Source organism: Lissotriton helveticus, chromosome 1_1, assembly GCF_964261635.1.
Source record: "Lissotriton helveticus chromosome 1_1, aLisHel1.1, whole genome shotgun sequence".
NCBI lineage: Eukaryota > Metazoa > Chordata > Amphibia > Caudata > Salamandridae > Lissotriton > Lissotriton helveticus.
Window position 1 is genome coordinate 1,928,279,272 of NC_136057.1, and position 144,179 is coordinate 1,928,423,450.

General features: G+C 45.9%; 1 long non-coding RNA gene across 2 annotated transcripts; it reads left to right on the forward strand.

Annotated features, from left to right (window-relative positions):
• The first annotated feature begins 47,283 nt into the window (after positions 1-47,283).
• Positions 47,284-107,083, forward strand: LOC144775891 (uncharacterized). Of its 2 annotated transcripts, none has more exons than XR_013600569.1 (5): positions 47,284-47,403; positions 47,486-47,585; positions 47,682-47,767; positions 98,180-98,266; positions 106,406-107,083. It is a non-coding gene; the product is annotated as an uncharacterized LOC144775891 (long non-coding RNA). The 2 variants fall into 2 exon arrangements; XR_013600570.1 differs by having other exon boundaries at positions 98,180-98,226.
• Positions 107,084-144,179: the final 37,096 nt, after the last annotated feature.

Below are 144,179 nucleotides of genomic sequence, written 5' to 3' on the forward strand. Positions count from 1 at the left end.
TTTAAAACTGCTGCAAACAATCTTAAAACTGCTGCAAACAATCTTGAAACTGCTGCAAACGCCTGCCTGGGTGACTCATAATTATAATGAAATTATCAAAATGTCATATAAGCTTGGTTGCTATGAAAGAGGACGGGCATCTCCTGTTCTTGACACCGAGTCTTTTTTACTTACACATTTCATAAAAAAAGTGATAGGAAGTATGTGTTTGATTCTATTGCTATTTAATTGCTTCTTTTGTCAAATGCTGATCATATAATGAACTTGTGAATTTTGGATGGCACAATGTATAGACGAATAAGTGAATGCTGTAAGCAGGAATGTGGGGCTTGTTAAGTAACTATTAATACCTGCCTCAGATGTCACCACTAGAACACAATAAAAAGTGGACGTCTAGAAAGCAATTAATTAACAGCTAAAAGAGCAACAAATTGTGTTTATCTGCAGAACCACAGGAGCATACAACAGGATGTGAGAGGCCCTAACACAGGCTCAGCTGCCTCGGGCCTTTACCATAAATTAATTAGTCAACTGACTCGCGGAAGTCAGTGGTGGCATGGAAGCATGATTTCTGGGCAAGGCTCAGGAGAGGCTGTGAGACGCACACAGCGATCTCAGCAAGGCAGGCTGTATTATTTTTAAAATGTCACCAGTAAAGTGAGCAGCCACAGCATGATGGTCCGCGTACTTTGCTATAGCAAACAAACTTTTAAAAAGAGACTTAACTGCACTGTTTTGCGGGGCGCTGCGAAGCCGGCCGCCCGCCTGCCGCAATCGATGATTTTCATGCCCCCTCTTGCAGCGCTGCGGCGGGCAGCCAATGGGGGCATGAGAGAGAGTCAGAGTCTCCTGCCTGCACAAGATTCTATCCCCCGCCACTTTCTTCCTACTTCTTTGGAGTCCGGACGTGACGGTACTCTACGCCGGCACATCCAGCTTATTATCCTGACCCCCATGGTGCCACGCCGGTGATTGGCAGACAGTACTATCGTCTGCTGAGAGGGCAGGCAGCCCCTCCCTCCCCCTGCAGTGTGTGATGACTAAGCCGCTAAGCCCCGAGCCGCCGGCGCCGCATTCAACGAACACAGCAGGAAGCCTGGGTAGTGAAGATACATTGTAGCGCTCTCAGCCACTTCATGGCTGAGAGCAGATCGTTTAACTATTTAGGAACTCAGACTCAGCAGCAAGCAGCACGAGTCGAGCAGCAGAGAGCCCGGGCACAGGAACCTCTGGTGACGGGCATGGCACAGTGGTGGCAAAATGCGTGACAATGTATTTCAGTGTGGTGATGCAGGTCACCGCACTGAAATGCGTGAGTGTCACACCTGTTGCGTGACGCTTGAATGAAAGTTTCTCCTATGTGAAACACGCCTAAATATACCTTACCACATTAAAACCCTAATTTAAACGTTTGTTAATTTCCCACCCAGAATCCCTAAAAACAAGCCAAACGTAGCGCTAAAAAGTTAAAATGTCGAGCGTCTCGTGCTCTCCTTAATTACTAGAGCAGAGAAAATGTTCAATGTCATATTCCAGCATCTGAGAGGCATCTGCCTTGATAAGACAATGATTGGCACAAACTTAAGCAAGACAGACATCAAATTGGCTTTTCATTTACTGCCAGTAAATCCAGAAGATTATTACCAGGGTTTCAATTTGAAGAACAGATATTTGTGGCATACACGTTTTTGAAACTTTAGGCACATTCTTGGTTTTCCTATAACGAGCAGTGAGGGAGAATGTAGACGCTTGATGGTGGACCTTGGACAGGTAGCAGACATTTTCTGTGTTCCGTTGCCTTCAGAAACAAGCATTTGCAATGCAATAGGTTTCACATTTGCAAGAGTTTAAGCTATTGGCATGGTAAAGGATAATGCCTTTTATTTATCTTTTTAGCTAATTAACACAAAAATGGAAGGCATTGTCATTTTTAATGCCAATAGCTCAAACTCTTATAAATGCAAGACCTATTCACAGAAGCGGCTGCCTTTGTTATTTATTTATTTATTTTATTTATTTATGCCTTTTTATATAGCGCGGACTTTACCCGAAGGTGTCAGAGCGCTTCACAATAGGAACAGAACTGATACATGAGAACATTACAAGAGTGACAATCGTGAGCCAACAAAATACAAGAGGTAGCAAACGGTGCATTACAGGAGGAAAAAGTGACATGTGTGCAGGTTACAAAAACAAACATTACGTAGGCAATGGTGGCACTTGTGCAAGAATCGAAAGCAAACAATGTAAGAGGTAGCAAACAGTGTGATACAAGAGAAAAGTGATGTGTGCATGTTATAAACGAGTGCCAAACATAGGTAGAAGGATAATACTGCAATAAATGGCAGACTCTCAAACCACAAGAACACACTGGGAAGGCACTTCCATAGTCATGGAAAGAAGAATTTTCTATAATGGAAGGTCTTCCTTCAGGTAAAAGAGAGGGCGTGAATTACGTTTGGAAGAGTCTTTGAAGGAGGAGAACATTGAGGTCAGTTTTGAAGGCCTGGGAGGAGGTGGTGGTCCGGAGCTGGGGTGGAAGTGAGTTCCAGATTCTCACTGCGCTGCCTGAAAAGGATTGGGCCAACGATCTTTCCTTCTTGAAAGTGGGAGGTTCAAGCAGTAGATTTTCCGCATTTCGTGATGGTCTAGAGCCTCCCGAGAGTTTCAGTTTATTCGCCAGGTAGAGAGGGGAGGTGGAGTGCACGGCTTTGTGTGTAATGCAGGCAGTCTTGTAGATAGATCTTGCCTTGATGGGAAGCCAGCGGAGGGTGTATAACATGGGTGTGATGTGGTCGCTTCTTTTGGCCCCATAAATAAAACGAGCTGCTGAATGGAGAACAGACTTGAGGGGGACCAGGTGGGATTTGGGGAGGCCAGTAAGAAGAGAATTGCAGTAGTCCAGTCTGGAGAGGACCAGCGTTTTAAGGTCATGCTCCAGGGAGAAGCGACGAATCCCCCAAAGAAGGCGCAGTTGGTATTGAGCAGACTTTGCAATTGAATTAATGTGGGAGAGTAGATTGAGTTTTGTGTCGAGGATGACACCAAGGGATTTTGCGCTGTCGACAATGATGGGTTTATTGTTCAGTAGATTCATCTGGTCCATCCACGACTGAACCGGGGAGGAGAAAGTGAGGAGGAAAGGAGGAGGAATTCAGTTTTGGAGGGATTCAGAATCAGTTGATGTGTTGACATCCAGTTTTGAATGGAGTCCAAAGTAAAGCTTAGGACGGAGAGATCATGAGTGGAGGCAACCTTGAGGTAGATTTGAGTGTCGTCTGCGTAGAGATGATAGTGTACCCCAGATTTACTTAGGAGATTTCCCAGTGGTTCCAAATAGAGATTGAACAATGTGGGTGCAAGTATAGACCCTTGAGGAACACCTTGACCCACCACCAAAGGAGATGAAAGACTGTCCGCTATTTTGATCATTTGGGATCTATCAGAGAGGAAGGAAGCAAACCATTTAAGCACAGTGCCCTCCATGCCCATTCTCTGTTGAAGAGTGTTGAGGAGGGTGTTGTGATTGACAGTGTCAAAGGCTGCAGAAAGGTCAAGGAGAATTAGAAGACAAGACCCCCCAAATCGAGTATCTGCAGCGCGTCATCAATCACTTGCAGCAGGGCTGTTTCAGTGCTGCAGTTCTGGATGAAGCCGGACTGAAAATTGTCAAGAAGATCATTGTCCTTGATATGACGAGAGAGTTGTTTCGCAACACATCTTTCTGTGATCTTCGCAAGGAAGGGTAGGTTAGTGATGGGGCGGAAGTTGTTGAGGTCATTCGCATTCGCAGTGGGTTTTTTAAGCAGAGGAGTGACCTGCCCAGTTTTGATGGGAACAGGAAGGGAGCCTTGACAGAGTGAGAGTTTGACCAGAGTGGTCCAATAGGGAAGAGAATGGGTATAGAAGTCAATGGCAATGGCACTAGGGATGAGGTCAAGAGAATGGTTGGAGGGCTTTGTTTCGAGGATGCACTTGAGGAAGACATCTTCTGAAATGGGGTCAAAGTTCTGCCAAATGGCTAGTGATTTGCGCTCCTCTGGAGGGGTAGGATGAGCGACCTAATCCACAAGTGATTTCACTTTTTTGTCAAAGAATACAGCGAAATCAGCAGCTTTCTTTGTTGAATCCTCCAACTTGGCGGTTGGGGGAGAGCAGTTAATATTCTTGATGAGATCGAATAGTTTTTTGGGTCTATTTTTGGCTGAGTCAGGAGGGTTCTGAAGTGTGATGCTTTCCCAAGGAAGATGTGCTTGTGGTACTTGGATCTTGCTGAACGAAGCGTGGCCAAATTATTGGTGGAAGGTGCTTGCCTCCATTGTTTCTCCAGGAGTCTTAGGTGCTTCCTTTCTTCATAGAGGGATTTGTTGAACCAAGGTGCTAAGGGAATGGGCCTTTTCTTTTTGCTTTGGAGAGGACCGACATTATTGATTTCTACTGCAAGGACTGAGAGGCATTGGGAGGTGAGATCGTCAACATCTAGGTTCGGGTCTAGCCTTGGAAGTGACAGCGAAGCTGATTCACAGAGGGAAACGGTGTCAATATTTTTAGTGTCATGGAACCAGGAGGTAGCCCTCTTAGGTTGGCCAAGAGTTATAGAGTGTGCTAGGTGAAGAGAGAATGGAATGAGGAGGTGGTCAGACCAGTCTATGTGAATAGGGGTAGTGATAGAAAGCATGCCTGCTTTAGGAATAACAAGGCCCAGGATTGAGCCCTTAGAGTGTGTTGATTCTGTGCAGTGTTGGATAAGATCGTGTGTAGAGAGGAAGGTGGCCAGCAGGTTCGCGGACAAGTCTTGCAGAGAGCCCCAGTGGAGATTGAAGTCACCCACGAAGGTCTGATTGTCACTTTGCGAGTATTGGTCGCTGATGAAGTCAGTGATTTCCTCCATAAACGAAGGGCCCCTGCCAGGTGGGCGGTATATGACATGGAATCTGAGGGGTGAGTGGTGGTGTAGTTGAAGCTCAAGAGATAGACATTCAAAAGTGCGGAAGGCGCTGATGGGAAAAGCCTTAAGTTGAAGGGAGTTTCTAAAGATGACTGCAACACCTCCCCAAACTTTGATAGGTCTGTCATTCGTGAAGATAAAGTAGCCTGTGGGTAATAGGAGTTCAAACATAGAGTGAGAGGTATCATTGAACCAGCTCTCTGTTAGGAAGAATAGGTCAATATTGTGAAGGGTGATGGTATCAGAGATTTCGAGTTTGTGCTATATTGCAGATCTGCAGTTGTGGAGCAGACAGCGCAGCTCTGTCGAGACTGTTTTGGTGAAGGGGGTACTTGGGCAAAGAAGGGTGATAGGGATATTGTGCCTATACCGGGTTGCACGGGAGGGTTTAGGAGGATGCTTAGTTCTGACAGAGGAGATGGTCGGAATAGTGTAGATAGTTGGGTTACTCTGAGATGTAGGTTGAAGAAGGGTGGCGTTCATGGGCTTGTATGAGTGAGCGATTCTTGCAGACAACAGGTTATGCTTGGCTATGATGGGGTGAGGGAGCGAGGTGCATCTCGTGGGAAGGTGAGAGTTTTCCAAAGGAGTTGAGGTGAATGGGAAAGTGGAAATCTTAGAGCTTAAAAGTGAAATGGAAGCTACAAGCTGGGAGATGGAGGTGATAAGAGAGCCTAGCTTATTTTTAAGAGAGAGTAGGGCAGAGCACGGAAGGTTGGGTGTCTCGATGGCAAAGGGATGGGGTGAAATAGGTGGTGGAAGGCATGGAGAGGTGGAGGGACATGAGGAGAGTTGGGGTATAGGGTTCATAGGTGGTAAAAGGTGGAGGTTGAGAGCGGGGGTTGGTGTATCAGATGTGAAGGGAGAGTTGTCTTTGTTGGGATTGCACGAAGGAAAGGAATTGAGGACATATTTAGGAGGAGATAGGTGTGGATCAAGGCGGTGGGGTAAAAGGAGAGGGGAGGACTGTGAGGTGTCATAGGAGTGTAGGAGGTTTGGGAGGAAAAGAGGGGAGGTGGTTGGAGAGGTCCTGTTAGCTAGGAAGGGTGACTGTAAGGGAACCGGCATCTGGCAGAGTGAGGGGGGTTGGGAGAAGGGGAAGTTGAAGAAAGGAGATGGTTCTGCTGGGCCCGATGGAGGGAGATGGAAAGGGTTACCAGGGGGGGAAAGGGGGCAACACAGCATTGCTGGCGGAGTGGGGGGAAGGAGAGAGATGCAATGGGATTGTGAAGAAATCGAGGTAAGAAGCAAGGGGAGGAGGGGGTAGAGAAGAGGGGGAGAGGGAGGAATGAGGGGAGCATAAGGAAAGTTAGCTAGGAGAGAAGGTTGGCGGAGGGGTGGACTAAAAACGGGAGTAGCAGGTAGGAGTAGGGGGGAGGAGATGAGAATGGAGTACCAGGACGGTGCAGATTGGACGAGGAGCGTATTAGCTTGTGGTAAGGCTGACGTGATAAAGGGGGGGCATACAGTGAAGTGGGAGGAAAGGTAGAGGAGGGCACAAGGGAGGGGGATGGAAGAGGGCCAACCTGTGCCTCCCGAGGGTGCAGCCTATTGGAGTGTAGGGGGGTCAGGGGAGGAGGAGAAAGGGAGTAGTGGGTGGAGCTAGAAGGAGAGTCAGGGGAAAACCTGGTCACAGAGGAGGGGAGTAGGGAGGGGTAGGGGTGGTCAAAGAGAGAGAGACAGGTGTCTTTACCTTGAATCATGAGAGTACCGTTGTTATAGAGTGAGATGGTGAGGGAGCCGTTGAAATACGCAGAGGGGGAAATCTTTAGTTGTTTCCCATGAGGGATAGAGGAGGAGGAGGTGACGTTAAGGGAATTATAAAAACTGGTGGACCAAGAGGGGGTGCCGTGAGTGAAGAAAATGAAATCATTTTTGCGCCTCCCAAATTGACCATTGTAAACTTGATCCTCAAAAAGGGAATCTGGGAAACATTCAATAGTGTTATGCTTCAATCATTTTACTGAAGCTTTAGTCTGGCCGGGAGGATAAATGATTTTGTAGCAATTAATTCCAACCTTAGCTCGAGTGGTGGCCATGTTGGGAAAATGGTTAGAAGGAGTGCGGGGGATATGAGAGGGGTGTTACTGGGAAATCGGTGGTGAGGAGAAGTAAAAAGACTAAAAGGGGGCACATATTCCAGACGTCGGGTGAGGAGATCTGAACTAATGTGCCGTCCGGGAAGAGAGGTGGGTGTTTGTTGGGCCCTTCATCAAGGTATACATGCAGCCAACTGGCACAAGATAATGTTTACAAGAGAAAGTTTACTTATGACAGGACCAACTGTCCCACTGTCAAAATCATCACAAAGCACAATTAGTCATAGTAAAACAAATCACAAACACCCAGTGACCACAGGTAATAACTGTACTTAGCATCAGCCTGTAACAGAAGCACATTCGGCACCAACCGCATTGTACGCCCATAGTCTCAACAGACCACTATTGGTCCCAATCTCCTGAGAATCACTAACATTAGGGGCACAGAGCATAGGGTGGAATAAAATCTGACTAACAAAATCAACATATGCACGACAGCCTCGTCATTATAAGGCCACCTTTAGAGGTGCTCAGAGCAGGGTGCGCAAATCATACAACATGAAAAGCATTTCCTAGAACCACAAATACTTAAAACGGGCCTAGCTCTGTACAAACCTCGTAGACTCCCTGGCCAATTGGCCATCTCAGAGAGGGACTCAAATGCCCAGAAGCCAAAATGTCAAGGTTGCTGCCAATGCAGCAAGAGTCCAAACTCAATCAGAAATGTCCCCACGGATAAAGTGTCTTAACCGCTTCCGTGCGGCGCGTTAGCCGCGCCCTGTGCTGGACATTCCAGAACAGGGCGCGGTCGTGACGGAACCGTTCCGTCATCAGCACAGCTCAGCCGTAACTGATGACGGAACGGTTCCGTCACCAGCATCGAAGGGGTTAAACGGTGCAGCTGGCTCTGCTTGCAGCACTGCTGTAGAAGGCCTAAATGGAGCAGCTGGCACTACTTGCTGTGCAGCTGTAAAAGGCCTAAATGGAGCAGCTGGCACTACTTGCTGCGCAGCTGAAAAAGGCCTAAGCGGTGCAGCTGGCACTACTTGCTACGCAGCTGTAAAAGGCCTAAACGGTGCAGCTGGCACTACTTGCTGTGCAGCTGTAAGAGGCCTAAACGGTGCAGCTGGCACTACTTGCTGCGCAGCTGTAAAAGGTCTAAACGTTGCAGCTGGCTCTACTTGTGCTTAGGGCAGCATTTTGTCACTGTAAATATAAGCCCTCTGTGGCTGAGCCTCGTAATTGCCCACACAAGATTAACAAAAGTTCAATGTCACAGTTCTTAGAAATGACTCGATTTCCTCAGGATGTGGTGCTCCTGTGTCCGCCGATTTCAAGGCAGAAAGGAGTCGAGGGGCCGGAAGGGAAAGCTCTGGCAAGAATGTGGGGGTATGGACCAAATTAACCAAAGAATCTCGCGTGTGGAACCAGGAAAAACAGGTCCGAGTCAAATGGGCAAATGATTTCTCTACACCTTGGACGGGGATGCCCTCGAGTGAAGGTGCGGGCCCCCACTGATGGTAAAGATGGTTTTGCAGGGGGTCTTGAAAGAGGGCTTCCTGCCCCGTGATAATGGAAGAGAGAATCCTTGCTCTCTTTGCATCTACCGCCAGCCACCTTCCAAGCAAATCTGGGACCCAGACTCACCTCACTGCTGATTCTCGGCTCCAGGCCGGGCCCTCTAGGGACGAAAGGAGGTACTGCGGGATGGATTTTAAAGTGTCCCGGTAGCCTCCTTCACCGATGCAGAGGGTTAAAAGTGTGCTCGTGTGTAGTCCGTGCACGCTCTCCTCGGGGAGTGGGGGCACTTCGCAGGGGTGAGGCGCAGTCATAGGAAGCGAGTAGGGACACTTATCGCATAGCGGTGGGCAGCGCACTTTTACTGCGCATCAAAAGCTTGCCCTCCGCTCAGTTAAATTATGTCTCTTCGACGAGCTGACAAGCTTTTAATGTTTCCTCTCGTGCGCATTTAATTTCTCTCACTCTCGTGCATATGCAATCATTAGCATATCTGTTTTTCTGTGTACGCCGAACAATTCAAAGAGGTCTGGTCATAAATCTTAAGCCCAAGTCTTTGAAGTGAAGCTGGTTTTGTTCCTAATGCACGTGCGCGCAGGATTTGAAAGAAACGATCCTGTCTCGCGCTAACTCGCATAAAGTAACGATGTAAATAAAGTGTTTTAAATATATATATATATATATATACTAGCAGCCCGTCCCAACGTTGTCCGGGAGCAATTAGGCTTCAGGGACCTGCCCGCCCCGACGTTGTCCGTGGGTCCCCCGGAGCCTTCCTCCATATATTGCAGTATTATACCTCTATGTTTACTTTGTACGCTTTTGTAGCAGCCCGTCCCGACGTTGTCCGTGAGCAATTAGGCTTCAGGGCCCCCGCCCGCCCGACGTTGTCCGTGGGTCCCCCGGAGCCTTCCTCCATATATTGCAGTATTATACCTCTATGTTTACTTTGTACGCTTTTGTAACCTGCACACGTAACTTTTTCCTCCTGTAATGCACCGTTTGGCTCACTTTTTTAATGCTCCGTTTGCTTCCTTTTGCTACCTGCACACGTCACTTTTTCCTCCTATATCTCTATGTTTACTTTCTACGCTTTTGTAACCTGCACACGTAACTTTTTCCTCCTGTAATGCACCGTTTGGCTCACTTTTGTAATGGTCCGTTTGCTTCCTCTTGCTCACGATGTACGCTTTTGTAACCTGCACACGTAACTTTTTCCTCCAGTAATGCACCGTTTGGCTCACTTTTGTAATGCTCCGTTTGCTTCCTCTTGCTCACGATTTTCATTTTTGCTTCATATTTCCAGCGCTCACCGCTCCTAAATAAATAAATAACCTACCTCAGCCGCCGCTCACTGCTCCTCCCCGCCTGTCCGCCGCTCCTCACCGCCTGTCCGCCGCTCCTCACTGCTCCTCCCCGCGCCATGTCCGCCGGTCCTCCTCGCGCTCCTGGACGCCGCTCCTCCCCGCGCTCCTCACGTCGGGCACGCATGTCGCGGCCGGCGCTTCTTCCAAGGGACTACTTTTTTTTGGGTAAATTTTTTAAATAACGTATATTTATTACGTTTATATAGCCTATGTCCATCTGCACACCCTGACGATTACAACGATGTATCGGGTGTGTGGATTGGTGCTGTGGTTCCCGAGTTTACCCGCCTCAAAGGTTCAAAGTTCTTCCTTTATAATAGTAGTATAGATATAATCAACGAGCCCTCTCCCCTGCCTCCCTGAAGGGAGCTGGGGGCTGCCGGGAAATGAATAAAAGTTCTAGACTTACGGCTCGCGCGCCTGTCGTCTATACCAGCGCGAGCTCCACCAACGGGCGCCGGGAGCAGCATGCCGGTGATCAGGCTTGGTCGACGGACGCCGCCTCCTTCCCGGGGCTTTAATCCCCCTAAGTCCGTGTGTCTGGGTATTTCATCATGCCGAGGGCTGCATGAGCAGAAAGGAAGCGCAGAGCTCGAGGCTCTTTGGTTTGGTTTGGTCCTTATATCCCAGCTCTCTGGAACCCTGCATTCCTCCTGTCCATCCTTGTAGCTCACTCCGTGTAGCGTTCTTGCCTCAGTCTTTCCTTCTGTGTCGGCGCCGGCAGCATGAGAGTCCGGGCTCCGCCGTCACTCACTCACTCGGGCTCTGCCTCCTCCCCCGGGGCTCGGGGCGCCCTCTGTGCCCCCCTCATTCCGTGGACCGGGAGAGCCCGGCTGTCCCAGCTGCTCGGAAAGTGAAAGCACACCCCCTCATTCTTTCGGGTCACCTCCATCTTGTGGCGTGGCGGATTTCGGGGGACGCCGGCAAGTCTCAGGCCTTTCTTCAGACACTGCCCGATTTATCGGTGAAGCTTGGGCCCCCAACACACACAAACGTTATGCGTCAGCTTGGAAACGGTGGTGTGATTGGTGTACTCAACGGTCAGTGGATCCCTCTTCTGCAGATGTCACTTTAGTTCTGAATTTTCTTGCTTCTCTTGCTTCTTCTGGTTTGGCATACAGAACGGTAAATAACTTCCGTTCTGCTATTTCTGCTGGTCACGTTCCTGTGGATAGTAAACCTATTGGGGAGCATCCTTTAGTTTCCAAATTACTCAGAGGCATTCGGATGGTAAAACCTCCTTGCCCTAAGTATGTCACATTATGGGATGTCTCTGTGGTTTTGCGTTTCTTGAATTCCTGGCCTGCTAATTCATTGCTTTCTCGTAAGCAATTGTCGGCCAAATTGACGATGTTGCTATGCCTCTTGTCCTGCAAGCGCGTGTCAGATGTTCGTGCTCTGGATCTTGCCGGACGCACTTTCTCGCCGGAAGGTGTTTCCTTTTCCATTTCTCGCCGTACTAAATGTAACACGTCTTCTGTGTCTTATCCTTCTTTTCCACACAATCCGAAGCTGTGTGTGGTACAATGCATTAAGGATTACGAGGTGAGCACTGCACCTTTTTGACATGATTTGCAGAGTCAACTGCTTATAGCTTTGGAAAAGCCTTTTAAGCCTGTCTCTCCCGCTACCTTGGCACGTTGGGTGCGCTGGCTCATGTTAGAAGCGGGCATTGACGTTTCCGTCTTTGGGGCCCATTCTGCTCGGGGAGCCATGGCTTCTAAGGCTTTTTCCTTAGGGATTGGCCTCCAAGATATCATGAAGGCCGCTGATTGGTCTTCGGAATCTGTATTTAAAACGTTTTATTTCAAACCTATTGTTGATGTTGCTTCTGTTGTGGTGGATCAGCTTTGAACAAGCATAATTGGAGCCTCCGTCCTGACATAGAATTTAAAATTTGCTAACATTCGTGCCAAGAATTTTCAATTCTATTAAGGACAGGAGGCGAGGATTATCCCACCCTTATTTACAGTCTTTATAGTGTATTGATATATGCATTTTTGCTATACCATTATGTTAATTATTCTATGACTTTTTTCCCGCCCTGTTTTGAACTTTGTACTCCTTCCTTTTGGAATGGCCTTTACGGCTCTGTTTTTTATTTCCTCCAGGCAAAATATCAAGGTAAAAATATAGAATGCCAGAATATCGACTTCCTATCTACAAACAGGTAAGTACAAAAATATCGACTCCAAAATATCGATAGGAAAAAATATAGACAGTCAAAATATCGATTTTTTTTAAATATCTTAAAAGTAATTTTAAAGTACTATAATAATAAATATAACTAATTTAAACATACTTAAAATACTTAAATAAACTTTAAATTAATAAATAATTATTGTAACTTAAAAAAAAAAATTTTTTTAAACATATATATATATATATATATATATATACATATTATTAACAAAACATATAAAATATTTTTTCCGTAGGATAGCGAGAGGTTTAAATTTACTATTCCAACTCCAGTGAGTGCAACAGTAGGGAAAGCGCTGGTTAGCGTAGGGGTAAAAATTACTATTCCCACTCCAAAGAGTGCGACAGTAGGGAAAGCGTTGGATAGCGTAGGGGTGAAAATTACTATTCCAACTCCAGCGAGTGCAACAGTAGGGAAAGCGTTGGATAGCGCAGGGGTAAAAATTACTATTCCCACTCCAGCGAGTGCAACAGTAGGGAAAGCGTTGGATAGCGTAGGGGTAAAAATAACTATTCCCACTCCAGAGAGTGCAACAGTAGGGAAAGCATTGGATAGCGTAGGGGTAAAAATGACTATTCCCACTCCAGAGAGTGCAACAGTAGGGAAAGCGTTGGATGGCGTAGGGGTAAAAATTACTTTTCCAACTCCAGCAAGTGCAACAGTAGGGAAAGTGTTGGATAGCGTAGGGATAAAAATTACTATTCCCACTCCAAAGAGTGCAACAGTAGGGAAAGCGTTGGATGGCGTAGGGGTAAAAATTACTATTCCAACTCCAGCGAGTGCAACAGTAGGGAAAACATTGGATAGCGTAGGGGTAAAAATTACTATTCCCACTCCAAAGAGTGCAACAGTAGGGAAAGCGTTGGATAGCGTAGGGGTAAAAATTACTATTCCAACTCCAGCTAGTGCAACAATAGGGAAAGCGTTGGATAGCGTAGGGGTAAAAATTACTATTCCCACTCCAGAGAGTGCAACAGTAGGGAAAGCGTTGGATAGCGTAGGGGTAAAAATTACTATTCCGACTCCAGCGAGTGCAACAGTAGGGAAAACGTTGGATAGCGTAGGGGTAAAAATTACTATTCCCACTCCAAAGAGTGCAACAGTAGGGAAAGCGTTGGATAGCGTAGGGGTAAAAATTACTATTCCAACTCCAGCGAGTGCAACAGTAGGGAAAGGGTTGGATAGCGTAGGGGTTAAAATTACTATTCCCACTCCAAAGAGTGCAACAGTAGGGAAAGCGTTGGATAGCGTAGGGGTAAAAATTACTATTCCAACTCCAGCGAGTGCAACAGTAGGGAAAGGGTTGGATAGCGTAGGGGTTAAAATTACTATTCCCACTCCAGAGAGTGCAACAATAGGGAAAGCATTGGATAGCGTAGGGGTAAAAATTACTATTCCCACTCCAGAGAGTGCAACAGTAGGGAAAGCGTTGGATGGCGTAGGGGTAAAAGTTACTATTCCAACTCCAGCGAGTGCAACAGTAGGGAAAGGATTGGATAGCGTAGGGGTAAAAATGACTATTCCCACTCCAAAGAGTGCAACAGTAGGGAAAGCGTTAGATAGCGTAGGGGTAAAAATTACTATTCCAACTCCAGCAAGTGCAACAGTAGGGAAAGCGTTGGATAGCGTAGGGGTAAAAATTACTACTCCCACTCCAGAGAGTGCAACAGTAGGGAAAGCGTTGGAAAGCGTAGGGGTAAAAATTACTATTCCCACTCCAGAGAGTGCAACAGTAAGGAAAGGGTTGGATAGCATAGGGGTAAATTTTAATAGCCCCACTCTAGTGAAAATTAATCTAAGTCACATAATTATAAATTAATCAATTAATACATTTTAATTACCAATTAAGAATTAATTAACAATTTATTTAAAATAAATACCAATTAATTAATTATCATGCTTAATTAATTATATTAAATTACTTCCCACCCTATTCCCCTATAAACCCACAACCCGCTTCTACAAATAAAATAATATTATTCACATAATTATTAATTAATCAATTAATAAAAATTAATTATCAATTTGCAATTAATTAATTACCAATTAAAAATTCATTGACAATTTATTCAAAATAAATACCAATCAATTAATTAATTAACATTTTTAATTAATTAAAATTAAATTACTACCCACCCTATTCCCCCATAAACCCACAACCCACTACAGAAAATAAAATAATATTATTCAAATAATTGTCAATTAAACAATTAATTAAAATTAATTATCAATTAAGATTTAATTATTTATCAATTAAAAATTAATTAACAATTAATTAAAAATAAATACCAATTAATTAATTAACATATTTAATTAATTATAATTAAATTACTTCCCACCCTATTCCCCTATAAACCCACAACCCGCTACAGAAAATAAATGACTAAAATTAAAATATTTATCAATTAATCAATTAAAATTAATTACCAATAATATTTTAATTAATAATTAATTAACAATAAATGTTATGTTATGTTATGTTAACTCCATTTTTTAAGCGCACAGCTGCCCCAGCTAAGGGGCGTCCCGGCGCTGCGCCTGGAAAGGAACACAACACAAACAGAACAGCAAAAAGAAACACAATAGAAGAAAGTTAACAACTGTTTTGGAAAATATAAGTTTTTACAGCTTTCCTAAATGTCAGAAGGTCATCAAGGGCACGAACATGGGCAGGAAGAGAGTTCCAAAGTTTAGGGGCAAGCACTCTAAAAGAGCGACCGCCGGACCTACTTCTCAAAAAGCGAGGGACTACAGCTAAGTTTTGTCCACGGGATCTCAACTGACGGTAAGGAATGTAAGGGAGAATGAGATGCTCTAATATCTGAGGAGAAGCAAGTTTTAGTATCTTAAAAGAAAGGCATAAAGTCTTAAAGTCTATCCTCTGAAGCACAGGCAGCCAGTGGAGCTTGACAATAGTACTTCTAGCAGAGCAGAATCTGGGGAGACCGACTAAAGCCCTAGCTGCAGCGTTCTGGACGCGCTGCAATCTCGTAATTTCGGCCTGATTGGCTCCAAGCAACAGCGAGCTGGCATAGTCGAGCCTGGACAGTATAACTGCCTGAATTATCGATTGGTGAGTCGGGGCATCAAAAAATGTCAACACCGGCCTAAGCCCACGTAAGATGCCAAAACAGGTCGCAGCTACTTTTTTTGTGTGGCAGGAAAAACTAAGCGTAGAGTCCAACCAAAAGCCCAGATTTTTCACTTCAACAACCGGAGTAGGGGTAGGACCGAGGTCAGCTGGCCACCACTTATCACCCCAAAGGTTACTCTGTTTGCCCACAATCAATACCTCGTTTTTTTTCGCAATGAGCTGCAGGCAATTAGCCGTCATCCATCCAGCCACCGCACTGAGACCCTCACGAAAGTTGGAGGCCTCAGGATCAGAATCTCCACTAAGTGCAACCACAAGCTGCGTGTCGTCAGCGTAGGACACCATCGTAAGGTCCCAACGCTTGGCGACAGCAGCCAGCGGCTGCACATAAAGATTGAAAAGCGTGGGGCTCAATGCTGATCCCTGCGGAACTCCCTGTTCGATGATGTGAGGTTTAGACTCGAAGGGAGGTGTAGAGACCCGAAAGGTACGATCAGAAAGAAACGATCGAAACCATTCCAGCGCCAGACTCTTGATACCCGCCTCTCCCAGGCGCTGCAGAAGAATTGCATGGGAAACAGTGTCAAAAGCGGCACTGAGATCTAAAAGTACCAGAGCCGCCGTTTGACCTGCATCCAGCACAGCGCGCAGATGTTCAACCATGGAGAGAAGAGCTGTCTCAGTGCTGTGCCCAGCACGGAGGCCATTCTGCGAAGGGTCAAGAATGTTAACAGACTGAAGATGATTGGACAGAATGCCGTTTACATGGGCTTCTGTTACCTTCGCAGCCCACGGGAGGAGGGAGATAGGACGGTAATTCTCGAGTTTTAGAGGGTCCAGTGACGTTTTTTTCAGGATGGGAGTAACGTGAGCTTGTTTCCATCTCGGGGGGACTTTACCCGAAGAGAGGGATAGATTTATAAGACAACGAATAGGGGGCAAGCAAAAGGCAGCTGAGTCTTTAAATTGGGCAGGTCTAAGTGGATCCACAGGAGATCCAGATTTCACTTTAATCGCCAATTTCTCAAACTCCTCCTCCGAAAGAGCTGGAAGTGTCGATAGAATCAAATTATTACAGGAAGTGGAACCCAGATCCTCACTTGCCAGCGTAGTCCTAGGGAAGGTGCGGTAACTATTAGTCACTTTTTCCACAAAAAAAGCTGCGAGGTCCTCGCAGTGAGATGGTGAACAGACCTCAGGTACTGAGACTCTGTTAGCAGTGAGATCTTTCAAAACTTTGAAGATCAACTTTGTGGGGTGAAGGCTAATATTAAATTCGTGTGAGTAATAGGCTGCTCGAGCTCTGCAAACAGCTCGGTGATAGAATTTAACTTTTGCAAGATAGAGAGTTTTCAGTCCCGCCTCATAAGTCTTGCACCAAGCTCTCTCTGCTTGTCTGCAAGTAGCTTTCAAAAGCCGTAAAGAGTTATTATACCATAGACTGGATCCTGACCGGCGGCTCTTACTCCACACCGCATTAAATAAATACCAATTAATTTTTTTAAACATATTTTTATTGTAGCGAAGTCATAGAAAAAAAGGCACAAACCATACCGACATCAACACTGTTGATATGCAATCAGTAAGAGTATGCAATTCCAATGGCACTACACAGCCATGTATGGCCCACATCCCGGAGGCTGGGCGGCGTAGGATCAGGGCATGTTTATCAAAGGAGAAATTTGCGTTTGTGCTCCAAGGATATGAAACCTATCAGTGTCTTCGCCATTTTTGTCATTTCACATTCTTATATTACAAAACAGTTTAACAACAACTATTCACCACTCGAATGGCATCGCTAGTACTGATCCAATAGAGTAGGACATTTGTGTGAGGGCCAGCTAAGGTCCAGTCAATTTAAGGCGGTATAGACCTATGGGAATCACAGCAATATACATGCATACGTATTAAGGGATCTTAGCGTGGCAACGGGGGACACCTACACTGTCTCACGGCCCTCCCCTCCAGCACCCTCTCCTCCACAGTCAGACTCCGAGGCATCAGAAGAAAACAACTCAGCGCTGGTGGCATCAGAGTCATCCTCCGCCAGTCCCTCCATGCACAGTGTCCTCCAGGCAAGCAAATCATCTTGCAACTTGCCATCCCTGCGGGTGTGTTGCATGTGGGTCTCCTCAGCCAAGGCCCATTCTCTCGCGTCCCTCAGCCACATGGGAATCTCAGGCGCCCTCTGACCCATCCAAGTGATAGCCACTCGTCTCCTCGCCAAAACTAGTAGGAGTTGCAGGAACTTATAAGATAGTCTCCTTTTTTTGGGTCTGGGCACCAACGCAAGGAGACATTGGAGTGGGTCTAGCAGAAGCTGAAGCTGCGTAGCTTGAACAATATACCTCACCACCCTGTGCCAAAATTCCTGGACAAGAGGACATTCCCACGCCAAGTGCAGGAAGCCCGCCCTCCCCACTCCACATCTAGGACAATTGTGGCGTCTATCCGCCGATATACGATGGAGGGAGACCGGTGTCATATATGTGCGGTGGACAAAATTAAAGTGTATAAGTTTAAAACGTGCATTACAGGAGACCTTATGGGTCAACAGTCCAATCCGCTTCCTCTGTGCAGGCTCCAATTCCACCCCTAGGTCTGCCTCCCATGCCACCCAGGCCGGGGCTATCGGGGGGGTCGAATCCCGGCGCATAGCGGAGTAGAGGAGGGAAATCAGGCGTTTACCTCTCCCACAGGACATTATGATGTTGAGGGTATTGGTGAGCGGAGGCGCCTCCGGGAATTGGGGCCACGTTATCCTGGCCACCTCTTGAAGACTACCGTAGTGAAGGTATTGTCCCTCACCTAGCTCAAAGGACTCCACGGCACCCTCAAAGGACACAAAGGAGTCGTTCGGGTAGAGGTCTGCGAGAGTCTCACAACCACCAGATCGCCACTCCCGAAAGGACATGTTTTCCTCCAGGCGGAGTATCGGGGCCAAGATCCAAACTGGCAGCTCCCTATGGAACGGTGCGCGCAGCAGTACCTTTTCGACAAAGCGCTGCCAAATATTAGCTGTGTGACGCACCACGTAAGGTAAAGTGTTGTCGGCTCCGTGACCTTGCATCAAGGCCTCTTGCAGGGCCTTATCATTTGCCGCACCAGCCAGCAGTGCCAGTTCCCAATTCTCTCCTTCAGCGAACCATCTGGCGGCCGGAAGAAGCTGCGCCGCGTAATAATAGAGGTCAAATCTCGGGGCTTCGAGGCCACCTTCATCCCAACATCTCGTCACTGTGCGCAGAGCGACTCTGCTGCGCCCACCCGCCCAAAGCAGGGAGGTGAGGAGAGAGTTCAATGTGCGGAACACTCGGGGAGGTAACGGACACAGGGAGTTCTGCAAGACATATAGGACCCTAGGGAGCATCACCATTTTGGCAATTGCCAATCGCCCCATGAGAGAAAGGGGGAGTGTGTTCCAAAAGGTAATAGATTTGCGGAGGGCTGTGAGTATTCTGTCGACATTGTAAGTCAGCAGAGTCTCCGTGGATGAGGCCACCTGGATGCCCAAATACCGGAATGCCGTTCGTTCATACCGGAGGCCCAAATGTTGAAGCTCCGTGTCTGGATCTGGGACAGTAGTCGTCAGCGGGAAAACTAGAGATTTGGTGATATTTATACGCAACCCAGAGGCTGCGCCAAATTGGTCCAAGAGCCGCAACAGAGCGGGGAGGGCCTCAGCCGGGGAGGTCAGATAGAAAAGTGCATAATCTGCGTAGAGGGAGACCACATTGGTAGTGTCACGCACTACAATTCCCCAATTCTGTTGGTCAGTGCGGGCGGAAACGGCAAGGGGCTCAATTGCAAGAGCAAATAGGAGAGGGGAGAGGGGGCAGCCCTGCCGGGTGCCTCTCCCCAGCGACCATTCTGCCGAGCGGGCCGATCCCAGTCGTACCCTGGCTCGGGGCGCCTTGTAGAGCGCCCGGATCCAGTCACGAAATCGAGGTCCGAACCGCATTTTCTGAAGCACCTGCATCAGATATCCCCAGTGCACCGTATCAAAGGCCTTAGCCAAATCAATTGAGACCAACACGTGAGGACCCTCCCGTCCCTGCACCTCGTGCAGTAATGATTAAGGCGACGTAAATTCATCGCCGTGTTACGACCCGGGATAAATCCACACTGGTCAGGGTGGACTAGGCGGGCCATGAGTGGGGCAAGGCGCGTGGCCAATAATTTGGTAAGGATTTTCGCATCCCTATTTAGCAGCGTGATAGGACGATATGCCGCGGGATCAGTGTTGTCCCGCCAGGCTTCAGAATCATGCACACCTCTCCTTGATTCATGGTAGGCGGAAGGGTGCCAGCGCGCAGAGCCTCATTGTAGACCTGCAAAAGGAGGGGGGCCAGGACATTCCCGAAGGAATGATAGAACTCAGCCGGATACCCATCCCCACCAGGGGTCTTAGCGCAGGGGAGGGCAGCTATCGCTGCAGTAATCTCACCCAGTGTCAGATTTGTGTCAAGTTCCTTCACCGCTGCCTCCGGCAGAGTCTGGAGTTGGAGGCCCTCAAGATACGATTGACTGATATCCTCCGAGATCAATGGGTCAGCCTCATAGACAGTCTGCAAATGGTCACGAAGAACCTCAAGAACATCAGTCTCAGAGTGGACCATAATGCCATTGGAGTTCCGTAGGGCTACAATCCTTTCAGGCGCGAACTCTCGCCGCAGTATCCAGGCCAATAAGCGGCCGGACTTATCCCCTTCGCGATGGAGACGTTGCCTGTACTGGCCCAGCGTAAATTTGTCAAGCCGTGTAAGTATGTCATGGATCGACACCAAGGCCTCCTTCTCTGTCTGGTGATCCAGTTCTTCCGGATCTGCATGAGACTGGGCGCGTTGAAGCGCCAGCTCCGCATCCTGTAATTCAGACAACAATTGTTTCCGGACCCCATAGGAGAGGCCCATACACGTGCCGCGCACTACTGCCTTTAATGCTTCCCACTTGGTGGAGTAGGGCAAGCTATCCCCCCCAGTTGAGGTCCAAATAGCCTGACAGTGACTCCGCTACATGTTCCCTGGCCACTTGATCCTGTAGCAAGTCAACCGGAAACCTCCACGTTCGTGGACGCGCGGCACGATCAGGCCACTTCGCCACACACGTCACTGGGGCGTGATCCGACAGGTACCGAGCCTGGTGAGTAACTGACAAGGTAAGGGAGGTGGTGAGGTTAGCCGCAAGTACGCGGTCTAGTCTACTATGCGTACCGTGTGTCGGAGTGTAGCACGTGTAGAGCTTCTGGGTGGGGTGGCAAGTACGCCACATGTCACACGCCCCAAGATTGTGCATCACTTCCCGTAGACGCGCCGTCATACGGGGCTTAGTGCCCGCTCTGGGTGGTTGACGGTCCAGCTCATGGTTCAGTATGCAATTGAAATCCCCAAACCAGAGGAGGGGTGCGTCCAAACTCGGAGCCAAAAGATCCTGGATCTGAGAGAAGAAGGTCGGGTCATCAGTGTTCAGGGCATACGTGTTAAGCAGCAGGAGTTCCTTGTCGTCTAACCTAAGCCTCGCTAATAAGTACCTGCCTTCCACATCCGCGTCGATATATTGTACAGCACAGGGAATCCCCGGGGCCACCCAAATGAGGACCCCCCTAGCGTATGTAGAGTTGGAGGAATGAAAAATCTGGCCTCTCCATTTCCTGGACAAACGCTGTGCGCCGTCATCGTCCAGATGGGTCTCCTGCAAGCAGGCAACCGAGACCCCATGAAGTTTAAGGAAGGTGAGGACTCTGTGTCTTTTGGTGCAGGTGCCCAGGCCATGCACATTACATGTTAAAAACTTGAAACCCATGGCCTATGATTACGCCCATACGGGCCATAGTGTAGGTGCAACGCGAACCGGGTCCCCCCGGCCCTCACTGTGTGTAAATCTGGAGGTGCAGCCCAGAAATTGAGCTCCCCACAATTCTGAATCAATGTGTACATGATGCCAGTGCAATTTCTGTCATGAACCCCACCCCACCCCCCAACATCCCCAAAATACAAAACTTTTACAAAATCCCCTCTCCCACCCCCACCCACGAGCAATAGGATAGCAACACAGAAAAACGCCACCCCGCCCTTCCCCCGCCAGTGCCAGGATGTGCACAGCCACCCCATACAGCCCATTCAACCCACACTCACACACACCAAATCAATCCCACCCACCCTCCCTCCCAGCTCCCCGAAAGACCCAACAAACCCAAGAAAAAATACCCGGGCATGTCTTCTCAATTCTGCCAGCAGTGACCAATTAATTAATTAACATATTTAATTAATTATAATTAAATTACTTCCCACCCTATTCCCCTATAAACCCACAACCCGCTACAGAATTATATTACACAAAAAAAATTAATATTAACTTACCTAAAATTCGATATTTTTGTTGTCTATATTATGTCTAGTCGATATTATGTCCATTCTATATTTTTGATTCGATATTATGTCCATTTTATTCGATATTAAAATTTTCTAGTCGATATTTTGGTAGTCTATATTATGTCTAGTTGATATTATGTCCATTCTATATTTTTTACTCGATATTATGTCTACTCGATATTAAAAACTCGATATTTTGACTCTATACCGGCTGCTGTGTTCAGTAAAGAAATTGAGATAAGCATAATCCTCGCCTCCTGTCCTTAATAGAATTAAAAATTTGCTAACATTCGTGCCAAGAATTTTCAATTCTATTAAGGACAGGAGGCGAGGATTATGCTTTCTCAATTTCTTTACTGAAAAACACAGCAGCCAATCAGTACGCAGTAAAGAAATAATAAACTACATTACCCATAAACCCAGGGTAACCATAGAGTATGTAAATGTATAAATAAGGCCATAGAGGTGAACACTTCCTCTTTCTTTGTCCATAGTTAATAAAAGAATCCAACAAAATTAAACAATCCATCAAAGGAGTCCCCCGGAGAGGTCATCATCCGGCTGACGTGGAGAAGGAACTTCAAAGAACCATAGGAACAGCAAGAGACCAATCAGGAGAAGAAGATCCCGGTACACCTCATTTAAGGTCGGAGCCTGAGGAAAAAAGATAGAGGCCGTAAAAACTGTTCCCCCAAAAGTTGAACACAGTAATAAGTACAGGGAGGGAAACATTCATAAGAACCAGAATCGTATAGCATAAAAGCAGTATGCATATAAAGACAAAAAATGAAATAAGGGTGGGATAATCCTCGCCTCCTGTCCTTAATAGAATTAAAAATTCTTGGCACGAATGTTAGCAAATTTTTAATTCTATGGCAGGACGGAGGCTCAGATTATGCTTGTTTAAAGCTTCCTTACCACAACAGATGCAACATCTACAATTGGTTTAAAATAAAAGGTTTTGAAAACAGACTCAGATGACCAATCTGCAGCTCTCATGATATCTTGAAGACTAGCACCCATGGTAAAAGCCTTGGAAGCCATAGCTCCTCTCGCAGAATGGGCTCCAAATATGGAAATATCAATGCCCGCTTCCTGCATGAGCCAACGTAACCAACGTGCCAACGTGGCTGGAGAAACAGGCTTGAAAGGCTTCTGCAAAGCAATAAGCAATTGACCTTGTGGATCGGAACGGAAAGATGTAGTGCTTACCTCATAATCCTTTAGGCATTGAACCACACACAACTGAGGGTTGTGCGGAAAAGAAGGATAAGTAACTGCAGCAGTGTTACATTTTGACCGCTTACAAATGACAAAAGAGACACCTTCAGGCGTATAGGAGCGACCCGCGAGATCCAAAGCCCGCACATCAGACACTCTTTTACAAGAGACTAAACATAAGAGCATAGTGAGTTTAGCCGAAAGTTGTTTGCGGGATAAAAGAGTATTGGAAGGCCAATTAGATAGAAAACGTAAAACAATAGAGACATCCCAAAGGGCAACATACTTGGGGCAGGGAGGTTTTACCATCCGGATACCCCGCAACAATTTAGATATTAAGGGATGTTCTCCCACTGGTTTACCATCAACAGGAATATGACCTGCAGAAATCGCAGAACGAAAATTATTAACCGTTCTGTATGCTAGCCCTGAGGATGCCATTGAAGCCAAAAAATTAATGATCAAAGATATATCCGCTGAAACGGGATCCACCGACCGCTGTGAGCACCAATCACACCAACGCTTCCAGCTTGAGTTATAGCGTTTATGTGTGCTGGGGGCCCAAGCCTCATTGATGAATCTGTTAGCGTCTCCCGATAAGCCTTGGATGTTCCATCGTTCCCCAAAATTCTCCATGCTACCAGCAGGAGTTGACCCGACATGACCAGAGGATGTGGCTCCCGAAGAGGGTCCAGCAACAGGTTCCAAACCTGTGGAAGAGGATCGGGGACGAGCAACTCATCTCCAGAAGAACTGGAAACCACGCTTGAGCCCTCCAAAGAGGGGTTATTAGAATGAGTTCTGACGAGAAGAGACGGGCCCGAGCAAGAACTCGGGGAATCAGGAGGAATGGTGGAAATGCATAACACAGCAGAGGAGGCCAGACCTGGAGAAACGCATCCGTGGCCAGGGCTGCCGGATCTGGCCTCCAACTGTAGAACTGGGGAACCTGGGTATTGAGGCGAGATGCAAAGAGGTCTAGGTGACAAATCCCCCAATGTCGGGACAGCTTGCGAAATAGACGAGGATGAAGCCTCCAATCGCTGAAATCTCGCAGATGGTGAGAGTTCCAGTCCGCAATCAGATTGCGAGAGCCCGGAAGGTATACGGCAATAACAGTGATCTTGCGGTCCAAGCAAAGGTGCCAGAAGTCCTTTGCAATTTCCGAGAGAAGTCTGGACTTGGTACCCCCAAGTTTGTTCACATAACGAACTGCTGAGACATTGTCCATCCTGAGAAGAATGCAACAATTTGTTTGGAGAGGAGAGAGACATCAAATCGCAAAGGAACCCGCCAGAAGCTCCAGGCAATTGATGTGGAGAGACAACTCCTCCGACGACCAACGACCCCCTGTTGACACTGAACCACACCGGGCTCCCCAACCCCAAAGGCTGGCATCGGACTCTATCACAACATCTGGAGTCCTCCCGAACAGCGCTCGACCGTTCCAGGATTCCATGTGGTCCAACCACCACCTCATCTCCGACCGGGCTTCCTCTGAAAGAGGGACATGATCCGAATACCGAAGACCCTTTTGGAGATGACGGATTTTGAGGCGCTGAAGCGCACGATAATGTAATGGGCCCGGAAAAATCGCTTGGATGGAAGAAGAAAGAAGACCCACAATCCGAGCTACTGAGTGCAGAGAGACCGTCTCTTGAACAAGAAGCAACCTCAAGTCTCTCTTGATGGACCTTATCTTCTGTCCTGGCAGAAGCAACTGGCATGAGATGGAATCTATTTGAAAACCCAAAAAATCCATAGTTTGAGATGGAGAAAAGTGCGACTTCAAGGGATTCACTAGAAAACCCAAAGATTGTAGAAGATCCACGGACCATTGCAAGTGCGATAGAAGAAGATCCGGACACTGAGCCAACAGGAGAATATCGTCGAGATATATGATCAGTCGAACTCCGCGGGACCTCAAGGATTCCATCACAGGCCGAAGGAGCTTTGTGAAGCACCACGGGGCGGAAGAGAGGCCGAAAGGAAGGACCTTGTACTCGTACCAGTTGCCCAACCATTGGAACTGGAGGTAGCAACGGTGAGGGGCATACACCGGAACTGAGAGATAGGCATCTTTCAAATCCAGCCGAACCATCCAATCTCCTTCTTGAAGAAGATCTCTGAGAAGATGGATGCCCTCCATCTTGAAATGGCGATAAATTACGCCACCGTTGAAGTCTCGTAAGTTGAGAACTAAACGAGACCCTCCCCCTTTTTTCTCCACGAGAAACACATTGCTGACGAATCCCTGGGGATGAGGAAACGTCGGAACGATAGCCCCTTTGGCCAACAGGGACGAAATTTCTGTGGAGATAACCTCCTGATCTGGTCGGGAAAAAACAAGAGGGCGTGGCCGAAGGCGCTGGAGAGGGCGAGAGTAAAACTCTATCTTGTACCCTTGTACCGTCTCCAGCACCCAGGCATCGTTTGAGATCAAACGCCAATTGTGCAGAAAACATTGAATCCTTCCCCCCAAAATCACATTGGAAGCGAGAATGAGGCTCACCTGAAGCGGAAGACTCTGGACGTCCTCCTTGGTTACCGTTGTAACCGCCCTTTCCATACTGCCCTCTGCCTTTCCTCGAAGGGTAGAATGAAGACTTGTTGTAGGAATTACCCTGACCTCCTCTTTGGGACTTGTTCCCCCGTTGAGCGGGCTGGTCGGAGCCACGGCCGGACGAACGTCCCCTTCGTCCGGCCCTGCCGAAAACCGGGCGGAAAGCCCGTCTCAAATTCGCTTGCGCCTTATCAAGCCCACTGAAGGTTGAAACTAATTTGGTAAGCTCTTTTAAAAATGGAGCTCCAAAGAGCAAACCTTGAGCTTGGGGGCCAGACTCCGAAGACGCCAAATCAGTAAGGCGAGGGTCGAGTTTCATTAAGATGGAGCGACGGCGCTCCGCCGACAAGGCTCAATTCGCGTTTCCAAGGAAACAGACAGCCCGTTGGGACCAACCAATCAATTCATCAGAATCAATAGGAACGCCAGACTCCTTTGCCTTGAAACCCAAGTCAAGGATTTTCGTGAGAGGGCCCAACAAATCCAGAAGTTTGTCTTGGCAGGAGCGCCATGACCTATCCAAGCCCTTAGTAGGATCTTTAGAGTATTTACGCAGATAAGTGACCATGGTGGGGTCAACATCAGGAGTAGAAGCAAGCTTGTCTGAAAGATCAGGACGTGGACATTCTGAGCGTAAACGTGCTCGCACATCTTTTTCAAAAGGGGAACGAATGTGGGATTGAACATAGTCAGCCACCTCAGGGGATGGCAACCAAGCGGAAGAATTAGGGTGAATGATGTCCGCAGGATTGAAGGTCAAAACCTTTGGGGAAGATGGTGCATCAACATAGTGCTCCTTTCTAGATTTCTTAGATGGAGGAGGCTTCGCAGATTCAGAAGACGTGGAGGAAGAAGAAGTCGACCCATCATCAGTGTCGGACGGAGGGTCCGAACGGGCAGGAGCAGCACGCTTCTTCGAGGCAGGAGCAGAAAGGGTTTTGGCTAATTTCGCAAATTTAGACTTGTGTGGATTACTAGGTGATTTCTTGCTACGCTTAGAGACAGGAGGCACCCAACCTTGTTGGGCTGCATAGTCAGTGAGATGTTTTTTCAATGGCGCAATCGCCTGAAATAAAGCTTGGCCCATGAAGTCATCAAAGGATGCAGTAGGTTCATCCTCACCATAGTATTCTCCATCCTCCTCATAATAATATTCAGCCATGATGAATAAATCACCAATTAATGCCCACAGGAAGGAAGGAATAAGTTGTTTAAACAACGTAGTAAATGGCAAAGCCAACTTGGGGGAGTGGAACCCCTAGTGCAAGTCTTAAAAGTAGTCAAAACTTGACCAGAATAAAAGTAATTAATTGTGGAGGGAGGACTTGCACCAAAAAGAAGCAAAGAACTCACTCTAGGCAAAGCCTATTCAAAATTATTACAACCCCCAAGATAATATGTCCAAGAGGGCGTCTGGGAGCTCAAACGGCAGCAAAGAGGGCAGGCGTGTAAAAGCGCTAGTCTTATCAGTCGTTCCTGTCAGAAGCCGACTGAGGAAAATGCACGCCTTCGACCGGCGTGTAAACAATGCCTTCGCGCATGCGCAAAGACGCTGCCGAATAGGACAGAGACGCGCGAAGGGAAGCGCGTCTCGACCAGCTCCTCTCTCGCTCCACACAACTCACAACAACGCGAAAACGCGTTAATGAGACACCGGAGGTGAGGACACACGCTCCAAAACAATTTAGCAAAGCGGCACAACAAACGGAATTATCTACCTCACGCAACTGCATTAACGAGCAGAGCGACCGCTAAACAGCACGCCGAGTGGCATACACAGTGAGAAAATGCAAGGCAAGTAAGCGTTATTGTGAAATAGTACAATACATGCAAAAATAATAACAGAAAAGTATAAAGGCACTTAACTGGCTGCGAAGCAGCAAAGAAAGAGGAAGTGTTCACCTCTATGGCCTTATTTATACATTTACATACTCTATGGTTACCCTGGGTTTATGGGTAATGTAGTTTATTATTTCTTTACTGCGTACTGATTGGCTGCTGTGTTTTTCAGTAAAGAAATTGAGAAAGCATAATCTGAGCCTCCGTCCTGCCATAGAACTGAAAATTCTTGGCACGAATGTTAGCAAATTTTAAACTGTGTGGCTGTAAAATTAAAGATGGAGGCACGTAGGGTTAAAGGTTAGCCTGCGCAGCGTAACGCAGTGAAATCAAATCTTCCTTTGATGACGTGAATGCATGCTCTCTGCATGTAGAAGGGGAACGTTCAAAGGCGTGAGATGGTAGTCATGGAGGTCCGAGGATTCTATTTGAAAGCGGGTGAGTGAACCGACATGCACTTTCAAAAGATGCAAAGCAGCGTTCAATACTCACTTCATTAGGTGAATTAAAACCCTCTACCTTTCCAATCTTTCATACTCAGGCGTCCTCTTGCCAATAGTCGTGCACTATAACTTCTAGCATAAGTGCAGAGGCGCAGAATCAAGGAAGTCGATTGCTACGAAGATAAAAAAAAAATAACAAGGAGAGCCGTCCGTAGAATTTTGCTTTAGTAGCATAGCAGGAACATCTCCATTTGATGTAGGTGATAAGAATTATAGAACGATGACAAAATGAAAAAAACACAGTTTCCGGATTTGTAGATAAAGAAAAAAAAATAATTTCTTAAAGATGTATGGGCAATAGATCTGTGCCCGCTCGTCGCCAATGTGGGAAAAGGATTAGTTCATCCAAGAACAACAAAGAGAAGTACATCGGAGAACTTCCAGGAAGGTTAATAGATCCTTACAGGTTAAATTCCAGTTTCATAATGCCGTAACTGATCTACCACGTTAACCACCCCACCAACCAAGTACAATGAAAACATAACAAGAGTGAATGGAGCGTGACCTCCACAAGCGTGGAAAAGAGAACGCTCGTGGGAGCCACACTCAACATAGAGAGCTTATAGGACAATAATCTTGCTAGACGTGAAGCTGTGGGGGAATGAACTGGGGTGGAAGAAAGTGGCATTTTTCATCGCTAATAAGGTAGTGGCCAGGGAGGGAAAAAAGATGTCAGCCACAGACTTTTTGATGCTAAAGCTATTGAGAGAGTTTGTGCTGATGTGTCTGCAATGGAATGTGATGTTTAAAGAAAAACATATTCACACAAACGATAATGAGATATTTGATGCATAGTTCTGCTATCAGGGGTCAATATTTGTATGGGGATGAACAGGGGAGGTAGGTTCTGACAGTGGCTGTGAGAGCAGTACAATTGCCAGACAGTTCACTGGCCCTATCAACATGGCCGTCTTAACAACATTATAGGCACTGGGCCCTGCCTACACAACCACTCACAAGAATAAAAATGTTTAACGGAAAATTAGTGTTAGATTCTGGTCTGCATGGGGCTTTGTAAAGATGCACAAATCCATAGGTTGAAGTATATACTTTAATGTAGCAGGTATACAAATACAGGTGAGCGCCAGGGAGCGTACGCTGCCTTCGACCGTGGCTCCTTAACTGTCCCCACAATCATAGCATGCACATAACATTCCAGATGACATCATTACATTCCAAGTCAGTCTCCCACGAGCCTTAAAGGAAAAACCCAACATAACACATCCCCCTCTTTCCAATAAGAGAAGAAAAGGGATATGCAACTAAATCAAAATAAAAGAACTAAAAGAACATTAAATAAAAAAAACAAAGAAGATATAATTATTCTGTAACATAATCCTTGAGCCAAGCAGGTGAAGTGCGAGTTCTTTTTCCCAAACTTCCTTCCGTGCCATTCAACTCACAACTGGCATTTTCTGAAACTCCATCAGCACTATGGACCCTCACACTTCCCCCCTCCTCACAAACGGGGTCGTTCACCATTTCGTCAATGTTCACAGCCCCCCCGGCGAGTTGTGTTTGTACGTCGCTGTTTTCAAAATGATCCTCCACCCAATCATACATATTTGGAGAATGAGATGCATCTTCCCTCAATCCTTCATGCTGGTCATGACTAAAAGCTATACTTTTCAAGTTCCAAACCTTTCCATCACTGAGTCTGACCGCATTCCTTAAAACCTCAATCACCTGTTTCTGTGGTTCAAATTGACTTTCACCTTTAGGTACCTTGTACGGTTTTTTCACACGCACCCACTCACCAACTTTAATCTCTACATCCTTTGTACCATGGTGACTGTCATAAAACTCTTTACTTTTGGAATGAAGTAGTTCCAGATCCTTCCTCACCTCCTTAGGTGACCATTGTGTGACTTTACCATCAATTAACCAACCAGGATTGACTTTACCTCTCGGTACTCTTCCCCTCATCATAATAAAAGGTGACAACCCTGTACCCATCTGTACCGTAGTTCTATAAGACCAAATTGCTTTCTGCACTTGTACTTTCCAATCCAAATTTTTACTAACAGCTGCCTGGATGACCCCTTTGATCACTCTGTTGAACCTTTCAACAGTGCCATTCCCACTGGGATTGTACAAGGCCGTAGTTTTATGTTTTATGCCACACTTCTCAAAATAAGTTCTAGCCATGTGTGACAGAAACTGTACACCATTGTCCGTGAGTACACACACTGGTAAGCCCTCCATAATAAAAATTTTGTCCAAAAATAACAAAACACTAGATGTGTCTGCTTTGTCCACGAATTTCACTATAGGCCACTTAGTGAATAAGTCAATAGCCACCAAACCAAACTCCCTGGACTCCCCAATGGGCCCAATGATGTCAATTGCAATAGTCTCCCACAGAAGCCCCGGAATTAGTCCCTCACTCATACAAGGTTTCAAGGTCCTGAGAGTTTTGTCAGCGGAACTACAAACACCACAGTTTCTTGCAAAAGTCTCAGTGTCCTTATCCACACCCGGCCACCAGAACATACTCTTCACCATGATCTTATTCCTCCCAATGCCAAAATGTCCCTCATGACATAGCTCTAAAACTTTTTTCCTTAAAGAAACAGGAGGAACAACCCTGTCTCCTCTGAACAGTACCTCCTTCTCTAATGACAACTCCATCCTCACCTCCCAAAACGCCCTAAAGACTCCTTCCAAGGAACCTTGTCGAGGCCAACCAGTACAGATATACTCTTTAATCTTTTTAAGTACAACATCTTTGTCTTGTTCCTCCATCCACTCTTTATTACTAATGGCAGAGGCACCAGAATCATGAATTAAGGCAATGCTAACATTCCCCCAAGGATCATCCTCACATTCCTCTAACGGAGACGGCAACCTAGACAAACAATCAGCAATTATATTATCTCTTCCGGGTAAATACACCATTTTGTAAATAAACTCACACATACGCATGGATAATCTTGCCATCCTTGCTGAAGCCCCAGAGATGCCCTCAGAAGACAGGATTTTGATAGTTACAGGTTTCCCCCACACAAAAGCCCTAAAGTGCTCAAGAGCCCATGCACAAGCCAACGCTTCTCTTTCGATGATGGGGTACCTGACCTCTGCCGGGGAAAGTGCTCTCGACGCAAACAATATTATCACCTCTTTCCCTTTCTCACTCACTTGAGATAACACCGCACCGATACCCTTATCACTTGCATCAGTGGTCAATAAGCATTCCGCTTTAGGATCACAACTCGCCAAAGCGCTAACATTCTGTAACTCAACTTTAATCCTATCAAATTCCTCCTGGCACTCCTTGGACCATGTAAACTTTACATTTTTCTTGAGCAGACTACGAATGTTAAACACTTTAGATGCGAAATCCTTAATAAACTTAGCACAATACTCCGCCATTCCAAGAAATGTTCTTATCTCTTCTTTGGTACTAGGTGCACTCGAATTGACAATATTCTCGATCAATTCCGGTTTGGGTTTCACACCTTCTTCACTAATGATGTGCCCTAAATATGATACACTCCTTTTACAAAATTTACACTTCGACAACTCTACTGTAAGTCCTGCAACCTCTAAAACTTTCAATACCTGTCTTAGTTTGTCATCATGTTCAACTTTGTCTTTTGCAGCTACTAAAATATCATCCTGGAAGAATGTAATCATATCCAAATTCCCTAGTAACTTATACATCAATTTCTGAAATACAGCCGCAGCTGATGCCAATCCAAAAGGCATTCGTCTAAATTGGTAACACCCAAAAGGTGTGATAAAAGCAGTCAGGCATCTTGACTTACCCTCTAATTCAACCTGGTGGTACGCAGCAGACAAATCTATAGTAGAGAACCAAGTGGCATCTTTGAATGAAGCAACCATTTCATTGATCTTAGGCAAAGGGAATTTCTCTACAATGATGTTGTTATTGAGATGGCGTAGGTCGATGCACAAACGGATTTTTCCGTTGGGTTTCCGTGCTATGACAACGGGACTGATCCACTCTGAGGCCTCTACTTCCTCAATTATCCCCTTGGCCAGTAGTCCTTGCAATTCCTTCTTCACTTCATCTCTAACCAACATTGGGATGGGTCTAACTTTGTGCACCTTAGGTTCTGCATTTGCCTTAAGTAATATTCTATGTTCGAACCCCCTTAATTTCCCCAAGACATTACCAAACACTCCTGGAAATTCCTTGATCAAAACATCATTCAACTTGCTCTCCTCATCCACAACTAATACTTTTTCTTCACTGTTAGGGTCCAAAATTATACTTAGGCTTTTCTGATCCCACCACCCCAAAACTGATGGTCCTATTTTAGACACGTACAACTTTCCCCTCGTGCTCCTTCCTTTAAACCAAAATGTGAGCCATCTGTAGCCCAGCATCTCAATCCTTTTCCCTGTAAATCCCACTGGACAAATATCAGAACTCCTCAATTGATCACCAATTTTCCCCACAAAATGTTTCTTCCATACTTCCTCATTTACGATAGTGTAAGGTGATCCGGAATCTGCATAAACTTCCACCACCACACCCCCAAAAGACACTTTACATAGGGGTTTCCCTTCTAAAGCCTCATCCGATATATTAATGACGTAATTACCACTCACATTCTTTACCCATTCCAAACCCTCTTCTTCTTCCTCAACAATCTCCTCTTCTTCACCCCAAACATATTTAACGTTACTGCGTTTGCGGCACATTTTTGAAAAATGACCTAACATTCCACAAATCCCACATTTCTTATTAATAGCAGGACAATTCCTACTAAACGCTAAGTGTTCCTTGCTATCGCACCGATAGCATCTTCTTTCTTCTCCCCTAGTGTCCTTCCTCTGAAATCTATTGGGTTGAGCGTTCCATCTTCCCTGTGCATTAGATTGAAATCTTGTTGGAGTTTTGTTATGTGGTGTAACCTTACAAACGGCACCCGCTGTTTTCTAAAGTTCCGTCTCTTTTACTACTGAAGAGCACCTTCCTGACATTTCAGCTTTCCTCATAATGGCTAACACCTCTTCCAATGGAGCATCGCCATTTACCCATAGTCTATCCTGTAGAGTAGTGTTATTGTTATGCATCACAAGTTGGTCCCGTATCAACTCATCGTTTATAGCTCCAAACTTACAGTCAATTGCCAACTTTTTTAACTCATCCACCCATTCATCCACTGTCTCCGTCTTGTTTTGCTTCCTTTGAAAGAATTTGTGTCTAGTTACACCCATACATACTTTCGGTGCGAAATATTTATCCATGTTTTTTATACAGTTTTCAAAGTCATCCACATTCGCATCCTCAATTTTGTTCATTCTAGAGTACGTTTTTAGACCAATAGCTCCTAAACCATGTAGTAGGATCCTCTTTTTCTGTTCGGGTTTCATTTTCTTCTCCTCATCAATTGCCTCAATGTAGTTGATAAAGTACTCCTTCCATTCAATCCATTTAATTTCCGGCTTAGATCCCGTAGCCCAAAATGGTTGTGGAGCATTTATGGTAAAATTCTGTTGTGCCATCTTGTATTGTACAACTTCAGAATTTTCACTAGTGATGTTCTCCACAGAATCCCCACTCTCCATAAACTATATAAAAATTGTGCTTCAAAAGGTTTCACAATTATATAAAGTTTCTCCTCTTTATTATGCTCCCCGACCGTCTCACCTGTATTTTCCTTATGTCCAACAATTCTAATTGCCCTTAGTACCTCGCGTAATCACAAACGCGGTAACAGCGTCAATTTCACCACTTCACAACGATATGCGCGTTGACTTCAAATTCCACAATGTGTTTTCCCAAAATGGCCGCTGCGCAAGGTTACGCTGCGTGCGTCGACTCGTCACTTCCTTGTACGCCAGCTGGTGTTTCACGCGCTAGACCCTCGCGCTTCCAGAGGGATCATTGCTCTGCGCGCATCAGCTTGGAACTTAGCCCCACATTCAAAAACTGCACCACGGAATCGCTAGGCAAGGTGTGACCTACAAATATCACAAAAGACGCGGTATGCCGATTTGTCTGCGCGCTTACCGCATGAAGGTCTCCGTAGTCTTTTTCTTCTTCTTTTTTTTTTTTTTTAATTACCGTGATTCTCCCTCATGATGCAGCATGAAGCTGTAAGCCGACTTTGACAGTGTAGATGGTTTCCAAAAGGGTTCTTCTGTACTCCGATCGTCGCCAATTGTAAAGATGCACAAATCCATAGGTTGAAGTATATACTTTAATGTAGCAGGTATACAAATACAGGTGAGCGCCAGGGAGCGTACGCTGCCTTCCACCGTGGCTCCTTAACTGTCCCCACAATCATAGCATGCACATAACATTCCAGATGACATCATTACATTCCAAGTCAGTCTCCCACGAGCCTTAAAGGAAAAACCCAACATAACAGGCCTCTATGATCGTGGGGCCTCTGGGAACTTCCCAGCATGCCCATGCGTTAAAACGGCACTGCCTATCAACAAGAAACTCACATGCAAGTGTTGGAAGAGATTGTCAGAAATCATGCAAGGAAGAGAAAGAATGACAAGCACAGCTTAGAGGTCAGGGAAGCGGATGTGCTTAAATTTGTGATGACCTTAATAAACAAGAAACTGTCACATGGGAGGATTTATTGGAAAATGGCAGAGATCAACAAGTTACTTACCCTCGGGAATGCTGTTTTTGGAGGGTAATCTAACTGAAAATTCCCCAAAGTTTGAATTCTTAAGTTGCCAGAGTGGAGCTGGAACTTCTTCATAGCAATAGCTTCCATGAGCTGGTTCTGAAGTGACCCCCTTCCCCCTCCAGAAATGATAGTGCAGAGCATTATATAGGTGCCATCCCAGCTTAATATTTGTAGTTAATAGCTACCATTAGATGTGGTTCATCCATGTTAAATAGGAAGAGTGAATGTGTGCACGATCTTACTTGCAGCCTTTTTGTTTTTAGCAGCTGAAAGGTCCACTCAAAGGAATGTGGAGGAGTGAGAATGATGAGGAATCTGCAGTTAGATAGATTATCTTCCAGAAAGAGCGTTCCGGAAGGCAACTTAATCTTCAGATGGATACTTCTACCCATAGATTCTTCACATTTTCAACGAAAACCAAAGCAGTACCTCCCAAAAAAAGGTATAGGGTCTTAGGAGTGGACTTACACAAGAAGGTGTTGCAGGAATGAATAGACAAAATGGTCCTCCTTGTGGGCTGCATTGTTGAGGCAGTAATGTCTCGTGCAGGTGAGTATGGATGCCCATGTTGGAGCCTGGCAGATGTTCAACACCAGAACAACTCTCACTAGCACGGTCGTGGCAAACTTGACTCTGGTGGAATGAGCCCATAAGCCCTCAAGAGACTCCTTTGTTGCCATAGCAGAGAACGACTTTATGCACAGGACATACCACCTAGACAAGGTTTGCTTCTAAAGTGCTTTTCTTTACTTAGGACTGGCAAAGACTATAAAAAGCTGGTCATCCGCCCGTTGCTCTTTCATGCGCTAACAGCTCTTCTAGCATTAAGTCAGAGGACACTCTCCTCCTTCATAGAGGGTTCAGGAATAGTGGAAAAAGCAGGGAGAATAACAGACTGTCTCAGATGAAAGAGCAACACCACTTTCAGAAAGAAGGAAGTGTGAGTTGAATTCACCAGTTTATATAGGAAAAAGGTGGTGCACAGAGGTTGCACTGACAACACCTTCAGGTCACTGATGTGGCATGAAAAAGTATTTTCAATGAGAAATATTGTGTAGAAGGTCAGTTATCAGGGCTCCACAGGCCTTTAATTGGGGACTTGGAGCCCTTAGAGGACGGTTTTGCAAACCCAGGGCTGCCCCTGGTGCCTCTGTAACTTTCTATACCGCACGTCCTGCCTAATCCAAACCCTACAACACAACAGGGCATGGTAGCACAAAGTGAGAAAGGACGCAGCAGCACAAAAAGTCCTTTCTCATTTTGTGCTACTGTACCCTGTTGTGTTGTAGCCTCTATCACTTTCCCCATCCCTCCAAAGTTAATTGAGGCAGGCATGGGGAGTCTTAAAGAGAGAGAGAAAGAGAGAGAGGGACGAGAAATATAGAGAGAAAGCAATCAGAGAGGGAGAGAGAGAGCGGAGAGAAGAGGAGAGTGAGAATAGATGGATAGAAACAGATAACACAGGAGGCAATGGAAGAGGGACTGTGTTGAGCATTTTTGGCAAAGCTGGTTTTGTTTCCCCAGTACAGCTCCGGCAGTACTCTCAGAGAATAACTACGCATGTTCTTGAAGTGTGTGAACATTAAGATTGTATGGTCCAAGTAAGACCCCACTGAGGAATAATGAGAGATACAGGAGAAAACATGTCTGTGAGTTCCTTCAAAAACCCACCCCAACAAGTGACTTGAATAACAATGGCTGAAAGGATGACAAAGAACCCTAAAGGCGCTCTCCACAAAGTCTTGGTGGGCCAAAGATAAAACAAAAAACAAAACATCTTACAGTTTAGTCTACAGAGGATCAGCCTGGTGATCTCGGCACCAGGCCACAAACTTCGCCCAGTGAGTGAAATAAACCAATATGTAGATGGGCACCTAGAAGAAGTAGAACATGCCTGCTTCAATAGGTACATCAGATTCTCTCAGTTGGCTCTGATCAACCTCCATGCATGGAGGTATAGGTTGTGAAGATTTGGCTGCAGTATGCTGCCCTGTTACTGAGACAGAAGATCCTTCTGAAGAAGAAGGTGGATTGGGAACAAATGGTCATACTCAATAGATCAGAATACCGTACTCTCCTAGCCCATTCAGGAGATATCAGGATGATCAGAGCTTGGTCTGTCCAGATCCACTTCAGAACTCATAGTTGGAGTAGCAAAGGTGGGAAGACATACAGGGAACCTGCATCACAAAGCAGATGAAATGCATCTTACTGGGAATCTCTTGGTGGAAACTCCAGTACAGAGTAAAGTTGATGCAGCACATTCTCTGTGTTGTGAAAAGATCCAACCAAGGCACAGCCCACTGGGTCAAGATGCCTTGAGACACGTCTGGGTGAAGGAGCAATTAGTGATCCACCAGGTGACACCTGCTTAGCTCATCCACCCTAGTGTTCAGTAAGCCCTTAACATCATTTACCGTCAGGGAAATCCCTTAAAAGGGTGAGCCATTTTGAGAGAGGGTGTGCCTCCAAGCACAGAATCCACAAGCTCACACTGCATGTTGCAATATACTATGTCAATCATGTTGTTCATTAAGACCTGACCCAGATTCCCCTTGATGGATGAGAGAAGGGCCTTCAAAGCCAATCTAATGCATCAGGTTGATGTAGCATATTTGCTCCATTGGGGCCAGACATCCCTGATCGCCACTTCTCTCAGATGACCGTGAGCACCCAGAAAAGATCCTTCCATCAGTACCGTGAGCTCAGGATAGGATAGGGAGAATGGTCTGCTACACATCAGACTGGTGTTTGACAGCCACCTCAGAAGATCCTGTGCTACCACTTACACAATATGAATGCCGTCTGGCAGTTCACCCCAGTTCTGAGCCCATGGAGGTTCCAGTGCAAGGAACATATTTGCCAAGGAGCATAGGGAATCAGCAGGTTGTAGGGAGGATAAGAAGCCTCAGAACCATCCGCACTGGAGAATAGGATTGAGACTGAAACATTGGGACCATAACCGTAATGTCCTAAGCTCACTGCAAGGGTGGAAAAAAAGGCTTTGAAAAACACAGAGTCCATGATGTCTCCTAGGAAAGGAATTCTCTGCGTGGGCTGCACGGGCAGCAGGTGGTATTTTGGCTCATTAATGGAATGCACCAGGGATACAGAAGGATGACCGTTGTCTGTACATGGTACATGCCTGACTGCAGTGAGCCTGCATTTAGTAGCCAGCCTTTGAGGTACTAGAATAACTGTATCCCCATCCTCCAAAGATGGGCAGCGACCACTCTCATCACCTGCGTCAACACCCAAACGTTAGAGGTGATGCTGAAGGGTAGAACAGTAAATTGGTAATGATCCACGTCAGCAGTGAACCACAGGAACCATCTGTAGGACTGCAGGATGGGGCACATTCTGCAAGTCCAAGAACACCTGAGTCTAGGGTGGAAAACTCCTCGGCAAAAGTCAAAATCTTGAACTTGTGATTCTATAAGAAGGTTTCAAAAGCCAAAGGTACAGATTTGGGTGGAGTCCTACATCTTGTTTGGGCTCTAGAAAATAGGGGAAGTGGCACCTCCTGCTCTTTCATCCCTCTGCGACTAACACTATGACCCCTATGGCCAAGAATGACTGCACTTCCTCAACAAGAATGGAACTACTTTGCCAAAATGTACTTAAAATAGGCAGGGTATAAGGAGGGGTACTTGTTCAACTGCATGGATGATAGTGACATAGCGTGCCTAAAAAGGTATGTGTGCCAGTGTTTGATCGAGGGAGGTGTAGAATACAAGAAGTATGTTAAAAGAGGTACTTGTACAAAATTGAGAAAGAGATTATTCCGCAAGAAGAGGTACTTTTGCAAGTGCCTGAGTGAATATGGCAGAGTACTAAAATAGTTACTTGTATAAGGCTTGGATGGAGCAGATGTAAAGAGCCAGACATTTACTTGAATAAGTGCCTGGATGAGTGAGAGATAGGGTGCCAAAAGAGGTACTTCTACAAAAGCCTGGACGAGGGAGTAGAAAGTGTTAAAAGAGGTTTATTTTTTATTTTATTATTAATATATGAAAATAATAAAGAAGATAAAAAAGTGTGAAAAGAGGTATGTGTGAAGGCAGGGCTGAAGCTTCAGAGGGGGTATTTGTGGTGAGACACCCCACAAATAAATACATTCGTGGCTTGGTAGTTGGGCCTCGGGGCCCTGAGCCGGGCCTCCTGTGTCTGCATCCGTTTTTTTCTTGTAATGCTGATTTAAGTAAGACGTTTTAACTTTATTTTTTGGGATCAGGAACTTAAATATATATTCAGGCCCAGGTTTACAAACATTTTGATTTGGGGTTGTTTCACTTTTTTGACACAGCCCAATGCAAAATCCTTTTTTTACAAAGGCACACAAATCTCGATTTATTTGGGCTTGTAAAAAATGTAATGCAAGGCAGAACTCTTGTCATGTAGGCATTTTTGAAGCACATCCAAATTTACAAAGAGTTATAGACTTGGGTTTGCTCTAAAATGGTGTGCAGCCTGAGGCCGGCATAACAAGGAGAAATGCCCCTTCCTGCATAATACCTATCCTGGTACAAGGGTACCATTGTTAGCATCAGGCAGCCCAAAGTGTGCCAGCACATGGAGAGAGCAGAACTGCACCATTTATTTGAAGAGATGGTGCAGTTCTGCTCTCTTCAGGTCACAAAACATAGCACCGAAACTTTGCTTGCTTCACAGTGTTGTGCTACGTCTTTGTAAATATGTCCCTTAGTGACCACTTTAATACAAAATAGCAAATCTGCACCCACATAGCACTCTTGAATGAATGCAATGTATTACTTTTTAGAATTTACAAACAATGGCAGTAGTAGGCTTGGAAAGATACAGTATTCTGAGGTTTTCTAGCATTCTACTGGCAATCAAACACCCAAAACCTGATAGGACGAGCGTGTGCAAATAGTATAGCACTGGAAAACCCTCAGGTAGCATTCAAAACCATTGTTTTTAGCCAACTGTGTCACTCTAGACAAAGGGCCTGATTTTCGATTTAGCAGACATGGTGGAGGAGGACTTCACTGCCTTTACTCCTCCCATCAAATTCAGAGATGTCTGTCAGACCAGCAGACATCTCTATACATTGGCAGGAACCTCTGTCTTGGCAGTTCTTGTCAGTCCAGGTAATGTTTTACTAACGGCCCTGTCAAACATGACAGCAGTCCATCAATCCTTTCCAAAGCTTTTTATTTTTCAAAAATAAACTCCCAAAGCGGGCGTTTGTTTCTGAAAAATAAAAAAATACTAATGACCCCATACCGATTTTTTCGCATGGTGTGGGGGTCATTTATAATTTGTTACTATTCCTCCCTGTCAGGATATACCAGGAGGTGACAGTCAGTGAAAAAAAAAGAAATCTGATTGTCCACTCTAACTAGGGCAGATGGTTGGATGGCTTACTTCTGATGGCACCTCCTCCGTCGGGCCGTCGAAGGACGTTTTTACACTGGAAGAGTAACATTTACTCTGCCAGTGTAATACTTATGGCCCTCTCAAATCAAAACTGGGCGGGTGGACCTGGCCACCAAACTCTAACTCAGCCCCAGTGACCCACCCAATGCAAATCAGTACTGACCCTGCTTCTCATGGGAACAGTCCATCCTGAACCCAGGTTGCCTCAATGTATATACACTATGGCCCGCTGCTTTTTCAATTGAGACATTTCTGATTCACACCCCCAGGACTCACAGACTAGGCTGCACCCCCTGAGTGCAGTAGAAGCACCAATACAGGTGGCTGGGGGAGCGAGAGATAGAATGCCCCATATGGTATTTGTGAAAGGTCCTGTATGATGAAAACGTGAGTGCTAAAAGTTCTATAGTGTAAATGCCTCTACAAGAGAATGGGAGAGTACAAGAAGATGTGTCTGGTTCTGGATGATGGAGAGAGAAAATGGCAGAAAGATTTTTATGTTAATGTCTCTACAAAGGGTTTGTTTTCTCAGGTGTTTCATCTCCGCTACTGGGACTCGGGCTGGATGGATTAAGGTTGGATTCCACAGGGAGTGTCATAGTCAGTAGGTTTGCAGTGAGCTCTCAACAAATTGCCTCTAACCCCTAGATTCATCAAAGTCCCGTTTTGCGAGTCCTTAATAGCGATTATTAAGGAATCGCTATTAAGTACTTGCAAAACGGGATTCATGTAGAAATTGCATAAAGAAATGCGATTCCTACATCTTTCTTATTTTCTTTTTTTTTTTTTTTTTTTTTTTTTAAAAACCTTTATTGTGCATTTAAAAGAAAAACAAATACGGGCCTACAACCAGCAGGCCGGCCACGATACTGTAGGCACAAAATGTAAGCAATGCAATTCCTCAGCGGCATCAAACAATATAGCATCAATCAGTAGCAGTCACAATACACAAGAACACGTCGCCAAGGGTAGGAGCAATGAGGTTTAAGTTTTAAATTTAATCTAAAGAAATTCAATGAAGAATAGATGCAAGAAGAGCTGAGTCCATACAATAACTTCACAACCTGGGTAGGTAGCATAATGAAGATCAACAGTAGAGATAAACATTCCACGGTATTGCAATATAATGCCGAACAGCAGGAGTATCAGTACACATTTACGCACCACCTACAGTGCCACCCACTCCCCACTAAGCCCTTGTCAGACCCAGAGCAGAAAAAGGGACAAGAAAGCGCAGAAACGATAGAAAAAAACAAGGCCCATAGAAACCAAAAAGAAAAACTAAATCCACCCCCCCACCCTACAACAATCCGGAGGCTACGGCCTACCCCCCCCCGGTAAAGTGCCTGTCGCCCTTTAAAGAACCCGAAATATAGAGAAGAAAAGAAAAGAAAAGAAAAGAAATAAGATTCTCACTCATGAAGAGGAGAAAAGGTAAAGAAAAAACTTTCACAAGTGATAAAGGGAGCAAGGAAAGACATTCCCGGATCCCCATTAAAGAAGAAGGTGGGGAGGAGCCAATAAAATAACAGATCTCCCGGACATCCAGCCAAAAAGGATACAGACGTCATTAGAGTCTAGAAGGACACAGGCCGAAAGACAAGGGGGTTACAAATGCGGTACACAAGAGCGCAAACCGGACCCATAAAACACCCCCCCATGTGTAAAATAGACAACCGGATATGAGCAGTCCCAAATCATAATCGAAGGTGTCAGGAGAAACAAGAAGGAAAACAGATGTGAAGAACTGAAGCGTTGATACGCGCCAAAAAGGCGCCATAGGTATAAATCACAGAAAATAGGCCAATGCAAGTGAAAACCCGGGACCCCCTAGTGTCATATAAGTTGCAAACGATCACTACATCATGGTACCTGCCCGAAACCCGCCCCAACCAGAGCAAAGACTAAGATGGCCGCCCCAGGGAGTGCAGAGACAAAGAGAAATAAAATGGACGCCACCCTTCACAGGCAAACCCCCGTCCCATTAGATAGTACATAACCCTCCATAAGTGTCGATCCCCTCCACAACATAGGAATAATATGGAAACAAATATAGGCTCAATAGCCATCAACCGCATCTTCCGTCCCCGAGCAACCCGCCCGCAAAACAACAGTCGCCCCACAGAGAGGAACCAAAAATGATAGAACACAATACTTGCGACTTGAAATGAAGGGAGAGGCCAGCGCACAGAACAGGAGAGACAGTACGGAATAGGTAGAAGTCTCACAGAATGCATAATCAACACATCGAACAATGTATCAGTCCGGGGTCACAACCAAGCGGACAGTCAGTGTCAATAGGGAAAAAGTCATCAACCCTGTCCCGAGCGTCGGAATCCCACCAGGCTGAGCCACAGCGAAGCAGAGAAACAATATGGCAACAGAGAGAGTGTGAGTGTCGCAGGAACACAAAATGGCCGTCGAGATCCAACAGTAACTCCATCAGCTGTAGTAGTGAGTTCCCTAGGAACCTGCTGAGCATACGAGTTCTTTGAATGCAAAGTTGGAGGGCACAATACAGGGGCCCGTGATGAGGTCGACAACGGTGTAAAAATGCCCCAAGGCACTCGCGACGAGCAGTCCAACAATGTTACACTCTCCGGTGAAAGGAGAAACAAAGTATCTCTGGTAAAGGCAGCAGACAGACAATCTCGGGCACCGGTCAATTCGGGAGCGAGCACCTCTGTCCCGCAGGCTGAAGGAAGCACTGTATCGCAATGAAGCGCAAGCGGAGACGAGGGTAGACGTGGCGGGGTCAGTATATTGCAGTCCCATCGCAGCGACGACGCCATGTCGTCCAGCTTCTTCCACAGCACTTGGCAGCCTAGGCGCATATCAGCGCGGAGGACATGCAGGGCAGTCAGGAGGGTTGTGAGAGAAATTGCAGGCTGAAGCCCCGGGCTCTCACCTCCCAAGGGGGGTATTTGAGAATCTGACCCCGTCGCAGGCGGGGTAACACAGGCCAGTGACAGGGACGGGCGCCCTCCCCCATACCTCGGTGCCTCCAACAAAGCCATCACGGCGAAAGTCCGGGGAAATCACAGGATAGTCGTGGCCCAGGCGAGCGTCATTGCGGGGCTAAAGCATTTATAAAGTACAGCACCAGTAAGGCACACAGCGCGGAGAGGCGCCCCGTATCATAGGGGGTAGCGAGGCGCGGGGCCTGGCAAGCACAGGCTATCAAACATGGCCGTGCAACACTCTCCGTCCGTATCTGCCCCAAACAAAGGATGTGCTGCGATAGGGTGCCTCAGCTCCATAAGTGCTCGTTCCTGGCCTCCTTCTGCAATCGCCGCACGCGTCGCAGCACAGACAGTGCTCCGTGAGGTCCCCACCAGAGCCCAGGTCTTCAGTGCCGATAAGGTATCCTGGCCGCCATCAGGTCTCCGGGGAACGGCAAAGAGCCCCTGTGCAGACGGGCTCCCGGGCTGCGGGCATCACCGCGGCTATCTCCGGCCACCGGGCAGGTCGAGAGACCAGGATCACACCTCTGGAATCAGCGCCGCGCCGCTCTCCATCCGGTAGTGAAATGCATCAGGATATATGCCAGGATCACGGAGCGACGGTAACAGGCTGAAGGAGCCGGGAGCCTACAGGTCTGCTCCGGACGCCATCTTGGCTCCTCCCCATCTTTCTTATTTTCGATTAGCAAATTGCTAATCGCAAATAAGGAATAACTCCCCATTCATTCGAATGAATGGGAAGTTATTCCTTATTTGCGATTAGCAATTTGCTAATCGCAAATAAGGATGCGATTTCAAGGGTGCAGGGGTGTCCATAGGACACCCTGTAGCACCCCTGAAATGAAAATGTACACATGTGTTGCGCACACACATGTCCAAAGGAAATGTGTGTGTGTAACATGCAACTAAGAAAAATGCACTGAAGTGCATTTTTTTAAGTTTTCGCTATTTACCACGAAGTTACAATTCGTGGTAAATAGCGGCCAAAAATTGCGAATTCGCAAATTAAAAATGGTTAATGAATTGCATTTAAGGAATCTCAAATAGAGATTCCTTAAATGCAATTCCTCGCAAAAATTTGAATTCTATAATAGCGATTTTTGCATTTGGGATGATGAATCCCAAATGCAAAAATTGCGCTCGCAAAGGGCCAGATTCTCAGAATCTGGCCCTTTGCGAGCCGATTTCACGTTGATGAATCTAGCTGTATGTTTTAAAACAAGGTGCGAAGATAAGGTGCAGACCCTGGATAATGTGGTGGCATTGAGAGATGCAGAACAACAGACAACAGATGTGGTCTTAACACTGTGCAAATAATTGGCACAGGCTCATCCTATCTAGTACAGAAGAACAGGACACGACTCAGAATTAGTGTTCTGACCCTCTCCTAGTCCCGAGGATGCTCCTATAAACTCTGAAAGGGACTCAAATGTTGACTCGTTACAAAAAAAAAAGAGGTTGACTTTCATGGGAATACTCTCCAGTGGAATCTTTTTTCTTGAAGGGCTCTGAAGAAATACCATATATGTTATGTATGTTTGTTGATTTCTAACCACCACCTTTTTTTGTTTTTGTGTTTTGGTGCGTTGTTTTTATTCATGAATACTTTTTGGGGAAGTGTTGAATGGCAGGGCATCCTGAGAAGGCCGCAGTGAATAAATAAATATGATACATTTTTATAATTCTTTGAAATGAAACGAAAAATTATTTGTAAAAATTATTTTTGAGAATTGTCTTAATATGTTAAAATTGTGTGGTACAAATTTAGTTTTAATAACATGTGTTGCCCAAGGGTAATTCCCTCTATATTTAGAAGTGAAGTGAGGCATGAAGCCCCATTCAAAAACGAGTTACTATTATCAGTATTAAATGTGATCTAGCCTTTGGGTAGAAATACTTTAATTGAATGTGCTCCAGACAGTGCACTGCTGGCTTTTGAATGCAATTGGAAGACGGTATCTTCTGCTTTAAAGATGGGTTCTCTGGCCTTCCAAAAGCATTGTGTTATTTATTGGAGAAGCCACACTGGCAAAAGCAACAGCACCTAGGAAATATGGAGGTTGGCAGCAGCAAATAGGTGAAGTTAGGAAGGGTGGCGTCTGTGACAGTAAGCCTATGGTCTGCAGTACACACACATTATTTAAGAAAGTATGCCCCAAATAAATTTAAAGTAAAGATTTTTTAGTAAATAGGATGAGCTGGGAAGAATCTATTTTACATAGTATGAACACACTATTGAAGGCCTAAAGTTATTTTAGAGCCCTGCACAGCACAACGTGTTCAATACCCTGGAGCACATCTTCAAAGCTCAACGTAGAATAAATATAAATTGCAAACAAAATCTAAATATATTTTGCCTCATTGACACTGCTTGAAGAACTATTGTTCCGAATCCAAGTCTTTGATGACTGCCGTTGACGTCTTTCGGCCTAATGTAGGCACACACTGGTTTGCAGATTAGTCAAACACTGGTTTGCAAATGCTAAATCATTATGTTAAGTTGTATGACACTTTAAAAACTGGCAATCACTATTTTTTCACAGGAATGCTGTTAGAAATGGCCCTTTCTGCAGGGTCACCCCAAAGGTTTGCCTTCCTCATTCCCTTTTTGCTGAATTAGTTGTTGTTGTCTTTAGGACTCTGGGCACTTTACCACGGTTAACCAGTGCTAAAGTGCATATGCTCTGTACTCCAATTATGATAACATTGGCTTATCCACAATTGACATATTTATTTTACTTGTAAGTCCCTAGTAAAGTGCACTATATGTTTCTCACACACATATTACAACGGCAAGAATGTAGGTGGATAGAACGCACAGACTCCATCAACCAAGGACTAAGGGCCAGATGTAGGTCACCAAATATCGGTCGGTAACGGCCGATTTCGGCTGTTACCGACCGGTATTTGGTGATTGAGATGTAGGGGGCCTATATTTTACAGAATCGGTAAATTTACCGATTCGGTAAATTTACCGATTCTGTAAAATACAGATTCGGTAAATTTACCGAATCGGTAAATTTATATGTAAGTGCCACAGGCCCTTAAGAATTCGTTACTTACCATGACATACTATGTCATGGTAAATAACGAATTCCTGTGTACATGCACATCTGTGCATGTACACCTGTGCCATGTGGCACACGTACATGCCCTAAGGGCATGTATGTGTGTCACATGGCACACAAGCCAGAATCAGGGGTGCAACAGGGTGTCAAAGTGACACCCTGTCCTTGCAAAATCGGTAATTTTACCGAATCGGTATTTACCGATTCGGTAATTAAAATTGATTCCTATGGGCCTCAAGGCCCATAGGAATCCATGGCAATTACCGAATCGGTAAATACCGATTCAGTAATTACCGAATCACACAGATTCGGTAAAAAATCGGAAAAAATACCTACATACCATTTACCCATTCTAAAATACCGAATCGGTAAAATTCGGTATTTTAGAATCGGTAAATGGTATTTACCTACATCTGGCCCTATATTCGGCTGAAGAGTGGCACGGTGCCTGTCACGTTGTTCATTGAAAGTCAGGGATGTACCATAGGCACCCCCCATGTGCACCCCCCACCCCTCGGAGTCCATGGGGGCCCACAACGGGCCCCCCCAGCAGACTCCGCATGCCTTTCCGTGGCAGCAATGCCGCCATGTGAAAGGCCCCATTGTAATATGGCTGGCGGTGTCTTTCAGACACCGCCACCATAATAAACCCTTTTCTGCCCGGTTGACTTCTCAACTGGGCGGAAAAGCGGAGGACGGTCTTTCGGTCCGCCGCGGACCGCCCGCCATGGTAATATGGCGGGGGGTCCTTAATGGGAGGATGGCGGGCAGATAGCCCCGCCGGGCCGGCTGTGGCTACCACCGGCCCGGCGTGGGCGATCCGACCGCCATCCTAATGGGGCTCTAGGGGTCTGATTCTTCAGCTAAAGGTTCTATATCTGCCCAAAAAAACATATTGTCACTACTCATGGTTATTGCTACCGATATTGGACCTAAGAATTAGGAATATAGCACTGCGATTGCCAGTGACTCTCAAACCTAAGCACCGCACCATCAGTAGGGAGGGTCCACTATGTGCATCAGATCGTATTTTACCCCTGAGTACGCCAAAAGATTATACCACACATGTGTACAATCATGGCTAACTGGTATACCTATAGCATTCCACAAGTAGCTAACTGTTACTTACAAATAACTGTACTAAAGTAAATGGACTGTGCTTTAATGTAAATCATAGACTGCATGTCTCATTGAAATATGAATGGTTTGCTATGGCATATACCTGCAAGACATTGTTCTATATTTATTTTTATATTTATTTGTATGTAGAATATTAGATATGTAATTGTTGTAAAATGAAACGTGCTGATGCTGCCACAAATGAAATGTACAAATAGTGCTGTATATATGTAAATAGTGCTGTATTTATTTAAATGGTTGCACATTTACACACATTAACATTGATTTAATGGTTACATATGGAGGGCGTACATTAATATACATGTCCAGGGACAAAGTTGCATCACACGGCCCCCCACACAGTCTGTCCTTTATCTCCTTTCTCTGGCGCAGGAATTCACGCAGCCTAGACGGCTCTAGAATGTTACGTTCTGCGGGCGGGAAAAGCTGCCTTTAAAACGCCCGACAAACCACCCGGCCCCTGTCACTGTACGGAGCTACGTGATTCACACGTGTACGCTCTCTTTCATCACTGGGGACCACAGGAGCAAACTACTCATTTACCAGGTGAGATACGCAGACAATACATTAGGAGTCCTCATACGATTGCCCCGCAATAGATCTCATAACCTTGTTGTCATTCTTCTAGGTCTTACTGGATACGCATCCTGATACTTCCAGTACACTAACAACCAACGGTGTTAGTTTTCCTCCTCTGCACTTTCTGGCGCCCACACACACCCGACTGGGTAAGTGGGCCTGTCATTGGGGTATCCATGCCACTGTTTGCTAAATTGCTTGTTAAACAGTATGAAGGTCTCACGGCTACCATTTTTATCACACAGCGCCCTCACCTGTCCATAGCATATAACGGATAAACTTCAGAAGTGCCATCAGCCGTGAGCATTGCCTACCACTACCCTCACATGGGGTAAGTTATATCTTAATTAAATTACGAGTGGTTCAATTTAATTAAATTACGAGTGGTTCAATCTTGCTATACAATTATCTATGGTCTAATGAGCCTTATTTCTCCATCACACAGTGCCCGGCTGGGTCACCCTGTGAGTATTTTTCTTCACTACGACGCACAGTGACACTTTTTCACATTAGACAGTGACATACATCTATCAGGTATTTCACCACAAACATTTCTCCTTCATATTCCAGCGCCATTGTCGTTCAATAGCCCAGTACTGACACTATCCCTTCGTCTTTTAGGTGTCTCTACTATTGTAGGTCCTGAAAAGACCCGCACACAGGGTCGAAACACCGTTGACTATTAAAAAAGCGAACCATTACACAACACTTGTTTATTGTTTGAAGTGTTGATTGCATTATGTATACTTGATAACGGTCGCTTTTGTGTTTTAAAGGAAACCATGTAAATATCTCACGGAATATGTCTGCTATAGGTTCCTTACACTTTCACTAGGACACAACTCACTATTATGATTTGCTTTGTATATGTAATTTCAATTTTTGGGCTATAAACAAAACAGAAATTGTTTACCGCAGATTTGTATTTTGTGGCTCTCGCTCAGATATCCTTTGCTAACTTGCACTATTGCCATTGTGCATCTTGTTATTATTATCAATTAGTCACATGTCCACAAGAGCCGTTGTTTCTGAATCTAACATTTTACTTACCCTAGGCTCCATGTGAGTAGGGTTCCCTTGTTTCTTGTCCAATACTAGTGGGCCTGCAGCACTGATTATGTTGTCTACTTCAGTACCCTTAAACATGTCTCGGGCTTGCCACTGCAGGGCCTGTGTGCCGTTTCAAGCTGCCATTTCGAGCTGGCAATTTAACCTACATGCCCGGCCCAAACCTTCCCTTTTATTACATATGTCACCCCTAAGGTAGGCCCTAGGCAGCCCTATGGTCAGGGTGCAATGTATCTAAAAGGAAGGACATGTACTTTTGAGTTTTACATGTCCTAGTAGTGAAAAACTGCTAAATCTGTTATCAGGATTGCCTTATAATGTCTTTTATGTGTCATTTCCAATTGGGAAAAGATAGAGATTTAGAGTTTGGTGTCTCTGGACTCACAAGTTAAAATCACAACTGATGGTGAAGTTGGATTTTAAATTGTACGTCTGAAAATGCCAGTTTTAGAAAGTTCAAACATGTGAGGAGCGCGTGGTCCACGCTCCACTCCCAGACGCACTGCTTTTGTGGATACCGGATCCAGCCAACAGGTCTCCATTTGACTTTGTTCATCATTAATCCAATTTTGTCTGTAAAGTATACCATACATTCTATACATTCTTCTTCTCCTTTAACTAATCCACATCTATTTCATATTGCATTTTGGAAACTTCTCGTATTGTCGTGTGCCCATCCAGGCCTCCTCAGAAATACGATCCAAATACAAAGGTAGTTCAAAGCAGAATTTCTTTATTAAAAAAAACCAATGCATTTCAGGCCTAATTTTCAGCCCTTTGTCAGGGGTAACTGAAAGTCAACAATTGCAAAAATATAACATTCGTATTTTGCACCTTTTGTCAGTTAAAATCACTCCACTCATAGTCTAGTCTTGCGCATTTAACATTTTGTGCTCAAACACACAATTCCCATTAAATTAATATAATTACATAAATCTATCCGGTGTTTAATTCTCGTGCCCTACCGCCTCAAATTCCTCCCTTTCATAAGTACAGTGAAACATTGAAATCAACCATGAGTTATCACATATACCCTGAGATGTCGAGCTTACTAACAGTCGTTGTTGTTGTTGTAATACTTTATTCGATATTGTCATATCATAAAAGCATATTAATAAAAATATGTAATTCATACATTAAAAACAATAAAATGTTATTTACAATTATAAAAAGAATTTGATGACAATACGAGAGTACAACAGTATGAAAATAGGAATGAATTAATAACAATATATATATAATCTATGCTTTGTTAATATTTAACATCCTAGTGCGGATAAGCCAGGCGCAGGATAAAAATGTAGCCACTCCACATACAGTAAGGAGGGATGTTGTATCGGTTGTAAAGATACGTAGGGCAACCCCGAAATCTCTGACTCCCAGCTCTCTACGCACTTGTTTCAACCATCTCAGCCTAGCCCTCTTATAAGCCATACAGCCAAACAAGAAATGGGGTAACGATTCTGATTTGCAAGGGCAACAAGGGCAAGTGCTATTTGAGGCCCTTGGACCTTTCCATCTTTCTGTAAATTTGTTGAGGGGTAATATCCTGTACCTCATTTTTAGGAAGACCGATCTATCTCGTGGTATTGTAATAAAATCCAAAAACGGTTCCAACTTCCTAGTGGGCTTATGATCTAAAACTGTGTGGTCAGTGATCCCCATTTCTGGTTCTTCTGCTCCATCGCGTCTACCCAATCCCAATAGATTTTCTTAATTACTTATTTGGGCGGGGGCTTCTGAGAAATCCAAAATTCAGCCAATCCCAATTTAATGACCAATTGTCTCAGTTTACTTACCCACTGTATTTTATTCCCACTATTCAAAGCAATACGTTCATCCATAACCAGAGCATAGTTTGCTAGTTCAGGGGTCCTCCTCAGGCGCACCCAGAACAGCAGGGGTGGAAGATTAACTATATCAAGGATAGAACGTTTGCCCATGTCATGAAAGAGCGGTTTAAGCGGAGTTGGGGTAGGGAGGGGAACTAAGTCCCTTATAAATTTATTCTCTGCTCTCACCAAATCTGGGACGTTTTCACCTCCCCACAGTTCCGCCCCATAGGTCGCAGAGGGCAGTGCCCTCCCCTCATAGACAGCAAGGGCTGGGGCAATTGATCTACTCACTGACTTCCTCTGGCTCCTAAGAATAGCACCTGAGACTCTCTTGAGGTTTAGCAGCATCTTAGCCACATGGGAATCCCACTTCCTTCTTCTATTGATTCTGATCCCCAGGTAGTCAAAATCCTCAACCACCTCAAGAGATGAACCATCAAGAGTGATGTTAATTTTCTTCAATTTTTTGGAACGGGACAGAACCATCAACTTGGTTTTGGTCGTATTAATAGACAGCCCACGTTCGTGGCAGAACAAGCTGAATCTATCCAATAGTTTTTGTAATGTAGATGGGGTTTTGGCCAACAGGAGGGTGTCGTCCGCAAAGAGGAGAGTTGGTGTTTTTTCCCCTGCCAGGACTGGGGCATCGGCACTGCACTCCCTCAAATGGTCTGCCACCCCATTAATAAAGAGGGAGAACAATGTCGGGGCCATCACACAGCCCTGGCGTACACCCCTGTTTACAGACACCCTCCCTGTTAGCTGGCCCTGTCTCCCCCATCTAATCCTGGCATAACTGCCCTCATGGAGTTTGACTATCATCTCCAGGAGGTAACCCGGGAATCCCATGTCCTGCAACACCCTCCAGAGTTTGTCACGAGGGCCAAGTCGAATGCACTTTTAAGGTCTATAAAGGCCAAATAGAGATTGCCCTTCATAATAGTTACTGTTTTCCAGTATATTGCCCAGAACCTTAAAACCTGGTCCATTGTACCCACATTTTTATGAAACCCTGCCTGGAAATGGGATAGAATATTCCCCTCCTCTAACCATCTATCCATTCTATTTACAATGACCCTGCCAACTACTTTCTGCATAGCATCGATTAAACTAATCGGTCTGTAGTTGGCAGGGTCCTCCCTGTCGCCTTTCTTGTGTATGGTGACCACTTCCGCACCCTTCCAGGAGTCGGGTACAGAATGACCGTTGAGAATTAGATTCATAATGGGGGTAATAAAATCTGACCATAATTTGGGATCATGTATAAATAAATCACCCGGTAGCCCATCCGAGCCTGCCGCTTTTGCGGGGATTATGTTTTTAATTGCATCCTGGACTTCCCGGGTTGTGAATGGTTCTACGGGTGCAGACCCCTCATTACTGTGGTTAACTTGTGCCCTACCAAATGAGCTTGCTTCATCTTCACCATAATACAAATTTGTGAAATGTGAGTGCCATTGCTGTTCAGTTATATGGTTGGCGAGGGGCTCCGTACCTACTCTGTCTAATTTATTTATCAGATTCCAAAACAGAGTTGTGTTTTTTGAGCTGGCTACAACCCTAAGTTCCTGCCAATATTCCTCCTCCCATTCCCTCTTGGCCCTCTTGATACACAGATTGTATTCCCTTCTAGCCAACCGGACAGCTGTGGTATCCTTTTTCCTAATAGCATTTGCTATGGCCCTTCTCTTTTCCCTACATTGTACCGTGTACCATAAAGTACTGGCTTTTGCTGGATTCTTATTTTTTAATCCCCCTTTATTTTTTATTGTAAAAAAGGAGCCAATTTTCTTTATTAGGGTATTATAAGAGTCTCTAAGGCTGAAATTTGGATTAACTTGCTGAGCACAGATTTGGGTACAAGTTCCCTAGTTTCTTGTTCCACCAGGTCTTTAATACACAATAGACTGTCTTCCTGACACGACACCCTGTTCCATTTAAGCCTGCGATTGCAGTTGGAATGGACTAGATCTTTTGTTATCATTAATAATTGTATTTCCATACAAAGCGGGTTGTGATCGCTATCCTGCGACTGTACAATTTCCATATCAATTAGTCTACTCCAAGATCCAATGTCAAGCAGAATATAATCAATTCTGGAAGGACAGCTAAGTTTATTATAGGCGTTGGCACCATTTGGATCCGAATTTGTCCTACCATTGAGGGCACGTAAATTATATTCTTTTGTCAAGGCGTTTAATTGGATCGCTCTTGGGGTCCACTTTTTGATTGGGGCTAGGGTCAGAGGCGGGATAGATTTTTTACAATCATCTTCATTCATGTCCACAATATCTTCAACACTTAGGGGTTCGTAGGTACAATTAAAATCACCCCCTATGATGACAAGCTTACTAACAGTCAATAATGCAACATTATTTTAAGCAAAAACCTACGTCCATTTAATCAATAACATTATTTTCGCATTTTAAAGGCACTGACTTCGTTTCTATTTTCGCGCTATCACTGTTTCCTTCTATCACCCGATTACCGCTATCAATCATTTCTCCCTGAGGGTGCATAGCGCTTCGTTTACCTTCGTGTAATCAGTATTGTTAGACCTGGCACCTTGGCGTGGGTTTCCCTTCCACTTTTTGCTGTTGTGCCTCAAATGTTTTGCTGGTGTCTGCTACTCAGGGCACTGCGCCACGGCCAACCCGTGCCGCAGTGCAAGTGCTCCCTACTGTAAAGTGTACATGTGATTGATGTCCATGATTGGTTCATTGGATTTACTGTTAGTCCCTAGTAAAGTGCACTAGGAGTGCCAGGGCTTGTGAATGCCAATACTGCTAATGGGCCTGCAGCGCTGGTTGCGCCACCCACAGAAGCAGCCTTAAAATGTGTCTAGGGTCTGCCATTGCAGAACCTGCGTGCAGTCTGGTACTGTCACCCTGGCTGGACAAGTGCACACACTTGCCCGCCCCTAAACCTTCCCTTAAACTTCATATTAGTCACCCCTATGGTAGGCCTGAGGGCAGGGTGCATTGTAAGTGTAAGGTAGAACATGCCCTGATGTGTGTGGCATGTTCTAATAGTGAATTACTACCAAATTCGTTTTTCACTATTGTAAGGCTACCTGTTCCCTTCTAGGCCAGATGGGCTGCTGGAATTATTACACTCTATAATCCCAGCAGGCTCAGGGAACATGGTAGAAATTCATGTTTAGTATGCCTGAACTCAGAATAATAAAATACTTCTTTTAGTAAAGTTTATTTTAATATCCTGTGTTTGCAAATGCTACTTTTAGAAAGTTAGCATTTGCTTGCCTAACCATTTCAGCCCGCCTCTGCTTGGATGTGGATCTGACTGTCTGGTGTGTGTGAGTGACAGGGCTGGGAGTTGACAGGTAGTGAATAGCCAGATGACACCTTAGTGGGTGGTGGGAGTTTCCCCTGAATGATGCATCAGGCTGTGCTCTGCCTCCACAATGCTGGCTCCGCCCTCCTGGGGAGCGACTGATGACTCAGCCTGCACCTGGCCCAGGAAGGACCGAAGCTTGTCAACAAAGTGCTCAGGCTACTCCTGTCCTCACAATGCCGGCTCCGCCCCCCTGGGGAGCGGCTGATGTGCCTGCCCTCACACTGAATACAGAAGCCAGAAGTACCCACAACAAGTACTCAGAGACTGGAGCAGTTATGCAGAGGCCCCCCTGGCTTGCTAGAACAAAAGAAACTGGGTATAAAAGAAGGAGCCCTGCTCCTTGTAAATTAGATCCTGTTTGCGCTACAGAAGAAACTCTGCCCGAAGAGAAGGACCTGGAAGGACAAGGAAGAGTGCTGTCTCTGGCCTGTGTCTGGTGCCTTGCTGCAGAAGGAGAGGAAAAGAAGAGACTACAAGAGACTTTTGCTTTTTGAACTTTGTGCCAAACTCTGCTGAAAGATCTCCAAGGGCTTGCCTGTGAACTTGCCCCCTGACCAGCGCCCCAGGAACAGTGGGCGCTACCCTGGAAGAGAAAGCTGCTGTGAGTCGTGCATCTGTCCTGCACCACGACTGAGGAGAAGCGGAGTGCGCCGTGAGAGAATCGCTGTGCCCTCTGAAGAGGCCCTTGGCACCCCCGTCCAGCCGAGCACCGCAACTGCTATCTGGCAGGCCCCAGCTGACATCGCCAGGACCAGCCTCGCTGGCCCCAGCACCGTGCCTGTCGCCTGCCTAACTGCGGTCTGCACCGCAAGAACGGACCCTGCCTTGTGCCTGCCTGCTTCCCCAAAGAAGTTGCCCTGAAGCCCCAGCCGCCGCCGTTTGCAAGCTGCAGCGGCGTGGGGAGAGAAGGACTACCCGCTGTGCGCTCAGAGGCTGTGTTCGCGCCTCACACTGCTGCCCGGGGCCCTGCCCCCCCTCTTGCCAGGCCGGGAGCACCTCGCCGGAAGATCTGACCCCCACCGCAACGCCGCCCTCCTGAGCCGAGCCGCCGCTCGGATCAACAAGAGAGAGACACCGCGACGTGGGACCTGCGATCAACCCCGGCATCGTCCGCCCCGGACCCCCGCCTTCAAGGACTAAAGGTACTGTTGTTTGCTGAGGTGCGCTGCGCTCTGGACACGGAGTCCGTGAGGCGCGCACCCCTCGTCCCCTGTTGGCCCCCGCTCTGTGCGCTCTGAACTGCGAGACTCCGAGAAGCCGTCCCGCAGCTCAGTTCGAGACGCACTGCCAGCTGAACGCCTCACAGCCTACGAGGTGCACCAACCCCCCAAGGGGAGTCGGCACTCCGCCAGCCTTGCCCCATCCTTGAGAGGCAGCTCCTAAAGGATTGCCACACCTGACTGTCCGCTCTTGAGCTTCCTAACCTCTGTGCGCCCCATCCCATTCCAGCTGATCAGGCCTGGAGCGCACGCTGAGTATTGTGCGCTTGTGACTGGGAGGCCGGTACGTCTCATCCCGGCCCTCGTAGTGTACGCCGCGCACACCTGCTCACGCGGAAGGCGTGAGGGTTGATAGGGACTTGAAGTGAGAGCCGAACAAAGCGCCCAGAAGCGCTAGAGAGCACTGTACTTTCTTGGAACTGGGTAGAAGACCCCAAAAGATCGCATTCAGGAACTGTGGCACCCTTTTTGAGGGGTAAAGACTATTTTTGACTACAAGCTAAATAAGAACTGTGGCATTATTAAAAGTAACTGGAACCTTACCTTTTCAAAGTAACCAAACTGTATTTACAAGCCTGCTTGAAACTTATATAAAGAAGATATATTTTTACAAATAACAGTTTGGTGTCATTGTGTGGTGGGTTGGTTGTGATGGTGTAATGTTGCAAATGTTTAACCCTACATGCCCCAGAGATTAGCCTAAGACTGCTTAAGCCACACTACCTAGAGGGTAAGCAGAGGTTGTCTTGGAGGTAACCCTCAGCCCTGACGAGGAAGAGAGAGGCCCTGATTGTCGCCAGTGTTGCACTGCGCCAACCAGAGACTCCCCCTTCCTACATTGGACGCAGCGGTGAGGATTCGCGAATTTACATTTGCAGTGTTTTACCTTAGCTACTGACCATTGCATAAGTGATTACAGTCCAGTAACTTAGCCACAGACTTTTTGTTTTTCAATTCTGCTAAAGAAGAAGATCCCTAGTGTTGAAATCATGCCTGGCACCAACAGCGTTGATGGGGCGGAATCCATGACCTCTGAGGTGTTGGAGATAGAATGGGACGCCTCAAAGTTGGATGACTATAAGAAGAAAGAATTGTGGAGCTTTATAAAGAAATTTAAGGTTCCACATGCAGGGTGCAGGAACAAGGAGGATTTCCACAGAGCGCTGAAAGCCTGGAGTGAATCAAGGGATGCGCCTGTAGATCTTGTGATACCTGAGCGACCAGACAGCGTCCACAGCTTTGGCAGAGGCCTGTCGCCAGAGGAGCTGGCAGACAGACAAGCAACCAGGGATCATGAGATAAAGTTGGCAGAATTGAATTTGAAGGGCCAAATGGAGCTTGAAAGCAAAAGAATGGCTCTGGAAGAAAGAAAACTCCAATTGGAGTATGATGTGAAAATGAGGGAGATGAGTCTAAAAGAGAAAACCTTGGATCATCCTCCCTCTGGTGGCAGCGCAGCGCCGGTGCAGGTAGTCAAGAGTGCACATCCCCAAAGATGTAGTTAAAGAGTTCTTTAAGGGGGATGACATAGGACAGTGGTTTAGGGCATATGAGGTAGCCATGTTTTCCCACCGGGTCCCTGAGAAGGATTGGGGAGCGGGGTTATGGGGAAGGTTCCTTAGCAAAGGGCGGGACAACCTGCTAGATTTGCCCACTGAAGACCAGAGATCCTATCCCCATATGAAAGAAGCTTTGATGACCAGGTATGGACTTACCCCTGAAATGTATAGACAGAAGTTTAGGGGGTGTAATAAGCGGCCTGGGAATACGTATGTGGAGTTTGTGACTTTTTTTTGCAGAGCACTGGATGGTTGGGTGAAGGGTAACAAAGTGAATGATTTTCAAGGTCTCTTTGATTTAATTGCATGGGAGCACTTGTCTGAACAATGTTTTCCTGAGTTACGCCAGCACCTGATTGATAGCAAGCTGTCCAACCCGAGGAAGCTTGCTGAGGAGGCGGACCGCTGGCTCAGCACCAGGGTCCACAAGGGTCCAGTGGGAGACTCCGCCAAGGGTGGGCAGGGTCCCCAGCAGAAGAGTGGGGGGGACAAGGGAAAACAGAAAGGGTTCCAAAAAGGCCCCCAAAGTAATCCCCAAGGGGACCAGCAGAAAGGTTCTCAGCCTCCCCCACCCCCAAAGCAGAATGGGGCCCGACAGGTAGACCTGTTCCAAAGGGGCCCTTCAATTGTTACAAATGTGGTGACCCGGGGCACATAGCCAGTGACCCCAAGTGTCGCCTGTTTGGAAAACCAGCACCCACTGGTGCTCCGCCCCGACAAGTGACCAGTGTTCACTTAGGAGAAGAAGTGATGGTCCCGGGGGGTGGAGATCCTGTTCAGATGACCCTAGTCTCACTAGGAGACAGTGAGATGGTCCCTACAAACTACCTGCCCTCTAACACTAAAAAATATGGGCAGGTGGTTACCATCCATGGTAAGAAAGCTGAGGCTCTTAGAGACACAGGAGCCAGTGTGACTGCAGTGAGGCATCACCTGGTGTCTCAAGAGCAGGTTGTACCCCATGCCTACTGTAGGGTTGTCAACGCTGACAATTCAGAGAGTCAGTGTCCGATGGCTCAAGTTCCCTTCGAGTGAGGGGGGGGGTCTCTGGTACTCTGCAGGTCTGTGTGAGGAAAGCCATGCCTGTTGACTGTTTGCTAGGGAATGACTTGGAGGACTCCCCTTGGGAAAAGGTGGAGAAAACGACTCACCTGAAGATGGTGGGTCTACCTGACTGGGCGTGCGTGACCACCCGGTCAATGGCAGCCAGTAGGGGTGATCAAGAGGTCCTGGGGCCTGAGAGAGAGGCCCAGGAACCGGCCTTAGGGAGAAGGCGCAGGGTGCGCGGGAAACCGGCCCCTGAAGTTCCCACGGTCCAGGAGGAAGCAGACCTTGAGGGGGATGCCCTGGAGCCTACTGGGGAACAGATTGCCGAACTGGGGGACCTGCCTGAGCTGACCCATTGGCAGCAAGAAGGAGGCCCCTCCAGGGAGGAATTCTGCAGGGAGCAGAAAGAATGCCCTTCTCTCGTGGGTATGCGGCAGCAGGCTGCAGACCAGGCCAATGGTGTTCAGGCCAAAACACATTATGTGTACTGGGAGAATGACCTCCTGTACTCAGAGCCTAAGGCTGCTGAACCTGGGTCAGCCCGTGTGCTGGTGGTACCCCAGAAGTTCAGAGCCTTCCTACTGGGACTGGCTCATGATGTACCTTTAGCAGGACATTTGGGGATGGACAAGACCTATGACAGGCTTGTCACCCACTTCTACTGGCCCCAAATGCACAAGAGCTCAGATGCTCATTGTAGGACCTGTCCAACTTGCCAGGCAAGTGGGAAGAGCGGAGGGAAGAACAAGGCTCCCCTCCAACCCTTCCCTGTGGTCAGTACTCCATTCCAACGAGTGGGTATTGACATTGTTGGGCCTCTGGACCCCAAGACAGCCATGGGCAACAGGTTCATCCTGGTCTTGGTGGATCATGCCACCCGGTACCCTGAAGCCATCCCTCTGAGGACAGTGACGGCCCCCGTGGTGGGGCGTGCACTGATGGGAATTTTCTCACGAGTGGGATTCCCTCTAGAGGTGGTGAGCGACAGGGGGACCAACTTTATATCCAAGTATATGAAGTCCCTTTGGCAAGAGTGTGGGGTAACCTACAAGTTCACCACACCTTACCATCCCCAAGGAAATGGGTTGGTTGAAAGATTCAACCGAACCCTGAAGGGCATGATCATGGGCCTGGAAGGTCCAATGAGGCGTAAGTGGGACGTCCTCTTACCGTGCCTGCTCTTTGCATACCGCGAGGTGCCACAGAAGTCTCTAGGGTTCAGCCCCTTTGAGCTGCTGTATGGTCACCCCGTGAGAGGACCACTGAGTTTGGTAAAGGAAGGCTGGGAGCAATCTCCCAGGAAACCTCCCCAGAATGTATATAGCTACATGCTGGCCTTCAGAAACCAAACCAGGCGCTTCAGACAACTTGCTGAGGCAAATCTGGAAGCTAGCCAGGAGGAGATGAAGCGGTGGTACGACCAGAATGCCACTCTGGTAGAGCTTCAGCCTGGACAAGAGGTGTATGTCTTGGCCCCAGTGGAACCCTGTGCACTTCAGGATAAGTGGACAGGCCCATTTGAGGTTGTGGAGCGCAAGAGCTCAGTGACATACTTGGTGGACATGAAGACGCCCAGGAATCCTTTAAGGGTCTTACATGTCAACCGCCTCAAGCCCCACTTGAAAAGGTCCGAAGTGGGCATGCTGTTGGCCACTGATGATGGAATGGAAGAGGAGTCTGAGCCTCTTCCTGACCTCTTAGTGGCCTGTGAGAAGGATGGGTCAGTGGATGGAGTTAACCTCTCACCCACCCTGACCCCTGAGCAACAGGAAGACTGCCGCCAATTGCTGGGGCAGTTTCCGGATCTGTTCTCCCTGGTTCCTAGTGTCACAGATTGGTGCGTCCATGATGTGGACACAGGAGACAGCTTACCTGTGAAGCATAAGGCTTACAGAGTGACTGACAGGGTCAGGGCCTGCATCAAGGAGGAGGTCTCCAAGATGCTTGCTCTTAGGGTGGTTGAGTCTTCCAGCAGTCCTTGGTCCAGCCCCGTGGTCTTGGTCCCAAAGGCTGCTGCGCCGGGAGCCACACCTGAACTCCGGTTCTGTGTGGACTACAGAGGACTCAATTCAGTCACCAAGACTGACGCGCACCCTACCCCCAGAGCTGATGAGCTCATTGATCGGCTAGGGGCTGCCCGGTTCCTCAGCACGTTTGACTTAACGTCTGGGTACTGGCAGATCGCCTTGACCGATGGGGCAAAGGAGAGGTCAGCATTCTCCACACCAGATGGGCATTTCCAGTTCCGGGTTATGCCATTTGGGATGAAGAATGCCCCTGCCACCTTTCAGAGGTTGGTCAACCAGGTGTTGGTCGGGCTGGATGAGTTCAGTGCCGCCTACCTGGATGACATCGCAGTGTTCAGTGGCACCTGGCCAGAACACCTGCGGCACCTCTGGGAAGTGTTGATGGCGCTGCGCAAGGCAGGCCTCACAATCAAGGCAAGCAAGTGCCAGATTGGGCAGGGTTCAGTGGTGTACTTGGGACACCAAGTTGGGAGTGGCAAGGTGGCACCCTTGCAACCCAAAATTGCAACCATCCTGGCTTGGGAACCCCCCAAGACCCAGACTGCAGTGAGAGCCTTCCTGGGGCTCACTGGGTATTACAGGAGGTTCGTCAAGGGCTATGGCACTATTGTGACCCCCTTGACAGAGCTGACTTCTAAGAAGCAGCCCAGGAATGTGATTTGGACTGACACCTGTCAGAAGGCTTTTGACACCCTGAAGACTGCCATGTGCACGGCGCCCGTGCTCCTGGCTCCTGATTTCTCCAAGGAATTCATAGTGCAAACAGACGCTTCAGAGCATGGTGTAGGGGCTGTTCTCTCACAGATGACTGAGGAGGGCTGGGACCAACCCGTAGCCTTCATCAGTAGGAGGTTACTTCCACGGGAAAGTAGGTGGAGTGCAATAGAGCGAGAAGCATTTGCTGTGGTCTGGGCACTGAAGAAGCTAAGACCCTACTTGTTTGGGTCTCACTTCCGGGTTCAGACAGACCACAGGCCCCTCAGATGGTTGATGCAAATGAGGGGTGAGAACCCAAAACTGTTGAGGTGGTCCATCTCCCTACAGGGTATGGACTTCACGGTGGAACACCGCCCTGGCACAGATCACGCCAACGCTGATGGTCTGTCCAGATTTTTCCGCCTTAGTGATGAGGAACTCCCTGGGGAAGGGTAGTTCTCCCCACATTTCAGCTGGAGGGGACACGTGTTAGACCTGGCACCTTGGCGTGGGTTTCCCTTCCACTTTTTGCTGTTGTGCCTCAAATGTTTTGCTGGTGTCTGCTACTCAGGGCACTGCGCCACGGCCAACCCGTGCCGCAGTGCAAGTGCTCCCTACTGTAAAGTGTACATGTGATTGATGTCCATGATTGGTTCATTGGATTTACTGTTAGTCCCTAGTAAAGTGCACTAGGAGTGCCAGGGCTTGTGAATGCCAATACTGCTAATGGGCCTGCAGCGCTGGTTGCGCCACCCACAGAAGCAGCCTTAAAATGTGTCTAGGGTCTGCCATTGCAGAACCTGCGTGCAGTCTGGTACTGTCACCCTGGCTGGACAAGTGCACACACTTGCCCGCCCCTAAACCTTCCCTTAAAATTCATATTAGTCACCCCTATGGTAGGCCTGAGGGCAGGGTGCATTGTAAGTGTAAGGTAGAACATGCCCTGATGTGTGTGGCATGTTCTAATAGTGAATTACTACCAAATTCGTTTTTCACTATTGTAAGGCTACCTGTTCCCTTCTAGGCCAGATGGGCTGCTGGAATTATTACACTCTATAATCCCAGCAGGCTCAGGGAACATGGTAGAAATTCATGTTTAGTATGCCTGAACTCAGAATAATAAAATACTTCTTTTAGTAAAGTTTATTTTAATATCCTGTGTTTGCAAATGCTACTTTTAGAAAGTTAGCATTTGCTTGCCTAACCATTTCAGCCCGCCTCTGCTTGGATGTGGATCTGACTGTCTGGTGTGTGTGAGTGACAGGGCTGGGAGTTGACAGGTAGTGAATAGCCAGATGACACCTTAGTGGGTGGTGGGAGTTTCCCCTGAATGATGCATCAGGCTGTGCTCTGCCTCCACAATGCTGATGACTCAGCCTGCACCTGGCCCAGGAAGGACCGAAGCTTGTCAACAAAGTGCTCAGGCTACTCCTGTCCTCACAAGGCCGGCTCCGCCCCCCTGGGGAGAGGCTGATGTGCCTGCCCTCACACTGAATACAGAAGCCAGAAGTACCCACAACAAGTACTCAGAGACTGGAGCAGTTATGCAGAGGCCCCCCTGGCTTGCTAGAACAAAAGAAACTGGGTATAAAAGAAGGAGCCCTGCTCCTTGTAAATTAGATCCTGTTTGCGCTACAGAAGAAACTCTGCCCGAAGAGAAGGACCTGGAAGGACAAGGAAGAGTGCTGTCTCTGGCCTGTGTCTGGTGCCTTGCTGCAGAAGGAGAGGAAAAGAAGAGACTACAAGAGACTTTTGCTTTTTGAACTTGGTGCCAAACTCTGCTGAAAGATCTCCAAGGGCTTGCCTGTGAACTTGCCCCCTGACCAGCGCCCCAGGAACAGTGGGCGCTACCCTGGAAGAGAAAGCTGCTGTGAGTCGTGCATCTGTCCTGCACCACGACTGAGGAGAAGCGGAGTGCGCCGTGAGAGAATCGCTGTGCCCTCTGAAGAGGCCCTTGGCACCCCCGTCCAGCCGAGCACCGCAACTGCTATCTGGCAGGCCCCAGCTGACATCGCCAGGACCAGCCTCGCTGGCCCCAGCACCGTGCCTGTCGCCTGCCTAACTGCGGTCTGCACCGCAAGAACGGACCCTGCCTTGTGCCTGCCTGCTTCCCCAAAGAAGTTGCCCTGAAGCCCCAGCCGCCGCCGTTTGCAAGCTGCAGCGGCGTGGGGAGAGAAGGACTACCCGCTGTGCGCTCAGAGGCTGTGTTCGCGCCTCACACTGCTGCCCGGGGCCCTGCCCCCCCTCTTGCCAGGCCGGGAGCACCTCGCCGGAAGATCTGACCCCCACCGCAACGCCGCCCTCCTGAGCCGAGCCGCCGCTCGGATCAACAAGAGAGAGACACCGCGACGTGGGACCTGCGATCAACCCCGGCATCGTCCGCCCCGGACCCCCGCCTTCAAGGACTAAAGGTACTGTTGTTTGCTGAGGTGCGCTGCGCTCTGGACACGGAGTCCGTGAGGCGCGCACCCCTCGTCCCCTGTTGGCCCCCGCTCTGTGCGCTCTGAACTGCGAGACTCCGAGAAGCCGTCCCGCAGCTCAGTTCGAGACGCACTGCCAGCTGAACGCCTCACAGCCTACGAGGTGCACCAACCCCCCAAGGGGAGTCGGTACTCCGCCAGCCTTGCCCCATCCTTGAGAGGCAGCTCCTAAAGGATTGCCACACCTGACTGTCCGCTCTTGAGCTTCCTAACCTCTGTGCGCCCCATCCCATTCCAGCTGATCAGGCCTGGAGCGCACGCTGAGTATTGTGCGCTTGTGACTGGGAGGCCGGTACGTCTCATCCCGGCCCTCGTAGTGTACGCCGCGCACACCTGCTCACGCGGAAGGCGTGAGGGTTGATAGGGACTTGAAGTGAGAGCCGAACAAAGCGCCCAGAAGCGCTAGAGAGCACTGTACTTTCTTGGAACTGGGTAGAAGACCCCAAAAGATTGCATTCAGGAACTGTGGCACCCTTTTTGAGGGGTAAAGACTATTTTTGACTACAAGCTAAATAAGAACTGTGGCATTATTAAAAGTAACTGGAACCTTACCTTTTCAAAGTAACCAAACTGTATTTACAAGCCTGCTTGAAACTTATATAAAGAAGATATATTTTTACAAATAACAGTTTGGTGTCATTGTGTGGTGGGTTGGTTGTGATGGTGTAATGTTGCAAATGTTTAACCTTACATGCCCCAGAGATTAGCCTAAGACTGCTTAAGCCACACTACCTAGAGGGTAAGCAGAGGTTGTCTTGGAGGTAACCCTCAGCCCTGACGAGGAAGAGAGAGGCCCTGATTGTCGCCAGTGTTGCACTGCGCCAACCAGAGACTCCCCCTTCCTACAAGTATACTTAACAATTGGATGTTGTACGATCTGCAAAAGCGAGATCTGACTTGATCGAAACCTGAAACTAGATTAAATGAGTACCTGCTCACACCATCACCTCCTCCCTGTTCGGCGTTCGCCTCAGGCTATATTATTCTCCCATGTGACACTCCCCCAGTCCCAACTAGCTTTTGAATCACGCGTGCTCCACCCCCCTTCCATGATGCAAATTAATCACCTGACACCTATAACATTCCTCTCGAACTAGAAAACCCATACTGCACCTAAAACCCCTTTATACAAACAGTGCTAACCCTACACTTGAATTAAAACTATTGTGCAAACGCGCAAGATGTCGCAAATTTCTGCATTTTTTTCAACAACATCCAATGTGTTTGTTTCCTTTCTAGTTCCCACCTTCACCCAATGCTACTGTGAACTTGCTGTTTCATCATGTGTGGAATATCAATCAAAAACCATTCTTAAATTTAAACATACTCAATCTTCGGGTGTAAAACCAACTGGGGGCAATTAAATTGAAACAATGTAAGAGGTGGTATGCACTGGATCTGGTATCCACAAAAGCAGTGCGTCTGGGAGTGGAGCGTGGACCAAATGCTCCCCACATGATTGTACTAAATGATGATGCATCTAGGGCAAGGCACAGTCCAGTTCTGCATTCAAATTGTAAAGTTTGTTTAAAATTTTTTTTACTAAAATGGGACTATATTGTGATAAACACGGTGTGCATACCACATCTTACATAGTTTTAGAAAGTTGCCATTTTCTTACTTTAACCATTCTGTGCCTCTGCCTGTCCCTTAATACACATCAGGCTGGGTGACAGCTGGGCTTTGTGCATTCCCTCTAGGCAGTCACACAAAAGTACCTGAGGTGTGACATTTGCATCCTGATCACACATCTCCAGGTTGATGGGCCTGACTGAGGTAGATTGTGAGGGAGGAGCGGACATTTGTACCTGAATATGGCTGTGCCTGTCCTCACACAAAGAGCTGCCTATTGCCTGTAGTGAGTCTGGAGCCATAGCACAAAAGGCATTGTGATCTTCAAAGGCCTCTTTGATGTCTCCCCCACTTCAAAGGCCCATTTGGGTATAAGTACTGGACTCCTGGCACCACCAAATCAGAACTTTGCTGGAACCAAGAACATTCTACCTGGAAGAAGAGCTGCTGTAGGAGGGACTGCCATTTTGCTAACTGCATTACTGTGTTTGCCTGCTGATTGCTGTGCTGTGGGAAGGACTGCCACTTTGCTACCTGCTCTACTGTGTTGGAATTCTATCTGCTGCTTCTGGCCTGGGAGTGAGAAGGACTGGACCTGCTCTCTACATCCATGAAGCCAAGATTCTCCTACCCTTGCCTGAGGTGCCCCCGCCAGTCCTGGGCCTCAGATGTGGTTCTGCAGCGGTTTTCTGCAAACATCGATACAGTGGCCCCTTTCCACTGATCAGAACTGACGCTGTGCCCTCTGATACAGATACAGTGCCAATTCAACGACAATGAGGGTTTTGACTGCAAGGTTTGCCGATGATGCAGCGCCAATCCAGAGACGCCGCTGCGAGCCTTGTCTCCAATGCAGTGCTGACCCTTTGACATCGTCAGCGAGGCTCGACATCGTTGTAGTGCTGACTCTTTCACACCATCTGCGCAGCCTGACTTTGACTCATCGATCCGACTGCGCGAATCAGAACCGACCCAGTGAGGTCCTCGATGCCAACGCTTGCTCTGTACAAGGTACTTTTTTAGCTGGCTCAGCGTGGATTCAGTAGCCAGCCTTCTCTCCATCTTGGTCAGCCTGAACTTTGGACTTACCCTGGTCTAGCACAAGCAACCCTTTTGTGCTATTGACCTCACAGCACTGTTTTTGGATTTAATATTTAAATCTTGACTTCTACTAATTGGATTTTTGTCATTTTATCTTGTTTTACTCAGATGGCTTTTCTCTCTGTTTCTAAATGGGTGTGGAGTATTTTTGTGGTGTTTTCACTGTGTTACTGTCATTTAATCATTGCACATATACTTTACATATTGCCTCTTACATTAAGCCTGAGTGCTCTGTGTCAAGCTACCAGAGGGTGAGCACACGTTAATTTAGAGTGTGTACCTGACTTACCCTGTCTAGGATTGTGGTCCCTACTTGGACAGGGTGCAAACCTTTGCCAACTATAGACCCAATTTCTAACAGATGCAATGAAATATGAATCACTATTTTGCGACACTGAAATGGTGATTTCTAATCAATGACTATCAAACATCGATTTTCAAATACTACGTACAAAGCATTTGCAATTTGTGAATATTTGCAAAAGTATGAATTAACCTCAAGTGGAAGTTGGTTGTAACCAAGTGATCAGTACAAAATGGGACTGAAAATACTAATCAGCACTCTAAGGGTGACAATACTTGAACACACTGAAGAAGAGATTTATGCAAAATATATTTTAAGGAGTCTGGTAATACTTGACCTTTTGGATGAATAATACCTCACACTAGACAAGCACACACAACACCGCCAGGCAATACCTACTTCTGTTCAGGTTCTTTACTCAGCACACATGACCACTGAATGATCTTTTACTGTATGACTGAATATCAAGAGGAGATCTGGATGATGGGTGGTTGCTTGAATATAACACCTTGAGAAAATAATCAGATAACCCTTTTTAAAACTATGTTTCTAACTATCACATCCATTTTTAGGGGACATTGCCTATGTCTTACTCCAAAGGACCATGGCACCAAATTTGAATACAGACACACAAAAGGGAATGAAGTTATATAGCAGCACACAAGCAGGACAGGTTATTGAAAATCAGAGTCCGCTGTCTATGTAAAAGTGGGGGTTCACTTGATACCATCCAGAGACATGTTGTAAGATCATAGCCACATGTGCCACCTTCCACACCACAGCAATGAGCGAAGGACCACCAGTTGAACTTGAAAATGATAATCAGATGATCATGGTGACTACATTGAATATCTGCAATGTCAACTCCAAGGACAGGATGCAGGAAGAGCTGCAGAAGGATGTACCTGCAGGACTGACATAACAAATAATTATTTTTGGGGGACATCCAAGAGAAACTTAAATGTAGACATGCACATGATTCAAAGTATTTTGGATATTAATTCATTATTATGAGCACCAATATAAATGCAACATGGAGACAACCAGCTCAGGTTTCTCAGCCACACTACTAACTCTTGAGTCCTCTTCACTATATACTAGTGCTGTGTTAGACCAGTTGGTTGCATTAGCTGTCTGCATTTCCTCAAGTACATTTGTTATTTGTGCGAGGTTTCTGGCTAACCATTTGAAGTTGCATTTTTTCTGTGTTTCTACACGTTTGTTGTTGCAGATATCAGCTTTTCAAAAGAGTACCAAGTAGCCTGAATGAAAATTTCAGTGTGCATTCCTCTGTAAGCCTCTGAGTCAGCAGAAGTGGGTTGGCAAGGGTTCTTCACTGCTGTAGTTAGTTCATATATACCCGATCTGTTGACGCCATGTCCCTCAGAAATGGTTTTGAGGTACTCTTTTACTCCTACACAGCTCACACATGGCCCCAAACTGCTTCCGTCAAATCACCAACATAGATTTCTCCAATGATGCAGGAGGAGTGTCAACGAGTACCTGGGTAGCATGTGATAAACGTCTTCCTCAGACGACCTGCACTTTCTCCATAATGATTGATGTGTAGACCTATCTACGTCCATTTGCTGTTTTGAGTGAGAGGTAGTTAACTTTGTAAGGGTGGTTGCAGGTCTAGACTGTACGGCTGATGTCTGCAGTCGCGGCCGGCACCGATCAGGGGTGGTAGGGCGGGGGGATATTTGACAAAAATTTAATTAATTTAAAAAATAATAAAATTTAAAAAAACGTACCTTACTTCCGCATCTCTCTTCATCCGGAACAGAATCGGAAGCACACCCAGACTCCCTAAGCTAATCACAATGCTGCAAAGTAGCGTTGATTGGTCTGATCAGCCAGGGAGTGGGAGCCTGGGCATATTCTCCAACCAGACTGTAATGCAGCCTGGTTGGAGAGCATGGTAAGTTCGCATGAATGTTTGGCCGGCCCCTGATGGCCGGCCAAACATTCATGCTCACTTGCAAGGTGTGCTCGTCACACCCCCTGCTCCTGTGTCAGAGCAGCCCTACCCCGCCCTGCAGAGCTGCCATGGTAAGACAAAATGAAATTATAATAACCTTGAGTTATTATTATTTTATTTTTTCCTTTATTTCTCTGCTGCACAGCATTGGGGCAGTGGATGTCTGCACAGTTTGAAAAGGTGGAAAAATGGGTTCTTCTTTTGCTGGAGTAGATTCTGAACCACTTGCAACAGGTGTGAGGTCATCCTTCTCTGGTGGTTCTCCCTCAGTCTGGGCTTAGGATCTCTGGATAGGTGGCTCTGCTGGGACAGACAGCAAATATAAAATTCATGCCATTATGGTGAGATATAATATCAGTTTTCTACCTCATAAAAGTCAGTATGTGTAACTGTCAAAAAGGTAAAAGTTAGAAATGATAAATAATATACGTAAACCATATTAATGATACATGTTAATGATACATATTATGATACCATATTAATGGTACATGCTAGTTGTGAAATATTCTTATGAAGGAAAACCTAATTTGCAAATTGTGTTGCACATCGAGTGGAAAATCGTAAATCAGTATTTAATGATTGCGAGCAATTACAAATTGCTATTTGGTATTGTAGGTGCATAGTGCATATTATTTTGTGATTCAAACATTGAGATTACTTAATTTTCACAATTTCCGAATAGCAAATTTCTGGGTTTGTACATCAGGCCCCTTGACCTCTGACATTTTATTTGTAGCATTGTGTCCTACATCGAAGTCGAGGAATCTGACCTCCGAGCATTACAAGGTGTACAGAACTCTCTGGCAAGCAGTGGTCGAAGTGGGCAGGATCGACAGGGCATGCTGTGCCCCTACTTATTTAATTCAGTAGATTCCGTTCCCCTACTTTTTTTTTTTTTAAATATGCTTCCAAAGTTGGCAAAAATAGCCCCGAACGGGCGGGCAGAGAAGGATAAGGAGGGTGTCCACTTCAGGACAGTATCCACATCAGCAAGCTGTCCACTTCAGGACCGTGTCCACTTCTCCTGCTCTGCGGCTGGCAGCTGCCCCCGTCTTTCTTTCTTCTCTTATTCCCTCTTTTCTGTCTCGCTGCTCCTCACGTACTGAAAACCGTGACTTCAAGAAACGGTTCTCACCCTCTCTTTCCTCCTTTTGTTTATTTGTTCCCCTCTGAAATGGAATAAAAAAGAAAAAAACTCTTTTGCTGGATATTTCGTCTTTTTCTGACATTTTTCTATTCCGAAGTGCAGCCTCAGGATGGAGGGAAAGAAAAGGTTCAAAATAGGAAAAATAACGAAATAAAGCAAGACAGACTGGTCACAAAGTACCCAGATGAGTTCACACGCAAACACATTAGCACCAATTTACAGAGTTTGTCAGGGAAGCACTACTTTTGTTTTCTCTCCTTTCTTTGAACAGCATTGTTTTCCCCAGGTGGGGAAGTGCACCCTTCCTGTAGGAACTCCAATACTGGGTTGATGCGTGGAAAACAAAATGAATACCTGGGCTCCGTGTTCAGGAATGTGGTCTTTTTAAACCATACTGCTTATGTTTTGTAAGGATATAAGCAATTGAAATTGAAACTGGTCCCTTCCGGGCCCTGTAGTCATGTCTTTCGCTTTTCAGGCAAAAACACTAATTGATTTCTGAATAATGAGTGCAGCAGCATTAAGGTAACCATTGCCGGACCTCGGGCTGCGCTGGGAACAGGAGGCATTCCGCTATCTCGGAATTCAGGTGGCCCGACGGACCCGCAGCTGCTGGCCCGGAATATCGATCGGACTCTTCAGTCCCTACAGCAAACGGTATCCTTTTGGAACTCCTTGCCGCTTTCGTTAATGGGACGGCTAGCCGTTGCTAAGATGGTAATGCTTCCCAGGACGCTATACGTCCTCCAGAATTGACTGTGTCATCTCCCCCTGTGAGTTTTTCGCACCCTTAACACGCTGCTTACGTCTCTGCTTTGGGCGGGACGGCGCAGCAGGGTAGCCCTCCATACTGTTGTTCGGAGTTATGAGGAGGGAGGCCTGGAGGCGCCGCGATTCGACTTATACTATTATGCAGCACAACTACAGCCTGCAGCCCGATGGTTTGCGGACACAGACAGCTGGGAGACGCGACTTTTGGCGGGCACAGCGAACGTGCAGACATTACAGGTTGCACTGATGCAGGGAAGGGGAGCGGACGACACTCTGCCATATGTTGTACGCCACACTGCAGGCATCTGGTAGTGGTTCGTGGAGAAGGTTTTACGGCGGGCCCCCTTACATAAGGAGCTGCCGATCTGGACCCTGGCCCCTTTAGTTGCCATGGAGGAGCACATGTCCTTTCGCAGTTGGCGGGCGGGAGGATGCGAGGCTCTAGCTGACCTCTACCCCAACGAGTCCTTCCTGTCCTATGAGCAAGCGGAGGAGACCTTTGGTCTTGGAGGGGGGTAGTACCTGCACTGCCGGGGACTCCAAGATGGGGTGAAGGTTGCCTGGCCTCAGTTCCCGGAAACGCCCCCGATGTCCCACACATTAAACATCCTTCTTTCCTGCGGTAAAGGGCGTAGATTAACCTCTCTGCTATATTCGGCTATGAAACAGGATTCCACTCCACCTGTCCCGCCTTCCTGGGCGGCACGGGAGGCAGATCTTGCTGCCACCCTGGTACAGGGGCAGCGGAAGCGTATAGGGTGCCTCACGCGCAAGTTATCGTGTAATGCACGGTTCAAATTAACACACTTTAATTTCATGCACCGTATCTATCTGACCCCGATATCATTGAAACGTATCTCTGGAGACAGGAAGGACAGCTGCCCCAGATATGGTGTGGGGGGAGCGGGCTTCCTACACTTAGCCTGGGACTGCCCATTGGTCAAGAGCTTCCGGGCGGGGGTAGTAGAGCGCATAGTCATCACCACAGGCCTTCGATAGACACAAATCCCCTTCATTGTTTGCTGGCGCTGGTTCCCAAGCCCAAGAGAAGGAACCTTTCCTACAAACTATTGCAATTAATGTTGGTACTCGCTAGGCATAGGGTGGCGGTTACCTGGATGGGACAGAGGGCCCCAGAGGTGCCCACCTGGCTTAAGGATGTAAGGAAATGGTCCCTGGCTGAGCGAACGCATGTGCGGCTTACGCGGAGGGTTGAGAAGCTTCAGGATGACTTACTGCTTGGCGAACTATGTGTGCCTCGGGGCTGGCAGAAAGGGGGCGGTCATCCCAGAGTGACTCTGATGGGGCAAGCGACAAATTGTTCTCGCCAGGGATGTCGGGGTCTGATGTGGAGGGAGAGGGGACTGCTAGGACTTCATTATTACCAGAGATTGGGTGGTGCTCGGCTGCTTCCTCATGCTATTGTTTTATTCTTTGTTATTCTGTTACTCCTCATGTGTCTTGCATGCTCCGGTGATACCTGTGTCCTCAAGTGCCGTAATGAGGTTATCGAACTGTCTTACATGTATTGTAATGATGCCAATTTTGGGGGGGGGAGGGGCAGGGGTTTATACATGTTGTATAATCAAAGAATAAAGTTATAAAAAAAAAAGGTAACAATGCTATTCCGGCTTACAGTTCACATACTTTACTTACTCTTGCATTTCATGTGAGTGATTGCTTATTCCGTGAGGTTGTTACTTTTTGTTGAGGCAGCATATTACTCTTGTCAAGTACATAATTTGAATTGAGTCACAACCAGGTGTTTATAGCGGAGCACAATTTGGTTGTAGTTGAAGGCAGGCCAAGTTTTTCTCAGTGAGGCAGTATGGTGTTCAGTGGAGAGAGGATGGGGTACTATGGTCAAAGCTGCCGAATTTGGAACTGGGGAACAAGGTTCAGCCTTCATGACCAGACCACCCTCCTGAGGGAGCACATTCTCATGCTAGAGTTTGGAAGGTCATGCTAGACCTTAGAATCCCTGGTGTCTTATCACCTTAAAGACCTGTCCACCACAATCCATACTAAAGTTCACCTCCAGTCTTGCAGGCAGGCCTACGAAGCAGCACACACTAGAGCAACATTGACTCTCTCACTGAGGTCACAGGACCCTTTAGGATGGCCAGCTCTAGGGGGTGCGAACAGTGTGACCACACTGGGCACTGACTTTGGGTGGGGGCATCGTGTTTGCAAAGATATTTTGGTCTTAAAAGTACTTGCTGCCTCCTTCCTAGCCTCCAGCTATTTTCTGCAACAATAAAAATGTCATGACATGATATCGCCGGTGATTAATGTTCTTCCTAGCAAGAGATCAGAGTTTTGTCTAGTGGAAGTTGTGACATCTGGAAAGGTAGCACAAAGGGTTAATGTGCCTGCTGCAAAGAACACGTACCACGTAGATCACAAAGTGCACATAATGTAAATAGGTCAGTGGGTTACTGCTTTTGTCAGAGATCCTTTTGTTACTTGACATTTATAAGTTAAAATCCTAACACAGAACAGTGATCTATTATCGGTCATCTAAGAGCTTCATGCAAACTGTAAGGTATACATTAGAGCATTATGTTTTTTTCCTCCAGTCTTTGTTTATAATAATGTTGCAAATAGTGTTCATTTGGATAGAAATCAATTCTGATTATTAAAGAGATGCCTCAACCATGGTATTACGTTTTAAATTCTGAGTTTGTGTTTCTCCAGACCAATCACTATTAAACTTTGCTGCCTACTAGTATGGTTTTCATGTGACTCCTACACCTTGTAGTCCTTTGTAACATTTCCTATACAGTTATACACACACGAATGATTGATTATCTCTGTTTAATGTGTGTGATGTAAAGTGCTCTAACACCCTACAATGGTATGAGTGGCGCTGTAAATCAAAATAAATGCATCTGAGAGAGAGTGTGAATATGGAGACACGGGGTTCCCTGTTAAAGGGTAGCAGTGAGGAAATCTGATGTGGAGGTAGTCATTGGGGGGCACCAACAAACATTATTGCAGAGGACGTCACCAGCGCTAAAGCCGGGCCTGCCCTTGCGGCCAGTCCGCCTCACCCATTGGTACCACTATTGGCCTTGTTTCAGCAGTAGTAGCTGCAACTGACCAGGGATCGGCAATGCAGGATTTGCACACACACCAAATAAGTTCACAAACTTCACAGTCTCTCTTCTTCCTGCACAAGCAATTTTAATATGTGCTGACTGCTTTCGGGCTAGTGGAATTATGCAGCAATGCAGGTCAAAATTATGTTGCAGTGTTGACAAAATTATGTAGCAAAAAAAGGCTGCAGCATAATGCGGTACATTTTCTGATACTTTATTATTTTGACATCTTTTGCACATCCTAACACTCTCTGGAATGATTAGTGACAGGGTAGCATACAAATGTATGGGAAGCCGTTCATGTCAAAATTACAGACCCCCATATAAGACATCTCCTGAAATGCATGGGGGGCTGCAAAATGTATTTGACACACACCAGAATAAATGTAACATGTTTTAAACAAATATTAAACATGGCAGAATGAATATACTATCTAGTAGACAATTAAAATAACGCACACTCTGAACCGAATAAAATATATACTGAGATGTATAGTAACTATGTTGAAAGGAATATGGTGTTGCTGAAAAGAATACAACAAAACCTGCAGTGAATATAACCCTTATTGAAATGATGTAGACTGGTGCTGAAATGAATATGACCCACATTGGAACGAATATGGCAACTATTACATTGAATCTTACACTCTTTTAAATGACTGTGACACTCATGTAATGAATGTCAGACATACATCAATGAATACAAGCCATGTTCAAATGAATATGACACATGTCCAAATAAATATAAGATACATAGAAATAAATATGACTGGTGTCAAAATGAATATGATTAACACTGAACTGAATATGAAACATGTTCATTTGAATATGATTGCAGTTGAAATTAATTTGATATACATTAAAATGAATATGGCCCACACGTAAATGAATATGAGACGCTTTAAACTGAATACAACATCCATTGGAATGAATATGATACATATTAAATTTAATGCATCACTCTTTAAAGTGACTGTAACACTCATGAAATGAATGTCAGACATACATCAACGAATACAAGCCATGTTCAAATGAATATGACCCATGTCCAAATGAATATAAGATAAGTTGAAATAAATATGACTGGTGTCAAAATGAATATGACTAACACTGTACTAAATATGACTTGCGTTCATATGAAGATGATTACAGTTGAAATTAATCTAGCATGCCTTAAAAGGAATAAGGCCCACTCCTGAATGAATATGAGAAGCTTTGAATTATATACAACATCCATTGAAATTAATATTGCACATCTTGAAATAATTCTGACACATGTTGAAACATGCATGACATATGTTGACACAAGTAACATGTTCATTGAATTTGAAATTACACACTTTCAAAGGAATAGGGCAACTGTCATAATAGTCTTGATCTGTTGAAATAAATATTTCTCACGTCATAATAAATAAGTCGGGCATAGCAGTGAATATGGTAATTGTTAAAATTAATTTGCCCTATGTTAAATTAATGTGATACACAATTGAATGAGTATGGCATGCACTGAAAGTAATCTACCTTGTGTTAAAATGATAATGAACTACACTGAACTGAATCTGATATATGTTGATATGAATGTGACCGCAGTTGAAATGAATTTGTTATGCCTTAAAATTAATATGGTCAACGTTTAAGTGAACACAAGGAGCTTTGAACTGAACGTTCATCCATTGTAATGAATATGGCATGTTTTGAACTAAATCTGAAACATGATGAAAACCTCATTTTGCTGCAAGACAAACTCTTGTTTAAAATGATAAAGTGGGGATGAGGAATTGATCATTGTTACATACTCAACCTCTTTTGTTTGCTGAATGTATTACTGTTTTAGACTCTGAACACTATTTGATTTGAGCATTTATAGAGCGCACAACTGCCCGGAGGTGTCTAGGCACTAATACCCCGAAATACACCAAGGCTGCCACTGCGACTAGGTGTGTGCGAATTAGTTGATGAAGAGCCATGTTTTTAGTGCTTTTCTAAAGGCCAGAAGTGTAGGGCTGTGTTTTATCCTGTCTGGGAGCATGTCCCAGGTTTTAACAGTCCCGACCGGGAAACTTCGTCCACCCCAACGAGCTCTCTTGATCCTGAGTGTTTGTAGCAGTTTATGGTGGCCAGACCTTAGATTTCTAGGAGGCAAGTACCAGTTCAGTCAGCTCTTCAGATAGTGAGGACCAGACCCATGGAGTGCCTTAAACGTTAGGCATTGGGATTTGAAAGTAATCCTCCTTGCCACTGGGAAGCAGCGTAAAGTTCTCAACTTGTGCGATACTGGCTGAAATTTCGGGATATCCAGCAGCAGTCTGGCAGCCGGATTCTGAAGACGCGGCAGCTTTTTAAGGTGCTGCATTTGGATCCCTACGTACAGCACATTTCCGTAGTCCAGCCTGGACAAGGCTTGTGCCGTCACAAGGGTTTTTAGGGATTCCGGAGGAATGAAGGGGCAAATTTTCCTAATCATCTTTAAGAGGAAGAAGATTGAAGAGGTGATGGAGCTGATCGTCAAAAATAAAGCCTAGATTTTTTGCCATTTGCACCGGGATTGGAAGGTTTCCCAGACAGTACAGCCACCATCTGGGTGTCCAAAATGAGGTGTCCGAGCCAAACAGGAGAACCTCTGTTTTTCCCCCATTCAATTTCAGACAGTTCTGACTCATCCACTGATGGACTTGAGTTATACAGTGGTTGAAATGGTCGGCTGTTTCTTCAATGTTGCTGGAAATTGATACGGCTAGCCGTGTATCATCAGCACATGAGACCACTGAGAAGCCGAACTTCCTGATGATTTTAGCCAGAGGGGAAACATTTAGATTGAACAGCTTAGGGCTTAAAGCCGAGCCCTGTGGTACCCCACACAGGATTGTGAATTGTTCTGAGGAAAAGGTTCCGACCGCTACCGATTGAGCCCTATCCGAAAGGAAAGAGGATAATAGTTTGAGGGCTGTGCCTCTGATTCCTATCTCTGAAAGCCTGTTGACTAAGATGGCATGGCTCACTGTGGTACTGCTGTCAGCGCAGTGTATGTGCTCTGAAACTTAAAACCTTTAGTCATTGACTAATCATTCATTGACATGCTAAGGCCATTGTGAATGATGTAGAAAATGCACCCAAGGCATGGAAATGGAAAATTCACCTGAGCTGCAGCACTTATTGTACACTCCACTCAGTACGACAAGGAAACATTACATCAGGGCTAATCAATCAATCAATCAATCAATCAAGGCATTTGTATAGCGCGCTACTCACCCGGAGGGTCTCAAGGCGCTTGGGGGAGGGGGGTCCGCTACTGCTCGAACAGCCAGGTCTTGAGTTGCTACCTGAAGGCGAGGTGGTCTTGAGTCCGGCGGAGGTGGATGGGGAGGGAGTTCCACGTCTTGGCAGCCAGGTAGGAGAAGGATCTTCCTCCCGTTGTGGCTCTTCGGATGCGGGGGACGGCGGCGAGGGCGTGGCTGGTCGATCGGAGCTGGCGGGTGGGAGTGTAGAAGGTCAGGCGGTCGTTGAGGTATCTTGGGCCTTGGTTGTGGAGAGCTTTGTGTGCGTGGGTGAGGAGTCGGAACGTGATTCTCTTGCTGACGGGGAGCCGGTGCAGGTTTCTCAGGTGTACGGAGATGTGGCTGTGTTGGGGGATGTCCAGGATGAGGCGTGCTGAGGCGTTCTGAATGCGCTGGAGTCTTTTCTGGAGTTTTGCTGAGGTTCCGGCGTAGAGGGAGTTGCCGTAGTCCAGTCGGCTGGTGACGAGGGCCTGGGTGACCGTCTTCCTGGTTTCAGTGGGGATCCACCGGGAGATCTTATGTAGCATGCGTAGGATGTTGAAGCATGACGAGGAGACGGCGTTGACTTGTCTGGTCATGGAGAGGGAGGAGTCCAGGATGAAGCCCAGGCTGCGTGCGTGGTCTGTTGGTTTGGGTGCGCTGCCCAGGGCAGGGGGCCACCAGGAGTCGTCCCAGGTGGAGGGCGAAGATCCCAGGATGAGGACTTCCGTCTTATCTGAGTTCAGTTTCAGGCGGCTGTTCATCATCCACTCGGCTACGTCTTTCATCCCTTCATGTAGGTTGGTTCTGGCGGTGGCGGGATCGTTGGTGAGGGAGAGGATCAGCTGGGTGTCGTCGGCGTAGGAGATTATGTTGAGGTTGTGTTGGCGTGCGATGGCCGCAAGGGGGCTCATGTAGATGTTGAACAGCGTGGGGCTGAGTGATGATCCTTGTGGTACGCCGCAGATGACTTCGGTAGCCTGTTTGCTGCAGTGTAAGGCTTGCTGAGCAAACGGTTAAACTAACCCTTTTTAATAGGTAAAAACCTCCCTTTTAAATATTAGTAAGTCAATCCTATGTAGGCGTTGTAGCGAACAAGCTCCGATGGATGGTATTTAAAAAGTGTCACATGTTGAAAATAAACATGACAACGTCCCTAAAGCAATAAATCCCTAAAAGCTATTTTTGGTTTGGCAGGTCTTGCTGTCCTTTATATAAAACCAGAGTGATTTTGAATTTATATTAAATAGAAATAATAAATAGAAAGCTACCACTAATCTGCCTGAGCTGTCACAGAGCTAAACAGCACTCACTTTTGCCAACTCCCAGCCTGTTCTCAAGCCTGGTAATAGGTGTGCAAAATGTGTGAACTGCAGCCAAGAAGCAAGCAAGAGGCTGACCTGAATGGGCAGAGATGACCCCTTGGAATTCTCCACAGAATATTCACAGAGGAAGCTGTGGGCAACCTGTGGCCAACCTGTTGACATTGTAATGTCCAATCCTGTTTAACAGGTCTGTTGATCCATATCTAATACTTGACAGAGAGAAAACAAGATGCTAAAACAATTCTTGAGTATCTAATGCCTTTTACTGAAAGACCATGCTTTGTTGTGACCTACCAGGCCTCAGTCTCTGGGTTTGTTGTGGGTACAGAGTGCTTCAAACTGCATTTTAGTGTTAGATGTGGGACGGCAACAGGATTGCCAAGGTACATTCCCCACTCATATCTACAGCATCTAGAGCCCAAGTTTAGTGTGCCTAAGACCTTTGCCATAGTGGATTTGCTCTGACACATTGTATTTTTGGCCTTTTTAGAGTAACCCAAATAGGACTACGGCAAAAATAGATTTGTCACGACCTGTGAGCCTTTACTCCATTGGTCATAGAGGAACTAGGAGTGTCATAGGGTGTCCTCTCCCCTCAGGCTGATGAACTGGACAAGTCTGGACCCTCATCATTAGTCATTGCTCTGAAAAATGCTGATCTTGCAAAAGGATGCCAGGCAGACTGAATCTGCTGCACTTGGCTTTTGTGACCGGCAAGAAGGACCCGAGTAGTTTGGACCCCCTTCCTTTTAAAACAAAAGGGCAGAAAGGTCTCCAAAGTTTATGAGGCTTATCCTCTGGGTGGCTCCAGGAACCTATAAAAGCTGCAGAGGACAATCCTGTGAAGAATGCCAGTTGACCAGTGGCAACTGGACCTGGACTGGACTTTGCTGTTTCAATCTGCCAGTCACCCTTAGGGGCAGATTTATAATTATTTCACGCAGAGCAGTGCAGCAAGCCACCATATTTAACATAATATGGCACATTCCTGTACTTGCTTGCTCTGAAGCACAATGTGCTGCCAAGCTTCAATGCAGGCATCCTTGCACCATGGTGCATGGGTGCCTGCTTTGCAGACAGGATTGTTTTGTGCAGGAACAGGCAGATTCCCGCACAAAAACAATCCCCTGAGGCATGCCCTCTTTCTGTATAGGAACAAAAGAGGAGAAATAAAGATATTTCTCCTCGTTATGCCTGAACCTGGGAAGGCATATCATTTTGCCCCATTCCCAGGTCTACCAGTAATGGTCAATCTGGGAATGTGCCAAAATCCTTGGGTGGATGCATGGGAAAACTCACACTCCAGCCATGAACCACCTCCCTGGGGCAGAGTAACACAACACAGCAATTTGTGCTGCATTTTGTTAGTTTAGATTTATCAAGCCACGCAAGGTGACCTTGCATAGCTTGATAAATCTGAATTAGTAGTTGTGTCGCCCTTGCAACCCTTTGCATGGCCTAAAGGCAATGCAACCCATTGATAAATCTGCCCCTGAGAGTCTAAAACTACTCCACATGGCGTCCTGTGGACCTCATAATTGTCCTCCTGTAGTAGTTCAGGCACCACAAGAAGTTTGGGAACTTTGCTCCAAAGTTTCAAGGGGACCGATGGCAAAAAGTATTTGATTGGCAGTTCCACAGTGTGAGATTGAAATTCCTCAGAAAACGAAATAGTTTGGACTTGGAAATTATTTCAAACTTCCCTACTTCCAGGCCTGAGCAGGGCCAATCCACTTGGTGTATCCAGCTTGGTGAGGCGGCCCTGATATTAAAATATACAACCCTCTTTTATCTGATGTAATGCCCCATATTTGTGATGCAATGCACTCCTGTGAAGGTCTCTGGTTGTCAATAGTTGGCTACTCTCTTGCTCTCTGTGGGTCTACTGTTATGTGCTTCAGGTAGGAGAGGGACGGAAAAGACTTATTTAGTAGTCATAGTTCTGAATCTTTTCTTTTTGCATATAGACATCAACACAGTCACATATTTCTTTCAATGCCCTGCATTACTTATGCAGTGGGTATGTAGCTAGCTAGGGGAACTGTAATTCTTGTAATGTCATAAGGGTATGGTTTGCACTGATGCTGGCATCGTAAACGGAGCCAGGCTTTTCTTCCACAGGTGATTAAGCTAAAAGAGAGCAAAGGGCAAGGGAAGATGTCATTTTCTCCTGCTTTACAGAGAAAAGAAACAGAATTGAGACCAAATTCTTCCCACATTTTCACATATAGAAATAAAAAAATTCCTCTTTGAATAGTTTTTTGTACGATCCTGCAAAAAAACATTCCTGCCCATAACACAGGCCCCCTTGTAGCATGATGCAAGGGTGCCTGCGTTGTTGCTAAGCAGCAACAAGTGTGCAAGCAATTGAAGAGAGCTGAAGAGTGCCATATAGTTTAAATATGGCCCTTCTCAGCTCTCTCCCATTCACAAAACACAGCATAGAAACTTGCCTTGCTGCACTGTGTTATATCAATTGTTCGAAAATTTGCCCCTACACCTGAGCCTGCTGATCTTGTGGCACAGTTGTGTCTTCCCATTTTTAACCATGGATAGTGGGGTGTGATGCTGACTGGAAGTTGTCTCCTACTACCTGGATCCATGTTGGGTCCTATGACATTTTTGTTTTCAATCAACTTGCAAGGGCACACAGCCAACAGCTTTGCTAAAGGCAATTCAGTTAATAGGCTTTGCAGACAATTTTGAGGGGAACCTATGGGAGTATCCTGTTCCTTCAGCCTCCGTCATTCAATTTAACATGTTGTTTCTTTTGTGCCAGGTTCCCTGGTGTTGTGGTTAGTATTCTGTATGCGTTGGCTACCTCTTCCATTCAGTCCTCTGCCCTACAGAGCCTTGACCACTTTGACTTGTCCGTTTCCTCGCATTCTTGTACACTTGCATGTACCAGTTTTCCTTGGATCCCATTCCTACCTGGATCCATTCCCCGTATTTAGTCCTCTACCTTCCCATGTGTACCCCATCCTGGTATTGCTGCTTCAACCCACCTCAACAGGTTATGAACTCTAGTAGACTTCTCTTCCTGGTCTCCAGTTAATATTGTGTAATTTCTTTCTTTCACTCTCCTGCACACACTGGGTGTATCCCATGCAGTCTGTTGTTTTCCTTTCCTTCTCTATTCTTTGCTTGTGCCATTTTCTCCCTATATCCTTTCATGCTTTGTCCTTACTTTGCTGTGTTTTTGTGACTGGACTCCTAGACACTCTCATGCTTTCTACCTTCCTTTTTCACGATAATGCCATTTTCATCACCTGGTCCCAATGAGACCTGGCCTCTGTATCTATCTCTCCCCTGCCACACCCCTCTACTTGTACAATTGCTTACCTGGTCCCTCTAACCATTGCAGTCTGTTCCTTACCAGAACAACAATTGACTTACCTTTGGTAACGCCTTCTCTGGTAGAGACTCTATCTAGCCACAGACTCCTTTCTTTACAATATTCCCAAGGCATCAGACTAGAATCCGAAGTTTTCAAGCAGTACCACTGTGTGCCAGTAGGTGACGTCGTTCAGCTTTGTGTCAGTGGTGTCTGCGCCGGCAATGAGATGTGTGGTGCATATATAAATGCCACCCCAGAGCACTGATTTCAGTTTCTTTCGCAACTTTCCACACCAGGAATGCAGGTCCACAACGAAGACTGACAACTGGACTGAAATTATAAGACCCTTAGAAGGGTGACTCTCACACTGTAATCAGTTCTGCGAGCGTGAAGGATGGGATGGCCAGTAAGGAATCTGCGGCTACATAGAGTCTCTACCAGATAAGGCGTTGCCAAAGGTAAGCAACTTGTTCATCTGATAGAGACATCTAGCCACAGATTTAGAATAAAAAACCCAAGCAGTGCCTCCAGAGAAGTGGATAGCAAAGCTGATTTAAACCAGGATGTCACACAGGACCAAACGGACACAGTGCCCATCACAATGGACCTGACTGTTCAGGCCGTAGTGCTTGGTTAACATGTGCAGAGATGCCCATGTTGCTGTCTGACAGATTTTCAGGTCAGGGACTCCTTGTGCTAACGCAGTGATTGCCGCCTTGGCTCTGGTGGAATAAGTGCATAAGCCCTCATGGAGTTGCTTCTTGGCCAATGCATAGCAGATATTTATGCAGGGCACTATTCCTCTTGAGATAGTCCATTTCAGTATAGACTTCCCTTATTAGCCCCTAGGCACCCCACAAAGAGTTGATCATCTACCTGGAACTCTTTTGTGCGATCAAGGTAGAGCTACAACTCTCTCTTTGGGTCCATACGGTGGAGTCTCTCCTCCTTTGAAGTGTGAGATGGAGAAAAGAAGTTAGGCAGTGTGATCGTCTGGCCTACATGGAAAGGAATCACAACCTTCAGGAAAAAGGAATCATGTGTCCAGAGTACCTGATTGTCCGGATCGAAGATGTTGTTGGGAGGGTGCACAGAGAGTGCCTGCAATTCGCTGACCCTTCTGGCCAATTTGTAATAGGCATTAGAAAAGCAGTCTTCATAGTTAATAAATGGAGAAAATGTTAGACCTGGCATCCTTGGCATGGTTTTCCCCTGTCTTTTTGCCCCTGCCTCCTGTATTTTTGCTGTGTGCTGGATTTCGTTTTTGCTGGTCTAGATGCTTTGGGCACTTTGCCACTGCTGATCAGTACCAAAGTGCAAGTGCTCCCTATGTACTTGCCAGGTCGACTTGGCAGTAGAGACTACACACAGACGCTGCAGTGGCAGGTCTGAGACCCCTTTTGAAAGGCTGCTTGTGTGGGTGACACAATCAGTGCTGCAGGTCCACTAGCAACAATTGACTTACAGGCCCTGGGTACACACAGTGCACTGTACTAGGGACTTAGTAGGAAGTCAAACAAGCCAATCAGGGAAACACAAATCGATTTGTGTTTCCCTGATTGGCTTGTTTGACTTACTACTAAGTCCCTAGTACAGTGCACTGTGTGTACCCAGGGCCTGTAAGTCAATTGTTGCTAGTGGACCTGCAGCACTGATTGTGTCACCCACACAAGCAGCCTTTCAAAAGGGGTCTCAGACCTGCCACTGCAGCGTCTGTGTGTAGTCTCTACTGCCAAGTCGACCTGGCAAGTGCACCTATTTGCCATGCCCTAGCCTTCCCTTCTAGTACATGTGAGTCACCCCTAAGGTAGGCCCAAGTTACCCCTATGGGCAGGGTGCAGTGTAGGTGAAAGGTAGGACAAGTACTAATATGTGTGATATGTCCTGATAGTGAAATGCAGTGACTTTCGTCTTTCACTATTGAAAGGCTATCTGTCCCACAGGATAGAATGGGTGTTTATTTATAATATCTTAAAAGTATAACTTTCCATTGGGGCAAGATAGAAAGGTGGAGTTTGGTATCCCTGAACTCAGAATATAAAAATGCATCTTTTGGTAAAGATATTTTTTATATTGTGTGTTTGAAAATACCACTTTTAGAAAGTGGGTATTTTCTTGCTTAGCCATCCTGTGTGCCTCTGCTGGTTTGTGGATTGACTGTCTGGTTTGGAGTGACAGAGGCTGGGGATGTGCATTTTCTTCAGACAGCCACTGGGGGGGAGCTTTTGTATATCGTGCATAATATAGGGAGCTCCCGAAAAGCACCACCACTTCTGGCCATTTCTTTTCAAATTCCAGGCCTATGGAAGTTCAGGCAGGGGTGGCTCCTCCGCTCAGGCGGAGCAGTGTCGCCCCACAGCATTTCAGCACTGCAAAAAAGGGAAAAAAATGATAATAGCGCAATGTTATTATCATTTTATTTTTCCGCGCTGACGCAGTTTTGAGGGGAGCAAAGCAAGGGGGGAGTGTTGGCCCTCTCCAAGTGTGCATGACTGTTTGGCTTGCCAAACAGTTATGCGCACTTTACATGTTCTCCACTGGCTGTATTGTACAGCCTGGGTGGAGAACAAGCTCCGGCTCCCAGTCCCTGTCTGAGCACCAAATCAGTGCTCAGACCAATCTTGACGCTGCTGTCATTGTGACAGTAGCATTGTGATTGGCTTAGGGGAGCCTGGGTGCTTCCTGCTTGCGGTTCAAACAGAAGGAAGAAGAGGGAGGAGAGGTGGCAGCAGGCAGATAAGTGATTTATTTTGTATACCCCCCCCCTCCCAGCGCACTACTACTGCCAGGGAGGAGCTGCCACTGAGTTCAGGGTTTATGCAGTGGTCAAAGTTGGGGGATGGGGGGGGGTGAGTAGAACTGTGGGGTATCAGAGGGAGGAAATAACTTGAGGATTGGGTCAGTGGGAGAAGTCAGAGGTGCGGCCAGAAAGAGCAAAACATCCCAATTTCAAGTATTTGTTTGGCATTTCACATTGTGCATGAAGCAGAGAGACATGAAGTTTGCGAACGTAGGAGCATATTTACAATAAAGTGGCAAAGCATATCAATAAGCCAACAAGGTTAACGACACGCTTTATCAATTTTAAACGCTGGGCTGCACCATATTTAGTAGAATATGGTGCAGCCCTGCGTTTCCCCTTGTGCTGGCGCCAACTTAAGCTGCCTAGTGCCAACGCAGGAATCCTTACACCATAGTGCAAGGGTGTCTGTGTTGAGGGCAAGATTGTTTATATGCAGGAAGGGGAACCTGCACATAAACAATCTTTGAATGCCGTTTTGTAACTTCTATGTGTGCTACTTAATGCGGCACACATAGAAGTTATGAAATGTAATTTATTTTTATAAAATGTCATTTTTTTAAAAATTATTATTTATGTGCATGAAGGGGTACCTTCCTGCACATAAACAATCATAGGCAATTTGCTGTTCCTATGTGTGCTGCACAAGGCAGCACACAATGAAACAGTAAAAACGAGAAGCAATAAAGCGTTTCGCCTGTTTAAGACCAGGTTTTCCCTGGTCATAATTTTGGCGTTGCCTCCTATTTATGCCATCCTTGTAAATAGAGGGCAGCATCAAAATCAATGGGTGTTGCGGTGGAACGCCCACTGCCCACCACTTTTACGCTAAATGCAGCGTGAAAGGGTGCCTTATTTACAAGGCAGCATTAAGCCTCATTAAGTGGCTTAACGCTGCCTTGTAAATAAGACAAGGCCACTATCGTCATCACATCACTGAAAGTGACGCTGTGTTGGCAATAGGTGCTAGTAAATATGCCCCGTAATTTGGTGTGCGTGCAAATCCTGCATTACCGATCACTGGTGAGTTGTAGTAATACTGATGAAACAAGGCCAATGGAAGTACTAATGGGTGAGGCGGACTGGCCTCAAGGGTCCTGTGACCTCAGTGACTGTCACTGTTGCTCTAGTGTGTGCTGCTTCAGCCTGCCCGCAAGACTGGAGGTGAACTACAGTATGGATAGTGATGGACAGGCCTGTAAGGTTGACCCACACTTGCCACCCTTAGGTTAACCCTGCTGATGCTAAGACACCAGGGCTTCTGTGGTCTAGCACGGGAATATGCTCCCCCAGGAGAGTGGTCGGGTAGACTGGTCATGAAGGCTGAACCTGGTTCCTCAGTTCTAAATTCGGCAGCTCTGGTCATAGTGCCACATCCTCTCCCCCACTGAACACCATACTGCCCCACAGAGAAACTCGCACTGCCTTCAACTACAACCCAATTGTGCCCCACTATAAACACCTGGATGCGACTCAATTTAAATTATGCACTAGACAAGAGTAATATGCTGCCTGGAAAAAAAAAAGTACCACCATCCTGGAAAAAGCACACAGGGAATGCAAGATTAAGTAAAGCATGTGAAATGTTAGCAGGAACAACATGGTTACCTTTACCCTTTTACACTCATTATTCAGAAATCAATTAGTGTTTTTGCCTGGAAGGGACCCGTTTCAATGTTTATTGTTTATAGCATTAAAAAACGTAAGCAGTATGGTTTAAAAAGATCACTTTTCTGAACACTGAGCCGCGGTACACATTTTACAAACCTAAATAAGGACAACAGCTGATTAGGATCTCATTGATTGTTTATCACTCCATGGACCATTACAAAAGTGTCTGCCAAGATTCCACTACCAGACCGCAAATATAGTTCTCGGGCATCATGTCAATACAGGTTTTATCAGCTTTGGTGCAAAAGCATTTACTTTTATTTTCTTCAGAGGGTCTTAAAAATGGCTTCAAAATGGCTGATTTATTAGAACTAGAGGACTCTGCTAGCCTCTAAACACTATCGAGGTTTTTGAGCTCATTTGTGGTCTACATTTGTCCAGCTTATCAAGAACTGCTTGCCCTCGTTGCTGTTGAGGCACAGAGAGCTAATCACCTGTTTCTGCAACTTACACCCATATCAGTGTTTCTTCAAGACTCTCCGCTCCCTGACTGACTACACTGCTTAGCTACCTTTTGCAAAATCCACTCACTCGTACACACCAGAGGAGACCTATTTGCTTTGCCCATTGCACGTAGAAAGTGGCATGGCGAGCAGAGTGCGTGGCAAAAATGTGCACTGGCCTGCAAGAAGAGGAGGTTACTGGCGCTGGCAGTGGCTACTTTGAGTCACATATAGACTGTGCCTGTCCTGGGAAGCACACAGAGGAATCGGGGTTTTCACTGCAGGAATCAGGAGGAAGGAAACTAGCCTTGAACTCTGTAGTCTCCCGAAACAATCGGGACGACTGGCACTTGGCAGGATGCTGATTCAGCGCGCAACCCGTGTTTAGCCAGGATACAGGCCCAATGGAAATTGCCCCACCTTGTTATAGAGCGCTGATCTGATGTGATGCCGAGGCGTCTATCACTTTCAGCATTTAAAGGCACACACTACTTTGTGGGCCTTATAAAAAGTGTGGTAACAGCTTGCAGTGCTAAGAGCGGGATGGAAGTCCTGTAGCAATGGAGCCTCGTACAGACAACAGTTTCCAGGGCGCCAGTGGATATCTGGCAGGTAGCTCATGCTACCTCCATACATGGGCCGGCTGACCAACATGGGTTCATAAGGGGAGAGCGGAGCCCGCTGAGTAGAACAGTGTTTTCACCGCAAGTGCATCCGGCCTCATCAGTGGCGTCACTAGGGTTGGTGTCACCCGATGCGGGTAACTCATGGTGTCACCCCATCACGACTTACCGCATGGACCTCCTCCGCTCAGAGTCCGCAAATTTCCATTTGTATTTAAACTATCAATTCTTTCTGAGAATTTTAATCTTGATGTAAATCAAATCAACCAATTTCACTATCACACCTGAAATTGTGAGGAAAAGTCCAGAACTGGAAAAGTTATGTTCTTGTGGCATTGAATCATTTAGCACTGCACTCTGTGTGCCTGTTCTTATTTATTTCCTTTCATAGCGCAAATTCCACTCAAGCATAGTGTTATAAAGTAGTGTAACTTCGCCTCTGCTTTTTTTAAATGTTGCCAACATGCCTAATTAATGTGCGCGATGAACCTTGGGATTACTAATGATAGCTGTACTACATTTCCCAGAATCCTCTGCTGCAAGTTACAAGTTTAACGCGTTTGCCCACAAACAGCAAAAGCCACAGCAGCTCCTACATCTGTAACATCCGGTACATGCCAGGCACTTTAAGAAAAGGGTGCGCCCTTGGTCCAAATTGCATAGAATTTGAATCTGGCCCCTAGTCCAAGTGAACCAAGCTAAAAACTCCCTCTATGCACAGTGCTGCGACATGAAAGTCCAGAACACGGTGATCCGATTAGCCAGGGCTTTAAGTGTGATGAAAAAACTGGAGGGTATCTCAAAGGGGAGGGAGTGGTCGATATAATGAAGGGTGTGGCTTTAAAACAGCTGAGCTAAAAATCTTTGCTGAGCATAGTGTGCCACCGCACTGGTATTTTGATTTTTCTGTCACTGCAGTGCATCCAGATATATGACACAACAAGTAACATTACACAACAAGCCAGGACTATTGGCTTTGTCAATGGTTGTTAGTTGCATAAGATAGATAAGCAAAAACGATGGCTTTGTCCTTTGTTGTATATAACTTTGACAATGCTTCAGTTCTGAAATGAGACTGTGCATAACGAGTCTCTTTGAAGTTACATCAAAGGCTGTGAAGGATAGGACTGCTGCAGAGTTTAGATTTATTTTTCATCCAAGTGTGAAAAAGGAGAGCCCGATAGGGTCCCGTTTTTTGGCACCTGCTATTTAGAATTGATGGTACTGACCACCAGCAGGACCCGGCCCACTTAAAGCCATGCGATTAGCACATGTGTTACATTAGGATCATCTTTCTCGTCAGACTGTATATCACATTTAGAAATACCAAGCCAAGCAGATGAATGATTAACTGTAGGTGTGATTACATTTTACAGCGTGCTTTCTTTTAATGCTGCTTTAAGAGATTTCTTCTGAAGGGTTGCGGGGACGGCCGGGTTAGGCAGCAATTTACGACACAGGCCTACTTGTGCTTCCTGACGTGTCAGGTAAGAACTGCGAGACGACTGGCCGCAGACGCCGTCCCGCCGAAGCCTCACTCAACCAAAAATATGCAGACGCTGGTGGCAGCAGTCTTCAAGGCTCCGCACCAGGTGGCGATAATATGCTCAGACACCTCAGGCCTCCCGGGTTTCCCTGCCGTTCATAAATGCAAGCAGAGCTCGTGGAATGGTGTGAGCGCAGGGGCCACAGCGCCCGAGGCCTTCAACAGGATCCGCCTCACCCCACGTCCAACGGCGCACCGGAAGTACATTCCCTACGCCAGAAAGCGTCCCCAGAGGATAGGACTGTGATTGGCTGTCAGTGTCACGTGCTTTTCAGTATGTGTTATACACACAATTCACCATATCCAATTCATTCACATCCTTATCCAGTTCATTCAGTATTCCATGCATCACAATGTGATTCATATCCGATTTCAGTGATTCCCATATTCATTTCAAGAACACTGTTATTTGCCTCACTGTTATTTATATCCATTTCAAGAGTTCTTATATTTAAACCATTCTGTAATGTTAATTTTTTTATTTATTTTTAAATTCGCTTTTATGTTATATCAACTCTATACAAAACAGTACACTTGCCTACAGTAAATGACAGCACCTTAACACATGGGACAGCATATATTTTAATAGATTAACAGTCCAGCACTATCCCTCTTTTCTCAGAACATTTTTTTCACACATCAGGACCGCACCTCCAAAGCATAGTGGCATTCATCAAACCGGAAATGGGGCCGGGATGGCACTTCAGATACTATTACATTTGGAGCTTTTGTCCTGGAATCAGTGTGTATACACATTCCCATAATGCCTCCATCCCGTCCCCATTTTACTTTTTGGGGACTCCACATCCTAGCTGCCATCGCTCCAGGAGGAGCGTATCTGCGACAAGGGGAGGAGCCTATCTAGCACTTAAAGCAATCCCCAAACTCCCGCAGCATGGGCAGCGGACGGGCATGTCCTATGCCCGACAGAGCCCAGAGGAGGCTGTGACCACCCTCTGACATCGTGAACCTGAGGTGAGTGCTCTCTATTATTGTACTGGAGAGCTGAATATTGTGGGTCTGTTAATGTGTTTGGGTATAGTTGTATCCTGGTTGCTATTCTGTGGATACTACCTCTGGTGATCTTGAGGTTTTGATATCGCCAAATTCCAATGGGCAAACGCAAACCCCAGGAGGTTGAGTCTAAAGCACTTTCTCCCTCTAAGACTACCAGCATCGACAAAATGTTGCAGAGGGATAGGGGGATAATTTCCACAGAAATAGCCCTGACTGAGTGTACATTGTCTCTGGGAGTCCCAAATGATTCAAGCTTGGATGGCTCTTTATCATACAGCCCAACTGGTACAAATAGTGCAGTGGACCATTTGGGGTTGGGTAACAACCAAGCAAGTGATAAGGAGGCAAATTTGGCCCCTAAACCAACAGGCGCATGCCTGAAAGTTACATCACGACCTTCTTGAGTCACCAAACGACCTAAACAGCAGCACACATCTTAGTCCCCTCTAGCCCCTGCTAACCCATATGTTGACTCAAGCATTATTGACCCTTATAATCCAACCTAGAGGGAATCATGCTTACACTTCCTTGGACTGTGGACCTCATGGAGTCCTGTATTGGAAAAATTAAAGAATATCTGCATAAAGAACTTTCCTCATTGACAGTGGGGTTGGAGGCCAGCGAAAGGGGTCTCAATTGCGTTTTATCCCAACAAAAGCAAGTTGTATGTTCAATACCAGTAGCAGAGAATGGTGCCCAGGTAATGACCTCCAACTGCCAACTCAAACTGGTTAAGGTCTCTAGCACCAGCACCACAGTCACTTTACCAAGAGATGCTGTAATTAGCCATGGTAAATGGACTGAGGTTGCGGGTACTTTGCACACATAAAAAGCGTTAGGAGTTAATAAGGCCTGGTTGTCCTTTAGGGGAGAGGGTGTGGTCTCACGGCTAGACTGCTGTCCTTGGAGCAGGGAAACCAAGGTTCGAGCCTCGGGTCGACTCCACATCCTGTGGTTCTGGACAAATCACTTAATCTCATTGTGCCTACCAAAAACATAAATGTGTCCTTGTGTATGTAACTGGTGCTCACGTAAAGCGCTCCAATACCTTCAGGTCGAGTTCGCGCTATATAGGTCTGCATAAAAAGAAACCACTGGAGCTGTGGGGATACAGCCACCTATGCTAAATACCCCAGTATCCATACAGAGGCAACCAGTGACCGATTTCACCACAGCATCTTGCCTGTATGTACATTTGGTAAGAGTTCCTGAGTTGAATGTGAATCAATGAATCAGAAGGAGGGTCAGGACGAGTTGACTAATACATGTTTAAATTTGCTGGCCCAACAGAGGAAGTTCCTCTATTACATGGCTAATGAGATTTTGCTCACATGGAGAGTGGTACGGTTGGGGTCGGGATCCTAGGATCATTGTAGTGATTACATAATTATAATTTTCAGATCCCGCGAGGTAGTGCAGAGGTTATTTGGCCTACTTCCCTGACTCAGAAGAGAGTCTATGATTGGGGTATTCCAGCTGTGGTATTTTTATAAACCATCTTGTGTTTGGGAATGTGATAATTTTGCAACAAAATGGTAATGTCTTCGCATTGGCCCTGTAAGACTCCCATTGAGCATGTGATGAGGCCTATTGGTTTTACAGTTCCCACCTTCAATCATTTTGATGCCATGGATAGGGTGGAGTGACTAGCCCCTGTCAGGAATGGTTCTCCCTGATTATGCTCTCCATTAGGGAAGGGCAGGAGAACTATCCGAGGTGATAGGGCATACTACGATGACATGGGCGAGTCACGGTTTGACGTCGCCGGCTTGGCTCTCGACGACAGGTCAGTCAAGTTATAAAGGTTTTTGACTAAAATGCTCCAAATGATCTCAAACTTCTAAATCTTCTTCCAAGAAGGTCCTTTTGTGGGTTCAGTGTGTCCTTAACAACAATCCAAGGCTCCAGTAGCTCTGGAACCTCATCTTTCTACTCTCATGCTCCTTTCATTCTTCCTCTCCTTTTACCCCTAATCACTCATTCTATATCTCTTGGATTTCACCTTTTCTTTTCGCTTTGCGTGATAAGTACAATTGACAAATGATGATATCCTAAAATGCTCACCATCCTGTCTATTTTAGGGCAATCTAATACCTCACTCCACATGCCTGCCTCTGTTCTTATTCCTCATTCCTCATCACTCATCAATATCTCCAATTTCTTTTGTCCTCATGACTCAGTGATCACCCCTCATTCATCAAACCTCTATCCTTAACCCCGTTTTCCACTTGTCACCATTCAATTCAAGGGTGAACCCTCTTGTGCTGTAGCTTTGTTTTTAGCCTCGTTTAAACTATTTTTAACAAAACATGTATTGGTTGTGTTTTAGATTGTTTTGACCGCGCTGACAGTGACTTACTTTTAATGTGTACTGGTGTGCTCTCAGCTCCCTGCTAACCTCGCTGAGATGCATCTCTGCGCTGCTGCTCCATGCATATTTTACTGCTGCAGGGGCTGTTGGCCTAATCACCTCACCGCTGCGTTAAGGCACTCACCTCCGGCATGATCCCCGGTCCACCACGGTAATTATTTACCAATTGATTGGAGGGACGTGACTCCGCCCCTGATCCTCCCACATCCGGCTTGCATGGTCAGCTGATACAGCCACTCTACTTTAGGGCATGTTTGAGCGGACGCGCAGAAGCCGTGAGTAGCAAGAGTGAACCTTCTTGTGCTGTAGCTTTGTTTTTAGCTGCACTCCTTGTAAACTTGGGAACTACCCAGAGTTCCCTGCTTCCTCTTTTGCATAATTTAGACGGTACTCTAATCCAGAAATGATAAAGATATATACATATGTGTGCACACCCATGTATATGGATTTATGTGTGTGTTTTTTCTTTTTATTTTGCACGTGAGAACCCCTTTTTTATTCCTTACTTCCCTTTACTTCTACCCCCTTCTAAACCCTAAAACCACCATAACTTCTTTTTACCCTTACCCACCCCTAAAATCAACAATTATTCTTACCTCCCTTTACCTCTAACCACCTCTATACCCTAAAATCATCCTTACCTCCCTTTATCTCTATGCGCAATCAATCAATCAATCATTTGTAAAGTGCACTAATCACCTGTGAGGGTCTCAAGGCGCTGAGAGGGGGTGCAGCTACTGCTCGAACAGCCAGGTCTGGAGACGTCTCCTGAAGGTCAACAGATCCTCGGTCTGGCGCAGTTGGGTGGGGAGGGTGTTCCATGTCTTGGTAGCGAGGTAGAAGAAGGATCTGCCACCGGTGGTCGTCCTGTGGATGTGTGGGACAGTGGCAAGGGCGAGGTCGGTGGAGCGAAACTGGCAGTTTGGGGTGTAGAAGGTGAGTCGTTTGTTGAGGTATGTTGGGCCGGCTTTGTGGAGTGCTTTGGGAGCGTGGGTGAGCAGCTTAAAAGTGATCCTCTTGTTGACTGGGAGCCAGTGCAGGTTTCTCAAGTGGGCTGTGGCGGGGGACATCGTGGATGAGGCGTGCGGAGGCGTTGTGTATGCATTGTAGTCTTTTCTGGAGTTTGGCCGTGGCTCCTGCATTGAGGGCATTGACATAGTCTAATCTGCTGCTGAAGAGGGTCTGGGTGACCGTCCTTCTGGTTCCAGTGGGGATCCATCTGTAGATCTTGCGAAGCATTCGGAGGGTGTTGAAGCTGGAGGAGGAGACGTCGTTGACTTGCTGGGTCATTGAGAGCGATGAGTCGGGGGTGACCCCCAGGTTGCGTGCGTGGTTTGTGGGTGTTGGAGCGGCTCCTAGAGCGGTCAGCCACCAAGAGTCATCCCAGGTGGAGGGGGTGGAGCAGAGGATGAGGACCTCCATCTTGTCTGAGTTTAGCTTTAGGCGGCTGTTCCTCATTCAATCAGCGATGGCCTTCATTCTTGCATGGAGGTTGGTTTTGGCAGTGTAGGGTCTTTGGTGAGTGAGAGGATCATCTGGGTGTATTCGGCGTAGGAGACGATGTTGAGGTTGTGCGATCGGACGAGGTTGGCGAGCGGTGTCATATAGACGTTGAACAGGTTTGGGCTGAGGGATGATCCTTGGGCATGCCCCAGATGATCTTGGTGGCTTCGGATCCGAATGGGGGAGGCGGACCCTCTGGGTTCTGTCAGTAAGGAAGGAGGTGATTCATTCCAGGGCTTTGTCGCGGATCCCTGCGTCGTGGAGGCATGTACGTAGGGTGTGGTGGCAGACGGTGTCGAAGGCGGCTGAGTGGTCCAGGAGGATGAGTGCCGCAGTTTCGCCGTTGTGTAGCAGGGTCCTGATGTCATCAGTGGCAGTGATGAGGGCAGTTTTGGTGCTGTGGTTGCTGCAAAATCCGGATTGGGATGGGTCCAGGATGTTGTTCTCTTTGAGGAAGCAGGTCAGTTGCCTGTTGACGATCTTCTCTATGACTTTCACCCGGAACGGGAGCAGGGAGATGGGCTGGAAGTTCTTGAGGTCCTTTGGGTCTGCTGTGCGTCCCTTGAGTAGGGCGTTGATCTCGGCATGCTTCCAGATTTCCGGGAAGGAGCTGTTGATGATCTTCCGGAGTTGGGGTACAATGATGTGGTTTGACTTGTTGAAGATGTGGTGAGGGCAGGGGTCGGAAGGTGATCCGGAGTGGATGATGTTCATGGTTGTGATGGTGTCGTTGTCGTTGACGTGGGTCCAGGAGACCAGGAGGTTGGTGAGGTTAGGGGGTGGCGAGTCTGCATTGTCGGTGGCTGTCTGGCGGGTCTGGGTGTTGAAGCTGTCGTGGATGTCTGCGATCTTGAGGTGAAAGAAGGTGGCTAGGGAGTCGCATAGGTCTTGCGATGGTGGGATGTTGTTAGAGCTGGGGTTGGAGAGTTCCTTCACGATGTTGAAGAGCTCTTTGCTGTTGTGTGCGTTGTTGTTGATGCATTCCTTTAGGGAGGTCTTTTTGGTGGCTTGAATGAGTTGGTGGTGCTTACGGCTGGTGTTCTTGAGGGCAGCCTGGTTGTCCGGTGTCTGTTCATGGCAGCACTTTTTCTTGAGCCTTTGGCAAGTCCGCTTGGATTCCTGGAGGTCGGTGGTGAACCAGCTGGCCTTTCTGTCGGTGCGTCTGTTGGAGGGTTTTCTGATTGGGGTGAGAGTGTTGGCGCAGTCTTCGATCGAATTGTCTGAGGTTGCAGGCGGCTGTGTCAATGTTGGTGGTGTCGGTTGGTGGGTCTCGGGTGAGAATGGTGATGAGCTGTTCTTCTGTGACATTGTTCCAGCTGCGGTAGGGGGTCCGTTGCAGGTGGTGGTGCGTCGTGGGTTTCTTGAAGGTGAAGTGGACGCAGCGGTGGTCGGTCCAGTGGGAATCGGTGGTGTGGCTGAAGGTGTCGTGGTTGCTGGCGGAAAAGATGGGGTAGAGCGGGAGTCCGGCGGAGTGGCTGGGAGTTGTGACAAGCTGCTTGAGTCTGAGGTTGGCAAGGTTTTCGAGCAGCGTGATGGAGTTGCTGTCGTTGGCGTTCTCGAAGTGGAAGTTCAGGTCTCCGAGGAGGATGTAGTCTGTGGAAGCAAGGGCATGAGCGCTGACGATGTCAGTGATGGAGTCGCAGAACTGTAGTCGGGGTGATCTGTAAACGAGGGTTTCTCTGAGGGTGGTGTTGGGATCAGTGTGGATCTGGAAGTGCAGGTGTTCTGCGGCGCTAGAGATGTCTTCGATGCTGGTCGAAATACTGAGGGTATTCCTGTGAACGATGGCGATTCCTCCCCCTGGTCTGTCGGTGCAGTCCCTTTGGGTGATCTTGTAGCCGTCCGGGATGGCTATGGCAATGTCGGGCACTGAGGAGGGGCTCATCTAGGTTTCCATCAGGAAGGCGACGTCCGGGGAGGCTGAGTTGAGTAGGTCACAGAGTTCGATGGTGTGCTTGTGGACAGAGCGGATGTTGAGTAGTATGCATCTGAGATGGTTGCTTCCTGCCTTGGCGGGTGGGGTGGGACCAGTGGGTGTTCAGCAGCTGGTGAAGCTGCAGCTATGGCAGGAGAAGGGTCAGTGGGTGAGCTTCAGGGTGGCCTGAAAGCAGGGGGACGATCAGCCGGGGCTGAGTTTGTGGAGGAATTTGGAGTTGTAGCGGAGTCGGGTGTCGTGGCGCTCGTGGGGGCCATGGGGTATGGTGCTGGGCGCAGTCCAGGCACAGATGGACGCAGATGGGCTTACCTTAGGCACGCCTTCATCGCGCCAGTGGCGCGACCGCGCAGCAGCCGCCATTAAGTAGGGGAGTGGGCGGGACTGGAGGTGGGGGCGGGAGCGGGGCTGTTCAGTGGGAGGGGCCGCAGGGAAGCAGCGGCAGGAAAGGCTGCCTGAAGTGAAGCAAAATCCTCAGGTCAGGAGGTTTGGTGAAGTGTGGGAGTGGCGGACTGCTGGTGCGAACCCAGGAGACAGGAAGGCTCTGGCGCTGAGGCATGGAGGCGCTGCAAGTGGAGCTGCTGGGTAGTGTGTTGCCTGGACCGGAGTTCTAGGAGTTATACACGCTTCCCCGCAGCGGCCGCCATTAAGTAGGGGAGGGGCAGGACTGGAGGTGGGGACAGGGGTGTTGGTGGGAGGGGCCGTGGGGCAGCAGCACTGGGAAAGGCTGCCTGGAGTGAAGCAAAATTCTCAGGTCAGGAGCAAGATGACTGAGTCAGCTAAATAAGTAAAAATGAGTCAGGACCAAGAAGTGCTAAACGGAAATGGAACTCGAAAACACAAGTCTCCTAACAAGTCAGGAGAGGACCAGGTGGTGCTGGGTGAAGCGCGGGAGCGGCTGACTGACAGCGCGAACCGAGGAGGCGGGAAGGATCTGGCACTGAGGCATGGAGGCGCTGCAAACAGAGCTGCTGGGGAGTGTGTTGCCTGGACCAGAGACGCACATGAACAAAATGTTATTTACAAAAATACTTACCTATGTGATAAGTACGGTGTGACAAATGTATAAATATTTAACTGCGTTGCAAATGGATACATGGTAAAGGTTGGTTCCTGTTTTATATTTTGTTAAATGTGTGTTATATTAATTTTAGTTAATTCAATGTAGTCCTTTTCATATCCTTTCAGAATATGTAATATTCATTTCAATATGTAATATTAATTTTAAAGCAAATCAACATTAGTTCATTGCAAGCCATATTCATTTGAACATGGGTTATTTTCATTTAAACATAGCTTGGTTCATTTTGATATGTGCCTGTTAATTTCAAAGCATGCTACATTTATCTCAAATCATATCATATTCATTAAAAATATGGCATATTCATTTTAATAAATGTCATATACATTTTGATGTGGCTATATTAATTTCAACAGATGTGATATTAATTTCAAAGTGGTTCATATTCATCTTAATATGTGTCATATTCCTTTCAATAAATGTCATATTCATTTCAATGGAAGTCAGATTCAGTTTAACGACTGTCATATCAATTTTAATATGGGTCACATCCATTTCAACATATGTCATATTAATTTCAAAACATGAAATATTCATTTTGATGTATATCATATTAATTTCAAAGCATAACATATTCATTTTGACACGTTTCATTTTATTTTCAGCCATTTGGAATCAATTTCAATGGGGCTCATAGTCATTTCAATGCATGTCCTATTCATCTTAGCATATATCATATTCCTTTCAATGGGTGTCTCATTCAAAATAACAAATCTTATATTAATTTTAACATGACTAATATCCATTTCAACACATATCATAATAATGTCAATGTATATCAAATTACTTTCAAAACAAGTTGTATTTATTTCCATAAATGTCATGTTCATTTTGATGTTACTCGTATTCCTTTTAAAACATGTCAAATTCATTTCAATGGACCTCATATTCATTTCAACTCATTTCATATTTATTTTAACATGTGTTAGATATTTTTCAATCAATGTTATATTTATTTAAATAGATGTCATATTCATATTAACACTTGGCATATTCATTTTAAGATGCAACTCATCCATTTTAACATATATCATATTAATTTGAATATGTATCATATTAATTTCAATAAATGCTGTATTAATTTTGACAAATGTCATGGGAATTTCAGCTTTGTTCATACTCGTTTTAAGGCATGTCAAATTCAGTTCAATGGGGCATATATTTATTTCAACACAATCCATATCCATTTGAAATCATCTCCTATTCATTGCAATGTAGGTAATATTATTTTCAACTCAATTTATATTCATTGCAACATGTGTTATTTTCATTTCAGTGCATGCTTTTGCAATTTCAATATGCATTATACTCTGTTCAGAATATACTATATTCATTTCAGTAACGTATATTCATTTCAATCTGTCATATTCATTTTAATGTATGTCATATTCCTCTTGGCATATGTCAGTAATTTTAAGGAATGTCCCATTCTTTTTTATGCATATCGCATTTCTTTCACTGATTGCTATATTGTTTATAGTGAGGGCCATATTCATTGGAGTATCATTGATGTATATTTCAATATATCTCTTATTCAATTCAGAGTCTGTGTTATTCATATTAATCACTAAGTAGTATATTCACTCTGCCAGGCTTCATATTTGTTTTGGTTCAAGTCAGATTCACTCTGCCAGGTATCATATTTACCTTTACAGATATTATATTCCTTCTGGTGTGTGTCATAATCATTTTGCATCACGATATGCATTTCAGAAGGTGTCCTATATGGGGATCTGTAATTTTGACGTGAACGGCTTCCCATACAAATGCAGCAGTGAGTAAGGTGATCAGTCAACCTTTGCAAAGGTCCCTCCACTTCGCAGTAACACAAGTCAAATATTTTTGTAAGTTTTGATCCATATGAGCTACAAACAAAGTATTAGTTAAAATTGTCAGATTATGCAGCAGATGATGCATTATGTGGCCAATATGGCAGAGCCATAATTATATAAAAGACATTTGCAAACTAGAATATTTTTCCATTCATATTTGAACTGCTCTTGTGGAAAAAGGGAGAAATGCTGATGACAGAAACTCCATGGCTCGGCTTGTGGTTCCACTTTTAAGCATCCTCAGGACATTCTGTGATTGGAAGCATATCCCACTTTGAGAATGTATTTTGATGTCAATAACTCATATTAAACCTTAAATAATCATGTGTATTCATTTGTTGAATTAAATAACATAATACACTGCAACTGGGCAGTGAAATGCCAAACGTATACTAAAAATTGGGATATTTTGCGCATCCTGCACACACCTCGGACTCCACCCACTGACCAATCCTTAGGGTATTCCCGCCCTCTGATTCTCCACCCACAGTTCCCCTACTTTTTTTCCCCACTTCGACCACTGCTGGCAAGACTCATAACGGATATAAGTTTCCACAAAATTTCATTAAATGCACATGCTGCAAACCCCAACCTAACACTAAACTAAACAAAAGAGGTAGTTGTGCCTCAATATGTTTTGGGGAACACTTGAAAGTCTTCATCCGGGATTTATACCATACTATGCTTTATTGTTTCAAAATGGCCGCCTCTTACATGTTTTTTTGTTTTTGTTTCAATTAGGTGATGAGCTGTGCACTATGGGCCCATATTGACTGCTTGGTCATAAGGTTTGTGTTCGACTGTTCATCGGAGCATCTCCCAGCTTTCGTGAGTGACATCATGTGCCCAAAGCCTGTCGCAAACTGTAAATAGGTCACCCAGGTGGAAATGCTAACAGGGCGTGAGCACATAAGAGTGAGGATTAGCGAACAGACGAACTGTGTATAGCCAATAGGATGTGGATGGATAAATGTTTGTGGATTAGATGGATAGATAGATGGATGGATGGATGAATGAATGGATGGATAGAAGATGGGGGACAGATGTGGCGCGTCTTGTTTACCACATGCAACTTCTGGTTCATCTCAAAATACACTTAATAATGCAACAACGTTTTCTAACTTATTATTTACTCAGTAAGTGGAAAGAACTGCAGTGGAGTAATATATGTGAAGTAAACACAATTCAAAATAAAATTATTGCAGTGTTAACAGCACTCTCCATTTTTACGGTTCTTTAAATGTAATACATTTGCAATATAATTTTGCGGGTAAGACAAATACGTGTTTATTACAGTAGTTTGGCTCTTTTCGAAGTAATGAGACATGACTCATTTTTCAGCCCCTGTGGTGACTTATTGAAAAGGGGCATACAACCTTCAGGGTAGATAATGCTTGGGGAGCCGCATCATGTCGTGGCAGTTCACCAATAAGAAATCACAGTGCATGGCGTTCAGGAGTCACTATAGTGACCCCCTCCATTCATAACACTCAGTATGGCAGTTCTGGAGGCCCTGCTAGTTCTTTCTGCTAATAGCAGCTCCTTTGTCTATTTATCTCACCGGGCTCAAGGGCAGGGCATAAGCATGGCAGGAGAAATGGAAAAAATAATAGCAGCGATACTGGGATTTTGATTAAAAAATATCAAAGTTAAATTGAATCATGCAAAGGCACAGAAAGGAAAACAAAGACTCTTTGATTTAAGGATAGAAGGTATTGGGCCAGATTTGGAGTTGGGCGATAATGGAAAGTGCTCAGATTTCTCCAGATTTAGGAGTCCCTCCAGAAATCTCATGCAGGTCCTCAATGAAGGTGCTTTTCATACCCCCGTAGGGAGTGCATTTGCCTCTCACGGGGCATTTTACTTGGTGCTGGTCACTTTTAGAATTTGTTAGGTAACTTCCTAGTGAGGTGAGAACATGATATTTGATGGCTGGTGTACATCGGATGCTATGGATAGTGGTTTAATTTGCTCAAAAGGAAAACTTAGTACATTGACGTGGAGATTTACTAAAAGTCGGTCAGTTTTGGGGTGTGAGAAAATCTGCAACGGACGGTAAAAAAATTGTGCAGCACCATATTGGTAAAGACCCAAGTAACATTGATGTCAGTGACTGTTTTAGCACAAAGCTAATCCTTGCCCATCCCAGAGATGAGACCGCAGGTCTATCGTGACATTTATTTTTGAGATATTACATCCAGTATCAATTTGCACACATTGAGGAGTGCCCATGGGCAAACCGCATAAAATTTACTGAAATTATGTGTGGAAATAGCAAGAAATGTCCTTCTTACACATTTTTTTTGACTGGCTTAATTTGGTCCAAGAAGTTCATGCAAAGGCAGTTCATGTTACTTTAGTAGATCTAACTTTTTGTGATGTCCTAATGGTATGTGTGTTGTACTTGTCAAACGTGTCAGCTAGCTATGGTTTGCCAACTGTTTAATACCAGCTTAAAGATGATGATTATGATAATATTTTCTTGTACAAATACCAGTTTTAGATGGACTTTCTTCTTTATTAGTGCAATGCAAATACTGCTTTTGGTAATTGTATCCCCGGTGGAAGTCTGGTGCTTTGGATTTTATCATCCAACAATATTTTTGCCTTCTGTGATGGGCGTTACACAACCCCATTAGTATTTGCAATTTACAACCACAGATATGTTCACCACTCTTTTCTTTGGCAGCTCACAGTGGGAGTTGGTCTGTGCCAACCTGTCGAGTCGCAGTAAGTAGGAGACCAGGCAGGAGTAAATACACAACCTTTCTTTATTGTTCTCCTCTCCTGACTGCACGCTCTTCCTCTACCCTCCGCCCTTCTACTTCCTCCCTCAAGAATATCGTCCTACCTGGTCCTAGCGCCATGCGCCAGGCCAGGTATTACAATATCACATCTCCCCCCTTCTTAAAGTCCAATGTTCACTCAGTTATAGCTCTTCGATGAGTCAGGTGGTTCTCCGAATGATTCTCTGCGGCCTGCGCGGAAGGGACAGTTCTCTTGACCCTCTTGAGCTTGGTACCATCTTGAGTCTTTCATGGGTCTCGATTTCTAGACTTGAGTTTTCTGTATCCTGTTCTGACTCTGCTGCATGGGTATAGGCTGCTGGATTGAACTTCTCAAAGTGAAAAACATTTCGTGTGATTCTCTTGTTCTCAGAGGCTTCCGTGACCATGGCTCCTTTCCGACTCATCACTCGTAGGGACTGGTCACGGTATCGACTGTCCATCTTTGCCTTCTGTTCTTGTTTGGCCAGCACCCAGTCCCCTTCTCGGATGTCGGATGTTCTAGTGTTGTGGCATTCATCCGCATATTCTTTCCTCTTTGTTTTCTTGGCTTTATCAAATTCAGTCAACGTCATGGGATCATGGGGTTGGTAGCTGGAACGCACAACGGTGTCTGTGACAGGTATTGTATTGTGGTGCGCTGTGTCCTTCCCAGCATCACAGTGGCTGGGCATTTATTGGTGGTGCTGTGCGGCATGGTGCAATATGCTTTCAATACCTCATTGAGTGCAATTTGGGTGTCTCGCCGGTCCAGGTATGCTTGTTGTATGGTTTTCTTTATTGTAGCCATAAACCTTTCTACCATCCCATTGGCTTGAGGCCACATGAGTGATCTTCCAGTGCTTGAAATTGAGGTGTCAGGAAAATTCTGTGAAGTCGTGTCCATTGAATGGAGGGCCATTTTCTGTTTTGACTACCATGGGGATTTCCCATGCAGCAAATGCTTTGTCCAGAATCGGTATAATGGCGGTGGCTCTTGTTAACGATACTTGCTGCACGATGGGGAATCTGGAGTACTCATCCATGATGACGATGATGTATTTCCTGGACTTCAACAGCCCGAAGAAGTCAATGGCCACCTGTTGCCATACGCTGTCTGGAAGGTCAGACATCTGGAGCGGGGGCACGGTTCTTCACACCCTACCAGTTGGCATTGAGGGCAGTCTCCAAGCATGGTTTCTACCATGTGATCAAGGGATCGGAACCAGGCACGCTCTCGTAGCGCTTTCTACATTGACACTACACCTCTGTGTACCTCATGTGCCAAGTTCACCACTCCTTGACATAACTACTGTGGGATGACAATGGGTCTGTCTCTTAGTAGTAGTCCATTGTCGCTGATTGTAAGGTCATCTTTGACATGCCGGAAGGACACTAGTTCCTGTGCGTTGACGTTTTCGTTAGGTGGCATTTCCTCCAGGTGTCTCCATGAGTTTGTGTGAATGAGGTGCATGATGTTTGGAAGCGTGGCGTCTTTTGCAGTGGCTTCTGTGATCGCTTCCAATGGGATGGCTGGTGGTCTTGCTTGATCAATGACATGGTGGATATCTTCTTTTGCCAGCGAGTGCCTCGTCCGTGTTGAGGCCTTGAGATGTCTCGATATGCAGTCCGCTGGGTTTTCAGCTTTTCTTGGCTTGTGGATGATCGTGTAGGGTGTATTCTTGGAGGCGAATGCCCCAGCCCTCAATCCTTGGTGGCATCTTTGCTCGGGGGGTTCTGAATATGGTTATCACGGCTTGGTGGTCGGTGATCAGAGTGCAGTGCTTCCCATAGACAAAGATGTGAAAATGCACGCATGCCCACACAACCGCCAGACTCTCCTTTTCCGTCTGGGAGTATGCTTTCTCGGTGTCCGTAAGACTGCGGCCAGCGTATGCCACGATGTTTTGCTGATCCCCTTCGTCTTCGTTCTGAGCCAAGATGGCTCTGAGTCCTACTGGGCTCACGTCAACTGTGATTTCTGTTTTCTTGTGAGGGTCAAAGTACGCCAGGTTGATGGCAGAACTTACTGCAGTCTTAATTTTGTTAAACGCTTGTTCACATTTTTCTCACCATCTGAACCGTTGTCCTTGTTTTGTGAGTTCTCACAGGGGGCAGCTAATGATGGCTTAGTCTTTGATATATCGGGTGCAATAGCTGGCCATGCCCAGTCCTCGGATGCTTGATTCCGGTCTGGGAAAGATATGGCTGTTGTAGTTCGGACTGGACTGTTCCCATGGGGCAACAGGGTCAGAGCTGATTTGCATAAAGCCATTATCTGACCCAGGGTGGTGTGGAGTGCAAAAAAACGATGGATTTGGGCCCAGATCTTTTGACTGGGGGAGTGTGTGACATTGATCCACATTCAGTCCATCACTTGTTGTTTTTTGCAATTGCCGCCCTAAGTGCGCTGGGGATGCCCAGACGTGGGTCCCAGGCACTCCACACCACTTGGAGTCAAGCTAGCCGGGCTGAAGAGAGGTGTTACCTCGAAACCGGTCCGGTCCTCGGATGCTTGATTCCGGTCTGGGAAAGATATGGCTGTTGTAGTTCGGACTGGACTGTTCCCATGGGGCAACAGGGTCAGAGCTGATTTGCATAAAGCCATTATCTGACCCAGGGTGGTGTGGAGTGCAAAAAAACGATGGATTTGGGCCCAGATCTTTTGACTGGGGGAGTGTGTGACATTGATCCACATTCAGTCCATCACTTGTTGTTTTTTGCAATTGCCGCCCTAAGTGCGCTGGGGATGCCCAGACGTGGGTCCCAGGCACTCCACACCACTTGGAGTCAAGCTAGCCGGGCTGAAGAGAGGTGTTACCTCGAAACCGGTCCGGTCCTCGGATGCTTGATTCCGGTCTGGGAAAGATATGGCTGTTGTAGTTCGGACTGGACTGTTCCCATGGGGCAACAGGGTCAGAGCTGATTTGCATAAAGCCATTATCTGACCCAGGGTGGTGTGGAGTGCAAAAAAACGATGGATTTGGGCCCAGATCTTTTGACTGGGGGAGTGTGTGACATTGATCCACATTCAGTCCATCACTTGTTGTTTTTTGCAATTGCCGCCCTAAGTGCGCTGGGGATGCCCAGACGTGGGTCCCAGGCACTCCACACCACTTGGAGTCAAGCTAGCCGGGCTGAAGAGAGGTGTTACCTCGAAACCGGTCCGGTCCTCGGATGCTTGATTCCGGTCTGGGAAAGATATGGCTGTTGTAGTTCGGACTGGACTGTTCCCATGGGGCAACAGGGTCAGAGCTGATTTGCATAAAGCCATTATCTGACCCAGGGTGGTGTGGAGTGCAAAAAAACGATGGATTTGGGCCCAGATCTTTTGACTGGGGGAGTGTGTGACATTGATCCACATTCAGTCCATCACTTGTTGTTTTCAGGAAAGATCATATGTCACTGACATCTCGGGGGCAGGACGTGTCAGCCAGTGCTATCACTTTTTTGGATCAGGTCGCATTCCATCGCTGGAAAAGGTGTGGGCATAGAATGTTAGTGCCGATTTGTGGGATTCACACTTGTCCCGATTGAGTGTAAGGTTGGCATTTAGAAGAGATTGACACACTCGATCTAAAGCATTGTTGTGTTTCTTGAGGGTGTCACCAAATACCAGGATATCGTCGCTGTAGTTGAATGAGTTGGGAATATGAGGGATAACTCGCCTCACTGCCTCTTGGAATATTTCTGCAGCTGAGGAAATTCCAAAATTAAGGCGTTTGTACCTGAAGAGCCCTTGGTGCGTCAAAAAAGTGATAATATAACAGATTTCTCATGGAACTCAATCTGGTGATATCCTTTGTTTAGATCCAATTTTGAAAAGACTTTTTCCCCATTTAGGCGAGTGATCATGTCACTGATGTGGGATCACGTGGGTCTTTCGCGTTTTATGGCAGTATTTCGGGCCCTCATGTCCACGCACAGGCACACTTTGTTTTCAGATCCCCGTTTGGGTACTACTACTTCTGGGGATACTCAAGGTGTGGGTTCAGTCAACCTTTTGATAATGTCAGCCCTCGATAGGTCTTGTAGCTCCTCATCCACTGCTTGTTGGAGGGGGAAAGGTACCTTCCGGTGATGCTGAGCTACAGGTGTTACCTGTTCGTGTATGTGAAGTCGGACTTTAAAGTGGGCTAGTTTGCCAAGTCCAGTGAATAACTTCGGGAATTTGCTGATGATGTCTAGGGGATCGTCTACTTTGTATAGGATCGCTACTAATTTTAGGCATTCAGCTGTGGGCAGGCTGAGGAGACAGTCGGCTGCTTCGGGTCCTTCTATAACATGAATCTGTGCATGAACTGTTCTGTCTTTGTATGTTAGTGATGTGCAAAACTGTCGCAGACATGGTAGAGGACATCCATGTGAAGACATCCATGTGAAGACACGTACAGCAGCCTTCTGTAATTTGGGTTTTGGATTCATTTTCTCATATTCTGTTGTGCATATGTAGTTGAGCGATGCTGGGTGATTTCCCATTTGGATATGCAATCTTGGGTATTTCTTTAGCCTGTTGGGGTCCGCTACCATGCATACGTATTCGTCGCTATCTTGAGATATGGGTGTGAGAGCTGATGATTCCCCCACAGATGAGCATTAGAGGACCGGTGTGTGTGGTGCCACCGTATACTGGATCTTGATGAGCTGGTCCACCTGTCTCGGCTCTCACGTACTACTCTTGCATGGTGGCAAGGTCCAGTGGTGCATCTTGTTGGCACAGATTCTCTGCGGGTGCTTGGCACACCAGTTCCAAGTGATTTTTTTTCCACAGCGGTGGCAATGTTGTCTCATGGCAGGACATGGGCCCGTGGGAGGGTATTCTTGTCCGCAGCGGTAACAGTGTAGTTGTTGTTTCCTGTTGCTGCTTGTCTTGTTCGTGCCGCAAGTTTGCCTTGAAGGCTTTGGGCCTTTTTGTAATCTGACAGGCGCCGTGAGTCTGTTTGAGACGTGTGAGGAAGTCACTCATTGGCTCATCTTTATCTTGTGACGCCAAGTTGAAGGTTTATCATTCGTTATCCAGGTTTTGTTTGTGAAGGAATTTCCTGGTCAGTGCCTCTCTCTCGAGTCTAGATATGAGGTGGCAGTGGGAGGCGGCAGTTCTTTGATGACTTGTCCGGCGTCTTTGCCTATCAAGTTGCTCAGGGCGACGAGTTGCTGTTTGGGGTCAGTAACTCGCAACCCCATCATGAAGTCTTCGAAGTATTCTAGTGAGCTTTGCCATCTTGGCCACTGCCAGATGTGAGGGCCAGAGGTTCTAGGGGGCGTAGGAAGGATAAGCTTAGCATTGCTGGACTTGGCTGTGAATTGTGTGATGAACTTGGTTGTGCATTGTGCGAGGTGTCCTGGGGCACCGACATGCTGACATGTAAATATGACTTTTTGACTCTCTCTGAGGGTCTGCAGGTGCTCTGGGGCATTCAGCCAGAGGTGCAAGGGTGTAGAATTCCTTAACGGCGTCAGGATCTGTGGGTAATCAAGTTGCAAAAACTCTGCCTGGTTTCAAAATTGGCAGCTGTGATAGTTTCAAGGTCTGTGGTTGTATGACCTGCCTTCAATATGGCCGCCGAGGAGGACGAGTCTGCACGAGGCTGTGAGCAGAGGAGGCAATGAATATATATGTCTTGTCATGCACATGTGGCCTTTCATATATAGGAAGTACTAAACTGCAGGCACATGCATGTATTTTACAGCATCTCCGAGCCATTGTCAACAATGATTCCAGCTATCCGGTGGCAAGGCATTAAAAAAATACACATGGAAACAATCTCAATTGCTTAAAGTATTTTGTGATAGATGCCATTTCCCCACTACGGAGAGGGGGAAATAGAGAAAGACTCCTAAGACAGCAGGAATCCAAATACATTTTGAAATTTGACAGTAAGGCTCCGAATGATCTTAATAATACTGAAGACCTTCATAATTTTGTATGAACTATTGCTGGTCCATGTACTTCCCTTCTAGGCTCAAAAACACAGTATGTTAACATTTTACCTGAAGTCAGAGATATCGGTCAGGACTTATTTCCTATAAGCACATATAGGGAGACAATGTGCACTATTGCTTTTTCTTTTATCAGATATGTTTTATTTCAGGGTGCGTCTTGGTGTTGTTGAATCCAAACAATAAAATTGCTAGTTTGTATCTTAAATTATGTGACAAACAAACAACCAAAACTTGTTGCCATACTCTTTATCCATTGTAGATGAGATGTCCACTCCAGGAATTTTCGGAAATTTTGTTGACTGTATCTCCGGATAGGAAAGAACAGACTGGGACAACAGATTTTAATTGAAAAGCCTACCAGACCTCCCTGAAATTATACGTTTTTTTAAATACTTACTTGCACTTTAATTCACAATTTTTATCACAGGTTTGTTGAAACATGTATGGCATTTATACTGCATCCTTCCCTTGGCTCAAGACCAGGAATCTGCTGGGGACATAGTTTCCGGATTCAAATTGAGGACTGCGTATTTTGCACATCTGCAATTTTTGTACTTGCGTAATTTGCACTATACCAAATGTATTTTGTACTGGAATATATCGGAAAGGAGTATCAGGATCCTTTCCATTACTGCGTTTTGCCCTATACTTGCGTGTGTTGCACAGTTTTGCTCAATTTTGCACATTATCTAAATGTCCCTTTAGCGTGATGACAGCTTGGGTTAAAAGGGCAAAATGACTCTGGCAGATTCACAGTATTTTGTACTGTTTATACTTTGAAACATATATAAAAAAAAAAATGTTGTAAAAGCGGAGAAAAATGTATGCCAGGTACAATAGTTTTTTTTTAAAAAGGATGTTGGTATATACTTGTATAATGTTTCTTTTATGTCTATCATTGAACCATGTGCCACAGACTGGGGTGTGCATTTAAATGTCAATCTCACGTAGTTTGAATTACATGTGATCAAGGCCAGCTTGGCTGTCCCGAAACGCGTAATGGCAGGTTGTGGGAGTACAGAAGCAGAAAATAAAAACAACTGAATCACGTTAATTGGAGTTCGTGTTTCTCTCCATCGCCGTTTGGAGGTTGGGGAGTTCTTGGATCTCGTGATAATATATATATATATATATATATATATATATATATATATCGTTACACAAAGTGATCCTAAAGCCAAACGAGAGCGCTCTGCAGTGTGTGCTCCGCCCAGGGGTTGGATCCTGACCCCAAAATTTTTTTGTATACAAAGGAGGCGGCACAACCAGGATACTTATCAAGCCTTCTTTATTCAGACTTCACCCCACCAACGCGTTTCAGCCACAACTGGCCTTGCTCACGGTCGGTTAGTCCCTCCACAATGTTGCTTTTTGTACTATCCCATACTAGCCAATTATGAAGCATTATGGGAATTGTAGTTACATTTTTTTAAAAATAAAAGATAATTTAGCAAAGAAAGACATTGTGTGCTTTTCAATTACTGCACTTTTGTGACTGATAGTTCACTGTGGCTTGTCAGTTTATAGCGATGCCATTACTGGGTACAGTACCCTTATCTTTGGCTGCAGTTCTCCAGTGTTTCAATTATTGTCTCGAGTTACAGGGTATAGTACCCTAGTTATTTCAAGAACATTTTATTCCAGATGAATGTGCAAATCCTCTCCAAAGTTCATCCCTTTTGGATGTTTTGTTCTGAGTTTGATTATCATCCGCGACTCAATTTGATGTATTTTACGGACTAGGTCTCCACCTCTTTCCATTTTGTCCAGCATTCTCACCCCGTAGAATTGCATTTGTCTCCAATCACCATTTTGGCACAAACTCATGTGCTTGGCGGTTGCGTATTGCATATTGGATTTTTTTACCGCCCGGATATGTTCCAAAATCCGTTTTCTTAGCATACAAGTTGTACATCCCACGTACTTCATTCCACACTTACATTCCACGATGTACACCACATTCTTTGAAGAACACGTGATCTGTTGGTCGATTCTCATTTGTTATCCATCTGGTTCTTCAATTGCTTTCATGCTTTTGCCAATCTTGCAAGCTTTGCAGGAATTACATGGTTGAAACCCTTTTCGTTGATTTTGCAACCAGTTTGATTTTGGTTTTTCTTGAAAGTAACTTTTGACCAGTAAGTCTTTGAGAGATGTGTTCTTTTTGTATGTTATTGATTGTACTTCGCCGAGAGTTGCTCCAATGTCAGGATCCCCCAACAGGAGATGCCAGTATTTCTTCATTATACGGGCAATATTTCCACTTTCTTTACTGAAGGTCATTATGAATCTGGGAGGTGCACTAGTTTCTGTTTTTTTGGGCTGTTCAATTAGTGTTTGAGTCCTTGTTTTCAAATCAATTTTTCTTTTACATTTTGTCAGAACACGTTCTTCATATCCTCTTGTTCTGAACCTGCACTTGCTCTCTTGTATTACTTTTTCTGCATCCTCTGGTACAGAACAATTTCTCTTCAAGCGTGTAAATTCTCCATATGGTATGCTATGTAGGAGGGATTTGGGATGAAAACTAGTTCCATGTAACACACTGCTTGATGCTGTTTTCTTACGAAATAGAGTAGATTCAAGTTTATCATCAGACACATATATTTTAGTGTCGAGAAAGTCTATTTCTTTTGTGCTTGTGTTACATGTGAATTGTAGACCCAGTTCGTTCTCATTCAATTTGTTGAAGTAGCTCTGAAACTGAGTGTCTGTGCCATGCCAAATAATAAACAAGTCGTCAATATAACGCACCCATAATATTATTCGATCCAAATCCTGTTTGTCTTGATTCCATGCTATGGTTTTCTCCCACCACCCCATAGTGATATTTGCGTAGTTAGGAGATAGAGAAATGCCCATGGCAGTACCACATATTTGCTTGAATAATTGTTTATTGAAGAGAAATATGTTGTTCCTTAAACACAAATCAATCATCTTGATCAGCATTTTTGAGTGATCCAGATATGTGATACTACGCTGTTTGAGATAGTATTCACATGCTTGCATCCCGACCTCATGACGAATTGATGTGTAGAGTGAGACCACATCTATGGTAGCTAACAGATATTCTGAGTTCCAGTTCACATTCATCAAAATTCTTAAAAAATCCCCAGTATCTTTGATATAAGAAGGTAGACTTTGGGCAATGAGAGCTAGAAATTTATCAACGTAGTTAGAAACATTTTCATATAGCGAGCCACATGAGGAGACAATAGGTCTTCCTGGGGGGCAATTTAGAGTCTTGTGAATGTCGATTCTCCAATTATCATGCTGAGAGAATCTTGATTTCATTAAAGACAACGGAGGCTGACATTATGCAATAACCTTTTATTGCTCCCAGGACATGCAGCCCTTTAAAGTGTAACAAACATCATAAAGAAACATTCCATAGCAACAACAAAGCACCATGACGACCAGCCATCTTCCTCTTAGAGCTGCAAACGAATAAAACAACTTCTTCCAAAAAAACATGCTCCATAGATTCTTTTATAATTATGAAGATTCTGAAAAGGAAGAAAGAAATTTATGGTAAAAAACGCACAAAAAATAGAGACATAAAAAGCAGGCAAGGATTAAAGATGTGACATCCTGCAAATGTTAAAAAACACAGAATAAACAAATCAACCACCAGGGAGTGGTGGCGGGGATAATGTCAGCCTCCGTTGTCTTTAATGAAATCAAGATTCTCTCAGCATGATAATTGGAGAATCGACATTTCATTACAAGACCGGAGGCTACATTATGCACGTTTAAAGCTCTGTAAAGCAACGTTACTCACATGTTCGACAGGTTTAAGATAAAAATTAACAAAAGTGGAGGCATTAGACCAATCTGCTGCTTTGAGGATATCTGAAATAGAGCCACCACTCCAAAAAACCTTGCTGGCCATAGCACCTCGAGAAGAGTGAGCACCAAATTTGGATAGATCTATGCCAGCTTCAAGCATAACAGTTCTCACCCATCTCGAAATTGTAGCAGAAGAGACTGCCCGAAAGGGTTTAACATATGAAATCAGTAACTGATTTTCATTTAAAGGTCTTAGAACACTCATCTTTTGCTCATAAGCTTTGATACAATTAACAACACAGAGTTTGGGACAATCCAAAAAGTAAGGATAAAAAATATTTTCAGACATAGTTTTAGTTCTTTTCCAAATTTCAAACAGTACACCATCAGGAGAATACATTTTATTACAGATTTCTAAAGCCTTAACATCAGAAACACGTCTAAAAGAAATTAGACAAAGGAGAGTAGCTAACTTAGTAGACAGCTGTTTCCTGGAAAGAGAAAGGTTATCAGGCCATGAGGTAAAAAGATCAAAAACAAGATTAACATTCCATAAAGAATTATACTTAGCCTTAGGAGGACGTTTGAGTCTTATACCTTTCATAACTCTACGAACTAGAGGGTCAGTACCAATAGAGAAATCATTTGATAGAGAGTGACCTGCAGAAATTGCAGATCTGTAGCAGTTAACTGTTCTGTAAGAAAGTCCAGACCTAAAAAGATCTGCAAGGAAATTTGCCACTTCTACAGGAGGGGCAGCCACGGGATCCAAATCCCGTTCCAAGCACCAACTACACCACTTTTTCCAGGAACCAATATATCTTCTCCTCGTTCCCGGAGCCCATGATTCATCCAAAAGATCTTTAGCCTCTCCTGAAAGGCCCGAGTATCTTCCCGAACCCCTGAAATCTTCCAGACAAGAAGGTCCATTTTGTCTTCTAAGAGAAGAGGATGAAATTCTCCGTCGGGACCCCGAAGAAGATCTAAACTCCTGGGGATAAGGCGAGGGAAGTCTATTGTTAACTCCATCACCCCTGGGAACCAAATCTGAGAACTCCAAAAGGGAGTAATTAGAACAGTTTGGCAAAGCTCTCTTCGAACTTTCAAAAGAACTCTTTGGATTAGGGCAAAGGGAGGGAAGGCATAGGACAGCAGGGACTTCCAGGGTTGGAGAAGACCGTCCACTGCTAAGGCCAAGGGGTCTGGCCTCCAACTGAAGAAGCGATCTACCTGAAAGGTAAGTCTGCTTGCAAAAAGGTCTACTTCGAAAGGACCCCACAGCATTGAGATTTTCTGGAACACTGAAGGGTCCAGTTTCCAGTCGCTGGAGTCCTTTAGGAATCTCGAATTCCAGTCCGCCCTTGTGTTTAGGAGACCCGGAATAAACTCGGCTCTCAGAGAAATCTTGTGATCCCAGCAGAAATACCAGATCTTTTCCGCAAGATCCGCTAGGGATTTCGACTTTGCTCCCCCTAGCCGATTGATATAAGTAACGGCTGAGAAATTGTCTAGCTTGACCAGGACCACATTGTTTTGGAGGATAGACTTGAAGCTCATCAGGGCATTCAAGCACGCCAACATCTCTAGAGAGTTTATGTGAAGGGTTAGCTCTTCTCTCGACCATTTCCCCCCAGTTTCCACCTCTCCAAGTCTGGCACCCCAACCAAGATTGCTCGCGTCGGATTCCAAGACAAAACTCGGTGAATTTCCGAAAATTGCCTTTCCATTCCAACTGTCTAAGTTGTTTCGCCACCATATAAGATCCTCCCGAGCATCTTGGGAGAGGGGAACTATGTCTGAGTACCAAAGACCCCTCCTCAGACCTGAAGCTTTGAGTCTCTGTAAGGCCCTGTAGTGAAGGGGACCTGGAGAAATAGCCTGGATGGAAGAAGATAAGAGACCCACTATTCTCGCTAATTCTCTCAAACTCACTTGGTCCTTGGATAAGACATAAGAAACTTCCTTCTTTATTTTTGCTAGCTTCTTTTTGGGAAGTTGTAACTGGGTTAAGGTTGTGTCCACCTGAAAACCTAAAAATTCCAGATTTTGAGAAGGCGTCATAATAGACTTTTCTATATTGATAATAAAGCCAAGACTCTCCAAGAGACTTACTGTCCAATCCATATGGGATAGGAGTTCTTCCTTGCTCTGGGACATCAGTAAGATGTCGTCTAGATAGATAATAAGGCGAACCCCTCTTCTTCTTAAAGAGGCGACTACAGGCCTGAGCACCTTGGTGAAGCACCAAGGGGCGGAAGATAGGCCGAAAGGGAGACATTGGAACTGGTAAGTTACATTCCTCCAAACGAACCTCAGGAACTTCTGAGAGAAAGGATCCATATGGATTGTAAAGTAAGCGTCCTTGAGATCCAATTTTATGAGCCAATCTCCTCTTTGAAGGAGATCTTTCAGGAGGTGAATACCCTCCATTTTGAAATGGCGGTAGACCAGAAAAGAATTCAGTTCCTTCAGGTTTATTACAGGACGCCAACAACCCTTTTCTTTTTTCTTCACCAAGAAGATTGTACTCACAAAACCCTGACCAGAATTTTGGACGATGCGTATCGCACCTTTCTCTAGCATTTGATTCACTTCTGCATCTACCAAAACTGACTGTTCTTGGTCTAGAGAAAGCTCCCTGGGTTGTTTGGCCTGAAAGGGAATCGATATGAAATCTATCTTGAATCCCCTTACCGTCTCCAAAATCCAAGCATCGTTTGTTATGGAAGGCCAAACGTGACTGAAAAGGGAGAGTCTTCCCCCTACCCTTGGAAGGGAAGAACCAAGAGGAGGGAGTCTTACCTTGTCCCTGTCCTTGGGACTAGAATCTTCCACGACCGGTACCACCTCTGTTACGATAGTTCCGGCCTCTTTGGGGAAAGAAGTTACCGTATCCCCGGTAGTTCCTTGAGTAGCCCCGCTGATTCTGTTGGTAGTAGGATCTGTTGTAACCACGGCCGACAGCCGATCCTCCCCTGCCGACCCTTCCAAAAAATCGTCCGCCAAACATTCGTCTCATATTTGTCTGTGCTTTGTTAAAAGCTGCAAAGGTGGATACATATTTGCCAAGGGACTTAATAAAGGACTCTCCGAATAGAAGACCATTGGGATCCCCTTGCACATCTTTGTTGGCCAAATCCCCTAACTTGGGATTCATACGCATTAGGATCGCTCTCCTTCTCTCCGAGGTAAGGTTAGCGTTAGCGTTACCCAAAAGACATATGGCACGCTGGCTCCAGCCTCTAAGGAGGTCAGTGTCAACTGGAGTGCCATTCAAGGAGGCCTCTTCAGCCATGTCAAGGATCCTAGCCAAAGGGCCGAGGGTATCCAAAAGTTTATCCTGGCACTGCTTAAGGCAGCGTTCCAGGCCTTTGCGGGGATCTCTCCCAGTTTTAAATAAAAAGGTTAAAAGTTCAGGATCAAGATTAGGGGTTGACCCTGCTTTGTTATCCAAAAAGGGTTTGGGACACTCAGACTTCATAAGGTTACGCGAATCCTTTTCAAGAGGTTTGCCAATCCAGGTTTTAATAAATTGGGAGACGTGGTCCAAAGGCCACCAATCTGAACCTCTAGGATGGGTGATCTTGGAAGGATTAAACATTTCATTCCCCGATGGGTCTTTAATGGTGTTGAGATTAGTAGAGGTTAGAGTCAGGTCCTCGTCAAGGAGGTCGTCCTCAAGCTTTTCTAGAGGATCAAATACGTACTCATCAGCCTCCTCTTCCAAATCCAATGGGGATAAATAATCGTCATCATCATTGACGAGGTCAATTGTGCCGCGATGGACACCCAATCTCTGCGTGCCGCAAGGGACACCTGTGCTCTTTGCGCCATTAAGGCCGCTCGATCTTTTTGTGCCGCTCGGGACACCCGCATCACTTGTAGCGCAAAGGCTACCCACAGATAAAACTTTATCAGATGTTCCCCCTGGAAGATTTTGAGGTTCAATGTGTTTAGATTTTTTAACAGCCTTACCGCCCTTAGAGGGGAGCGGGTCCACCTCATCATCATCCGATGAAAAGAGCGTTGGCTCAGTAGGAATGTCCCTTTTCCTCTTAAGAGCAGCTTCGATAGCTTCATTAAGGGAAGATTTTAAATGGCTCTCAAAGAGACCTATAAGGGAGGCTTGAGTAATGGGGGGGTCATTAACAGAGGAGTCTCCCTGTGACATAATGCAACAAGGGATGTCAGAAGAATAAACAATAAATAAATAAGCGCTACCTGTTATAAAGTGTTCCCCCTTTTTTTTTTTTTTTTTTATACTAATATCAAGTATTCAGGTTAAAAGGGTTAGATCCGCTGAAAGCGCTACCTAGACTAGGGATTTAAGGCCCAAAGGTCAGGGGAGCGAGGGAAGGCAGTCGGGTCGGCAAACGGAGACAGAGAAACAGGCAGTTAAAAGCGCTGAAGGAGAGCGCGAGGACGGGTCTCGCGCTGTGTTTACAATCAAATTTTTGCTTTGCGGGTCACAGCAAGAGCAAAAGTGAACCATTTTGGCCGAGCGGGTCACCTCCGAGTAACGGGAGGGACCCGGAAGCAGGCCGCATAGCGCAGCGGGTCTGAATCAGGAGCCCGCAGCCCGCCGAAGGCACATCGGCTCAGTGAGGGGCGGTAATGAGCGTGTTTGGTGGCGGAAACGCCGATATCGAGCCTGTTTGGGGGCAGAGAGCGAGCGGAGCCTCAGTAGCGGTTACTATAGAAGTTTGGAAAATAGGAAAGAGAAAGGGACCCAACCGAAATTGGAAGGGTATCCGAGAGAGGTAGGAGATATACTCACCTTCCAAATATATATATATTAATGACAAGACGCTTTACAAAGTAAGGGCACGAATAAATTGGTAACTCACAAGAAAATGGGGACTAAGAAAAAACATTTCATTCATTAATTACACACATGCTGAAAGAGATTAAAACAATGCCAAAGAGGCAGTAAATCAGCCTAAATATCTTAAAAAACAGAAAGTCATGAGAGACAAGAAGAAGTTGTACTTAACTGTCCGTGGGCAGCGAATAAAAGAGGAAGATGGCTGGTCGTCATGGTGCTTTCTTGTTGCTATGGAATGTTTCTTTATGATGTTTGTTACACTTTAAAGGGCTGCATGTCCTGGGAGCAATAAAAGGTTATTGCATAATGTAGCCTCCGGTCTTGTAATGAAATCTTGGGGAGAAAATATATACAAGGTGTTACGGGATGATCGATGGTCAAATATTTCTTTTCATCATCATCAATTAGACCCTTTGCATTGCATACCATATTTCCAAGTATTCTTGCAACTCCCTCTTCATATTCACATATGGATTCGTTTCCATTTTCTGATAGTTGTTTTCTTGATTCAATTGTCTCATGGCTTCTAGTATGTAGTCTGATGTTCTCATAAGCACGATATTGCCCCCCTTGTCCGCTGGCTTTATAGTAACTTTATCATTTTCCATTAGTGTTTTAATGGCTTCGCGTTCATTTTTTGACAGATTTTCACGTGTGCTGTTTCTCACTTTCGAAAGATTGTCAAGTTCCTTTGTTATTGCCTCAGAAAACAGGTCTATTTTATTGCCTGGTGATAATGTCAGAATGTCGAATTTCCTGCACTGCAAAGCAGCTTGTGAGAACAGACATTGCCTGGGCCGGGCGTACGGAGGAGCTGTGAGAAACAACCTCCGGTAACAGAGAAGTCCCGCACAAGGTAAGCGGAGCACGAATCTCCATTGTGACTGTCAAGCAGGGAATTGAAGTGGCTGACGTGTTCTTCGAAAAACTAAACGCCGGCACCGTAAACAGTACGGGCGGCTTCTCGGAGTTAGTCAGACCAGGAGAATAGCCTTAAAGTAACAGACACAGATAAATGTGTTTCACCCTTGAAGTTGAAAGTGTGCAGCACGTAAATTATTCAAATCATGGAAGCTTGCGCAGCCAAGAGAGCTTCCAAAGTGACAACTATGTTCAAAACTGGGGCGAAACCAGATGAAACACCAGTGACTTCTGCAACAACTATAGCATCAGAAAGTACTGTGAAGCAACATTTTAATGCCCTGGAGAAATTGTATAGAAAAGAAATCAATAAAAGTTGGGAAGTTATTGCTCTTGAGAAATATGTAGAAGTAAAACGTATTCCTCATGGTCTGAGAATTTTCACGATGCCCACGCAATTTGGAGTGAAGAAAGACTTAATAGAGGAATGGATTGAGAATAATACACAATGTTCACTGAACATGATGCGCATTCTGGTCAAACATGCACGAATTGAAGTGGATGACATCACTCAAAAAATAAAAGAATTGGAAGGAAAAATTTCTAGCGACAGCAACCAAGAGGAAGTTGCTAAATTACGCAAAGATATGGAAGCGAGACTAGACTCTTATGAAAATGAGATTGAAGAGCGAAAAGAACGTAAATTTCAAAGAGACGAACAAGACTATATTCATGGCAGAATTCTCGCGTTTGCCCGAAGATATGATAACTTGAAAAAGAACTATCCCATGCAGAAACTGGCATCAAGTGCAAGTGAGTCGAGCATCAGTGACGATGGTTCAACACGTAGCACTTACCAGGCAAAAAACTGGTCTGTTTTAGAGGAAGTCGAATTAATCAATTTGGAGAAAAGCATTGCGAGAGGCGGAGGAAGGGGAAGGGGAATGCGACCTTACTCCAACAAAAGATACAGAGGAAGAGGAAGGGGGACACAAAACCAAACAACCCCCGCACCAGCACCAGAAAAACCCGCAGGTCCAAGCGGAGAAATACGACAGTACCCCCTTCGCAATCGCAATCCGAAACAAACTTAATAGTGAATCTTTCGGATTATCAGCTAACAGATATTGAACGAAACGTCTTAAATAAAGGATTGTCATTCTGTCCTGAGGCACATTTCGACTACACAGAAACACGAATAGACTTTTACAAGTATATTAGAAAGTTGAAACTAGCGAAAGTACATGCTGGAAAACAAATTGAACCTGCCAACACAGTGCAAGAAGATATGGATGATGTCCAGTTTTATACAATTGCAGAAATACCAGACCTAAGAAACAGTTTTGAATCGCTGTTTGATTTAAATGGCACATCAATATCGGACTCAGAAATGTTGGATGAGCTAAATATCCAAACTGATGAGAGACCAACTACTGGGTTAAAAAGAAAATCGAGGTACTATCCGACATTATCACCAGGCAATAAAATAGACCTGTTTTCTGAGGCAATAACAAAGGAACTTGACAATCTTTCGAAAGTGAGAAACAGCACACGTGAAAATCTGTCAAAAAATGAACGCGAAGCCATTAAAACACTAATGGAAAATGATAAAGTTACTATAAAGCCAGCGGACAAGGGGGGCAATATCGTGCTTATGAGAACATCAGACTACATACTAGAAGCCATGAGACAATTGAATCAAGAAAACAACTATCAGAAAATGGAAACGAATCCATATGTGAATATGAAGAGGGAGTTGCAAGAATACTTGGAAATATGGTATGCAAAGGGTCTAATTGATGATGATGAAAAGAAATATTTGACCATCGATCATCCCGTAACACCTTGTATATATTTTCTCCCCAAGATTCACAAGACTCTAAATTGCCCCCCAGGAAGACCTATTGTCTCCTCATGTGGCTCGCTATATGAAAATGTTTCTAACTACGTTGATAAATTTCTAGCTCCCATTGCCCAAAGTCTACCTTCTTATATCAAAGATACTGGGGATTTTTTAAGAATTTTGATGAATGTGAACTGGAACTCAGAATATCTGTTAGCTACCATAGATGTGGTCTCACTCTACACATCAATTCGTCATGAGGTCGGGATGCAAGCATGTGAATACTATCTCAAACAGCCTAGTATCACATATCTGGATCACTCAAAAATGCTGATCAAGATGATTGATTTGTGTTTAAGGAACAACATATTTCTCTTCAATAAACAATTATTCAAGCAAATATGTGGTACTGCCATGGGCATTTCTCTATCTCCTAACTACGCAAATATCACTATGGGGTGGTGGGAGAAAACCATAGCATGGAATCAAGACAAACAGGATTTGGATCGAATAATATTATGGGTGCGTTATATTGACGACTTGTTTATTATTTGGCATGGCACAGACACTCAGTTTCAGAGCTACTTCAACAAATTGAATGAGAACGAACTGGGTCTACAATTCACATGTAACACAAGCACAAAAGAAATAGACTTTCTGGACACTAAAATATATGTGTCTGATGATAAACTTGAATCTACTCTATTTCGTAAGAAAACAGCAACAAACAGTGTGTTACATGGAACTAGTTTTCATCCCAAATCCCTCCTACATAGCATACCATATGGAGAATTTACACGCTTGAAGAGAAATTGTTCTGTACCAGAGGATGCAGAAAAAGTAATACAAGAGAGCAAGTGCAGGTTCAGAACAAGAGGATATGAAGAACGTGTTCTGACAAAATGTAAAAGAAAAATTGATTTGAAAACAAGGACTCAAACACTAGTTGAACAGCCCAAAAAAACAGAAACTAGTGCACCTCCCAGATTCATAATGACCTTCAGTAAAGAAAGTGGAAATATTGCCCGTATAATGAAGAAATACTGGCATCTCCTGTTGGGGGATCCTGACATTGGAGCAACTCTCGGCGAAGTACCATCAATAACATACAAAAAGAACACATCTCTCAAAGACTTACTGGTCAAAAGTTACTTTCAAGAAAAACCAAAATCAAACTGGTTGCAAAATCAACGAAAAGGGTTTCAACCATGTAATTCCTGCAAAGCTTGCAAGATTGGCAAAAGCATGAAAGCAATTGAAGAACCAGATGGAAAACAAATGAGAATCGACCAACAGATCACGTGTTCTTCAAAGAATGTGGTGTACATCGTGGAATGTAAGTGTGGAATGAAGTACGTGGGATGTACAACTTGTATGCTAAGAAAACGGATTTTGGAACATATCCGGGCGGTAAAAAATTCCAATATGCAATACGCAACCGCCAAGCACATGAGTTTGTGCCAAAATGGTGATTGGAGACAAATGCAATTCTACGGGGTGAGAATGCTGGACAAAATGGAAAGAGGTGGAGACCTAGTCCGTAAACTACGTCAAATTGAGTCGCGGATGATAATCAAACTCAGAACAAAACATCCAAAAGGGATGAACTTTGGAGAGGATTTGCACATTCATCTGGAATAAAATGTTCTTGAAATAACTAGGGTACTATACCCTGTAACTCGAGACAATAATTGAAACACTGGAGAACTGCCGCCAAAGATAAGGGTACTATACCCAGTAATGGCATCGCTATAAACTGACAAGCCACAGTGAGCTATCAGTCACAAAAGTGCAGTAATTGAAAAGCACACAATGTCTTTCTTTGCTAAATTATCTTTTATTTTTTTTAAAATGTAACTACAATTCCCATAATGCTTCATAATTGGCTAGTATGGGATAGTACAAAAAGCAACACTGTGGAGGGACTAACCGACCGTGAGCAAGGCCAGTTGTGGCTGAAACGCGTTGGTGGGGTGAAGTCTGAATAAAGAAGGCTTGATAAGTATCCTGGTTGTGCCGCCTCCTTTGTATACAAAAAAAAAATATATATATATATATATATATAAATATACTGACAAAACCATCGTTTTCAGGCACGTTATAGTTAGGAATTAGCCTTTAAAAAACCTTAGAAATTCACTTAAAAAACAGTTTTCAGGGGTGTTATAGTTAGCTGGACATTTCACTCATACAAAACCATTGAAATTCCACCGTTATAGTTAGTTCAGCTAACTATAATTCGCGCACCAGCAGAGCACTGCTGATGACGTCACATATTACTCATGACATGGTCAGTGACATCACTCATGACATCACTGATGACATCTCAAATGACATCACTCATGACATCATCCTTGTGATAGAGTGGCAGACCTCCTCTCACTCTAATATAACCTTTGATACACACATACAAAAATAGAAACTAAAAATTTCAAAACAATGGATATACCAATACCAGTTACAACAACCTATTCAGTAACTCTAAGATCTACATACACATCCACTCATTTACAGTCCTATATAGTCACTCATACATGTACTCACTCATCATATCTACTCATACACCTATTCATCCTGTTACAAACAGCCACTCATCCATAGAGTTACTCACACACATAGTCACTCATGCTAATAAAGAATCAAACATCCATTTACTTGTGAATTTCGAAGGTTTTTTAAATGCTAATTTCTAACTATGCCTACAGAGATAGGACATGTGAAGAAAGAAGAAAAAACGCACAGAAAGAAGAAAACGAAATGCAGAAAGAAGCAACAGAAGTCCTCAAAGACGAAGAAAAGTGCAGGAAGAAGGAAAACATGCAGAAAGAACAAACAGAAGAGCAGAAAGAAGCCTTGTTGCAAAATCATCCTGTACCCTCAACTTTTTCAGACGGATACTGGTGGTAACTGACTCTGACTAACCAGTCCTAGAGCCAGTGCTATGTTAAAAGACTCTTCGAATACAGTGAAAACACCAACATACACTAGGGAACACTATGCGTTGGGGTCTCCCTGTGATTAGCATGACCTCCTCTGTAAGCCCCTAGTATATAATAGGGCAGGGGGATCAAAACTACCTCTTAAAATGCGCCACAGGGCGTGTTTTCACTCATCACTTTAGGCCCCGTCCCCTCCCTTCACCACTGTGCAAACACGCTCTGTGGCCATTTTAAGTTGGGAGATTAAGTCCCCTTGAATCCTGAGGGTCCCTAGGGTCCAACTAGCCCATTAGGTACCTCCAGTAAGCTCCACATAGCTGCGTTGCAGAGAGGTGTGAAAAGGGGCACGGCCTAGACTGCCTCTGTGCAACGCAGCACAGTGGTGCTTACTGGAAGCACCTGGTGGGCTAGTTGGCTCCCCGGAGCCACCAGGATTGAAGGGGAATTATTTCCCCAAATTAAAACACGCCACATGGCATGTTTGCACATGTCACCTCAGGCCCTGTCCCCTCCCTTCACCACTGTGTAAACACGTCCTGTGGCCATTTTAAGTTGGGAGATTAAGTCCCCTTGAATCCTGAGTGTCTCTAGGGTCAAATTAGCCCACTAGGTATGTCCAATAAGTGCCATTGCAGAGAGGTGTAAAAAGGGGCACGGCCTGCAACACCTCTCTGTAACGCAGCACAGTGGCGCTTACTGGAAGCACCTGCTGGGCTAGTTGGCCCCCAGGGTCCCTCAGGATTGAAGGGGAATTATTTCCCCATTTTAAAATGCACCACAGGCGTGTTTGCACACGTCACTTCAGGCCCCGTCCCCTCCCGTCACCACTGTGTAAACGCGCCCTGTGGCCGTTCTAAGTTCAGAGCTTAAGTCCCCTTGAATCCTAAGGGTCCCTAGGGTCAAACTAGCCCACTAGGTATCTCCAGTAAGCACCACAAAGCTGCGTTGCAGAGAGGTGTAAAAAGGGGCGTGGCCTCTGAACACCTGCCTGCAACACAGTTCCCTGGCGCATACTGGAGATACCTGTTGGGCTAGTTGGCCCCCAGGGACCCTCAGTATTGAGAGAGGATTAATTCCCCAACTTACAACTTGCCACAGGGTGCATTTGCACAATGGTGAACTAAGGGGGCGTGGCCTGAGATGACATGTCTGCAAACACGACCTGCGGCGCGTTTTAAGTTGGAGAATAAATTCCTCCTCAATCCTGAGGGTCCCTGGGGGCCAACTCGCCCACGAGGTACCTCCAATTTGCACCAGAGAGCTGCGTTGCAGAGAGGTGTTCAGAGGCCACGCCCCTTTTTACAACACTTTGCAACGCAGCTCCGTGGCGCTCACTGGAGGTACCTAGTGGGCTAGATGGCTCCCCGGGACCCTCAGGATTGAAGAGATTTAATTCCCCAACTTAAACCACGCCACATGGTGTGCTTGCACACATGTCAACTCATGCCCGCCCCTTCCATTCCCCACTGTGCAAACGCACCCCGTGTTGCGTTTTAAGTTGGGGGATTACCTCCCCTTAAATACTGAGAGCCCCTGGGGTGCAATAAGCCCACCAGCTACCTCCAATAAGCGCCACAGAGCTGCGTGGCAGAGATGTGTAAAAAGGGGTGTGACCTCAGAGCACCTCTCTGCAACGCAGCCCCCTGGCGCATACTGTAGGTTCCTGGTGGGCTAGTTGGCCCCCAGGGAACCCCAGTATTCAAGGCAAATTCATTCCCCATCTGGGCGCGTTTGCAGAGTGCTGAAAGTAAGGGGTGTTGCCCCCGGCGCGATGCCGGTCTTTTTCTTTTTTTGGGCACTGGCCTGAACCGGCCCGGGGACCCCATCTCCCGGGGCATGGCCTTTTTTCCTTTCTTTTGGAGGGGGGCTGCGTTGGCCCCCTCCTCGGGCCTCTTATGGCCCGGGGGACCCCATCCCCCGGGGCCAGCCTTTCTTTTTTTTATATTTACATTTTAGGGAGGGGGTCCGCGTGGCCCCCCTCCTGGGCCACTTGTAGCCCCGGGGACCACATCCCCGGGGCTGGCATTCTCCGTTGGGGACCGTGGGGGTGTCCCCAATCCCCCACGGTCCCGCCGGCTCCCCTCGTCCCTTGGGACGCAGCATTGCTTTTCCACATGGAGAGCTGCTAAGATGCCGCCCCCCATGTGGAAAAGCAATTTGGTTTGAATTTTGAAAGAGAGAGCAGGTTTCCCCGCGAGGCTCCCGCCCTGTCATAGTAAACTACAGCGTCCCAGGGGTGGGCACCTCGGGACACTGCAGGAGCAGGCCCTGGGGGGTGGCGGTCCCCAGGGCCATCATTCGCTCCGGGGGGGGGGGGCGCTGCCCCCCTCCAATTTAATTCAAAGCCCCGGGGTGGTGGTACCCGGGACTGGCGGGTCCGTTCACGGACCCCCAATTTAAATATTTAGAGACCCGGGGAGGTAGCGGTCCCCGGGTCCTGTGGGGGGGGCTTAAGCCTCCCACACTGGGTATTTTTTTTTCAAAGCCCTGGGGGGTGGTGGTCCCCAGGGCTGCGGGGGATCTTAGAGGCCCCCCATTATTACATTAGGAAGCCCCGGGGGTGGAGATCCCGGGGCTGCGGGGGGGGGGGCGTGTGCCCCCCGCAAATATTCATGTTGTCCCCCGGGGGTGGTGGACCCCGGGGGCAGTGTGGGGGGTATTGGCACCCCCACACCTTTTTTTTTTTTAGCATGCCCCCGGAGCTTGCCCCCACCCCCAGGGGCTAATTAGCAATGTTTTTTTTTTTATCGGCATGATCCGCGCACCCTGCATGGATTTTGCAGATTTTGTAAAAAAAAAATTTTTGGGGGGGCCTTGTGGGACCCCCTAAGCAGGCCTAGGGGGTCAGGATGTTTCTACCCTGCCCCCCTTTTAGTGTTTTTTGCATTTTTTTCCTCTGCTTTCTTGTGCCTCGGTTCTACCGAGGCACAAGAGGCACAAGATGGCTGCCAACACTTCCTGGTTTGGAGTGTTGATAGCCAATTAGCATACAGCTTGTCATTTTGAGGGTGTGCGGATCCTGCGATGCGATAAATATACATGTGATTATACTTTTGATTTTCTCAGCAACTACTGAATGGATTTACTCCATTTAACAAAAAGGCACCTTTCTGAACCAATGGCTACCTCTTTGCCAAATTTGGTGTAATTCCTTTTAGTAGTTCGGGCTGTAGCTGCGGCTAAAGTGTCCTATGGGAAATTGTATGGGGAAACATGTTTTGGAACCCCCCTGTTTTCTCCACCTCTGCTTGATGAATCACCGTGAAACTTTCAGGATAGGAGAGGACCGAAGGGGGCCGTACGTTTTGAAAATTTCACGACGATTCGTCAATCGGATCCAAAGTTATTGGGAATAGAATACTGCAGATTTCATATGGATAATAGGTCCTAACTATAACTACCTACTGGCGACCGCCAATAGGTAATATATATATATAAGTATATATATATGTCCAAAAAACAAAGGGTGCCCTTGTAAGAACGGCCAACACTGAAGGGGCAGGCCTTTAATAAATGCAAATGTGCTCCGAATAGCAGCTGTTGTCTCTTTGTCCAAAGGCTCGTGATCAAGGACGAGAGTTTAAAACGCGTAGAGCCACACTAAGAAGACGGAAGGGGGAAACTGCTTGCACTGTCCTCCGCAGCATCAGAGGGAAACCTTCAGTGTTGGCCATTCTTACAAGGGCACCCTTTGTTTTTGGACATAATAGCGGCCCGCTCGGTCGCAAGAACGGCCCGCGGCCGGAGGCGGATCTGCGGTGCCTGGAAAATCCGGGTGCCGGTACAGAACTGTAAGGCTCAAACTGCAGGATGTATTAAGACAGAGCATTCTGTTTTTTACTTTTGTCAGCCCACTGGGGTTTTTTATTGACATTATCTGGGGCCAACAGCAGCATCCACTGGGCTTGTTATATATGGAACACTACAGAGACCATCAAGCATTGCGCCATAACTGGCTTGGTAACCGCCCACAGGGGCAGGCCTTTAATAAATGCAAATGTTCTCCGAACAGCAGCTGTTGTCTCTTTGTCCAAAGGCTTGTGATCAAGGACGAGAGTTTGAAACGCGTAGAGCCACACCAAGAAGACGGAAGGGGGAAACTGCTTGCACTGTCCTCCGCAGCATCAGAGGGAAACCTTCAGTGTTGGCCGTTCTTACAAGGGCACCCTTTGTTTTTTGGACATAATAGCGGCCCGCTCAGTCGCAAGAACGGCCCGCCGCCAGAGGCGGATCTGCGGTGCCTGGAAAATCCGGGTGCCGGTACAGAACTGTAAGGCTCAAACTGCAGGATGTATTAAGACAGCGCATTCTGTTTTTTACTTTTGTCAGCCCACTGGGGTTTTTTTATTGACATTATCTGGGGCCAACAGCAGCATCCACTGGGCTTGTTAATTATGGAACACTACAGAGACCATCATTCATTGCGCCATAACTGGCTTGGTAACCACCCACAGTGGCAGGCCTTTAATAAATGCAAATGTGCTCCGAACAGCAGCTGTTGTCTCTTTGTCCAAAGGCTCGTGATCAAGGACGAGAGTTTGAAACGCGTAGACCCACCCCAAGAAGACGGAAGGGGGAAACTGCTTGCACTGTCCTCCGCAGCATCAGAGGGAAACCTTCAGTGTTGGCCGTTCTAACAAGGGCACCCTTTGTTTTTTGGATATATATATATATATATATATTCACTGAAAAAACCATAGGTTATAGACCATATATAGTTAGGAATTAGCATTTACAAAACCTTGAAAATTCACTGAAAAAACCATAGGTTCTAGACCATATATAGTTAGGAATTAGCATTTAAAAAACCTTATTTTACTCACACAAAACCATTGAAATTCCATATATAGTTAGTTGCACTAACTATATATCGCGCACTCGCAATCCACTGCTGATCATGTCACATATTACATCATTCATGACATGGTCAGTGACATCACTGATGACATCTCAAATGACATCACTGATGAGATCACTGATGACGTCATCCAGTGACTGTGTGTTTCTGTAAAGTTTAAATATGTTTTACATATTGAAGAATGAGTAGATGTATAAGTGTCTGGACGAAGGATTTAGTAGGTGCATGACTGAATGTATGAGTGAGTGATTAAATGTGTCTCACTGAGTGCATGGGTTAGTGACTAAACTGTCTTAATTTGTGCATCATTATGTCTGTTGTTCTGTAAACTGCTGCATGTGTTGATCATTAGCTATACGAGAGGCTATATGTGTTATTAATTGGTTGCCCAAGTATTTCTATGGCAGATTGAGTTTGTGTGGGGGTGGCTGGAAGGTGTGTGACTCTATGCATAGATGTGTGAGCAGTTTATTCACTAGGTGTATGAGTTCAAGACTGCATGTGGAAACAGCTACATGGGCAGTTGACTGTGTGCATGAGTGTATTGATGAGTGAATGGATATCTCAATGCTACATGTCATAGTAAGTACATATGTTAAACACAGTACATGTGAGAGTTGGCATATATAAATAACTGTGCATGAGAGCCACTGAATGAGTGAGTGGTTGTATCGATCATTGTGAACTTGTATCAGGGATTGTATAAGAGAGTAAATATGTGTTAGTATATGTTTCAATAAGTAAGGTGTGTTTAACTGTATAGTTGAAGAAATGGAGGTGAGATTGTTTCTTTGCATGACTGACTGGGTGTGTGAGTAACTCCATGGATGAGTGGCAGTGTGTGAGTGTCTGTATACACTGAGTGTATCTAAGGTTATATTAGAGTCTGAAGAGGTTTATCGTATTAGCACAAGAATGATGTCAAATGAGATGTCATCAGTGATGTCATCAGTGATGTCATTTGAGATGTCATCAGTGATGTCATCAGTGATGTCACTGACCATGTCATGAATGATGTAATATGTGACATGATCAGCAGTGGATTGCGGGTGCGCGATATATAGTTAGTGCAACTAACTATATATGGAATTTCAATGGTTTTGTGTGAGTAAAATAAGGTTTTTTAAATGCTAATTCCTAACTATATATGGTCTATAACCTATGGTTTTTTCAGTGAATTTTCAAGGTTTTGTAAATGCTAATTCCTAACTATATATGGTCTATAACCTATGGTTTTTTCAGTGAATTTCAATGGTTTTTTAATAGCAAATATCATAAGCTGTCGAATGTCAAGTACGTGGTAAGTGAAAACATTTTCGTGTTTATGCACACTGATCTGCTTTGAATGGTGCCCCCCCCCCCCCTCATTTCTATTAGGAGTACTCTCTCTTTGCAGATAGTGAAAGGTAGTTAACGCAGGCCTTTGCCCCCGTTGTAATCCGTCGTGCCTGCTTCTCTCTCCATTTGATTGATTGTTATCCAAGTATTTACTGTTTTAGAATTAGTTCTCTTTGGTTCATTCTCTATTTACAAACAAACACAGAGTCGCAATACTCTGTTTAGTCTTTGCAGATAACGAAAAATCGTGTAAAAAAAAAGAAAAGGAATCGAGCAAAATCAGTAGGCCACTAATGGGATCTCTTTTTGACCTCGCTAAAATAGAAACATTAGGAACAACCCCTCATGACAAATACAAAACTAGTGAGATGAACTGAACTCCACACAATGATGGCTGCAAAACAGCTCGGCTCCGCCACCCACCCCGCCCAAAATAACGATAAAGAGCGGCTGCCATGATTGGTTGCGGAATGGCCACGACGGAGCTACGAAATGGTGCTGCTCTCATGCTAACCCCAGCTTCAGTCTGAAACATCCAGAAACACTGTAGACTACCAATTCGATCAGTTCCGGTAGCGCCCCAATGTAACCCGGTAGAGAAGAACTAGCCCTCCCCTCTTTGACTGATGGTTCTTGTTGCCTGTCCCTTCTGTTGTCATTTAACAGAACTATTTAGCCTGCTGAAAGGGGTTGTGTTTCGACCGCTGGTTGGTGGAGACATTTTGACTATATTCTGGACCTGCGTTGTCGCGTAATGCGTCATATGACGCGCCGCGTTAGCGCATCCGGAAGTCATCCGGGGCGCGCAGCTCGTAACGTAAGCATAACAAGTCATGTGACTTGTTAATAAAACTTTTCATTGGTTCATTTTACTTTTCTTATTCTAATGATGAAAGCCTTGGTCATATCACCTAAAAATTACGCTTTTAATTACTTCCGAACATTATTTTTTCTTAAATATATGTTATAATGTTCCAGGCTAATGTACTTTCCCGGAAAATTTACAACTGTCCTGCAAGTAAAATATATTCTTTTTTCGAGAAAAAGAGCGTTTCTTCGTCCCATGACGGAGCCGTTGAGCAAAAGAGGGTCGACCTGCTGTCTTAGTCGCCGATACGCCTGAATATGAGATTCTTATCGATCACTTTATGTTGCAGGAATAGAAAACACAACAGCCCTTGACCATTTATCTTTACTGCGTTCCTTCGTATTATACCTTTTACCCTTCATGTAATTGGTCTGCTTTATTTCACTTGCCTTTTAATGATTCTAAAACAGTGACTATTATTAAAAACTTTACCAATGTATATACTACTACCATGTTTTCTTTTAAAAACCTTTATTGTGAAAATTTCATTATACAAATACGAGCCTATAACCACGTGGGCCTGCCACGGAGCAAACTGTAATCGTATATGAGGAATAGACATTTACACTGTAGAGGAACGTAACGGGCGGGCCATTAGGTTGCAAGAACTAAGGTGTCTAACAGTTACGGAATCGGTGGACGTACATTTTATAATTAAAATACGACAGGGCCAGTTACAATAAAATTATCTAGATATACATTTGCGGGCAAGTACCATGGGTGACGTTAATTCGAACTTTCAACAGTACAGTAATCAATAACACATCAGAACTTAATATCAATAGGGATGTCGAAATATTCAATCAATTCTCGTCCCCGCCCGCCATGTGCTTCAAAACTGCATACGTATCTCGTGATTTCAAGGTTCTGCAACCAGTACACAACAAGGAGTTACGAGTCCCATTTATTCCGGCGCCATTTTGGGCGAGGACGGGCAGGTCCAGGATATAGTCAAAATGTCTCTACCAACCATCGACTATGATGATGTTCATATGCTGTATTTATTAGAGTAACACTCATCTGTCCACATGAAATTAATTTACCACAATCTAAACATGTCATTTTAATCTTTCCAAAGTTCTTCTAAATATTTGGGACCGTTTCCCTTGCCTCTGATGCTGTCAGTGCCACTTCTTTGATGAATGTACTGGCAGGTCAGGGGTTCTCCTCCAAATCTCTCTTTTATGCAGCACTATAATTAATTGGTGCCACCTCTCCATATGACGATGCATGGTATAGTTACCACAACTATATTTTTTTTCGGTTCCTCTGGAGAGTTCATCGTGGCAGATGAAGCGTGTAACGTACCGGGCATTTACCTTTTTTTGCATGTACAGGAAAGGAAAAAAAAATCGAGCGTCCAAGTTCTAAGGTGTCCCAGGGCCATTTTAGTGGACCAGGCCCAAATCCAAAGAACAGGCCGCCATTTTGAGAGTCCTCTTGCAGCCGCCTGTCGCTGTAGCATCAAGAGCAGCCGAAACTCAGCTGAATGGCAACTGAAACGGTAAATGGGCGCCCCACTACATTTCAGCATTGTAGGATGACCACACCAGTACAGCAACTTGCTAGACATCACCTCGGTGCCATCCGGATCTCGGCGCCCCACTGCAGATGAAGTGCCTCTCAACTATGAAACCACCACGGTGACATCCGGATCTTGGCGCGTTGTGCTGCCTTCGGCCTATTCGCACATCGGTCCACTACTGACGCCATCTCACAGGCTAATGGGGTGACCCACGCCGAGTTTCAGCATTGTAGGATGACCACACCAACTTGCTAGACATCACCTCGGTGCCATCCGAATCTTGGCATCTCAACGCCTAGTGGTATCTTCCATACAGGAAATATTGTTACGCTTCCTTTGGCCCCATTCGCACATCAGTCCGCAACTTAGACATCACCTCGGTGCCATCCGGATCTTGGCATCTCAGCGCCTTGTGGTGTCAGTCAGAAAATATTGTTGCGCTGCCTTTGGCCCCATTCGCACATCAGTCCGCTACTGACACCATCTCACAGGCCAATAGGGCGCCCCACGCCGACTTTTACCATTGTACGATGGCCACACCAGTGGCACAACTTGCTAGACATCACCTTGGTGCCATCCGAATCTTGGCATCTCAACGCCTAGTGGTATCTTCCATACAGAAAATCTTGTTACGCTACCTTTGGCCCCATTCGCACATCGGTCCGCAACTTAGACATCACCTCGGTGCCATCCGGATCTTGGCATCTCAACGCCTTGTGGTGTCTTCTACTCCGAAAATATTGTAGAAAATATTGTTGCGCTGCCTTTGGCCCCATTCACACATCAGTCCGCTACTGACACCATCTCACAGGCCAACAGGGCGCCCCACGCCGACTTTTACCATTGTACGATGGCCACACCAGTGCCACAACTTGCTAGACACCACCTCGGTGCCATCCGGATCTTGGCATCTCAGCGCCTTGTGGTGTCTTCAAATCAGAAAATATTGTTGCGCTGCCTTTGGCCCCATTCGCACATCGGTCCGCTACTGACGCCATCTCACAGGCCAACGGGGCGCCCCACGCCGACTTTCAACATTGTAGGATGGCCACAGAAGTGCGACAACTTACTAGACACCACCTCGGTGCCATCCGGATCTTGGCGCGTTGTGCTGCCTTCGGCCTATTCGCACATCGGTCCGCTACTGACGCAAACTCACAGGCCAACGGGGCGCCCCACGCCGACTTTCAGCATTGTAGGATGGCCACACCAGTGCGGCAACTTGCTACACACCACCTCGGTGCCATCCGGATCTTGGAATCTCAGCGCCTAGTGGTGTCTTCTATTCCGAAAATATTGTTGCGCTGCCTTCGGCCCCATTCACACATCGGTCCGCTACTGACGCCATCTCACAGTCCAACGGGGCGCCCCACGCCGACTTTCAGCATTGTAGGATGGCCACACCAGTGCGGCAACTTACTAGACACCACCTCGGTGCCATCCGGATCTTGGCGCGTTGTGCTGCCTTCGGCCTATTCGCACATCGGTCCGCTACTGACGCAAACTCACAGGCCAACGGGGCGCCCCACGCCGACTTTCAGCATTGTTGGATGGCCACACCAGTGCGGCAACTTACTAGACACCACCTCGGTGCCATCCGGATCTTGGCGCGTTGTGCTGCCTTCGGCCTATTCGCACATCGGTCCGCTACTGACGCAAACTCACAGGCCAACGGGGCGCCCCACGCCGACTTTCAGCATTGTTGGATGGCCACACCAGTGCGGCAACTTACTAGACACCACCTCGGTGCCATCCGGATCTTGGCGCGTTGTGCTGCCTTCGGCCTATTCGCACATCGGTCCGCTACTGACGCAAACTCACAGGCCAACGGGGCGCCCCACGCCGACTTTCAGCATTGTAGGATGGCCACACCAGTGCTGCAACTTGCTGGACACCACCTCGGTGCCATCCGGATCTTGGCGCATTGTGTTGCCTTCGGCCTATTCGCACATCGGTCCGCTACTGACGCCGCCTCACGTGCCAACGGGGCGCCCCACGCCGACTTTCAGCATTGTAGGATGGCCACACCAGTGCTGCAACTTGCTGGACACCACCTCGGTGCCATCCGGATCTTGGCGCGTTGTGTTGCCTTCGGCCTATTCGCACATCGGTCCGCTACTGACGCCGCCTCACGTGCCAACGGGGCGCCCCACGCCGACTTTCAGCATTGTAGGATGGCCACACCAGTGCTGCAACTTGCTGGACACCACCTCGGTGCCATCCGGATCTTGGCGCATTGTGTTGCCTTCGGCCTATTCGCACATCGGTCCGCTACTGACGCCGCCTCACGTGCCAACGTATTTTCTCCGCATTTTACACCCTATGCCGCATAACAGGTCATGTGACTTGTTTATAAAACTTTTCATTGGTTCATTTTACTTTTGGTTTCCTAATGATGGAAGGCTTGATCATGTGACCTAAAAACAACACTTTTCATTGGATGAAAACTTGTTTTTTTCCCCAAACGATGAAAGCCCCACCTTGTTTCTAGATGTTTCAGACTGAAGCTGGCGTCAGCATGAGAGCACCACCATCTCGTAGCTCAGTCATGGTCATTCCGCGAGCAATCATGGCAGCCGCTCCCCACCAGAAGCCTGCAGGAGTCGGAGCCCCCAAAACTTTTGATGAATTCTCAAGGCGGAGGGGACGCTTTCGAGAATGGGGTCCAAGACCTAGCAGACAAGCGTCCGATTTCCAAGGTGTCCCAGGGCCATTTCAGTGGACCAGGCCCAAAAAGGAAACAGCCTGCCGCCATTTTGAGAGTCCTGTGACAGCCGCCTATCGCTGCACCGCAAGAGTGGGCGCAACTCAGCTGAATTGCGGCTTTTGACACAGTGGACCAAAAACGGACGGAATGGCAACTGAAACGGTAAAGGGGCGCCCCACTACAACAGATGACACTCCACCTGGAGAGGCCCGTTCACGCCGCCTCCCCCGGGGCGCCCCGCGCCGTTATTCGGAGCAGCATTGTAGGATACCAAAACCAGTGCGGCAACTTACTGGACATCACCTTGGTGCCATCGTTCTGCTGCCTTGGAACTATTCGCGCAACAGTTTGCTACTGATGACCCACCCCCCGCGACGCCCCATGCCGTTATTTGCTGGGTGGCAACTTACTAGACATCACTTTAGTGTCATCTAGATTTCAGCGCGTTCTGCTGCCTTGGAACTATTCGCACAACAGTTTGCTACTGATGACCCACCCCCCGCGACGCCCCACGACGGAAATCTGGACATTGTGCTGCGTTGGGACTATTCGCACAGCCGACCGCTACTTCGTTGTTTTTCCCTAAAAATGTTTATATGTTATTACTATTTTTGTTTTCTTGTATATATTTATAAATTATTAAAGTTTTATAATCTTACTACTTTGTCGGAGTGCTATATATTTTTAATGTGACACATAATTGTAAAAACTTTGATGTACAAAGAGTCATCCCTGGAATCTTCCGCTTCAGGCTCGGTCCCCTCCCCAATCACAATACAGGATGGTTTTCAGATAATAGCAACGCTTCTGCTGTGACGGATCTCATCGAGTGTGGGCCTTGATCTACTATAACTCCTTTGAAGAGGGGTGATTCTTTACAGCTGTGGCCATAAACTACATCTGCAGGGCTAGCTGATACCCTAGGACCAGCCTGGACAATCGGACACAGAGGAAAAGGAGTGTCAGAGGGTGCGGTAGTGAATAGGGCGAAAGGGAGGTGTCGGGCGGGCACAGGGTGTGATTCTCAGGGAAGAGCAGCGCAGATGGGGGGAGGTTTATTACCCATGCATAAGACAGAGAGCGGGGGTGACCACTGCCTGGGGGAGATGCTTGCGAGGGTGGGGAGCCATGCTAAGGATCGACAGCGTGCACAGAGTGGGTCTGGTCAAGGCATCTAAAATGGCTGCCGTGCACGACAAAAGTGTGGCATTTGAAAAAAGACAAGATGGCGCAGACAATGTTTTTCAACACTTCCTGATTTCCTTCGAATCGAACGTTAACAGACGTTGGGGCATATTACCAAAGTTAAGCGATATTTATCCCTAACGATGCTTAGCAACGATTTTTTTACCGTCAGAAATTATCGCAGATAAACCTTGCTATTATCAAGGTTTATCGGAAATACGATAAAAAACGACCGCAATGCATTAATATCGCTGAAAACTCAGCGATATTCATGCATTACCGAGCTAATGCTCTTAGCCATGTTATCCACCTCCCATTGGATAACATGGCTAAGAACTGCTCAGGGCAGGTGGTAGCTTTTGGAGATATTCGCGCTTATCTCGAATATTTCCAAAAGTTGATAATAGGAGATAGCGATGTTAGCGACTGTTTCCAGTCGCTAACATCTTGGCATGCCCACTTTGCATGTCATTAGTGATAAATATCACTCACATGCAAAGTGGGGCCCAAGATGGTCGCTATATTCTACTAGCCGTCGCTAACTGGTGTTAGCAACAGCTAGGTAATACAGCCATGCTAAGGATCGACAGCGTGCACAGAGTGGGTCTGGTCAAGGCATCTAAAATGGCTGCCGTGCACGACAAAAGTGTGGCATTTGAAAAAAGACAAGATGGCGCAGACAATGTTTTTCAACACTTCCTGATTTCCTTCGAATCGAACGTTAACAGACGTTGGGGCATATTACCAAAGTTAAGCGATATTTATCCCTAACGATGCTTAGCAACGATTTTTTTACCGTCAGAAATTATCGCAGATAAACCTTGCTATTATCAAGGTTTATCGGAAATACGATAAAAAACGACCGCAATGCATTAATATCGCTGAAAACTCAGCGATATTCATGCATTACCGAGCTAATGCTCTTAGCCATGTTATCCACCTCCCATTGGATAACATGGCTAAGAACTGCTCAGGGCAGGTGGTAGCTTTTGGAGATATTCGCGCTTATCTCGAATATTTCCAAAAGTTGATAATAGGAGATAGCGATGTTAGCGACTGTTTCCAGTCGCTAACATCTTGGCATGCCCACTTTGCATGTCATTAGTGATAAATATCACTCACATGCAAAGTGGGGCCCAAGATGGTCGCTATATTCTACTAGCCGTCGCTAACTGGTGTTAGCAACAGCTAGGTAATACACATATAATTTTATCTCCGCGAAGCGGAGCGCTGTTACAGATATATATCTTGTTTCTGAACGTTAATTTCTCAAAATGCACTGAAGCACATATATTGAGACCTAGCAAAGGCACATCGGGCTACCAGTCCCTACAATTTTGCCAAGTTTCGTGCAAATCCATTCAGCTGTTCGATCCTACCGAGAGACAAGATGGCGGCCGCTACGGACTGTTTGGAATGTTTACAGACACCGGAGAGCCAATCAGCTTCGCTTCGCAAAGCTCCGTAACGCGAAAAGTACGCGAAGCGGTGCACTGTTACAGATATATATCTTTTTTTGAACGTTAATTTCTCAAAATCCACTGTAGCACATATATTGAGATCTAGCAAAGGCACATCGGGCTACCAGTCCCTACAATTTTGCCAAGTTTCGTGCAAATCCATTCAGCTGTTCGATTATTATTATTTTTATTTTTTTTTGCCCCGCGGGGCCCTTTTAAAACCTCCACATCAAACCTAGGGGGTGAGCGACAATGTACTATGCCCCCTTATGGTCATTTGCCCCTTCGCTTTGGCCTCCTCTTGTCTCTCGATCCTACCGAGAGACAAGATGGCTGCCGCTACGGACTGTTTGGAATGTTGACAGACGCCGGAGAACCAATCAGCTTCGCTTCACAAAGCTCCGTTGCGCGTAAAGTACGCGTCCTGGGACGCTGCCAGGTCCGCTGTTACAGATATATATCTTTTTTTAAACGTTAATTTCTCAAAATCCACTGGAGCACATATATTGAGACCTACAAAAGGCACATCGGGCTACCAGTCCCTACAATTTTGCCAAGTTTCGTGCAAATCCATTCAGCCGTTCGGGCTAAAAGTGAGGCCAACCGCCCTATGGAAAACTCAATGTTAAAAACACGTTTTGGGACCCCCCTTTTTTCTCGGCCCCCCCTTGACGAACCCCCCCCAAATTTTCAAGGGCTGCTCAGAAACAAAATGTGCCATTTTCCTGAAAATTTCAGCCAATTCCGTCCACAAACGCCAAAGTTATTAGACATAGAATTTTCAAAAAACCCATAGAGAAAAAATCCTAACTATATATACCTACTGGCGACCGCCAGTAGGTAATATATATATATATATATATATATATATATTACCTACTGGCGACCGCCAGTAGGTAATATATATATATATATATATATATTACCTACTGGCGGACGCCAGTAGGTAGTTATAGTTAGGATTGATTTCCATAGGGAAATCGCAACATTCTATTGGGAATAACTTTGGCGCGGGTTGAGGAATCTGCCTGAATTTTTCAGCAACTTTGCCTCGCGGCTCTCCGCTCCTTCCCTGAAAGTTTGGGGGGGATTCGTCAAGCGGGGGCCGAGATAAAAGGGGGGTCCCAAAACGTGTTTTCCCCATGTTAATTTTTATAGGGCGGTCGGTCGCACTTTTAGCTCGAACGGCTGAATGGATTTTCACCAAACTTGGCAAAATTGTAGGGACTGGTAGCCCGATGTGCCTTTGCTATGTCTCAAGATATGTGCTCCAGAGGATTTTGAGTAATTTGGGTTTAAAAAAATGTATATATCTATAGCCACACCCCGGTACGCGCACCGGGGAGCGCTCCGGGCGCGCCACGCGACTTGCGCACGGAAAGCTGATTAGCTCACGGGTGTCTGTAAACATTCTAAACAGTCCGCAGCGGCTGCCATCTTGTGTCTCGGTAGGATCGAGACACAAGAGGTGGCAAAAAACAAAGGGGGAAATAACCAAAAGGGGGCAGGGTAGACCCCCCCCTGACCCACTAGGTTTGATGTGGGGGCCATAAAAGGGTCCCTCGGGTAAAAAAAAAACATTTTTTTTTCGGTTTTCGCGGGGGGAGTGCCCGGTACGCGCACCGGGGAGCGTACTGGGGAGCGTAGCATGGGGAAAACCCCGTTTATTCACTGCGTCACCTCTACGACCCTTTCTTGCGTCAATATAACCATTTTGCATACATTACACCTGACGTAGGTATAATGTGGCGCAGGGGTTTACAAAGTGACGCATCTACCTAGATGCGTCACTTTGTAAATATGACTCAATAAGGTGCATTTTCAACAGCACTGGTGCGTCACAAAAAGTGACGCACCGGTGGCGTAAAAGTGACGCATGGCCTCATAAATGAGGCTTTCAGTCTTCTACTCATGCGTCATATTAAATATATGACGTATTATGTCGCAAGTACTTTTAGATACGTCAGTATTTCAGACGTATCTGTAAGCGCAAAAGTGATGCATTGCTGGAGTCTGTCACAAAAATGATGCAACTCCAGCAATGCATCCTTTCACATGGGGCCAGGCCCCATGTGAAAGGGCCTGCACCAGTCTTACGCCTGCTGTGAAACAGGCGCAACAGCGTCATAAAAGTGATATCTCATAGATTTTACTGCGTCACCTCTACGACCCTTTCTTGCGTCAATACGTCCCTTTTGCATACATTACACCTGACGTAGGTATAATGTGGCGCTGGGGTTTACAAAGTGATGCATCTACCTAGATGTGTCACTTTGTAAATATGACTGAATAAGGTGCATTTTTAACGGCACTGGTGCGTCACAAAAAGTTACGCACCGGTGGCGTAAAAGTGACGCATGGCCTCATAAATGAGGCCTTCAGTCTTCTACTCATGCGTCAGATTAAATATATGACGTATTATGTCACAAGTACTTTTAGATACGTCAGTATTTCAGACGTATCTGTAAGCGCAAAAGTGATGCATTGCTGGAGAGTGTCACAAAAATGATGCAACTCCAGCAATGCATCTTTTCTTACCCTTCCACACCCCCGTTCCTTTTCTACATTTTGTTTGAATAACCACATTCCCCATGTTCACTCTCCTTCTCCTTACTTTCGTTCCCAACACTCGCCTTCTTTCAGTCCCCCTACTTCACTTCCTTTCTCCTCTCATACTTTTCTGTTCTTTCTTACTCATTTTCCTTTCATTTATCAATGCACTCCACTTCACTTACTCTTTTTCATTTTTTTAAGAATATGGCTCTTTGATGAGAATTGGAGGTAGTTCTGAAAAGAACTTTTTTTTTCTTCTTTTTTCTTTTTTTAGAACTACAACAAAAACAGGGAATGGAAACTGCTCAACAGGAGCAAAAAAAAAAAAAAAAAAAGAAATTAGGGCTGGTAACGGCAGTGATGGTTCTCCAATGCTCGAACCATGAGCAGAACACTTTGCTCCCCACAGGAAAGTAGCTGATCACAGTATCTGCATTTAAGGGCGCCTTTGTTAAATGCAGGCTGAATGTTCGGAACCTGCTCTTGTGATCTCCCCCTCACCGATGGTGTTCGTCCTCCGGTTGATGTAGAGGCCCCATCACTGGGAACCTCTTGTGCCAGAGCCCTGACACTTTCCCGGGCAAAATTCTGGGGGAGCCTTCTCTCCACATGGCGAATCATTGTGGAGTTCCCAAAAGAATATTTTTTATTGGGGTTACCCCGTGACAGGACTGTGTGACAGATCCTGCACTCCACTTTTGGAGCATTTACCTTCTTCTGGTGATCAGGTATGGAAAAAAAATTCCAGATGAAATGTTCTTTGTATTTTGGCTGAGGAGGCTCTTCATCGATGAATTCATTGGAGTCATCTTCACTGCTGGATGGTCTGGCAGCCATGATAATCCCAGATATCCAACAAAGAACCGACAGCAAAACAGGCAGGTCTTTCAGTCACAAAAGTGAAAGAAGAAGTGAAGGAAATGGGTGGGGATTTCATTCTTTATAAAAAAAATTTTAGCAACCAATGAAAAGTGTTATTTTCAGGTCACATGACCCGACGCGCTTACGCTACGCGCCCCGGGGCGCGCCCGTAGTCACGCTCCAGGGCACGCCCCGGGGTGTGCGGCGTAAGCGCGTTGAGACGTTGCGCGATCGTATGCGCACGCGTGCTTCCGGGGGCGCTTACGCTGTGCGTCATATGATGCATCACGCGTCTACGCGATACGTCACGATGTTGTTTTTGTTCGCGAGAATAGCGCTAACGGGACGCTCCCCGGTACGCGCCCCAGGGCGCGCCGCGATCGTATGCACACGCGTGCTTCCGGGTGCGCTTACACTATGCGTCATATGACGCATCACGCGTCTACGCGATACGTCACGATGTTGTTTTCGTTCACGAGAATAGCGCTAACGGGACGCTCCCCGGTACGCGCCCCAGGGCGCGCCCCAAGTTAAAAATAAAAAAAATTAAAAAAATGTGACATAATTATACAATATAAAATTCGTTTTAAAATGTATTATTTTTTATACCTATAAAGATTTGCTATTAAAAAACCATTGAAATTCACTGAAAAAACCATAGGTTTCACACCAGTTATAGTTAGGAATTAGCGTTTAAAAAACCTATTAAATTCACTGAAAAAACCATAGGTTTTACACCAGTTATAGTTAGCTTGAAGTTTTACTCGCATAAAAACATTGAAATACCCACGTTATAGTTAGTTGGACTCACTATAACTTGCGCGTGCAATGCACTGCAGATGACGTCACATATTACATCACTCATGACATGGTCAGTGACATCACTCATGACATCACCATTTTGAGCAATATTTTAGTATGAAATGCATCCTCGTGTCTATTTTTGACAAGAAGATGCATTTTGTTATTAAACAATAGTGCAAAAAACACAATTGCTGCAAGCAGTACCTGCTCATGTACTGGTTGTTCGCAGTTTCCACACTCCTGCACTATGATTTTTCTGAAAACTGTAATGTAAAGTGTTGGAATGATGTTATTTCTGGAAGTGTGCGTATGAGTGTAACACGAAATTGCTGAAATGTATGAATTACGCAGGCGTAATTAAAATTTCGCCTAGGCCTACAATAAATGGGGACACGCCTGGGTTTGGCGGCTTAGCTGTTTGCTAAAAGCTGGCCTTCCGCTCACGTGACCTCTTGCTGTGTGAAGATGGCAGGGACCCAGCACGGCCTGCTACGAGTGCTCGCAGATTACAGTCCCGTGGACAGCACTGCGGCTCATTTACACTGTCACTTGAGTCATTAGTTTATGCAGATATGGAGCGGTGACATTTCATGCCCAGGCCCGCCGGGTGCAGAGGGAGTGGTGGAGTCAGGCACGCTGGCCTTCTGTCCTTTCAAAGGGTACTCTGAACATTTACAGCGCCACCACCTTTAAGTCCCAAACCAGAGTGTGTTGGTGATTGAGGCCTGCCCTTATCACTACACTGACGTCTACAGAACTCGAGATTACCTTTCTTTACATTTCAGATAGAGACATTCAGATAAAAGGGCAAACGTTGCACCGCTCAGGCAGTAATGGAAATCTGAGCTGCACAACGTGATACATGTTTCGTAGTTGACCCCTTGTGAGCGTGTGATATCCCTGACCTCTATGAGGCTGTTTGTCCAATACCTGGGGACTTATTTACAAGCCCCCTGGCTGCTGGGACGTCACTTTTTATTAAATAAAAAGTGACGCACCGCGGCGCAAGGGGCTTGTAAATAAGGCACCTGGACTCTATTACACTGCATGAGGCTGCCCAGTACCTAACATGCTGTGAAACTGCGACCAATACCTGATCCCCTGACGTGCCCAATATCTGACGCATTCTTGTCCGATAGGTTACCGACTGACCCTTTGCGAGTCTCTGAACAGAACTGACTGCCTGCTCAAATTATAATCCCTGTGATAAAGTGTGAAGTGCATAATGGCCTGTGAGGCTGTTTATACCTGACCCATGCGTGAAAGTGAAAGAGAAAAAGTCTCTTGTGATTGTTTTTGCGCAGGAAGGTTTCCCTTCCTCCCCAAAAATAATCATACCCACAATGCAGGCACCTGTGCACCATGGTGCAAATGTGCTTACGTTGGGGCACGGCAGCCCATTGTGCGCCGGCGCTGGGTGAAAAGGACAGGAATGCGCCATAACTGTTACAGTGCATTCCTGTCCTTTTTTTTGCCATAGGGCAGTGCCGCAGGAAGGCATGCGGCGCTGCCCTGTGGCAAAATCTCACAAATGAGGCCCTGAGTGTACAATACATGATTCCAAAGAGGCAGTGCGGAGAGAATGAGGTGCATATTTTTGAGAGCTTTGTGTCATGCTTTCACCATGCAACGCGGTACATGCATGACTCAACCCTCTAAGTCTCAGATTTTAAAAAACACGCAAAGCTACTATGCGAGGTTTCAAAAATCTGGAGAAAGGAAATGCAGGGCAATTCATTTGGATGCCTTTCTCTGCACAAGACAGGTGTTCCACAAGAATTTGTAAACGTAAGAATGCGCCAAAAAGATAGACCTCTCCAGGAGATGCATAGAGAGAAAAAATAACTTTATTTCTCCTTGTTTCCATGTGTGCTGCATTATGCAGCACACATAGAAAGAAGGAACACCTCTCAGTGTTATTTTTGTGCAGGATGCCTCTTCCGGCACAAAAACAATCATGCCTACAATACAGGCTCCCTTGCACCATGGTGCAAGGGTGCTTGCATTGGTGCTAAACTGCCAAAACAACGTCAGCACAGGGGGAAAGGACAGCAATGCAGTCCTACACATTCCCTGTGACGCAGATTAGCACAGCAAGGTGACTTGCCGCTCTGTCCATTTCCACAAATTTCAGAAATATGGCCCTGAGTATCCAACACTCGACTCTGAAGATGCTGTGCAAAGAAACTGAGCATCCAATACCTGACTCCAAAGAGGCAGAGCGAAGAGACTGAGGGGCTCATTTATGAGAAAGTCACGTAGTGCAGCGCAGCCAGTCCCCTTGCTGCGCTGCTCTGCGTGCCAGGGCTGGAATGTGCCATATTTAAGGCAATATAGCACATTCCTTTACTTTCCCCTGCGCTGGCTCCATTTTGGCTGCCTAGCGCCAATGTAGGCACCCTTGCACCATAGAGCAAGGGTGCCTGTATTGCTTACTGGATTGTTTTTCTTTTTATGTGCTGAATAAAGCAGCACACATAGAAAGAGGAAGAAACAAGGAGAAATAGAGATATTTCTCCCCGTTACGTCTTCCCTGGGAAAATGTCAAATGTTGGTGCATTCCCAGGTTTACAAGTTCTGTTACATCTGGGAATGCATCAAAAACCATGGAGGTTACGTAAGAACACCCACACAATGCTATGGAACACCTTCCCAGGGCAGTGTAACTCAATGCAGCGATTTGCACTGTGTTGCTGTACTCCAGATGTTTTGAGCTACGCAAAGTGGTTCTGTGTGGCTTCAAAAATCAGATTTAGGGGTTTGCGTCATGCATGTACCATGATGCGTCATGCAAACGCCATGCACGCCTCCAATAAATAGGCCCCTGAGTGTCCAATACTTGTCTCCAAAGAGACTGAGTGTTCAACACCTGACCCAGAAGAAGCTTATGCCCAATACCTGACTCTGAAGAGGCAGTGCGCAGAAACCAAGTGTCCAATACCAACTCTCAGGAGGCTTGTTCCATAAACCCGACTCCAAAGAGGCAGTGCGCAGAAACCTAATGTCCAATACTGACTCCATAGAGCCTTGTGCCCAATACTTGACACTGAAGAGGCAGTGCCTCAATACCTGACTTGGGAGGCTGTCTTCCCAATACCTGATCCCAAAGAGGCTTGTGCCGAATCCCTGACTCCGACAAAGCTGTGCCATCGAGTCCGGACCCCCTTTGGGATTGTCTGAGACCCGACCCTTGTGAGATTGTCTCAAGTCTGGACCTTTTACCACTATGTGCTCAATACCTGACCGCCCATGATAGCATACAAAACCACATTCTGTGCGCCACTGTCCAATATGTGACTCCTGTGAGCAGAGGTGCAAATGGGCACACTGGTTCTGAAACTCTGAGAGGGATGCTCATGGCACAACTTGGGTGATGTACCCTGGTGATGGTACTGGATATATTATATATCCCTCCTTGTTTATAATGACGTGATCTTTCCCTATTCCTTATGATGCAGTTATCTTTATGTTTCAACCCTGATGAAGTCTTGTTTAAAAATTAAAAAACAGACGAAACACTTGTTGGCAAGGAGCTTAACTGATAAACGGCAATGTGAAATGCTTGGATATTCGAATTAAGAACAGTGGATACTTCAATTACAACGCATCTTTTGATTTATTGAGTGCTCGGAGATTCCAATCAAGCATTTGAGGAGAAGTTTTCTTCTCCAATCAAGGAAGATTGGGTGGCTCTCGCTTCTCCTGAGCATCGGTCAAGATATTTGGACATTTGGATATTTGGACATTAAGTTATTTAATCATTTCAGAGAAATTACTCTGTGCCAGTATTGTGTGTGCGCCGACTCTCCCAGCCACCACCCTTTCTTTTCGACCTTCCCAAGCTTGATCAATTTGACCAAAACAGGTTCCATACTTTACATTAAAAAGATTGTTGAGTTCCTCATGGTTGAAAGGGGAGAAGAAGGGACTATCCCCCATATTCATCAAGAACACATTTTGATATTCCTTAAAAGCGAAAAATACAGATTCGCTATTAAGGAACAGCAAAATGCTATGCATCAAGAACTCACTAAAAAAATAGCGATTTCTAATAACTCCTTAATTGCGACTCGCAAATTGCGAGTCGCAATTAAGGAATATCTCCCCATTCATTCCTATGGGCCTAGAGGCCCATAGGAATGAATGGGAAGACAATCTCAATTTGCTATTCGCAATTAGCGATTCGCAAATTGAGATTGCGATTTCAAGGGTGCAGGGGTGTCCAAAGGACACCCTGTTGCACCCCTGAAATTGATGTGTGCACATACATGCCCTTAGGGCATGTGTGTGCGCAACATGAAACTTTGAAAAATGCACTTTAGTGCATTTTTCAAAGTTTTAGCAAATTACCACGAAGATGTACTTCATGGTAATTTGCGTGCCCTAATAGCGAATTCGCTATTTTTTTCACTTTCATGCATTGCATTTAAGGAATCTCAATTTGAGATTCCTTAAATGCAAAGAATCGCAATTTAGCGAATTCTTAATTAGCGATTTTTTGCATTTGGGATGATGCATCCCAAATGCAAAAATACCGCTCGCAAAGGGCCAGATTCTCAGAATCTGGCCCTTTGCGAGCGGATTTGAGCTTGATGAATCTGGCCCTATTTTACCATGTAGTGAGAGAAATGAGAGTCATCTAACGAAGAAACAAGCCGCCTCTCTGGGGTATCTGCTACCTGAAAAGTGTGCAAGTGGGTAATTGGCAAATCTGGAGGCTGATTTGGAGTCACTGTAACCTGGAATTTGTCCTTCTAAAGGAAACCTATAAAAACGTTTGCACTAGAAACAAATAGTGCATTACTAAAAACATATCTTTTGAAAGCCCCATGAATATTTAAATAAAATATTTTTGTACATTTTGCAACAGCCTGTGTGCAACCTATCTTATACTGTGTGTAATACATGTTCTAAACTAATGACTTAGTTCACTTTGCTTTCTGTCACAGGCTTGGACTTCTTAGCACTATAAATACATGTCACTATTTCCCCAGGGTACCAAGATTCAAATCAGTGACCGTCTGAGTGTACCCACCAATATCTGAAGTGATTGCATTAACCAATCAAACTGTCCTACCAAAAAATGAATTTCCCACAGATAAATGTAAGTTCCATTTATTTTTCATTTGAGGTGTGTGCTATGTATTTGGATGCAGTTACCTGTAAGTCAAAGGCGAACAAAATACTTACATAAGATTTTTTTCTTTTAGCCATATCTCTGACTCTGCCCCTACAGTCACTGTCCATGCCCCCTCTTGTACTCAGGAACACGGTTCCCATACTTTCTGTAGGCACTTCAACCGCTGCCTGTGAGACAGTGCACAGCGCATCGGACCATTATAAGATGGTATGTTCAATGGACGAACCCCAATTCCTACCACGTGGCTTTGTGTACCCGATACCTGCGCTCGCACTCCTGTGAGGCTGTGTGCTTTCTACTCGACTCTTCTGATTTTGTGTCCAATATCTGACACCTGATACTAAGTGTAAACCTGGCACTTGTGAGACTGTGGCCCATACTTATAATGTGTTCACACAAAGCAATGCAACTCAGTGTGAAAGAGAGAGGGCAGGAATTTGCCATATTTACCATTGTATTGTGCAACCCGGTCCACTC